This window comes from Macrobrachium rosenbergii, chromosome 21 (genome assembly GCF_040412425.1).
Source record: "Macrobrachium rosenbergii isolate ZJJX-2024 chromosome 21, ASM4041242v1, whole genome shotgun sequence".
Taxonomy (NCBI): Eukaryota; Metazoa; Arthropoda; class Malacostraca; order Decapoda; family Palaemonidae; genus Macrobrachium; species Macrobrachium rosenbergii.
This window is the reverse complement of record NC_089761.1, coordinates 33,943,144-34,060,608: the sequence shown is the minus strand read 5'-3', so window position 1 is coordinate 34,060,608 and position 117,465 is coordinate 33,943,144. Positions and strand designations below refer to the sequence as shown.

Here is a 117,465-nt window from a genome sequence, read left to right as displayed (position 1 = left end):
AAAAATCATCATTTATGACGTAATTTGATCAAGACTGAGAAATTTAAAAGGTGTTTTCCTATGAATGTCTGGTAGAGCAAACAGTCAGAAGAACTTTGGAACTTCAGAAGAACTTTGGAACTTGACACAAACTTTGAAGTAAAACACGACGTAGTATTCTATCACTCAATAAACAGACAATGCACAAACATTTATTGAATTGAATAAAGTATTCATAAGTATTAATCAAAGATAAAGCTGACTTTATTCTCAAATTACATATTTTTAGGCAAATTTTCTTAAGTTGTCTTGTAAATATTATCTGACATCATTTGCAGGAAAACGGAACTAAAATTAAATGAATTCGTCAGATATAATAAAATGTATTCAGTTTGGACTGAATCGATATTAAATGTGTATCAAATCATATCTTAATGTAAATAAAAGAGTCAGGGCCACAGTATGTAAAAGATTTATGTGAAATAATGGTATACATAAAAATGGCAATGTCTTGTAATTATGTACAATTTTATCTATGATTTAAAGAGTGCTGCAAAATATTCAACTCCGTTTAACTAATGATTAGAATCATTATATAAATCATAACTCATCGCCATAAAGGCTACTTAATTAAAGTTATAGGAATTAGCTTGATAATTATATACAAAATAACTAATAGCAACTAATGCAACTCGAATGCCTTTGATATATGACAACTTTTAGCTAAAACCTTTCAGTCTAACCCACAATAAATCTAAAACATACCAAAGTTTCTACATTAAAATTTTAAAAAGTTATGGTTCATAATTTTGAGAATTTCATCTCATCATCCTATTTTTATTTTATGCTTCTACCCCTTCTCAAAATTCGTCTGCCCCCTGTCTCGTCTGGTGAGCATTCTCAAAAAAGGACTATTGTCTTGTACATTAAAAAATCAATAATATGCTTCACCTTTTTATTACTGAAAGATATTTATATAAAATATAATACTTAATACTAGTTAGCAGCAAATACTGTCGTTTTTATCGAAAAATAAAGTGATTTCTAAGGCTTTCTGCTCTAAGTGTTTTGGTAACTCGAACAAAGCAAACGAATTTGCTGGAGATGAACACGAGCATTTACGAAAGATAGGAGATTTTTAAACAATGTGATATGAGAAGTAGATTTCAGAAACATTCTTGTTTCCTTTGACCCTGAAGATTATTGTTTCATCTCGCTAAAATCGTCAAATAAATTAATTTTAAAACATTGCTAAGCATCTGTCAAACTTAAGGCTTCTATTATAACTATTGTCTAAGCTTAAATGTTTTGATATATAAATATTTATACTTGTACATGTTACGACGTAAGAAAAATATCGCAGTGATATATTAGTTTACGTAAAAAAAAATTGCCATTAGTGAAGTATTTTGATCAAAACCGAGAAATCTAAAAGGTGTTTTCCTATGAATGTATGGTAAAACAAACAGGCAGATGAACTTTGAAACTTGACACAGATTTTAAACTAAAACACAACGTATTATTCTATCACTCAATAAACAGACAATGCACGGACATTTATTGCATTAAATGAAGTATTCACAAATATTAAACGATGACAAAGCTAATTTTGGCCTCACATCAAATATTCTCAGGAACACCTTGTTAAGTCGTCTTGTAGAGTATTATCCAGACATCATATGAAGGGAGACTGAACTAAAAGTAATTGAAATAACATTGAATTCGTAAGATGTAAAATGTATTCAGTTTAGATTGAATTGATATAAATTTTTTATAAAATCATATCTTAAGACACATAAATGGGTCGGGACCGCATTATTTAAAAGAACTCTGTGAAATAATGGTATATATCGTAACTGGCAATATCTTCTAATTATGTAGAATATTATCTATGATTTAAAGAATGCTGGGTCAAATTAAGCTCCGTTCAATAAATAATTAATTATTACATAAATCATAACTCATTAGCTATAAAGGCCACTTAGCTAAAGTTACGGTTATTGGTTAGATAATTATATATAAAATAAATAATAGCAACTGATACAACTCACATAACTCGAACGCCTTTGACATATGACAGCTCAAAGCTAAAACCTTTCAATCTAACCCACAATAAATCGAAAACGTACTAGTGTCTCTACATTAAAATTCAAAAAGTATATTTTCATACTTTTTAAGAATTTCATCTCATCGTCGTATTTTTATTTTATGCTTCTACCCCTTCTCAAAATTCGTCTGCTTGGCATTCTCAAAAAAGTATGAAAATATACTTTTTGAATTTTAATACAGAGACACTAGAACGTTTTCGATTTATTGTGGGTTAGATTGGAAGGTTTTAGCTTTGAGCTGTCATATGTGAAAGGCGTTCGAGTTATGTGAGTTGTATCAGTTGCCATTATTTATTTTATATATAATTATCTAACCAATTCCCGTAACTCTAACTAAGTAGCCTTTAAAGCCAATCAGTTATGATTTATGTAATAATTATAATTATTTATTGAACAGAGTTTAATCTGACCCAGCATTCTTTAAATCACAGATATTCTACATAATTACAAGATATTGCCAGTTACGATGCATACCATTATATCACATAAATCTTTCAAATAATGTGGTCCTGACTCATTTAGCTATGTGCATTAAGATATGATTTGATACACATTTAAAATCGATCCACTCTAAACTAAATACATTTCATATCTGATGAATTCAATGTTATTTCATTTTCTTTTAGTTCAGTTTCCCTGTAAATGATGTCTGGATAATATTTTACAAGACGACTTAACAAAGTATGCCTAAAAATATATATAATTCGAGGTCAAAATCAGATTCACCATTACTTAATACTTATAAATACCTTTTTTAATTCAATAAATCTCAGTTCATTGCCCGTTTATTGACTGACAGAAAAATACGTTGTGTTTTAGTTTAAAATCTGTGTCAAGTTTCAAAGTACCTCTTCCTGTTTATTTTACCAGACAGCCACAGGAAAACACCCTTTAGATTTCTTGGTTTTGATCAAAATACGTCATTACTGGTGATTTTTTTATATGAACCAATTTATCATTTCGTTAATTTTCTTATATACCATTACATGTTTAAAGATAGATATTTATAGATCAAAATATTTAAACTTAGACAATAGTTATATGCTGTAAGAAGCCAAAACTTTAAGAGTTGCTTAGCAATGTTTTAAAAATTAGTTTATTTTGGCAATCTGAGCGAGATCAAACAACACTCTTCAGGGCAGAAGAAGACAAGAAAGGTTTATTAATCTATATCGTATATTAAATCGTTGAAATTCGCTGTTATTTAACGTAAAACCGATGCTTGAATGTTTACGTAAACAAATAAAGTTGAGGGTTACCAATAAAAAGTTTGATTTTTTTTTTTTTTTAGTTACTTAATTCGTCAATAGATGTCCAGAAGGCCCCAGGAATTTCTTAAAAATACGAGCCTAAAATGAATTACGAAAGATATGTTTTTAAATGGATGCTAAATATGACAATACATATGAATATTAAATATTATATTCAATATATTAAAGTTTTTATTGGAAATTTATATATTAAACACACACACATATATATATGTGTTTATAAATTTACATAAAATTTTGAATTTAATTTAGAATTTGTTTTAATTTGCTAATATTTCTAATATTTCAAATAATTTGGTCCTGACCCATTTATGTGCATTAAGATATGATTTGACACACATTTAATATCGATCCAGTCTAAACTGAATACATTTTATATCTGACGAATTCAATGTTATTTCATTTCCTTTTAGTTCAGTTTCCCTGTAAATGATGTCTGGATAATATTTTACAAGACGACTTAACAAAGTATGCCTAAAAATATATATAATTCGAGGTCAAAATCAGATTCACCATTACTTAATACTTATAAATACTTTTTTTAATTCAATAAATCTCTGTTCATTGTCTGTTTATTGACTGACAGAAAAATACGTTGTGTTTTAGTTTAAAATCTGTGTCAAGTTTCAAAGTACCTCTTCCTGTTTATTTTACCAAACAGCCACAGGAAAACACCCTTTAGATTTCTTGGTTTTGATCAAAATACGTCATTACTGGTGATTTTTTTATATGAACCAATTTATCATTTCGTTAATTTTCTTATATACCATTACATGTTTAAAGATAGATATTTATAGATCAAAATATTTAAGCTTAGACAATAGTTATATGCTGTAAGAAGCCAAAACTTTAAGAGTTGCTTAGCAATGTTTTAAAAATTAGTTTATTTTGGCAATCTGAGCGAGATCAAACAACACTCTTCAGGGCCGAAGAAGACAAGAAAGGTTTATTAATCTATATCGTATATTAAATCGTTGAAATTCGCTGTTATTTAACGTAAAATCGATGCTTGATTGTTTACGTAAACAAATAAAGTTGACGGTTACCAATAAAAAGTTTGATTTTTTTTTTTATTTTAGTTACTTAATTCGTCAATAGATGTCCAGAAGGCCCCAGGAATTTCTTAAAAATACGAGCCTAAAATGAATTACGAAAGATATGTTTTTAAATGGATGATAAATATGACAATACATATGAATATTAAATATTATATTCAATATATGAAAGTTTTTATTGGAAATAATTCGATTACATTCCATACATTAATGTTACAATATTTTTGCATATTTTTTAGGCTCATGTCTTTATGGGTAAAAGAGACTCCGAAAGAAAGGATATATATATATATATATATATATATATATATATATATATATATATATATATATATATATATATATATATGTATGTATATATATACACATATATATATATATATATATATATATATATATATATATATATATATATATATATATATAATTTATATATATTATATATATATATATATATATATATATATATATATATATATATATATATATATATATATATATATATATATATACATACATATACATATACATATATATATATATATATATATATATATATATATATATATATATCAGTGAAAATAGAATGAATTCTAAAGATTCCCATATAAAGCTTTTTTGTAGAAATGATAGTAAAAGCACGTTTATGCCTCCGTCTAAAATGGACTAAAACATCAGTGCACCTCACGGGGTGTACTGTAGGCATTACCAAAGCCCTAGCTGCAACCCCTTTCACTCCTTTTACTGTACCTCCTTTCATGGTATCTGTCCTCCAACTTGCTATTCCCCCTTTCCTAACAATTATTTCAAAGTGAAACTGCTTTGAAGTTTTCCTCCTGTTTACCCTTTCAAAACTACCTAATCTCAATTTCCCTTTCCAGAGCGCTGAATGACCTCACAGGTCTCAGTGCTTGGCCTTTGGACTAAACTCTATATTCCATTGCATTCCTAAAACGAATTAGGAGTAGCAAAGCCATATTATCAAGCTAATTAAACTGAACAACTTAATAATAAAAAATGAAAAAAAATTAAACATGCTTTCATTAAAATGCACTAAAAAGTAATAGTTTTTTCAGACACACCAGGATTTTCTTACAATTAATCACGGCTACAAAAATAAAGGAAATGCTAAAAGTAATAAAAAAATATATTTCTTTTCTTGTAGCGTTTCCTTCCTTGTTTCGGGCCACGCTTTTATTTTTGTAGATATGATTCATTGTAAGAAAATCCTGGTGCGTCTCGAAAAATTATTCTTTACTATTTAGTGCATTTTAATAAAAGTATGTTTAAATTTTTTTAGATTTTATTTTATGCTTTTTAGTTTTGACCCAAACTGTAACCGATTTGTGACTGTAGTCAATGAAATTGATGTCCGTTTACGGGGGAGGGGGAAGGGAGGGGAGTAGGAAGTGAGGGGAAGGGTAAGTGGGAGGGTAGGGGAGGGGGAAGGGAGAGGGGGATGGAAGACTGAAGAGGAGGGAAGGGGAAGGGGCGGGGGAGGGGAGGAGGAAGGTGAAGAGGGGATGGAAGAGGGAAGGAGGAGGGGAAGGGGAGGGAAGATGGAAGTTGAGGGGGAGGAGAGGAGGAAGGAGAGGGTGAAGGAGGAGGAAGGAGGGAGGGGAGGAGGAGGAGGAGGAAGGAAAGGGGACGAGGTAGGGGAGAGTGGGAAGGGGGGAGGGGATGGAGGGGAAAAAGGAGGGGAATGGGGTGGAGGAGGAAGGGGTTGGGGAGGAAGGAAGGGAGGAGAGGGAGGGGACGACGAAGGGGGGAAGTGGGAGGAGGGGATGGAAGAGGGAACCGGGATGGGAGAGGGAAGGGAGGAAGGACAGCTAAATTAACGCTTGATCAGGTGCTCCAGAAGGGGAGGGGGAGGTTGAGGGTAGGGGATGAGAAGGGAGAGGAGAGCTGGGAGGGGAGGTTGAGGGTAGGGGGATGAGGAGGGAAGGGGGGATGTGGCAGGGGAGGGGATGGGATGGGGAGGGTACAGCTAAATTAACACTTGATCGTGTACTCCGGAAGGGGGAGGGGGAGGGAAGAGGGGAGGGGAGGGAAGAGGGGAGGAGAAGAGGGGGGAGGGAGGGAGAGAGGAGGAGGGGAGGAAGGGGAGAGAAGGGGAGGGGAGGGAAGAGGGGAGGGGAAGGGAAGAGAGAAGGGGAGGGGGGGAAGAGGGGGGAGGAGAGGGAAGAGAGAAGGGGAGGGGAAGGGAAGAGAGAATGAGGAGGGGGATGGGGAGGAGAGGGAAACGAGGAGGGAGATGGAAGGGGGAAGGGAAAGGAGGACACAGCAAAATTAACATTTGATCGCATGCTCCTGAAGGGGGAGGGGAGGGGAAGGGGAAGGGGAAGGGGAAGGGGAAGGGGATGGATGGAAGAGGGACAGGGAGGGGGAGGACACATCTAAAGTAACGCTTGTTCATATGCTCCAGAAGGGGGGGTGGGAGGGGAGGGGAAGAGGGATGGAAGAGGGAAGGGAAGGGGGGGACACAACTAAATTATCATTTGATTGTATGCTCGGAAGGGGGAGGGGAAGGGAGGAGGGGGCTGGAAGAGGGAAGGGGGACGCAGGGAACAGGTCGACAATTGAGTCACAAGATTTGAGGACAGACAGCCTGACAGACAGGACAGACAGACAGCCACACAGACGCAGAAGTCGAGTTAAATAAAGGCATGTAAAAATAAGACTGCAACAAGGCGTCACACACACACACACACACACACACACACACACACGAGTAATAATGAAAGTATATTATCAGGAGGTCAAACTCTTCTTCATTATATTTCCTAATATCAAAGGGCATTAGCTGCACCTGTTTTCTATGACTGTTTCAGTTGTTAGATATCCAAGATCCCTGAAATAAATTCATACAGTATATAGGCTACATCCTGTATAAAAGTTATCAAAGAGAAGCGAATGTGAAATAGGATCTTTTAAGACTTCTAACACCCTCAAGGACGACTTCTGCACTACATAAGAGAATTTTACCATTTTCATCTGTAGAGTCCTTAGTCCTTACCATAATACTAATCAAAATTATATCTATAATCAGAAACTCCATATAAAGGCCCAGTTTATAGTCAAACCTGAGTAGCGTACCTCTAATGAACTGCTTCAGAGAGATGTGACAGTAATATTTGACAATCATTTCATCTACAGCAATGCATTATTCAAATACGCCGTATTACTGAAATTCTCTCACTACTGAAATAAAAGACCATATCTTGAACCCTTCGCCGTGTTCATTGATAACGGCTTAAAAATTACAACAAAATTTTATCTCACTTTTCAAGAACTAAAAATAATTTCTTGACAGCATTTTCAATTATCTAGAGTTCAACACCAATGATATCTGTGAAAAGGCATTTTTTGGTATCCAGAAAACAACAGTATTCCAATAAATATCTTCACCACTTCTGTACTAAATGTAAAATCATATTCATTTTCATATGAATCTGCTTAACGAACCATCTCTTTGACAGTATCTTCAAAGATACAAGGGGTCATCAACTTTTCAAAAAGTTAAAGTGGTGACAAAGTCTCCAGACTTCCTCGCTTCTGCAATTATTCAATGTAATGTTGTGAACATTCTTTTACCTTGCTATGTTTGGGATCTTAATGTTTTCTTATGGGTTCAGAGTTGAAATTGTATTACTTTCGACCACTGCAGCCGACTTCGTATGCCTGTAGCACACTTCTCAAAAACACTCTGTCCGCGTGAAGTTCCAATTAACCTGGCACACCTTGGACAGACATCCACCAATGACATCTTTACTGACATCCTCCTCATCTGTCTGTTTATCTGCGTCGGGGGGGGGGAGTGGGCGGGGGCGGGGCAATTATAATATCAGAATTTAGATCCTTTCCTTCATCATTCAAATACTTGGGCCAGTATAACTGCAGGAAGTCGTGGCTTCGCCATCTGATATAAACAAAATATATTCCATGCTCCATACCACACTAGCTATAAGCAAAGTATAACACCACGTTGATTTGAAATAAGAAAATTACCGGCCAACCCATCGCTAATCCCACAAACCTAAGCCTATAACTTTACTATTACAACCTCTCTCCCTCTCTCTCTCTCTCGCGCGCGATTAAACAAGGAGAAAATATAGGCGAGAACAACATAAAAAAACTGGTTATAGAGAAACCGTGGGGAGGTGAAACAAGATGGGGAACCTCCCCGAACCAGAAACCCCCCCCCCCTCGACAAGGCCTCCTTCCCAAATGCCCTTCTCGTGTTCTACCCATTTCAAAAATGTGGAAACGAGAGTATGGTTGCGTGTCTACAAAAGGTACAGTATTAAATAATCAATAACAATTATTATTGTTATATATTCATCAGATTAAAAATAATAAAAAATCGTCCATGGTGGAAGCAGTCGTTGATTCTTGTCATGAAAAATCTGTAAACTTTGACATAAACGAAAGCGGGAGAGAAGACTCAAACCATTCCTTCCAAAAGGCATAACAAAAATAATTATATATATACTGTATATATATCAGAGAACCACAGAGAGGGCCGACTTCCTGTGTGCAGCGTAATTTGGCCGCCATTTTGATTGTGTGCAACTGCAGCTGCAGTGACAGCAACGTTTTGTAAACGTGTTCTGAGTCTCAGAGCACTGCAACCCACTGTAGGGCCAACAGTTTGTCTTTATGCTGGAACACAACAAACTGCCAATGTTTATTTATTTGACAGCTGTTATGATTGTTCATTTTATGGACGTATATCAGAAAATAAGGGTACAAATAGGCCTATATAAGTTTGTAACAGCAAGAGGACCACTCAGATGCATCACAGCCAAATGTGACTAGATCAGCGGAACAGACTTTGCTCCAAATAATACTTATTTAGGTAAGTCCTTAGTGGGATCAAAATTTTATTCTTCTCAGATATTCTTACAGACATGTATGTGGTATATTTATAAACAAAAATAACCCTTGGAAAAAATGTTTAAACAATTTTATTCAAAGTTCTGTAAAATAACATAATACATATTTTCAAACATTTAGGCTACGTAAAATTACCTGTGAAAGGACTGCATCTGGAAAAGTAATTATTGTACTTCAATGTCATTAAATGATGGCAGATATAATAGGCCCTAGGAGAAGAACATGCTAGCAAAATGCCAAGCCTTCGCAAATACCATGCCTCTGCAAAATATGCACAAAATGCTATGCCTGTGCACAACCTATTGGAAATAGGTAGTATTTAATTACTAATCACGTACCACACCAAAGGCATCAACACATACACATAGCACACATTGTTTAGCATTAAAATCACCACCAGTCCACCACCAAGCTTATTCGAGTTAGACAGGGCTATACTTATCTGTCAGTGTGAAGACCTGGTAACATTTACTCATTGCATATTTGATATGAATTAATTTATGGGAAATTTTCAACAGTTTTCTGTTTTTACGTAATTTCTTTTCTTTGGATGCTTTATTCCTACTTTTCAATTGACATTTTAGTCTCATTGTAACATACAATTGCTTCATAAACTGTACACTGAGAACGATAATGAATAGTACATAGCAGTAAACAAGCTGCTTACAAGCAGATGGGCTGACACACTAATACGCTCACCTCCTGTTATCCTTTGGAAAAGAGTAGAAGGCCACTTCTTTGTTTGTTTTTTGTATACTTTGTACAGTTAATGGCAGAACACTCTGTTCCTTTTGATCCAGAGGTTTTCTTGGTGTGGCCTGTGTAGTGTAAATGATCCTGGGAGAGAATTGGTGTAGACTCGGCTGCAGTGACGGAATGATGCGTCTCTAGCAACCTCCAGTTACACACAATCAAAATGACCGCCGGCGCTCAGCCAATTGCAATGCAGCACACAGGAAGTCGGCCCTCTCTATGGTTCTCACTGATATATATATATATATATCATAATATACTTACTCAAATGATAAAGTATCCGCCACACGCTTCGCAAAAGGGCCTCGACGACGCGAATGCGTACGATCACTACAACATCTCAATACGCACTGACGACTAGTGACGAATCTGACGATCTGATTCAGGCAGCCTGCAGCCGCAGTGTTCTCACAACCCGTCAGTCAAATTTCCACCAGTGACACCACTGGCTTCCATACCCGCCTAAATTTTAAATTCGTTCAGCCATCGGTAATATCTAACGTATGTAAAACGATATATGCTTTCCTTCACAGTCTAAAGATCATTTCCCATAAACTTCCCTTTTCAACTTTATCACAACCACTCTTGGATTTATTAAAACAATTTTAAATATTTATTAAATTACCTTCATTAAATGGAAACCTAAAGCTGTCACTCTGTTTTCGCCTGCATTTGACGTGTCCAGGATCCAGAGTAGACTGGATCCTGGACATATCAATCAAGACATCGCTCGATCGACTTTTGCCGCTTCATGATTCGGCGTAAACAACCATTCTTTGATGGCTCTTTATTCAGTCATTATTACTTGAACAGAAACTTAAACACACAAATGACCAAGAGTATAGGTCAACGGATCATGTATAAGAAAATAATATATCTGACCACAATAAACCCCTAAACAGTGTGGAAATTTTGTCCACGCTTGGTGTTGCAGACCGTAAAATGAAGACCCCACTTCTGCACACGATCCTCTTGACCAACACCGCCTGAGAAAAAGCCTTTTCCAGCACAGGCTCTTGCTTTCAAGATCGTTTTGGTTTCTCTTTCTCTATCTATTACATACGAAATTTTCCGAAAGTGTTCAACCAACTCTCGTCATTTTTCGAACAGAATTGCATTTGCTCATTGTCGTACAGTAGTGATTTTAATTCCCTGACTAAACATTTACCTGTTAATTATTTACGTATATATTTCATGGAATTTTCCCCCTTCACCCAAAATCATTTCCCATACACTTTAACTGGAAAGTGTCATACCATTGCAAAATAAAAGTACAGGTTTTCAGTCCCGAATATTTTTCTTAATGCTACTTCACCGATGACTGTTGTTGCCTTAATCTCCTTGATAAAAAAACAGCTGTCAAATATACGTACGTATATTAAATATTCCTCAAACAAAATTGCTGCAAAGTGTTTATCTTATTTTTCTTGTCTCTTGTCTACATTTTCAGGAGATAAATTCCGACAGAACTAACTGGATTCGGAAGTTTCCATAACACAAACAAGCCAGCAGAATATATTCTCAATAAGGAAAAGAATGTTGGTCACATCGACATAATATGACAAATCTTCATTTTATAGCGTATAGTGAAATATATATTATATATATAACAAACAGTAATATTAAAATGTAGAGGCTTCGACCAATGCCTTCTCCCAGGTGGCACTCATCCTCACACAAGTGGCATTCTTACAGGTTTCTGGCGTCGTCTTGCGGCAACTGTAACTGCAAAAAAAAAGAAAAAATCCATTATAAAAACATAAAAAAAACAATTAAAAACAAATACTTTCAAGTCAAGTTTAATCTCTTAATCTGTAACTGTTTCACTCTTTTGCCTCTAAAATCAGTGTTTGGCAACTCAGCTGCACTAAACTTGACACACAGGGTCATGATATGAGCAAAAGACGCAATGAGCACCTAAATCCCACAGTGGCCCAATTTCCCATTTTTGGTGAATTTTTTTTTTTCATTTTGAGCAATTTCGACCTGTCAACAAATAATCCCACATTGGAACCTTTCTCCATTTTCCGAAGATTTTTTTTCATCTTGACCAATTTCTAATTGACTTCTAATCTAATTAACTTGCAATGTGAATCTGGTAATGCTGGAGAACATCATACTTCAAGGACATCAACTCTTCCCCTCTTGACCTATTTCCTCCAAGACCATGTATGCTTAAATGTGACCTCCTTTTAAGAGGATGTTCAAAAGACCGACTCTCCAGAGGTTTACATCTCTGAAGTAAGTGATACTGTATCCTAAGTTACTTAGATAGACATTACGAGGGTGACTGCGTGGAGGAGTTTGACGCTCGAGGAGGAGGTTCTGAGGCTTATTGTGCTGCAATTGGCCAAGGGCGAAGCCTAAAGGGAACCTCTAGGATACCACACAAGGTCGGAGTTTTTCCTTCAGGTGGTCACTAGTTTTCAAGGGACAATTCTTGCGTTCCGTTTGACTCGAGAAAAGAGGAAACTTGAACATTTTCCCCAATTTTCCATAGCTTTGTAACGATCAATTAGTTTTCCTTTTATCTGACCCAGTATGAGAGAGAGAGAGAGAGAGAGAGAGAGAGAGAGAGAGAGAGAGAGAGAGAGAGAGAGAGAGTACTCGAGGAGGAGGTCGTGACCTGACCATGTTTTTAGTAGCTATTATTGCTGGTGGAGCTAAAGGCTCTAGTGGAGTTACGGTATATTGAGTGGGGCACAAGGCTCTCAATATTTTCTTGAGCAAAAGGCTCTTGAGTTGTATTTGTATATATGGAGCAAACGGCTCTCGTCTACTGAGTAGAACAAAAGGCTCTTATTATATTGAGCAACAGGCCGAGTTGTGGTTGTATATTACTGAGCAAGTGGCTCTTGTAATTGTGGTTAATGAGCAAGTATGGCTCTGGAAGCGTTTATGTAATGATTAATATTTCGTTTTTGTATTTGTGGTGCTGCTACTGCACATTATTTATTTAGGGATTTATTAATTTCATTTTTTATACTGGTGTGGTGCTGGACATTATTTATTTTGTGACTTTTATTGAGAATTGTTGAGTGTGGTGCTGCTTTTAGAAATTATTCTTGTGATTTTTATTGAGATTGTTGAATTTAAAGTAACGCACGTGGAGCCATGTGATTTGATTGTTTGTATTGGTATTGGTCACTTGCTTCAAGTGTCTATTGTCCAAGACCTTGACTAGTTTGTAAATATGTATAAAAATTTAGGATAATAAATGAGTTTTAAGGTGACTTATGTCGTTTTGTAAAGCTTCTTCCTCCTTTGCTTGTCTGCCCTGCCGCCAGTCATTCCAGTCTCATGCTATTTAGGTAATTCTATTTTGATAATTAAGATCCTGCAGGACCGACTATGGTTCATTACACAAGTCTTACCTCCAACGGTTTGGGTAGTCGAGGACTACTTGCTGTCCGATCTACTGGAGTTTTCACATACTCATAATCTCAATTGCTTTTGGAAGTTGAGATTTGATGTACCTTAAGCTTAATTTCTCCTGCAGATTGAAAGACGGGGGTCAGCAAGAGTCCTCATACACAGGTGAAGTGCTGTATGCATGCCCCTGTACGTATCGGTTGTCCTATGTTATACGCCACATCTAACTTCTCCAAATTAGTGTTATAGAAAATTCATAAGTTTGACAGGCATAATCAAACTTGCTAAAACAGATACAAAAAGCCAAAGTAGAGCTTTTCATTCTGCACCCAAATCAAAATGTGAACCTTCAATACATTCAGTGCCTGTTAAACCCAGCTGGCAAGGTCATTTATATGCTTCTGCAGCAGTAGATCGGCTGCAGTAGAGCGAAGTAATCTGCAAATGATGACCTTGGACCCCAGTTGCCAGGGGGTCCATTAAACTGTTGATCGCTAATACAAATAGAGTAAGACTCGGCAAGCTTCCTTGTGGGACACCACCTTGTAAACAGGAAGAGGAAAATGCTAAGACTCGGCAAGCTTCCTTGTGGGACACCACCTTGTAAACAGGAAGAGGAAAATGCTAAGACTCGGCAAGCTTCCTTGTGGGACACCACCTTGTAAACAGGAAGAGGAAAATACTTATCCTACGCTAACTTTTAGGTAGGGATCTAACATAAAAATCCTTTATGAACTAATAAATATTGCCTCCAATGCCCTAAGAAGTCAACTGCTTTGTAAAACCATTCCTCCAAGTGGTATCATAAGCTTTCTCCATATCAAAGATGATTCCCGTGACGATTCTGGATGGCAAAAGCATTTAGGATCTCCCGTAATAACATTAATAGTGGGTCTAAAATACTAATATTCTTTCAAAAGCCAAATTTCCGTTTAGATAAAAGATTTTTTTCTTCCAAATACCAGACCAATCTGGTGTTATTGACCATCCTTTCAAACAGCTTACATACACTGCTTGTAAGTGCTATCAACCCGTAACTCTGATAGTCAACTCTTATATCTCCATCGTTTTTTAACCAATACATTACTGTACTTCAGAACAATGTGTAAGTGAAATTACCCTAACAACTGAGGTAAACTATTGAATGCATCAAGATTATGAAGTCAAACAAGGGAAGATCAGTGAAAGTCAGTGTAATCAATTTAATAAGTTACCAGACAGTAGGATCATACATGTAAGTGATACTACCCAATGCATGTTTTGTTTAATGGCCTACAGTCACACCAAAAGCCCTGAAAGTTAATTTCCACAGTGAAAGTCAGTGTAATCAATTAATTTAATAAGTTATTTTTTGCTTGATAGCCTACAGTCACATCAAAAGTCCAGAAAACGTTAATTTCCACAATGAATATGCTGCACCCAATAAATAAATTTATATTACAATATACTAAGCAGACAATTTCAAATGAACTAAACATTATATCCTTAAATTCACTGTTCCTGGGAATGATATGGGTTCTGGGCGGAAGAATCGCTCTTATGACAGTTTGACTTCAAACTGTTCAATGACTTTAGGTTGTCTTATAAAATAAATGCTTAATTATCTATCAATAAAAAAAATAAACTATCTACTTAGAATTTACAGCCTTAGAAACACAAAATAATAAAGTAACACTTTAAACTTAATGAACCCCCAACTTAACAAATTCCTGTAAGTACTGGTTGCCTAAAGTTAGCAACTATGAGGAGCTGCTGTTAGCTGTATGATATCTAGAAACTATTCAAGTGCAGTTCTAATACGGGGTCTTAGTTAACGTACTTTGCTACTTATCAAAAAGCCAGACACCCCAAGGGCATGGCTCAAACATGATAAATTATACCCAATAAGTATAATTACTATGGATGCTCATCAACTCTCTAATTGGGTACGATGCGTCTGGCTATATAATCACTAACATAGTAATAATATTTCAGAGTAAGGTAATGTAAAAATAAAACATTAATTATTTCTCGATGCGAAAGCACTAATCAAAATATCACATACTGAGGATCTGTTCCACTTAGAATTTTTTTCCTCTTACAATTTTTTTATCTCTCAGAATATTTTCCTTTTTCAATCTTTTTTTCTTTCCTCCCTTGCATTTCGGTATCTAAACCTCGCTTCCTTTAGCTTCGTGTTTGTTGATCCTCGTAAAGCGTCCCCCTTCTCAAAAGGGAAGCCAACATGTCTTTAGCGGGAGCCGTGTTTTGTGGAGAAAATGAAACCTGTGGAATGTTTATCTGGGACGGCATAAGAAAAAAAAAAACCTGCGAGAATGTATGGCGTTCTCGTGAGAATGTATACTGTAATGGTATCTGGGCAGCCTTTACTACTCTTCCAAGGGATGTACGCCAAACGCGAGATTTAAAAAGATGCTTTTTTAGCTCTTCTTCGAAGTTATTTCTGGAGACGCTGGCGCTCGGCGGCGGCGACGGTCAATCTATGTTCTCAAAAGATCAGTCAACATCCCCAGGAATGGTTTTCTCGATTTTTTTTTTTTTTCCTGAGTTCGGGTATACAGAATATCTTAATCAGTTGTTAGGATTTTGTGGAAGGTTTCCAAGTTCGGGTATAAAGAATATTTTAATCAGTTATTAGGATTTTACGGAAGGATAAAACTTTATTGTTTTCTTGATTTTTTCCCTTAAGTTCCGGTATACAGAATATCTTAATCAGTTATTAGGATTTTATGGAAAGATAAAACTTTATGGCGCGAAATGACTACAGTATTCACAATTTCATAAAAAAATACTGCTTAAAGTTGTACATATATAAATAGTAACGGACATTTTCCACATATCGAACAGGCCAAGCTATAAATCTGTTCGAAGGCAACCAGACAGCACGTATTTTTAGCAATCAAAACTGGTTAGTTGTTGAGATCTGCAAGATATTCTAAAGGCTCGGAATTTTGATAACACGCATACGGTTGTTTTTTCCCATAAAAAAAATTGCTGAGAAATCTGAAATTCCTCCTATTCGTCATCCATTTTAGCCACGCGTTTTGAAAAGAAAGTTAGCAAACATGCTGAAATTTGTCTTTCCCGGTGGTATAGTGGTTAATGTCGTGGCGTGCCACCCAGATGTCGTAGGTTCGCGTCTCCCCTAGGCCGATGAAAAATCACTGGCTCTGTGTCATGATCAGTTACTGCTGTAGTGTGGGGTCTGTGGTGGGAGGTTGAAATCAACATTCATTGGCCCCTTTGGTGTGCTTGTCCCGTGTGAATAGTTATTATTATTATTATGAATAATAATAATAATAATAATAATAATAATAATAATAATAATAATAATAATAATTTTCTTCTCACGCTGATAATAAAAATTCTGAGAAAAAATCCACGACCCACACCATGAAAATGATATCGCATTGACTAAATCCCATTCACAAGCCATTTTCTTTCCTCTGCTTTTCTTAACATGCGGGCATTCTGTTCCCTAGAATCCTTCCCTCCAAGTCTTTCCCGTTAAAACATCATTTCATGTCTAGTATCATTAATATTAACAAATTCGTGAGGTATCCGGAATCACCCAACACTAAATTAACTTATGAATCGAAAAGGCCTACTTTTTCGCTAAACTGGCATGGAATATAGTGTTTAGGCCAAAGGCCAAGAACTGGGACCTATGAGGTCATTCAGCACTGAAACGGAAATTGACAGTAGAAAGGTTTGAAAGGTGTAACAGGAGGAAAACCTCAAAGCAGTTGCACTATGAAACAATTGATAGGAGAGGGTGGAAAGTAAGATGGAAGAAAGAGAGATATGAACGGAGGTACAGTAAAAGGAATGAAAGGGGTTGCAGCTAGGGGCCGAGGGAACTCTGCGAAGAACCTTAAGTACTGCATACAGTGCACCGAATGAGGTGCACTGACGGCACTAACCTCCTACGGGGCTTGTATACGGAAACGGCTTCATATTAAAAAAAAAAGGTATGTGAAGCAAATATGGCCTGGGTCAAACAGCTTCTCGAGTCACCCTCCCCCCCTTAGGAGAAAAAGTCATGTGTGTATGTGTGTGTTTGTATTTTCTCTATAGTAAGTTTGAAATAAAACAAGACAGAAAATTTTAACAAAAACAGAGACGGGATGACTAGTTACCAAACCGGATCATGTGGCCATTTGTGATCCCAGCAGAGATTAAAGCTATTTTCACTATTTAGCTGGAACAATTGAATCTATGACAAATTTGTGCACAGTGCAATTTGGTACTGTGCGTGTCGGGATGTTTGTTTGCAGAACAAATAGCGTAGGGTAAAAGTGGAAGGTTACTTTGTTTTCCTTTTCTAAACTAATAACATCAATTTGAGAGAGAGAGAGAGAGAGAGAGAGAGAGAGAGAGAGAGAGAGAGAGAGAGAGAGAGAGAGAGAGAGAGAGAGAGTGGAGAGAGGTGGAAGATTACTTCTTTTTCCTTTTCTAAATTAATAACTTCAATTTGAGAGAGAGAGAGGAGAGAGAGAGAGAGAGAGAGAGAGAGAGAGAGAGAGAGAGAGAGAGAGAGGTTACTTTCTCTTTTCTAAATTTTCTAAGAGAGAGAGAGAGAGAGAGAGAGAGAGAGAGAGAGAGAGAGAGAGAGAGAGGTGGAAGATTACTTTTTCTTCCTTTTCTAAATTAATAACATCAATTTAAGAGAGAGAGAGAGATTACTTTCTCTTCCTTTTCTAAATTAATAACATCAATTTGAGAGAGAGAGAGAGAGAGAGAGAGAGAGAGAGAGAGAGAGAAGATTACTTTCTCTTCCTTTTCTAAATTAATAACATCAATTTGAGAGAGAGAGAGAGAGAGAGAGAGAGAGAGAGAGAGAGAGAGAGATTACGTTTCTGTTCCTAATACAATTTGAGAGAGAGAGAGAGAGAGAGAGAGAGCCAGAGATGAGAAGGCAAGTTATTAGCTTCATGTTGACTATGATTGGTCTATTCCAACATTCCTAACATAACTCCCATATTACGAGAGGGACTATTCTGTCTTCTTGCACCGTCAGAACAGGGATATATATGAGGACTGCTAACGTTGGACAGTAGGAAATATTAGTCCATCCTCTCACAATAAGTAAATGCATTTGTTATTCACTTTGCGGAGGGATGAACAACAAGCGTCTCCTACCTTGACCTTCAATATCGAAATAACTTGTTTGCATGTTTAATTTTATACTCTATGTTGGTGATGGTACTGATTTTTCATGTAAATATGTAACGAGCCAAACTCGCATACATTATGTCATCATGTATTATATTGTACTGAACTTTCAGAATTTAAGGACAGAAGTGTTGACATAGTTTCAGAGCAGGTGTGTTATGGTTCCAAGAATCATGAAGAAATGACCCAGTTTCTATTGGAACAAGTAATTTTGGAAGCTGAACGATGTATTGTTAAAATATTTTGGAGGGTGTACCAGCATGCTGATACACCCCATTTGATGCATATGTAATATATGTCAATAAATCTTTTGAAGTGAATTGAATGCTCTATTCCTTTGGCTGGCCGAAGGTACGGGTTTTCGTTGTATGTAGCATCTTCGCTCTCCGACCGGCCAGTGAAGAATTAGAGGAATTTATTTCTGGTGATAGAAATTCTGTAGGTCCCGTTGCTAGGTAACCAGTTGGTTCCTAGCCACGTAAAATAACTCTAATCCTTCGGGCCAGCCCTAGGAGAGCTATTAATCAGCTCAGTGGTCTGGTTAAACTAAGATATACTTAACTTTAACTTAGCACCTTCACTTGTCCTGGCGTTTTTTCATAACTGAAGTGTTTGCCCAGTAAACTCTGAAGGGTATGAAGAGACTTGTTCTTAAAAACAGAACAAAGGGGAAACGTCTAGACTACGGGTATATTAAGATTACTAGTCGCGTCCTGTAATACACTAATACCCTACTGCCATTCCTCACAGATCTGAGGAGATTAAGTTGAAAAGTTAAAATAAACAAAACCAGGTGTTGGAAAGTGGAGTTCATCATACCAGAGAGAGAGACAGAGACAGACGTAAGTAATTCTGACACGTCTCCGAACACGCCATTCTCGTCTAATACACGGACATCCAATGATTCTGAATGCTCTGCATGTAAAGCAATGATAACAATCATACATTTACTGTGTGACTGTCCAGAGTACAATCGGCAGTGGTTACCAAGTTTTGGAAATAAATCCACCAGTGAAATTTCGTCAGAAGCCTCAACATTTACAACTGATCCAATTATAATGTTTTGAAAAATTGTAGTTTAATCGACAAAATATAAAAAAATAATATCTCCAAGTAAAAAAAAATCCTTGTGAGAGCTGATAATCAGCTCAATGGTATGGTAAAACTATTCTAATAATGATAATAACGCGGAAATGAAAGTATTTCTTTGTTTTCCACCACAAGACTCACGTGTCGAAGATGTTTTCCCAGTAATATCATCTGGGTCTACATGGTGGACACACACTCCTCGTAAGAAACCAAACAGATGCCACTAAGATTTGCAAGAAGAATGCTAAAGGCCTTATGTGATCGTTATGATGGCATAAATAGCGAACCAAATTCATGTAGGTATGTACATTGGCATTTTGAGGAGATAAGTCTAGCATTGGTTTTATATAATATATATATAGTATATACAGTATATGTATATATATATATATATATATATATATATATATATATATATATATATATATATATATATATATATATATATGTATCATTACCTCCAGGAAGATTAAAGACTGGGTGGTATTAATATATAAATCACATGTCAGAATGATTATAATTACACGTATGAATATATATATATATATATATATATATATATATATATATATATATATATATATATATATATATATATATATATATATATATATATATATATAATTTTTCTCCACTAACGCGAAAAAAAGAAATAGTTAAGCTTAATTCAAATGGAATTGACAACTGCCTATCAAAAGGAAGATTGCCGAGCCGAGGAAATCAGAGAGCGAATTCCCAAATTTGACAGCACAAAAAAATTAAGTCATCAAACCGCGCACTCCGACGATTACCGATTTCCTCGCAGTATAAAAGGAAGAAGAGGAACTCACTGACGAATCCAGGCACAAAAGCCGCAGAAAAAAAGTCACATTAATCTTTCCTAGATAGTGACCCCCAAGGGGTTTTTATAAAAACACGGTATGTATCCACCTTTGCGGCGTGTGTAGTACAAGCTCGTTGGGGATGACCGTAAAAACATAAACAAAAGATTGTAAATATCTTATAAAGATAATGACCCCCAAGAAATATTAGTCCTAGATAACGACCCCCGAAAACGAATGGGGGTCACTATCTGGGAAAGATCCAAAATATTTTCTGTTTTGTTGCTTTAACTGACACCGCAAATTAATGGGACTTTTTTCCTAGCCAAAATTGACTTTTTTTTCTGACTTTTTCCCCGTGACTTTATTACCGGCCACCTCACTAACAGGTATTTGAACGAACGCATCCAGAGGAGGAGAGACTTTTCAAAAAGAACCTGACAAGTGCATATCGCTAAGACGGAAAGCTAAGCTATCTTGCAGCATTTAAATCCTGTCATGATACCTCAAAGATTCTTTCATTTCAAATACTTCTTGATACATTTCGTATCAAGAAACGCTTCAATAAAAGTCAGTCGTATAAATCATTGCTATGAAATTTATCGAACCCTATGCCATTAGGGTTTTGCTCTGTTTTGAGCATGACTGTTAGCGACCGTCCTTGGCTTTCAGCTATTATTATTATTATTCAGAAGGTGAAGCCTATTCATATGTAACAACCCCACTACAGGGGCCATTGACTTGAAATTCAAGCTTCCGAAGAATATGGCGTTCATGAGGAAGAAGTAAGAGGAGGCAAAGAGAAATGCAGAAAGACGAGGTTTCATTTAAGAAAACAGAAAAAATAAATTGATAAATAGATAAAGATTTATTAGAATACAAGGAGAATAGTTACCCTGGTATCATTCGGGTACCAGCATTCTTTTCCTGAAAAGTGTCTCATAATATTCCTTACACATAGCTTTTGAATCTTATCAACTCCCTGCCCTAAACTGATCGAAAATCGAGAAGTAACACACTTTTAAACCATACTTATATTACTCCACGTAACACTAGCATTACTTCACGTAACGCTGGCATTACTCCACGTAATACTGGCATTACTTCACGTAGCACTGGCAATACTTCATGTAACACTGCCATCACTCCACGGAACACTGGCATTACTTCACGTACACTGGCATTACTCCACGTAACACAGGCATTACTCCAAGTAACACTGGCATTACTTCAAGTAACACTGGCATTACTTCACGTAGCACTGGCATTACTTCATGTAACACTGACATTACTCCACGGAACACTGGCACTACTCCACGTAACACAGGCATTACTCCACGTAACGCTGGCATTACTCCACGTAACACAGGCATTACTCCACGTAATGCTGGCATTACTTCACATAACACTGGCATTACTACAGGTAACACTGGCATTACTCCACGTAACAATGGCATTACTTCACGTAACACTGGCATTACTTCACGTAACGCTGGCACACGTAACACTGGCATTACTCCACGTAACACTGGCATTACTCCACGGAACACTGGCATTACTTCATGTAACACTGGCATTACTCCACGTAACACTGGCATTACTTCACATAACACTGGCATTACTTCACGTAACATTGGCATTACTTCACGTAACCCTGGCATTACTTCACGTAACGCTGGCATTACTCCACGTAACACTGGCATTACTTCACGTAACACTGGTGATATACTTCTAGCCCTTCCTACAACTGTAAAAAAAAAAAGTTGATACCTTGAAAGTGTAAGCTACAGTGGTCTGCACACACGCAAGGAAAGGAAATAAAGTTTAAGGGTTTTTTTAAGGACATATATCTATTTATAAAGATAACATATAATTTAAAAACTTGAAAAAGAAATAACAGGTCATATTTTTTCCATATTCAACTAATTTTTGCTAATTTATGTGTAAAAGGAATACCCACAACAACGTGTAAACAGTCTAGATAGGTAACGCGATAAAAAACTAAAGGAAATGAATGGGTCTACGAGTGATATCCGGTAGTCTAAACATGTGGAACATAGGAAGACTGATTAAGCAGCGATGGGTTTCAAAATGTGCTTTGGTTCGAGTTGCGGACCGGTTCAGCTTAGCCTAACCACTAACACACGCCAGGCAAATCCCTATCTGAACACAGAAAAAAAGTCACATGTTTTCCGTTACGTAAAAAAAAAAACCGCCCCCCCAAAAAAATTACAGAAATAACATTAAATACAACACAGCAACAAATATAACTAGTACAACTAAGCCAAAACAGTAATAAAACAACACATCAAATGCACCCAAAAAAAAACTGTTTAAAAGTGCAACAGCAAAAACGTCAAGTACACTCAACAGCAGCAAACACAGCATCAATTTCATAAAGTACACAGCAACAAATATGGCAAAAATTACAACAACCTTTTTCAAGCAATACAACAACGACAGACGATACAACGCAACAGTAAAACAGTGCCACAAAACGTTTCCACCAACACAACACAATCGCAATTATAGGAACAGCAACATATGGAAGATATGTTGTTATTATTGCAGCTTTGCAGCAACAAAAACTCCAACAACGGCACATTCAGTACCAAATAATCACAAAAAAAAAAACATGACAAAGCTGCAATAATAACAACATATATAATTCATTATTAAAAAAAACGCGAACAGCAGCAAAAACACAGCAAGAAAAACGATCACGCAACAGCAACACAACCGCATCCCCTACGGCGTACGCTCACGTGACTCGGCAAGGCAAGATTCTTTTCGAAATGTTTACTTCAAGTTATTACCATTATTATACGATAACTGCATGTTGCATTCAAAAGCACCGATGCTGCTTCATTTTGGATATGACAAATACAACCATGTAAGGATCCCACTCTTAACGCTTCACCCCAAAACTAACTGATTTCCAGCCAACGTATTACAATTCAAACTAGGCGCCAATACGCTATGGCGTCAAGGTACACGGTCCCTTGTCTTACAGAGGGCCTTGTTGGTATATTACGGTGTCAGGTGGGTTAGGAGGCTTGGTTTGGGCTTCATATAACATCAGATGAGACGCCATTACGAATTCCTTGCCTCAATTTCTATTGGTAATCGCTGACTAAAAAAAAAAGTAACATTTACCCTCATTGTTGATTGTTAAAATGATTGACCATTGAGACGAAGAATGTCGTAGTCTGCGTTGCCCCTGATTCATTCAGTCTGGTTGTCACCATCTTCCGTATCGCGTTATAACCTTTTTTAGAGGTGATCATTGCATAATTTACTAACAGAAACAGGTGATGAAACAAGGAAATGTACATAGTTTCACCGGAAAGCCATGTTTCATGTGTGGATGGCTGATACGTGATACTACACAGGAATTGCTTTGGTGTTGACTTTCGCCGGTACGTGTTAGCCTAGCCTATGAAAGCGTCATTAGTTAGGATGGAAATGATTTACGAATGAGATGGGCCGTGCCAGTATGTGAATATGATGGCAGTGCCACTGAAAGTAACTGTTATCTGCTAACTGAGGCACATTCTAAAAGGATTAGGCCAATTGGAGAAAATTCGAAAGTGCATATGGCCGCCATTAGAATAGGCTAAGGTGAAACCTACGTTGGTGGATGTACGGGCACGTTGGTTATTTCATTCTGTTGGTACGTTCGCTGTGGATTATTGTACTTTGTTACATCAGATGCTGTGGATGTGATAAATGCAGTGATGTTTCAGAAATCAACATTGTGCCACCATAACTTCTGCCTATAATAGGTACACAGCATTTTGTTCAAAACTGAAGTAAGTACCGAGGTAACATCGTTTCCATTTCTTATTCCATCAGAGTAAAATGCTCTCTTAAATAGATGTTTTGCGTGCCACATATGTGTGAACATGAGTATGTAGTAACCCAACATTTCGCAACGGGTTTCATAGCCTAGGAGGGAATGTAATTTTAGCCGGTGTCATTTATTTTAACTAGTAATTACGACCACTCTACTCGCTTCACCCATCTCTGTTTTGATCCCCGTTCACCAGTCTCAAGATCAATTCGAAATTTCAGATCGTAATCACTCGGAACAAAAGTTTGGGTTACGAAAAACACATAATAATACAGCCTCACTCGTACTATCTTAATGGTGACTGTCTGTGATAGTGATAGCTACCGTCTGTGATAGTGATAGCTACCGATTCGGCTTGGCTCATGCGCAGTAGCGTTTCCTGCGGCCGATGATGATTCATACTTTTCCATTAGATGTAATCTATAAATTTTTTTACATTGAAAAATACGTTAGAATAACGGCTTGGTTACGATATAGTTGAGCTAGTATTGTTGAAAAAGAAAATGGGAACAAATATTAATTTTAAACGAGTATTATAGGTACACAAGTCGAAGCAGTGTATTTATTTTTGTCACATACTATCATATGGGCGTGGATCTTGGTATTACAGTGAAAATAATCGAAAGATTGTCGATGTGAGAATAAAACGCTAAGGAGAACAGTAGGAGTTTGTCGGAAGGATAGAGTTAGAAATGGTGCCATAACAGAAAATATGGAGGCTCATTGCGTAGGTAAAATAATGAAGGGATAATGGAAATGGACATCTGTGGGGGACCAAGAGTTTGACAACCCGAAACTTTTATGAGCGGAGCTCATATAAATATATACATATATATAATATATATATATATATATATATATATATATATATATATATATATACACACATATATGTGTGTATAATATACATATACATATCCTTCATGTGACTGATCAATCCGTGTTGCATTCATTTGATAATTACTCTATCAACCCTATTGTGGTACTTGAATAAGTTTTATGCTGGTTTCTTTTTGAAACTATGAGAGTGGATGTGAATACAGAACTTTTGTTGGTTAATTGGACTGAATGTAAAGTATTTCAGAGCTTTCTATTTGTCTAGATTCTGTTAAATGGAAACGAGTTAATTAGTTTTTACCTTAGTTATTAAATTCACAAAGATATATATATATATATATATATATATATATATATATATATATATATATATATATATATATATATATATTATAATATATATATATATATATATATATATATATATATATATATATATATATGTGTGTGTGTGTGTGTGTGTGTGTGTGTGTGTGTGTGTGGTGTGTGTATGTTGTTCATTTGATCTGACTTGATTGCCAGAAAATTTAAACCTCTGATGCTCCAAGAATCCTTAAAATATTGCACAGGGAAATATTAAGTAATGATGCTTTCTCGTAAAACATTGAACAGGAAAATGTCAAGGAATGAGCTTTCTCGTAAAATATTGGACAGGAAAATGTCAAGTAATGATGCTTTCTCGTAAAATATTGAACAGGTAAATATCAAGTAATGATGCTTTCTCGTAAAATATTGAACAGGTAAATATCAAGTGATGATGCTCTCTGGTAAAATATTGAACAGGAAAATGTCAAGGAATGATGCTTTCTCGTAACATATTGAACAAGAAAACATCAAGTAATGATGCTTTCTCGTAACATATTGAACAAGGAAACATCCAGTAATGATGCTTTCTCGTAAAATATTGAACAGGAAAATGTCAAGGAATGATGTTTTCTCGTAAAATATTGAACAGAAAATTGCTTTCTCGTAAAATATTGAACAGGAAAATGTCAAGGAATGATACTTTCTCGTAAAATATTGAACACGAAAATGTCAAGGAATGATGCTTTCTCGTAAAGCATTGAACAGGAAAATGTCAAGGAATGATGCTTTCTCGTAAAATATTGAATATTGGCCTAATGTATGTCCGTGCGTGAGCGCCTCAAGTGTGTAGGCGCATGAAGCGGTTAATATTATGGGACTGTTTTGCACCCGGGGTTAATTCACGGCCTTCCGTTCTAGTACGATTGTCGTAGTTGACAGTTGTGTATGTGTGTGTATATGTATTTTCCAAGGTTAATATACCTTCGCTTTTGAAAGAGTCACTCGTCAGGATAATTATACACGAAATGTCCGGAAAGGACCAGTTAACAGCATGATCAAACTTCTTGTTAGTCTCAGGATTAACGAATAAATTTAGCAGGAATGGAAATCAAATTGGAGCAGATATCGTCAGAAAATGAACTAGAGCAAATAAAGAGACATGTCATGTTGCTTCAGAGACATTGAGCGACCTTTTACGATCCAAAACAAGTTATTTTTATATCAAACATTTGCTTCATTTTATTAGACGACAAAAGAACAAGCGTTCAAAAGCTAGTGTTTAAAACAGGTCATGTAAACTTATGTGGACGATGATTTCCTCGCTGAGGTTGAAGAAGCTATGGATCCACTCTCTATGGTCATTTATCTGTTTGTCAACAAGATATCTCAAAAGGTTGTCGATGGATCTCGATCAGATTTTGTTGGGTGGCGGGCTAGGGGCCCAGGAAAAGCTGATTGGGTTTTGAAAGGCTCCAGACGCTTATCTAGAGTATTTCTCCTCATATTCATTTGCCAGTGTTTCTTTATAATTTGGTTTCACTCCGGTCTATTTGTACTTTAAAGTGAATTTGAGTGCTTAAATCGTTTAAACAATGGCAGTAGTAATAATAACAGTCCTATGTGTTATTCTGACAAAAAGGAAAATGCAGGCACAGATTTTTTTTTTGTAAGTTTCAGCTTTCCTGTCATTTCATCCACTAATGGATTAGGCTTACGAACATAACGACCAGTCGGGATGAGATCCATTTTACATTTGATGACAAGGCTGACATTTCAATTAATAAGCAGAGGGAGGAATAATGAACGGCAAGAGATTTAGTGCTGGGGGAGGTGAACAAAACCCAACAACTAACTGATAATCTGGAAAGGCAGTTTAACGGTTGGTAAGGTGATTTAACGGAAGCCGTGTAGTATACCTATTGAAAAGGGCAGATGAAGGTCTAATATTGTATCCTGATAAACCTACTTGATATTAGTGCGGCTTTTGATGCATTTATGCACGAATTATTACTGAACAATTACCGATCCGTTACTTGCACAACAGGTAAAACATTGTGTACAAACTGGAACATTTTCCTTTATTTTTTATTTATTTATTCATTTATTTTGACTTGGATGTAGCCCATACGCTGCGTGTTTTCAGTTTGATGTTTGTATCCAGGAAATATATATTGTTATTTACCTAAAATAAATAAAAATGGCAAATTGTTTAAAACATTTTTAACTGACGAACGTCATATCGACGGTAATTGTTTTTATTTTTATTCAACATTAATATTTATATTGGCTTTCGATTTCATATTTTATCACTTTGGTCTGTCGCTGAAAACCATTTTATACATCCGTATTGATGCCTATTAACAAGGGTAATATTAAATTTTAAGAGATGTGTGTTAACATTTGATTATAACTTCTGTATAAAAATATTTTGGGTATTGTTACAAAATTAACTTCACGCATTTCCTGCAATTACTGTTGAAAATAGGAGTTAGCTTATTGATAACATTCCTTGGTTTCATTTAAAAGTCCTCCCAAATAATATTTTTGATCTTAAATCACCCTTTCAAATAGATAGTGATGATCACTTTAGGTGAACAAGATGTAAAATAAAATGAAACTTATTAAATAGCACTTTAAGAAGTCTTGATATAAGGTCAGATATTAAGCACGATTCGGGGAAGTCCTCTACTCTTGGCCACACAAAACCTATGCCAATAATTTCCATCTGAATTCTATCTTTATTCATGACGAGAAAAATGACTGTGTTTGATTTAGTCTCCCGTAGAGGGGTAGCGCCGTCAGTGCGCCACATGCAGTGCATTGTAGGCATTACTTAAGTTCTTTGCAGCGTGCCCTCGGCCCCTAGCTGCAACCCATTTCATTACTTTTACTCTACCTCCTTTCATATTCTCTTTCTTCCATCTTACTTTCCACCTTCTCCTAACAGTTGATTCATAGTGCAACTGCGAGGTTTTCCTCCTGTTGCACCTTTCAGACCTTTTACTATCAATTTCTGTTTCAGTACTGAATCACCTGCATTCTATATTCAATTCAGTAAAATTAGGTTGACAGAAACCTGTAAGTTATTCTTGAGTGTAGCTCAGGACTCTTCCTTTGAAAAGAGAGCTTCGTAAAAATGAGGGGCAACATGAGCATATATATATATATATATAGAATAATCCTGGATATATTTTGACTCAGCGTACGCCTAATAAGGGAATATAAGAATACCCTTCGAATATCCGCCCATTCTTTTTGTAACACGCTGTGTTATGAATATGACACACTCCGTAAATGACACCGCAATCCATATAGAAGGCTTTGGAAAATCATGTGTGCTTTAATAACTCAACGAATACACTCCGTTCAGAAAATGTACACGCACACTATATATATATATATATATATATATATATATATATATATATATATATATATATATATATATATATACTGTATATATATCTTAAAAAATCACAGTAGATGCACGTGACTTCAGTATATAAGCAAATACCACAGGGAAATGATAGGCAGAAGTTCAGTACCAAGCGCTTTCACGTGTTTGTTCACTCATCTTCCGGGCACAAGATGCGTGAATAAATGCGTGAAAGCGCTTGGCACCGGACTTAATGTGTACGTGTGTGTGTGTGTGTGCACAGTTCATAAATGTATTGATGTATAAGGCTACCCCAAAATATCCTAGCTTCATCGGCAAGGTCCGTAATTTCAATATAAATCCAGCTGACTGTCAAACATTTTCGAAGCAAAAACTTTACCTTTCTGTGGGCCATTTTTAGGTAGTAAAGGTTAAGGCGGGAATTGATACCGCAAGAAATGTTTGATTGTAAAAGAAACCAATTAAGGGAGAGAGACAGCAGAGTGAGAATGTCATTTCCATCTGTGAAAGAACGATTTACATGTCAAAATGACATCCGGTGTTTTTCCCGCAAGCCTCTTATTTTAACTCGTCAATTTTCTTTGTGCTGCTCGACATTGCAGATACCCATCCTCAACAGATTTCAGAAGGAATAAATTTAATTTGAATTATCTCTCCCTTATTTTAGTTTCCCTATGTTCATTCCGTTTCTCTCTTACTTATATCCATTTTGCGTTCCCCTTTCATCTCTTAATACCTTTACTCTCTCCCTCTTATGGCCCTTTCCCGAACTTGCCTGTTCAAGTGGCAGTCCCCGGTGCATTGTTGTGCTAAATGGAGGGTTGAATTCGTTATATTGGACTTTGTTGTGACGGCTGTTTCTCGAGCCTTCGACGCTTTTCTACAGCTTGGCTTAAAGTAATTTCGTTTTCGTTTTAAGTGTACACAGTGAAAGAGAATCGTGGCTTTTGAGTAATAATAATAATAATAATAATAATAATAATATTCAGTGGATGACACAAGATGATTATAATAATATTAATTAGGGAGGAGACCTTCTCTGAGGACAGTAGCATTGAAAATAATGGATGCTTCTATGGCAGTCTGTATAAACTGAATGCCGTAGAAACAGCCGTTATTTTCAATATAATAATAATAATAATAATAATAATAATAATAATAATAATAATAATAATGTTGTTTAGAAAATTTCGTTGCATTCTGGAGATATCTTATTCTCACGTGGAAACAGACAGCTATCATTTCTCTTGTAGCATTATTAATAAGATTAAAACCTATTTACTTCTTGGAGAAGGGAGAAAAGGTTATGGCATCAGTGTTGGTATTGACCAAATTTTTTCGCACATGGGCTAGAGTAAGGCACTGGTTTCCCTCCTATTTGATTTGTTTTTTTTTAATAAGAAAAATTAGATCTGTTCTGGAAATGCATGAAAGTGTAATGTTACACTTTGTGAACTTCTCCGTTAATGAATTATTTTTACTGTTTTTAATAGCCGTATAGCTTTTGGCAATCTCCCGTTGCTTTCAAGTACCAGGCTGGTTCAGGAATGAACGTATGTCGTAGAGAATAATTGGTATTACAGGTATAACCTTTCTAACGTATTTTACTATTTTATTGATTTTTTTCAAAAGCATTTTATATCGTACTGCATATGCTTTTACAGTTTTCACCCTAAACGTAATTTTATGTACTTTCAGATATACGACCATCTGACTGAATGGAATTCTGGCAAAAGTTGGCACGAAACTTCTGTTTACTACTCTGCTTTCCCGTCTCGCACAAGTTGAGGCTGGCCATGTTAACAGTTATCGTCTGCAGTAGTGCAAAGAACATCATCGAGAGCCTCCTGTGATCCGTAAGTACAGTATTGAAGGGATCTTTACTGTTAAGTTGATAGGCACTTTGTAAAACTTTTTCGTTATTTTGGAAATAACATACCATATAATTTTTTATAATGAAGTGGTCATGGCACGTGGAGAAAATGGGAGAAACCCCGTCTGATTATTAAAGATGAATGTTGTATATATATATATATATATATATATATATATATATATATATATATATATATATATATATATATATATATATATATATATATATATATATATATATATATATATATATATATATATATATATATATATATATATATATATATATATATATATATATACATATATATATGTATGTATTATTCCTCGGGATTTTTTCAATATCATTGTAGGGTATGGGGCTTCAAACTCTGCACCCCTTGACATTTGGTGACTTCATGCCACGCAGAGTGGCAGAGACACTTATTTTCTTTTCCTGTTGTCGTACGGGAATGAAAAGTCTGATTATCTTTGGCATCAGGAAAAGAAGCTCATGTTCTATTCAGGGTCATTTCCTCCAATAAAAGGGGTCCACAACCCTATGCTAGGCTCTCCTCTGCCTTGAGGGGATCAGTATATCTGTACCCGAAATCATTGATACTTCCTAGGGAAGCAATGTGCAGGTTTTACCACTTCCTACCACTGTGATAGCCGTTCTCAGTCGGTAGACTGTCCTGATGTGGCTTTCATGGACCTAAAGAGGGAGAGGGTATCTTCCAGTTACTGGGCATTTTTCTCCCCTGGGTGGTTCACAACCCTTCACTGGGCTTTCCTCTGCCTTGGTACAGGTTACATTAGAATCCCAAGTCATTGGTACTTCTTTTAGAGCAGTAGTGCCAAGGTATGTTAGGTATTATACGTAAAGTCCCTCACATATTTATAACAATGATAAAATCAACACAACCTGTTTTAGGTTCATTTTCCTTCCTTTACTAGAATACTTTTCTCTTGTGTGGATGTCTGTTTCTGCCAGAGATTTGTCTCATCTAGATAGAGTGGTTCGTGGTGGTAGGTTTTTTGTTGCCTGACACTAGCATTTATGATTTGGACTATCGACGGGTGGTCTCTTGCTTGTCAAATTTTTATAAGTTGCATTTTAACAGAAAACTTCTTTTGCTATCAGAACTGATCCTGATCCTCTTTCTCCTGCCGAGAGCAACCATATTTGCTGAACAGCAGCACCAGTAAGCACGCTGTTGAACTTCTCAGTTCCAAAGGTCTTCTATTCCTTACACCTTTGGACTGTGGAATAGCCTCCTTGGGGATGTTGTGCAATTAGAGCCTCAAAAGTTCAAGCAAAGATGCAGTGCATTACTACCCTAAAACAATTCACCTCGTATTTTAATGATTCCTGAATATTTTTATTGTGTACTGATTTATTAACTGAATTTTTCTTTTCTAATAACCGATCTCTTCTCCTTGTGTTTCCCGTTGTCTTCTGGTAACTTCTTTCAAATGAACACCTTAAAATTCTTTGGAAGCTTGAGTTTCAGGTCAATGGCCCCTGTAGGCTTGTTCCATATGAATTAGGGTTTTGCTTCAGAAAATAACAATATATAATGATAATAATAGTAATACCACTGCAGTAGCAGTCAGTTTTAATTGACTGACCTGACTATGATATAGAACTTATGGTATAGACTATAAGTTATATAATGGAAACGTCGCATGATATAGAAATGTAGGTAGGACGGTGATTGATGTAGCATTAAAGTTGGTCTGAGTCAGGGGTGAGTTTGTCTCCGTGACTGCAGTTTCTGGCATTGACGGAGTAATGCAAGAAGTCAGAGAAAGGACAGTGAATGCAGGTGCAAAGTTCTGGAATAAGACGGTGTGTTGTGAATGGAGTGCAGAATGGTTGATGTTTGTATCTGATTCAGTGGTAATTGGGGATAGTGAAGAAAAACTGCTGAAACAAGTATGTAAGTTGAAAGTGTATGTGGAAAGAGCATGTTGAGAGTAATTGTGAGCAGGAGTAAGGAAGATTGAGTTGTGAATTATAGCATGGATGGGGAAAGAGTGGAAATTTTTTATTTGAACAAATACATAACAGTAAATTACAGATACTGGTGGGAGGAAAGAAGAGGAAACTCAGAATAAGTGAAGCAGAGATTGGAGCTGGATCTGTGCAAAAGATTGGAAAGGGACTTGAATTGTCCATGGAAGCCAGCATGGGAATGTATGAAGGGATTGTTGAACCAGGCTTCCTTTATTGAAGTGAAGTGTGGATGTTGAATACTTTTGAAAGAAAACGGATTAAAGTTGTTAAGATGGACTATTCGCATAGTACACGGAGAACTGATAGAGTAAGAAATAAGGAGACATACAGAACGGGTAAAAAAGGTTAGTTTAGGTCAAAAGGTGATAAGAGTATTTAAGGTAGTGCTGGCAAAACAAAAGTATCTCTTTATGTGGTAAACTGGTACTTTGTCAGCTGGTATTCTTACTATCTAAAACAGGAAGACCTGATTCCTTGTTCCTTCTAGAGCTAGGCTAAAATGAAAACCAAACTTTGGCACTTGGACCGGTCTGCCACAGATTCTGTTTACATAGCAACAAAAACAAATTAAGGAAGGTTATATTTCTTTTAGGTATGCGAACCTGAAATATTAATATAAGTGAAAGTTTGTCCAGTTATTCCCAGCTTTGACGAAAGGCTTGTACTGATAAGCGTTGAGAAGTTAGGTCACTGTGGCTATTAAAATATTTATATATCTATCTAATATATAGATATATATATATATATATATATATATTATATTATATATATATATATATATACATATCATCTATCTATCTATTATATCTATCTATATATATATATATATATATATATATATATATATATATATATATATATATATCACATATATATATATCATCATGCTAGAACAAACAGATCAGTAATCCACGCTTGTTATTAGGAAACCAAAATGTATTGACGAAGTCTCCTTTTGACTCATTCCTATTCATTCCTCTTAGAATACCACCATTCCTACTCATTCCCGCAAGACTTCCCCAGTCAGCGCATTCCCACTGCCCTGGCGGAGTCCCCAGAGGGGATGCTGTTAATAGATATTGATGGAATTTGTATATGTCTCCAACCTCCTTCCATCGCATACCCGAGGAAGAAAGAAACTGAAAATGGAAATATTCCATTGATGGTCCCTTTCATACACGGAGCCTTTCAAAGGAGCTCTCTCCTCCATCTCTGTAAGCTCCTTTCATTCCTCCTCCTCCTCCTCCTCCTCCTCCTCCCTCCTCCTCCTCCTCCTCATCGTCTTCTCATATAGAGCGTAGCCCGAATCATTACTGCCATTACCCTAGCATTCTCTCCCGTTTGGGCAAGGGTTGTGTATATTGGTTATTAAAGACTTCAATAAGAGTACAAATTTCTTCACTATCGCGTTATTTATTCCTGGAACGACAGTTTGTTCCAGTGATTAAAATTCTCTCTCTCTCGCTCTCTCTCTCTCTCTCTCTCTCTCTCTCTCTCTCTCTCTCTCTCTCTCTCTCTCTCTCGTGCATTCTTAACATTCATGACAGTTTATTCCATTTGCAAAGATGTGTGTGTGTGTATGTGTGCATGAGAGGGTGAGTCTAAACGACTTGCTGTTCTACTGAAATGTCAGTCTCTCTCTCTCTCTCTCTCTCTCTCTCTCTCTCTCTCTCTCTCTCTCTCTTCTCTCTCTCTTTATTCTTTTAGTAAATGAGATTTTAACGATAACTTAATAGCCTCATTACAAAAATAGCTGTCCGCTTTGTGTATGTGTGTGTGTGTGTCTATAAGCCGATAGTATATTTTGCTGATAAATGCCTATTTCTCTCTTTCTCACAACACACTTTATTCGTTCAGTAAATGGTGTCTCTTTCATTCCATTTATAAACGGTGTGTGTGTGTGTGTGTGTGTGTGTTTGTGTATTCTCATGGAATTAAAACATTTGCGTCCCACGCCGATGCAACGTCAGTCAGTATTTTGATATTTTCTTGTTTTGAGAATTACGACCAAAATATTTGTGACCACCCAGATGGGAGCGTGTGCCAGTTATCTCGTTTGTAATGGAGGCTTTAATTTGATTGTTCCTTGTTATTCATTTGTTATTTAGGTGGTTAAAGGCTTCGTTTTTGGGTGTCTCTCCACATCCTGTTGGGATGTTTTCATTCTATAGTTTTCTGTATAAGAAAACTATAGTGCCGGTTTTGTCTGTCCGTCCGCACTTTTTTCTATTCGCACTTTTTCTCTCCGCCCTCAGATCTTAAAATCTACTGAGGCTAGAGGGCTGCAAATTGGTACGTTGATCACCCACCCTCCAATCATCAAACTTACCAAATTGCAGACCTCCAGCTTCAGTAGTTTTGATTTTATTTAAGGTTAAAGTTAGCCTTAATCGTGTTTCTGGCAACGCAACGACACAGGCCACCACGGCCAGGTGAGAGTTTCACGGGCCGCGGCTCATACAGCATTATACCGAGACCACCATAAGCTGTGTATTAGTGCTTTGGATTTTTTTTATCCGCATTCTGGTATTTGAAACAGTTTCCTGCATAAATGTTTTTCTTATCCATTAGACCTATATTTGATGTGTTCCTAAAGAGTTCATATATATATATATATATATATATATATATATATATATATATATATATATATATATATATATATATATATATATATATATATATGTATGTGTATGTATGTATATATGTATGTATAGTGAGCGTATCACACTCGTGTCAATCAGTTCATGTATTTATCTCGTACTGTAAGTCTGTTTAATGTACCCTGTAATTGTTCATACGCAATGAATGTATTTGTAACGTATCAGTGCAAATTTCGTTCATCACCCATGTATATTTTAATGTATCACAACAGGTACTCATTAATTTTACCTTTATATAGGGTTTGCTCTTGAGAGTACTTTTTTTCATCAAATAATCAGATATATATGTATATATATTTTATATAATATATATGTATATATATATATATTTATATATTTATACAACATGTGTATATGTGAGTATTTGTATGTATACATGTATGTATACACGTACGTGCGCGCACGCATACGTATAACTTATATTTTCTCTTACAATTATTATATTCCCCTTTGATATTTTTTCTCTCTACGAATGACGTCATTAGGGATAAGCCAAGTCATAATTCCATCACGAGCCTCTAACTTTCGCTAAGTTGATTTAAGTCATTTTTTATGCAAGTAGGTCAGTACGGCTTTAGTAAGACTCTCTCTCTCTCTCTCTCTCTCTCTCTCTCTCTCTCTCTCTCACTAAGCAGGTAGAATGCGTGACAGGTTCTGCTTTTTTTTGGGAGCATATTCAGATTTTGTGAATCTAACTTAAAAGGTACATTTGTATAGTATATATTAGGTACACTTCAGCAATAAGCCATTTCTCGTAATAGCTGCTGTTATACATTGATTTCATAAGCATCAGCCATCAATTCATTCATTCTCACTCATCAAATATACTTTACATCCTTAAAGAAGAGTTAGCTTAAGAATTCCTTTATACACTCAAAAACTGAGGTCCAAATATACTCCTTTTCTCCTTCACATCTTTTGCCTACATCCTGCTGCCTTCCTTCCCTCCTTCCTTCGCTTCTTCTGTGACTCACCTTTACTCTCCTCTTACCGTCATCTATTCTGTTTACTCACATATGTCGCTTGTATCAGGTGTTCGGATTATGCCACCGTTCATATTAGCATTTATCATACCACCTTGCTGTTTTGCATTTACCATCATTGCCTTACTCTTACATTTGCTTTCAACTCTCTCCTTTCGAAAACATTTCCGATCTCTTCTACCAGTCTCTGTAGTTTCTCTTCGCTGTCTCTAAGTCTACACTTTATCATCTGCTAACATCGAGCACTCCAAACACCATTCATAACCCCATCTCATTATCTTAGATTTTAACCTACTCTTTTCATTCCACTGACTTTTCACAATACGCCGTTCCTAAAGATACTTAACCTGCAGAAACGTAACAAACCTTTTCTCAGTCCCGTTATTACTTATAACCAGTCCCTCTCCTGTCTGTGTATAGTAAAGCCTGCTTCACGTTAATCATAAAAATTATGTTCGCTCCCAGCTAATTTAATTGTAATGATATATCTTCAACACACTTCACATGACATCTTTATCAGTTCTGTCAAAGACTTTTTATTTATAAGTTCATGTATACTATATACACCTTTTTCCCTTTACTTTAAGACATATATGTTACTTCTCGTACAGCTGTTTGATGAAAGACATTTGATACACACACACATACATATACACACACACACACACACACACACACTCTTCCCTGATTGAACCCACCCAGTTCTTCCTTTGTCAGTCCCTCTATTGTATGCCTTATTTCCTCGATCAAAATCTTATTATAAACCTTTCTCAGTAGACTACGCAATGCTGTGCCCCTAAAATTCTTTGTTATTTCTGTCAAATTTGCCTGAGAGAGAGAGAGAGAGAGCCAGGTGGAACTGGAAGCGCATTGGAAACAGGTTATTTCAAAACGCAAGTGAGGGAAGGTGAATATTGTAGTATATATATCTAGTTTGCACGGTGCAGTTCTTGTAGATGAATTTGTTGATGCAGTTCAAGTTCTATCTTTTCATTGCACCCATTCTTGGTTTAGAAGATAAAGGATGAATATGGCAATGACTGCTGTCCTGTTCTTCTCTGAAGTTACGCCATATTAGATTAAATGGAATATAGAACGAGTGCACATTATTATTATTATTATTATTTCAGTAGATGAAACCTATTCACATGGAACAAGCCCACCAAAGGGGCCGTTGACTTGAAATTCAAGCTTTCATAGAATGTTGGTTTTAACCTCCTACCGCAGACCCAACACTGCAGCAGTAACTGCTCACGATACAGAGCCAGTGATTTTTCATCGCCTTGTGGGAGACGTGAAACCGCGACATCTGAGTGGCATGCCACGACACTAACCTTTATACCAGCGGACCAGCAAATACGTATTTTATTTTTTCCCATAAAGTACACCTTTCCCTTTAGAAGGGGTGTGTCACAGTACACCTTACCCCCTTAGAAGGGGCGTGCCAAGAGGTTGTTGGCTCGCTCTTGGCAATTCTTTAAAGTATGGAGTCGGTAGCCTCATTCCCTACTCCATTTTGGTTGTGACCTGCCAGAGTTTTCTAACTATCAGGTACACAGTTCACTGCTGTAGGTGTTCATCATTGGACGGGTGGGTATCGTTCTCAGCTAGCACTCTGCTGGTCCCGCGTTCGGTTCTCTGACCGGCCAATGAAGAATTAGAGGAGTCTATTTCTGGTGATAGAAATTAATTTCTCGTTATAATGTGGTTCGGATTCCACAACAAGCTGTAGGTCCCGTTGCTAGGTAACCAATTGGTTCTTAGCCACGTAAAATAAATCTAATCCTTCGGCCCAGCCCTAGAAGAGCTGTTAATCAGCTCAGTGGTCTGGTTAAACTAAAGTATACTTAACTTTAACTGCTGTAGGTTCACAAGGGTGTAAGGGGCCCTTTTAATAGACAGACCTTGAACAGTCCCGGCTGTTATCACAGTTGAAGCAAATGTCCTAGCCCAGGGATGTCCAACCTTTTAATTTAATGGGCCGCATTGCAAACTTAAATATTTAACTGGGCCATAAAACTACCAGAATACCTTAATACAATTTAATGGAAAAATTGCAATATAAAACAAAACCATGTGAATACAGTTTATTTACATTATTACAACATTGTAAATATTGTAATGTTTATATGTAGCTATGCATAAAAAAAAACATTTAATTTTATTAACTAATATTTATTCTGAGACTTTTGACTTTGTCTTCCAGCCATAATGTTTTCAATATTTGCATCGAAGGATGCATTCTTAATTCTAAGAATGTTTGCTAAATGTCTGTCAGTCAACCTATTTCTTTCTGCAGTTTTAATGTTTTCATGCTCGAAAAAAACTGCTCAAGAGTATGTACTTCCCCACATGCATAATAATTTTCTGGATAAATTTAGAATTTGATTGAATTCATTTTGAGAGAATGCAAATTTCTTATAAAATAAAGGAAGTGTGTTCTCCCTATGGAAAGTTTTAAACCTTCCCGACTTTGCAGCTCAATCAGTTCAAGTTGGTACTCCACTGGTGCTTTATCATATTCAAATGAAAATGGATCATTAAACAATTTTAACTCAATTTCAATCTTTCTAAAGTCAGAAAATCTAATTGTAAACTCTCAAGCAAATCTTCACATAATTTAGTATATTTTTCATAGTTTACAGAAAACTTTTTCTCTTTCAGATAGACTACGAAAGTGTACAATTTTACCAGCTTTTAGCTGTGCTATAAAAGTTCCAATTTCTTTGTGAAACTAGTTATCCGCTCAAACATTGAGGAACATAACTGGTCCTTTCCTTGTAAATGCAAATTAAGTTCAGTTAATACTTCGGTGATGTCTACAAAGAAAGATAAATCATTCAACCATTCTTCATTTTCTAAAAACCCACATTTTGCTTCTTTACTTCAAGAACACTTTTATTTCAGGCAACAATAACTGAAATCTTTTTAAGGTTGCTGCTTTACTGAGCCATCTAACTTTTGAGAAATATACTACGTCTTCATATTCACTGCCAACTTCAAATCCAAGAATGCTTTAAATTCGCGATGATTTAAACCCCGTGATCTGATGAAGTTAACAGCCTTGACAAGATCAGTCATCAAATGTTTCATATTTAGCTTTTGAGCACATAATTGTTGTTGATGTATCAAGCAATGGTAACTGAGAATCTCATGATCAACAGACTCTTTGAATAAAGTAATAAAACCATTGTGTTTACCAGTCAGGGCAGGAGCACCATCAGTTGTAATTGAATAAATGTTTTCCTATCAATATTGAATTTATCTAATGACAAATTAACAAACTCATATATGTCCTTGCCTGTTGTCGTGCCCTTTATGTGACACAAGTCAACATTTCTTCAATAATATTGAAATTTATATCAATTCCTCTAATGAAAATAACTAATTGTGCAGTATCACTTTGGTCAGTACTTTCATCAACGCTAAACTGTAAAGAAACGCATGCAGATAATTTGTCCTTTAGTGCGCCTTCAATATTATCACCCAAGTCATCAATTCTTCTACCAATTGTCTGATGTGATAGACATGTTTCCTTTACTAAATTCACCTTGTCTGGACAGTACTCATTAAAAGCAATAACAATGCATTCTTTTATTAATTCTCCATCAACAAGTGGTTTTCCTTTCTTAGCTAATTTCTCAGCTATAAGGTAACTAACTTTTGTACATGTTCCAGTTTTAGCAACATGTTTTTGAAGACTAGCTTGTTGTGACCTAATTGCCTTTGTCAATTCTTCAATTTTCGTTTTTCTTCTTTCTTCATTAAACGTCTGATATTCTGACTCATGTTTCGAAGCATAATGACGTTTGATATTGTATTCCTTGCATACGCTAATCTTATCATTACATATAAGACATATTATATTGCCAAATAACTCGGACACAAAATATTTTTCCGTCCATTGGATATTAAATTTCCTCTTTTCTTCTGCTATCTTCCTTTTTTTAGTAATAGATTCCATGGCCATATGAATATAAAATTTTCAATATTTAAGATTATAGTTCTCTGAAAAAGAAATTAACCATTAATAGGTATACTGAGCCATGGTTTACTGAAAATGTATTTATTTCAACAACAAAGAAAATTTAAAAATCCATTAATATAATTAATTAATATAATAATTAATCCAATAATGTTAATTTAGTTTTAACAAGACGGCCTTCACTCGAAGGCATGACGACCATAGCCACGTCTAAAAATTAAAATAATTTTTATGTGCAAACGGTGCGTCAAATCAAAAAATTTTCAAGAGGGTAACGTGTCATAAAATTAAGATTTCTACAAATTTGTTCTCTATAAAAGATACTATACGACGCACCATACAGTTACAACAGTCATCAAAATTTTTCAAAATACTTCGGACCCAAACAGTGCTTCAAATAAAAAAGTGCAGGGTTAAAGTTTTAGGAAATTTGATTACCGACATGGAAAGTGTTTCCAGATTTGAGCTAGCTCTTATTGTGAAAAGCTATTAACCAAATAGATTTTCAAAAATTCATGGGGTCACAATGACCTTCTTGCTGTGACCTTGATTTTGGTCCGATGACCTTGACCAACGAACATAGCCGAGATATTATACAGATGTATCTACATACCAAAAATGAACTTCCTATATCGAGGCATACAAACGTGAGAGCCCGAACAGACGCAAACACACACTCACACACACACAGAAAGACAGACAGACAGACAGACATGACTGAAAACATATAGGTACCTACTTCCCGCTTCGCGGTCGTCAGTTAAGGTTAAGCACAAATAAATACACACAGGCACAGGGGCGTAACTAGCACCAAAAAGTTTGGGACACAGGTGGGCAGCATTTGGGGGGAGTTTGGGCACTGACACCCCCCTCCAAGAAAAAATGTAGAAATCTGAACTCCTTTTTTCCAGATATTATACTTTTTTGGGAAACACAAAATTTGACACGCAGTTAACAGAAATAAAAAAAAAATAAATTTCATAATATCTTGTCACAGAATTGAAATACAATGTCTTATATATAAATTCACTGCATGAATTTCATCTCATAAAAGAAAGTAAAAAAATCACATATCAAGTTCATTCTGTAAAAGTAACCATGGATTTAAAATTCCTCTGTCTTCGTAGGAGAGTGATATTTATCCATAGTGTGTATTATATTTTGGGGACCAATGTATACTGTGTTCCCCTCACTTCAAACTCTGGGGGGACATGGCGCACCGGGTTGCCAATCTACTTTTAGACAGAGACGGTTCATCTTTCTCTCCTCGCTATACATCATACAAATCCATGTTCTGTACATGTACATGTACACGTTCCCTCCTCCCCGAGTTTGTATTCCTGTAATGCTAAGTAAACCATACGCTGTGATGTACCCATAGCGTTAGTAAATCCACTCCCTAAAATTCTACGGGGTTTTGAATAGTACGAGAAATTCTGCATTTTCTTGAAAGTCATACCAAATGTGCTTACTACACCTAAAAGTACCAAAACTGGTACATTAGTACCAGGATTGGCAACCTGCACTGGCGGTAGTCATGCAGACTAGACGAGAATTGAACAACTAGGAACAAAACAGAACGAGTTTTATACAAGATTTTACGTTCATGAAACACATGGTGTTGTCACGATAGGCCTACTTATAACTTGTGTGTCTCTATGTAGGCTACAAGGCAATCATAATTTAATGTTAAGTCAATATAGTAAAAACTAATCTAAGAAATCCTCAAAAATAATCTATAATCTAAATGACAATTTTAAAAATGTAAATGAAGTGAAAATAATCAATTTAGATTTTAAATAATCTAAATCCGCAGTCCTAGCTAAGCCTAATCACAGAACTAAGAAATTGACAATATTATAAACTTAGTATGCATGCTCAGTCGTAAATTTCATCTTAATTATATTGTTTTTTAAATTATTTATGTTAATTATTTTATTTATTAAATATAAAGTATTTTGACTAAATTACATGAAGACTCTTGTGCTCACTACTTGATAAATTTGCTGAAATTTTTTTTTTTCTTAATGAGTCGATAGTGGGCCGCATCCAAACATTGAGTGGGCCGCAATGCGGCCCGCGGGCCACAGGTTGGACATCCCTGATCTAAATCATCGTATGACTTTGTCAAGTATGTTATCTTTCCCGCTGGCATCGGTCAAAGCGGGCGTGTTAATACGACTTGGTCGAATCAATATTTACCTGTGTTAGCTACATTCAGTGATGAAATGAGCAAAATTGGTAAAATATGTTGCGTGGCTATAATAAAAAAGAATTTATCCCTGTTGGAGGAAAGGTGCGTGGAAGATTTATATATGAAAAACTTGTTAGCTAAATTTAAAAGCTTTTGAGGTGTTAGATGAAACGTCGTCTTTGATAAACGGTCGGGAAAGTGCTGGAGTAGATGTATGGCATATACTGAGGCTGTGATGTGAAGGAACAGGTTAGAAAATATTTAGTAGCCGTGTGTTTCGTTGAAGTATTGTTTTGGAAAAAGCGAATGCGTATATTATCAGCGTTCGTGTTTTTGTATACAGTTTTTTCTAATGTATGTATTTGTATGGAATATTAATTCATTCCCCTGTATTTAGCATTGATTTACAAATATAAAATAACAATTCCGTCTGTCATTTGATTTTCATTTAACCTCTTTCAAACTCAGTATTAATAAATAAACAAAACTGAAATTCCGTCTGTCATTTGATTTTCATTTAACCTCTTTCAAACTCGGTATTAATAAATAAACAAATTGAAGTGTTTGCCTTTAAACTTGTGTAGTGTATGGCGATTATGACTCAAATTCTATGATAGATAAAATTTCACGTGAAATTGAAGTCAGCTTGGCAAATATGGCGATAAGGTCAGGTTTCATCCGTGTATTGTCCCCGGTTATTGGGAGATATCAAATTGATAAATATATGTCTCACATGAGGTTGAAGTCAGTCATAAATATCCTTTTATCATGATACTCCGAATATCTAAGCAAAATGTAACGGCTGAGAGAGAGAGAGAGAGAGAGAGAGAGAGAGAGAGATAGCTACATTCGCGATGTGCATATATTAATTTAGAGATTTTATGAGGAGGAGTAAACGTCGGTTACGATTGAAAACAATTAAAAGGGACATGGTCGCAAAAAGCAGTGAACTGAGTCTATTTGGGGTTGGGGTGGTGGTGGTTTTATTCCCGTAGAGTTACGTGACGTCACGGGGGCATAAGCGTGAGTCGATTTGGGGTCGGGGTTCAAATGGAGGGTTTCCCGTAGAGTTACGTGACGTCACGGGGTTAGAATGGAGTCGATTTGGGGTCAGGGGTTGGAAGGATGGTTTTATTCCCGTAGAGTTACGTGACGTCACGGGGGGTAGGAAAGGTGGAGTCAATTTGGGGTAGGGGTTGGAAGGATGGTTTTATTCCCCGTAGAGTTACGTGGAGGTAGTCACAGGAGGTAGAAAAGTGGTGGAGTCAATTTGAGGTCAGGAGGTTGAATTGGTGGTTTTATTCCACGTGGAGTTGCGTGACGTCACGGGGGTGCAGCAAAGTGGAGCCAGGTTGGGGTCGGGGTTGAAATGTTGGTTTTATTCCCGTAGAGTTACAGGTGGCCACGCCCCAAAAGTGGAGTCAATTTGAGGTCAGGGTTGAATTGGTGGTTTTATTCCCGTAGAGTTACGTCACGGGGTGCGGCAAAGTGGAGCCAGGTTGGGGTCGGGGTTGAAATGTTAGTTTTATTCCCGTAGAGTTACAGGTGGCCACGCCCCAAAAAGTGGAGTGGAGTCAATTTGAGGTCAGGGTTGAATTGGTGGTTTTATTCCCGTGGAGTTGCGTGGACGTCACGGGGTGGTGCGGCAAAAGTGGAGCCAGGTTGGGGTCAGGAGGTTTGAAATGTTGGTTTTATTCCAGAGTTACAGGTGGCCGCCCCAAAAAGTGGAGTCAATTTGAGGTCAGGGGTTGAATTGGTGGTTTATTCCGTGGGGTTGCGTGACGTCAGTTGGTGGAGCCAGGTTGGGGTCCGGGGGGTTTGAAATGTTGGGTTTATTCCCGTAGAGTTACAGGTGGCCACGCCCCAAAAAAAGTGGAGTCAATTTGAGGTCAGGGGTTGAATTGTTGGTTTTATTCCCGTAGAGTTGCGTGACGTCACGGGGGGTGCGGCAAAGTGGAGCCAGGTTGGGGTCGGGGGTTTGAAATGTGGTTTTATTCCCGTAAGTTACAGGTGGCCACGCCTCAAAAAAGTGGAGTCAATCTTGGGTCAGGGGTTGAATTGGTGGTTTTTATTCCCGTAGAGTTACGTGACGTCACGGGGTGCAAAAGCCAGTGGTTTCATTCCCGTTTTATTCCGTAGAGTTACAGGTGTCACGCACCTCCCAGGGTTTTCGACCTCATGCTGACAAAGTGGAGCCAGGTTGGGGGCTGAAATGTTAGTTTTATTCTTATAAGACAAAAGTGGAGTCAATTTGGTCAGGGGTTGAACATTCCCTTTTGCACCTCATGTACATATATTGAAATGTTCATGCGAGTGACATGGCTTATAAGACATGAGGTCAGAATTGGTGGTTTTATTCCCGGAGGTCGTCACGGGGTGTGGCAAACACAGGTTGGGGGTTGAATATGAGCTCATTCCCGTATTACAGGTGAGCTTAAAAAGTGAGCAACAGGGTTGAATTGTCGATTTGGGGTCAGGGGTGGCCACGCCCACCAGAATAGTGGAGTCTACCTTTGGGGTCTGGGAGGCCACACCCCTTTTGCAGCCTCATGTGTATTATTCATTCATGGCTTATCAGGAGGGAGGGCTAGCCACGCCCCCTTTTGAGGGGTGGGGCGTTGCCCGCCCCTTTAGCCCTCACGTGCACGTACATGAGCTTATCAGGAGGGGAAGGGGGTGGTCACGCGCCCCTTCAAGCGAGGGTTAGAAAAAGTGGAGTCTATATGGGGTTTTCCTCTACTCACTTTTGACTTAATAGGTTATGTAAAATCAGTAACATTGGCATTACCAATTCTATTTCAATCCACTCTTCATCCATTTTAAAGACAAAAAATCGTATATCATTAGCCAAAACAGTTAACACTGGAAAACACTTCGAGTTCCAAGACTTCAGCCTGACTAAACTCTCCTCGTAAGAATATGACCTTCACTCAAGTGAAATGTAGCAATATTTCTATTAACAATAACCTCTTAAAATAAATATTACATTGATTCGTCCTTAGTATATGAGCAGGACACGCCCAAGCACTTTCTTGGAAATACCTGCGAGATACTCAAAATGTTACTCGTATTTGCCAACCATCCTTTACCGTGAATTCCAACAGCTATCGGCTTTGCTTGGACCAAAATGAAACCTATTAAACTCGACTCACTCCCGTTATAAAATCGATTAACATCTGTTCTTAGCAGTACCTGGGGATGTAACTAAATCAAAAGAAATGCGGGAATCACTCTACCCCTGTACGGAATGTCGTCTACATCTGCATGTCCAGTTTTATAGTATTCAGTATTTTCTTAAGTAAACTTACACTCTCGGCCTACTCAAAGCAATATTGTTCCTTCCAGCCTCAAATGAACTCATAAGCCAATTATTTTATCATAGCCAACAGCTTACGATCTGGTATTCTGTGACAAATAAATGCGTGGGTCCTTACGTCATCATACCGCCCTAGTGGTATGATGATAGATAAGGACGCCTACAAGTAAACAACGGGTAACGCTCACACCACTCTGCAGTTACAGACTGTCATTGTAAATATATCCGGAGTACCGTTACCTCATCAGTCGACGAAACCAAGATTAGCAGAAAAAAGCATTCTATAATTGATTGATTGATTGATGGCTACTAAAACTGGCGAGACACGGCATTCTACAAGGAACTGAAGGAATAGCAATGTATTAACTAACTGGGCTGCATTTACGAATTATCCGAGCTTGCATATTAGAGAGAGAGAGAGAGAGAGAGAGAGAGAGAGAGAGAGAGAGAGAGAGAGATTTCCGAGTCTTCTAACTAAGAGAGAGAGAGAGAGAGAGAGAGAGAGAGAGAGAGAGAGAGAGAGAGAGAGAGACTCCACTAGATAAATCTTAACCTTACCTCGTAGATAAATCCTAACCTAATCTCGTTTAAAATCGAGAGAATTCCGGATTTTGTTCTTCGAAATGCCGGGCTACTGAAACAACAGGTGGGCGTGGCAGAGGTTTCAAGCTGTCAAACTCGCAAACAGCTGATGAACAATTAATTGGAAAGTTTTCCCCCATCTCGGGTAAAGTATACAGGACTGCACTAATGCAATAAAGCCTGTCTTTAACGTGTGCTCGCGCTCGCGTCCGTGCTTAAGAGGTCGGTCTCCATTAGGAGTGATGGGGTGCTTTCAATTTGCCTATAAGGCTTAAATTTGTTGGTGCTCCGCCACTAATGCTAATAAATACTGTTTTAATATGACCTCTGCTCTTCTATCACTTACACTTCTGGAAGTAAATTTTGAAACCCTATTAGCTCGATTTGCTCGCCTCAACGCACTGTTTCCTGTGCCAAAGACTAGCGTTTACTCTTGCACCCGAACCCCTTGTAATTGTAACTAATTGTGATTGAATTTGTTGTTAAGTAATTGTAATGTAATTGTTATTTCCAAATGTAATTGTAATTGTAATTTACATTTTTGAAAGTAATTGTAATTTATTTCTTCGTGTAATTACTCCAACCCTGGAACTTGGGTCTCACTAAAAGCCATCGTCCAACGCCTGGTGAGCAGGCAATTCACGGTTGTTCCCCTAATTCAAGTAGGAGGTTGCAAATTCGTGATGATTATTCAACAGGTACTCAAGTAATTGTCACATTATGGAGCAATAGCTGAATTGAGTTACTGATTCTGCAAGTACTTGGCCGTTGATTACCGATGTTGGCCAAATTGAGAAGCTGAAAATAAACTCTAATTTTCGTGGATTTTTAGACAATGACATTTAAGGCTGGGTCATCTCAAGCCTTGCTATCAGATTTCCATCAACTGAATTTTGTTTATTACTAGGTTATTTTATACTGCACCTATCATGCTTTTCAATTTAGGGATTCATAGCATTGCAAATCGTTATAGTTGGCTCTTCCACATTACCCAGGATAGAAAAGGTCTGTCTCACATGGTCTGTGTTGGTTCAAAGAGCCCAAATACACATATCAGGCCTCTTTCTCTCTTTAGCACCTTAGTAAAATTAAGACGAAAGCTTTGCCACGGACCCCGAATCCACAAATACGTTCAATGTCCTCAGAATCTTCGCAAAAATGTACTAAGTCAATTTTTCTACAAGTACACAACAGCCTTCCAGCTTCAGACTTGACGGCCTACAGAAATTTTCGCAAAAGTTCCAAAATTCTAAATTCAGTGACCACAATACCCCTTTCCGTAACATTCTTAAGATTTCCAGTGGTCAATCAAACCACAAACTTCTACAAAATCATAAATATGACCCAAGAAACTCCTTATCTTACCAGAATCCTTTTCTTCATTCCATAAGCTCTGGTTTGTGCTGGAGACCATCCGTCATCACAGCGATTTCCACTGAGTCTGACACTGTCAGGGAAGGAATTGCTTTGGCCAATCAGAGGCCTCCACCATGCACGTTTCTGTCGCCCTCTTCCATTGGCTGAAAACTTCGGTTTTTGGGCAAAGCGCCTTTGTAAACGATCTCCCATTGGCTGGTGGAATGAGAACCAATTTTCAGGTATTTCTATGGGGACCGTTCTCCTTTGATGTCTAACAATATGTATAAGTAGTTTATGAACGTGTAAGCCCATACATAAAAAATAAAGAGGCAGATAATAAATGAATAGTTGTGGAAACGGAAAATAGAATAACATGGAAAAAAGACTAAAAATGTATATAAGAAAACGCAATCCCAGCTGTATCCCAAATACACACACACATGTGTATTTAAATTCGATTGTGCTTCCACATGTCTATATATGTCCAAGCTCATGTACACTTACAGTATTAACACAGTTATGCACACATATATATGTATATATATATATGCATATATGTAACAAGGTCTCTTGAAACTTCTTGGAGAACGTCGTAGTAATTTGCACTTGTGAACACCAGGATCTGATTTCAACTCGGTCCAGTAATAAGGGAAAATAACCTTTAAATCCTCCTTCATCACGATCACCTTTTTTATTGCTAATTTGGGCGTACGGTTAAGAATATTATTTCTGGTAAAGTTACTAAAAACAAAAAGAAAACTGTGGTTTTACAAATAATTCTCCATGTTGACATGGAGGTGACGTACAGTACAAGTGCCATATAAAATCTAGAAAATCTAGAAAATATATTCTTGATATCAAAGTTATAAATAGATCCTTTAAGTTGGATACATATAGAAGTGTTTCAGAGATGGACCCATGACAGATTGTTACGAAGATAAGTATTAATTACGCAGCAGCTAATTCTACATAGGCCTATTCGGTGAAGTAAAGGTATTATTGTATAAATGACTTGTTTTTATCCTTCTGAATAAGAATGTACACTGAATCTTAAGTTATTTTTTATCAAAATCATTCTTGAAAATCCTAGATGCTACTTTAATGAAGAAGAAACTCAAAACATAGGCCTAAAGCACAGAACTAGACGAACTGATTAATGCTTCTGTTATTCCTTTGTTGATGTGCAGTTAGAAAGGATCAGTTAAGTGTCAGATGAAGTGCATTATACGAATAATAGCAAATGTATTCGATGAAATCTGAATCAAACTTAGTTATTATCAAGCAAAGTACTCTCTTCATTCGACGTTGGGCTCCCAGAATCCTCGACTTCTTCCTCCTTAGCTAGTACTGCAGGCTCCTTCATCCTTCCCCAGCAGCTGCGTCTTGTCTGAGGTCACCGTGGGGTCATCCAGGCTCTGGCTGAACGGCTCGTCGAGGTCAGTCTCTAAAGGAGGAGGGGATTTGACCTGAGATGCCGTGCTGTCTCGACCTCCACCACTAGCTGTGGCGTCGTCTTTCACTTGCTTTGGGGAAGGTGTTGTGCCCGTGGTACTCATAGACTGCTGTTCACTGCCGGTGTCGAAGTCTTCCTCAGTGGCTCTGGCTTGTCTCTCCAACCTGGCCTGTTGCAGTGACCTCTCCACGCTGTCTTCTTTGCTTATCTGGTGGAGAAATCAGGTGCTTTGGTGGCGTGAACTGAATTTGACTCAAGAGCTTCAGCATTATGAGATCACTCTCTAGAAGGAAAACTTATGTTTCAGACAGCATTTTAAGCGACTACCTGAAATATTTCGCAATTAGGAAATGATTTTCCTTTATTTGATAATTCGTGATATTTATTATTATTATTATTATTATTATTATTATTATTATTATTATTATTATTATTATTATTCAGAAGATGAACCCTATACATATGGAACGGGCATACAAAGGCCATTTGAAAGAAATAACAGAAGGTAACAGGAAAGAAGAAATCAGTTATTACAAAAGAAGAAAATAAATAAATAGATATATAAAAATGTAAGTGAATTATAAAATACAAGGAGAATTGCTTTAGGGTAGTAGTGCATTGCATCTTTGCTTGAACTTCTGAGATTCCAGTTGCACAACATCCTCAGTAGGGAGACTGTTCCACAGTCCAACGGTGTGAGGAGGAAGAAAGGAACTCTGGAACTGAGAAGTTCGACAGCGAGTTACAAAGTAAATAAGAACATATACCATCTCACCTTTATGACAGGTATTGTCTGCATGCCCCCAGACTCGTCAGAACTGCTGCGATGGTGACCCGGTTGGCCTGTTTGGGAAGTGGCGACCTTGCCCTGGCCGTTCTTCCCGTGAGAATTCTTTATGTCGTCCATTTTTATAATAGAGGGTTCTCTACGATGACGCCCCTGAGATGACTTTGTATTCTGGGCTTCAGCAGGCTTCTGAGAGTCTGCCTTGATCAAGAGCTTTGGCAATTTGCCCTGCTTGGCTTCCTTCTGCTGCAGAACTTGATTCAGCTCTTGGACGCACTCCTGGGGCATCTTCTCTTTGATTTTCGAGTGGAGGCTCCCAGATTTCTTGCGTTTCAGCGTAGGGGAATCTACTATACTTGACCTGCGGATGTGTTTGCCCCTGGTTGGGGAATCTCGATGGTTGCTCTCATCAGATTGCCTTCTTTCCTGGGAGGTCCTGTGGGGTTTTTGCCTGTGCTTGATTCTTGGCGCGCGCGGCAAGCTGATGTCATCTTCCTCCCGCGACCCGTAGGAGTTGTGTCTGCTCTTATTATGTCTACTGCTTCTGTGAGCTTGGTCGTATTCACCATCTTCTTCTCCGCCTCCTCCTCCTCCTCCTCCTCCTCCTCCTCCTCCTCCTCCTCTGGTTCTTCTTTCCCTGTGGTGCCTCTTCTGATCTGACCGAGCTGCATTGGCGTCAGAAGCCTTTTCACCCTTTTCCTTGACTGGTGTGTCCTTGCCTGTCTTACGGGGTTCGGAAAGCGAGTCATCGAACACCTCTGAGTGACCCAGGTCTGTGATGTCGTCCGGCCAAGGTCCATCGTCTTTTCCCTTCTGTGGTTCTTGGGAAGGAGAATTGCGCGGGAGAATTGGGTCAGGAGAGGTCACTGTGAAGCAAAAGAAGACAAGGTATACATCCCAGACAATTATTAGCTAAGAAATGAGACCCACAATCTTTTATCTACACTGCATAATATAGCCTTTGTGATCTTATAAAACAGAGTCTTGGTACTTGTGTATATATCAAAAGAAAAGATACTGTAGGGTATTTTGCCCCGAGGTCATCTTATTTACAAATTTTGAGACAACAAAAACAATAACATAATGAGCAGAGTGCATTATATTACAGCCTTTGAAATCTCATAAAACAAAAAGTCTTGTACTTATTTATATATCAAAAGTAAAGATACTATACGGTACTTTGACCTGTGGTCACAGCTTCAGCAAGATGTACCTGAGGGTGACTTGAGGTTCGATGGTTTTTCCGCCTCGCTGACCCCGTCCAGACGATGCCTGGGCAGTGGAGTAAGAGGTAATATTCGACCCCACCTGTTGGCATTTGAGGAAAGGTCAAATAATACTGGTCAAATATTACTGTCATTGCAATCAATTGTGTCATTGCTTTCTGTGTAATTTGTAACTTACTTGTTCTAAAATTTAACTAACATCAAGAGGAGCTGGTTAAAATTTGAAAAAAATATGTAAGTATTATGGCATGTAAATCATCTGACTAGTTCAATTTCATGGTCAAAGATAAATATCATTTTTCAGTCATACTTACTTTAGACAACTTTCGTAGTCACTGACTTTCATGAAAATATTCATGAACTACTTGCTAAGCATTGATTCTAGAGCACTTGCAAAACTATATTTACTAATGTATAACTATTAGTGAGATCAGAATAGAATCTAAAACTTTTGAAAACTATTTAAACATGAATGGCCATCGGTGAGGTCAGAATAGATTCTAGAGCATTTGAAAACTATATTTAAACGTGAATGGCCATTGGTGATGTCAGAATAGATTCTAGAGCATTTGCAAAAACTATTTTGGCTTATGAATGACCATTGGTGAGGTCAGAACAGATTCTACAGTACAGTTCTTGAAAAAACTATATTTACATATGGATGACCTTTGATGAGGTCAGAACGCACCACACAGAGAGGAAGACAGTACCTTGTTGTTGGTGTTTCTGCTCTGCCCTTGCCTGACTTAGCTTCCATGTTCTTCTTCTTGTCAGCTGACCTCTCCTGACGAAGTTGATCCTAAAAGAAAGACGCAGGTCATGCTTAGAGGGGTATTAAACGAGCTAGATCTGAGAACCCTAAGCTCGAGAAATGTTTGGTGTGTAAACAAATCTTCTTTGGACAAAAAGCTACAGACATAGGTTAGTTAGGCCTAGTCAAAAGTAAATGCCACTGACGGATAACAGAAAAGCACTCCTTTTTTATACAAATGTGCATAGTCCCCTAACCCTTAGGTCGCCGTTGGCCTCCCTCAGCGCAGCAGTCAGAGAAAGCAAGTAGTAAATGATGAGGACGAGAAGCAAGCCTGCTGGGATGACTATGCCCGGAGAGGACACGTAGTCTATGACTGGGTACAGAGAGCTTGGTAAGCCACCAATTAATGTAGAAGTGGCCAGCTGGTATATTTTCGGGTAGTCACTGAAGGGACCACAATGCCAAGAAGGTTCGAGCCATACCACTGCATACCTGAAGGAAATTTGAAAGTTTTAGCAATTTATAGCCCTTCCAGGGATGCGTTAAAAGTTTTAGTAATCTAGGTCTGATAGAGACCAGTGTTTACAAAGCATGTAGAAATCGAAAAGTTAAGAGGCCTTGTGGCAACTGAAATTACAAACGTATCTAGCAAAAAATGACCAGGAGATTCTAAATTTACAGTCGCAGGTTATTCTGTACTAATCCATTTCTCAATCTCTTCAGATTACTAAAGTTTTAAAAATCAGCATTAGGCCTGTAGTTTAGAGGAATGACTGAGCAAAACCAAGACTGGAGGAGACTCACCCAACAGGCAAGGTGCACAAGAAGAGCATTGCCAGCAGAAACAACAGATAAAAGTTGTTGTTATTCGAAGCTTTGAAGACGACCTCTGGTGGTACATTGGACGTGACTACAGCCCAGGATCTGACGTACAGAAGCAGGAGCAACTTAAGGATGTTGGCCGCGGGGAGTCCTGGGGAGAAGAACATTCCCATCCTGCGAATACGAACACAGCGTGAGAGAATGCTTACTGTGTTCTTTAAATGTTGTCATTCTGAAGATGCTATGACAGCATTAGTCATAAGTTACCAGTTCCTAGGACAGCACGCTAGAAAGACTGTTATTGAGTACAATAGGGCTAAAAAATTTTGCCCCTGTATAAAAGTGGATTGTTTCCTGTGTGTTCATACCTGTAGTAGTACAGCTGCTCGGCTTGCTGTAAGCTGGTACAGAGTATCTCATAAAGGACACTTTTTTTTTTTATCGTTCTTAAGACACTAACTTACGCAATACTTAAGACAGCACATCAGAAAGACTCAGGGAGTAGCCTACAGTATAAAATTTTGCTCCTGTACAAAAGGTGACTGTAGCTGCTCTGTTTACTGTCAGGTGGTACAGAGACACTGATATGTGGCACTCTGATTAATGAGCTTTCATCCTTCCTTTGCCAGTACCTGTGAGCATATAGTGCAACTCTTCTTGACAGTGCTTTCTCGACTGTGGTCAACCTTCTGATTGCTTAATTTATAATAATACATATTAAGACTGACACTTCATTTACTGACTCTATAATGTACCTCTGTTTTCCTACTAAAAGTTATTGCCTTCAGAGCAAATGGATGAACATTTGAATGTGAAAAAAAATTTTACGAATAAAGAATAAATGTTAACAATATATATATATATATATATATATATATATATATATATATATATATATATATATGTATATATATGTGTATATATATATATATATATATATATATATATATATATATATATATATATATATATATATATATATATATGAATATATATAATATATATATATATATATATATATATATATATATATATATATATATGTGTATATATATATATATATATATATATATATATATATATATATATATATATATATATATATATATATGAATATATTGATAATATAACATAACCTAAACCTTCCTGAATTACGAGTAAAACAAACAATCCTACATTCCTGCTTCAAGAAAAATGTCAATTAAATTCGTGCAGTCTAACACAGATCTTACCAAATCATCCCTTGATTGTTGACGAGGTGGAGGATGTTCTCCGCGATCTTAAAGTCAGGATACCCAGGAAACTGTTTCTCCAGGTCCCACCAGCAGCATCCGTTGCAAAATCTGACCACGACAGCTCGGATGTAATCTCCTATCACTATGGTTCCGACTGTTATCACCTAAAGGAGGCACAAGGGGTTTAAAGTGAAAGGCGTTTGACCTGAAACATCTGGATTAAAGGGTGTAATTTCGCTGATAATATTGCAGACATAAAGATTTTACGAAGTGTGTTTTTCATTTTTGTAAAAAATCAGACCGCTAGAAAAAAACAAACCAAGCAGTACAGAAAGCCATGGTAACAGCCGACGACCCCTTGAGACTCATTCTGGCTTAGCTTTAACCCTTTTTGGTCTGGAAAGGGGAAAAGATGGAGGAGCATGTAAATTACTTCTGTTATCTTGGTGACAGAAAAGGCAGCCATAGAAAAGTATTAAATTAGCCTAGATGGAACCAGAATTCAGTACATAGAGAAGACATTACCAAAGACACTGGAAGGAGTCATGAAGAGGTGTGACCACCTCATGACTGGAGTACATCTTGAAAGGCTGTTTAAGAAATAAGAAGCTTGAAAATAGACTGACATTTCACAGATAGAACTGGATTGGTAATCAAACCAGTAGTCGTCTTAAATGAAACTGAATGAACATAATTAGTGTAAGAAAATTCTGACCAGTGGGCACTCAGGCAAAAATGCACAAAATTCAAAGGGAGGTATTCAAGAAAATGCACAAAATTTAAAGAGGAAAATTCAGGCAAAATTGCGCAAAATTTAAAGAGGGGTATTCAGGTAAAAATACACAATGTTTATAGAGGGGTACTATGGAAAAAATTCGCCTAATTTAAAGAGGGGTATTCAGGCAACAATTTTCAAAATATGAAGAGGGTATTCAGCAAAGTGCGGCAAAATTTAAAAGGGTGGAGCCAGACAAAAATGCAACAAAATGCAGGGATATTCACAAAATGCAAAAATTTCAGATAATCAGGAAAAATGCAAACTTTAGCCTATAGAGGGGTATCAAAGCAAAAATGCACAAAGTTCAAAGAGGGGCAGTCAGGTAAGAGTGCACAAAATTTACAGTTTTGAGAACACATCAGACACAACTCCATAAAGCTAAAACTGACAGAAGAAAAAACACAAAACTTGAAGGCTAGCAGTGATATTATTCTTCTTACCAAGTCCATGACAGTCAACTTGATAATCTCCTGCCCAAACATCGTCTCCCAGCACAGCTTACGTAGCTTTTTCTGCTCGGTGGAAGGCAAAAGATGCGTCCACTTCTCTGGATTATTCTTCATCGGTTGGACTAGGAAAGGAGACGTTTCTTTACCAGAAGTAGTAGTTGAAGGCACCTCTGGAGTAGTAGAGTCCCAGTCTGTCGTCGTGCTGGTGATTTCAGAAGTGGATTCTGTGGTGCTACTCGTCCTGGAGCTACCAGGGAAGACTGTCGACGTATCTGGAATGGTTGTCATGGATACTGATGAAGTTGTAAGAGTACTGGTTGGGGAAGGAGTAGATTCACTCGTTGCAGGTTGGGTGGTAGAAGAAGAAGAAAATTCTCTCGTGGTAGTCTCATCTGAATAAGCTGAGGAAAAAGATAAAATTGTTACTTGTGAGAACGTGAGCGGCATTTGTTACAAAGATAGATTAGCTAATACCTTGGAAATGAAACTCAATACATTGTTAAGACATACTGTATCAACAAATTGGAAATTCAGAGATCAGTCTTATTATTTCTGTATTGCTTTCCACAATTGTAATACCACCTGTGCAGTTTATGATGTAACAGGCACCAGTTTCCTCGTCTACGAAAACGTTATGTTCGTCTTGTGGTGTTTCTGTCGTGTCGTTTGATAACTGAGGATCTGTGGGCATATCTGTGAGACTCTCAGTTGCGTTGTCGCCATACCCAGAGGTGGTGGTACCATCTTCAGTGACCTCTTGGCGAACGCCCTTGACCAACTCGTCCCAGAAGGGGCCCCTGTCTTTCGTCGTTGGAATGAAATTGCTGACAGTTGTCGAAGTACCGCCGTCCGTATCGTTATAATAAGTCTGGTTATCAGCGTCAATATCAATGAAATTTAATAAGTCACCGGAGGATAATGATGTGACGTTTTCTTGGGTATTCGTCAGACTGAAGGGCAGGCTCTCGTTTGCTTCAGGCTTGTCGCCTGAGAGAGATAAGCCCGGTATAAAAAGGACGTCATTACCCAGGTCCCTGTAATCGACGGAACTTGCAGATCGTCTCCTGCGCGAATGTTTGTTTACTACAATTCCTTCAGACTTTCTCCCGGCGTCGCGTTTCCTTCTCCGGTTACCTGAGTCTGAGTGACTGCCATCTGCAAAATCAGGTTCTGTGTTTTCAGCTCCGTAGTTCCCACTCAGGTCGAAATTCCCGTCTTCCAGAGTAGTTCCAAAAATGCCAGGGAACCCTGGCATTGCTTTCATCAGATCTCGAAAGGCTTTGTCATCGGCGCTTCTAGCGGGAGCAGAGGTCCACAGCCTTGTCTGCTCTGTCGAAGGCTGGGTATCATCACTCGTCATCACTACTATCTCTCGCGGGCTCGTCATCACTTCAGTGTTGTTGCTCACCATTTCTTCATATAGATTTTGAGATCTATTGACCAGCATTTCCTCGTCAAGAGGTAAAGATCCATTTGCTGATAAATTCCTCTCAGGCGGAAGCGTCTCATATTCGTAAAGGTCGACAGAAGTCGTATCTTCACCAGAAAGAGTCGTATTTTCACTAGAAAGAGTCGGATATCCGTCGAAAAACGTCGTGTTTTCGGCATCCAGTGGTACAGACACGTTGGTGGTGAGATCTACTCCATCCTGGGTGGTCATGGAGGTAACTTCACCGTAATCGGAAGTGAAATTGCTGAAATCATACGTAGATGTGTTGGTTAGTACATCCCCTCGCGTAGGGGACTCAGTTACTTCTACTGTCGTAGTTCGACATGGCACTATGACTCTTCTGCAGGCACTCTTTGTCGAACTTTCAGTCCCTGATTGTGACATCCTGTAGAAAAAAAAGGAAAAAAACTTAATAACACGATGCTAATATGCGTTTAAACTTTTCTACGTACGTACAAAAGCAATGTCAAGCGGCCTATACCAAAGGGGGGCTTAGATACTGCCAATAAGAATGAAAGCATGCATTGGAGGTCGTGGTACAGCATGCAAGTGTCGTTTCAAAACTTACAGCTGGGGTGTTTACGAGGAAAGAAAAATCTGTCTAAAAACTTACCCAGCGATAGTGGTGATGAAAAACAACGTCGAACCAACGGCTGAAACTACATCTAACGGAGTATTTGTCATAGTTGACCCAACAATGGCTGTCGCATCAGGCGACACTGATGGGGTCGAGTTTAAGAAATCCTGGAGTGTGGCATTCACTTCGTCATTCCCGAAGTCGTAAGTTGATATATTGTAAGGATCTGTGGTCAAGGAGTACTCAGTTTCGTTCAAGATCAGCCAGGGACTCTGGGTTTCGTTGGCGAAGGGCGGCGTGTTGAAATCATTCGGGTCAATGGGGAGGGTAGTCAGTTCCCCCCCATAACTCTGAGTCATGTTGTCTTTTATTGCCCGAAGTTCAGTCGTCTGAAATTAGTAGAATACATATTTTCTTTTTATTTATTCAAATTTATATGTTGTGTTCCACATAACAAAGTGCTTCCAAAGACACTATGATTACAAAAGTATATTACAAAATAGAATACATGATTTTGTATTCTCTTCGGGCAATATCAAGCAAAACACTTCTGTTTTAAACTACGCAAAACACGTGTGATCACTTTTGCTTTTATTTAACAATGCTAAAAAGATATCAGCAGAATTCATTGGAAGACTTTTGACTTACCATATCGTAGACTTTGTTGAAGAGAGCAAAGATCAGTGTATAAAGATTAAGCAAGTTCAAAGCCATGATTCGAGCCAGTTGCCATTGAAGCTGGTTCTTCGGGTGTCTTAGTTCTAACAGTCCAACCAGCTGAAATCATTTCGATATTTTACAGTTTTTTGTTTCATAAATGCGTCTTTGTTTTTTGAGTGGGAATAGATTCTTAGCGTTGTTCACAATAGATAAGCTACCTGAAAGCATCTGTACGTTTACTGAACATATACCTGTCCAAATAACTGTTTTCATATTGAAAGAACCACCCATAAAGAAATAATAGTTTTCTATATAGTATTATCAAACTTCGGCAACAAATTGAGAACACCTGACGATTTAATGAAATCATCTCTATACTGTCCCAAAATTCCATAAGTACTGTATTTTGATTCATCATAAATTCATGCATATAAATCTACTTTAATCTGAAATTCGACATCGCAAGAGAATGCATAAAAAAAAGGGTTAGGCCTAGTCACTACTCTGACTAATATCTGCCGTTTTTAAACAAATTGTAAGAGAAAAAAATTGCTTAAGACTGGTCACTACTCTGACAAACATCTACCCTTTTGAAAAAAAAGTGTGAGAAAAAATGGCTTAGGCCCAGTCACTACTCTGCCAAACATCTACCCTTTAAAAAAAAGGCTTAGTCCTAGTCACTACTCTGACAAACATCTACCTTTTTTTTAAAAAAAAAGTACAAGAAAACATGGCTTAAGCCTAGTCACCACCCTGACAAACAACTACCCTTTTTTCAAAAAAGTACGAGAAAAATGGCTTAAGCCTAGTCACTACACTGACAACCATCTACCTTTTTTTTTTTTAAGTACAAGAAAAAATGGCTTGGGCCTTCTCACTACTCTGACAAAATCTACCTTTTTTTTTTTTAAATAAAAGTACGACAAAACATGGCTTAGGCCTAGTCACTACTCTAACAAACATCAGCCCTTGAAAAGAGAAATAACCGAATCATATCCTTTCCGTAACCTTACAGGCTTAGGCCTACAGTAGTTACTGCTATGACAAATATCTGCCTCTTTTTAAGAAAACTGAATCTCAAATCTCATACTTTCCGGAATCTTAACGGCTTAGGCCTAATCGCCACCCTGGCAAACATTAAACTAATTTGAAAAAAAGAAATAAACCGAATCTTATCCTTCCCGAAACCTCACATCGAAGAGACTCGGATACACGAAGGAGATGAGCGTCAGGATGATAGTCAGCTCGTTCTGGCGGTACCACGAGGAGGTGTAGTCGACGTCCTCCGATCTCTTGACGAGGAGAATCACGGCGTAGACGCTGGCGGCGATGAGGCCCACCACGATCAGGTGGGCGAGGAGTCGGCGAGCTCGGATCTTCCAGCTGAAAAGAAATGATCAGTAGGCCTAAGACGTGAGATTGTAGATTCTTGTTTATGTTTAAGATTCCCTGGACGACTATCTTCTTTCTTTCTCAAGAGGAAAAACTGTTTCGTCGCCATTACTTGCCGTCAGGCTGTAATCACGATAACACTTCACACATACACGCCCACCAGCCTTATGTAAAATGTGCAAGACTGTATTTAAACAAAAATTAATCTTTTGGATTTTTAATTTCTGTAAAAGAAAACTATTGTGCCGGCTTTGTCTGTCCGTCCGCACTTTACTCAGTCTGCACTTTTTCTGTCCGCCCTCAGTCTTAAAAACTACTGAGGCTAGAGGGTTGCAAATTGGCATGTCGATCATCCACCCTCCAATCATCAAACATACCAAATTGCAACCCTCTAGCCTCAGTAGTTTTTATTTAAGGTTAAAGTTAGCCACAACCGTGCTTCTAGCAATGATATATGATAGGCCACCACTGGGCCATTGTTAAAATTTCATGGGCCACGGCTCATACAACATATACCGTGACCACCGAAAGACGGATCTATTTTCGGTGGCCTTGATTATACGCTGTAGCGGCTGTACAGAAAACTCAATTGCGCCGCATTTTTTACTTTTTTTTTTTACCTCTCCTCTTCTCTCTCCGATTCCTTAGCTTCGAGTAATGCCTCTCTGAAGCCCGTGTTGATGGCAGCCACTTTATTCTGGGCTGCCTCCAGATTCCCAATGGTGAAATCCCAGCCTGCCAGCAGCCGCCAAGTGAAGGTGTACTCTTCGTCCTCTGACAGCTTCGACATCCGAGAATTGGCTGCCATCCTGGGAAGTGATACGTCAGTGAAGTGAAAATCACAGTGGTTTGTTATTTACATTAGTGACAAAATGGGACTTTACTCAACATGTACTCAGGTGTATAGCATTATTTATTTTTAGTCCAGGTGTCTAATCACATATCTATTTATGATTTATTTTTAACTTGTCTATTTAAAACTTTTAAATTTTTTTTTTTTTGTCCTTTTCCAATAACTGGTCTGTTCTTTCTGCATTTCCCATTACCTTCTGTTAACTCTTTCACATGAGCACCATCTTATTTTTTGGAAGCTTGAATTTCAAGTCAATGGCCCCTGTTGCGGGCTTGTTCCATATGGATAGGGTTCATCTCCTGAATAATAATAATAATAATAATAATAATAATAATAATAATAATAATAATAATAATAATAATAATAATAATAATAATAATAATAATAATTTCTGACTCACATCAGGATCGAATTTATTTCTGTTCCACACGTGATTAAAGTGATTATTTCTACACAATAATAATAATACAATAATAAGAATAGTTAAAGAATATATTAGACAAGAATAAGAAATAAATAATAATAATAAATAATAATAATAATTGAATTTCAATTAATAACATAAGTAATTCATCTTCTGAATAAATAATTAATAATAATAATAATAATAATAATAATAATAATAATAATAATAATAATAATTTAGGGAAAAAGACATTGTAATTATGCCTTACTTCCTCAGTATAGCAACAAAGCTATAAGCGTAGGCAGCCAGTGTAGCTAAGAAGTAAGCGAGAGGCAGGCGATATCCTTCCCTGGTCTTCGGAGTTTTACTGTAGTAGCCATAGAAGATGGGGGAGTACCTCATGATTCCTTCGAAATCCCACATGACCTTGAAGTCGTAGGCAGTGAGGACGTCTGTCGGTAGCAAGGTCTTCCTTCCTCCCGCCATCGAGCGATCTGCTGCTAGAAACTTAGAGGGGAAACAGTTGTGAATTCTCAGGAGAAGTGGAGAGAATCTTTGTATTTGACTAACATGATTGTACCCAAAGAAATATTGAAATTCTGAAGGCAATATTCATTGTGTTATGGTAGCTGTAACCACTGAAATAGACTTAATCACACTCTTTGTACCATAAAAGCAATGAAACTGAAATTCTTTAAAGCGTTATACAAATTTGGTATGACATTTTCAAGAGAATCTTCAAAGTGTTATGAAAACTGTGACAATTTAAATAAATTTAATCAGATTTTTGCACCAAAAAAAATCAGTGAACTTCTGAAGAGAGTCTTAAAAGTGTTACGATAACTATAACCACTGAAATAGATTTAATCACATCCTTTTAGTACTAAAAAAGCAATGAAAATCTGAAGACAGCCTTTTAAAATGTTATGATAACTGTAACCACTGAAATAGACCTAATCACACCTTATGTAACAAATGAGTAACACTTTAACATAAATATCAGCCGTCCCAAATCCAACCGAGGAAAATTTAGGAGTCGCGCAACTTTCAGTTTACCTCAGGGATGATGACAAACGCTGCCAACACGGCCACCAGAGCAACATTCAGCCCCAGCACCCAACGAAGGAAGGTGAAATAGGAGGCAACAGCTGATCCAAAATGCGATTCTATCGTCTTGATCCGTTTCTGCCAAAGCTCTAACCCGGTGATCCACTGGTACACTGTCTGGATGCTGTTACGTACGAACTGCAACGCAAAGAAGCAAGTTACAAAGGAGACGTTACAGGTTCATTGAAAGTTGCAAAACATTATCCTCTAGATACTACAGCAACTGGCACTCAAATTCATTTTCTTGGTAGGGTCTATGGAAGAACAGGAGTGCCATTATTCTCTGTGTTGTTTTCAAGAAGTTATGACAAATCCTACAGTACAGGAATTAAATAGAGGATAAGGATAAGGACGAACAATGAAAAATTAACTATTAAGAAAACCCTGTAGCATTTCTGTAAAGAATGATAGCCTAAAGAATGGGCCTGGCAAAACATTGAAAACAATCACAAAGCAACAAGATCACAGTGAAGTAAAGAATCAGGCGATAAAATATTACAAGTAGAGTACGCAGTAGGCAGCAAAACAAGCATGTCCTTAAAAGTGAACAACTGTAACCAGTCTTATTCTACATATATATACCCTTCGGAATCTGATGAAGTGTCTGAGAAGCACGTCCTTGGTGCTAGTAGACTGAGCCAATCTCTGTTCCATCTCACCCTCGTGTTTCTTGATGTACTCACGTGAGGTCTGGACGAGTCGCAGTTTCCTGATTGAGATGGAAACAGCATTAATATTTTTAATAATTATTTTTCTTTTAAATACACTCTGTAAATTGTCTGACTAATGCTTACCATAATTATCCCTCTATGATTTAATTTCAGAGACAATTCATATGTTTTAGTAGGTCATAAAGATTAAATTAACAATGTTGGAAATCATTTCATTTCTGAACACATTCTGTTGTAGTGAATGAATTGAGTATTGCGTGATAAATCAAACAGATGAATGCATTTTTTTAAAGATTAATATCTCATGAATGGTGCAAGCACACATACTGAAACTGATACCTGCCCTAGTAGAGATTACTTGCTGCGAGTGTTTTACTCGTCCCATAATGTTACATTAGCACTAATCGAAAGATTCCATGAGATCAACAAAAACTGATCTTAAGAGGAGAGGTTTTTCTAAAAGCCCATGAAAAAAATGGCAGTCAGTGGCGAACTAACTTACTAATATTAATAGTTGACGGAGAAGTTACTGCAAGAATATTAATAGAAAGGTGTAATGGGAAACCTTTCTGCCAGAATTGTGTATAAAGTATATTCTGTATAAGTGTGTTAACACGGTATGATGAGTATATCCTAAGGGTGGAGTATACATGCAGCCATGCATCTCATACAAGCAGGGCATTACTCAGGGGAAAAGAAATAAAACGAACATAAGTTTTCTAGTACTCTAATACTGCACAAGGGACAACACAGAAGACTGTTACCTCTCTATAGGCCAGCACTGCTGACTAACTCCGGCAAGAACTTCTCTGTGGATTTTCAGTGTTTCCTCAACATCTTCAGCTCCTGAACCTTCCAAGTCCACTACTGTCCTGAAGTACGAGAGAGATAAACGTATCAAAAGATGAGTACAGTAAGGCAAAGGGTTTCAGTTTCTGCAGAAAAAAAAAACAGTGTAAGCCACTGTCCTGAAGTAAGAGAAAAAATAGTATCTAAGGATGAGTACAGTAAGATAAAGGGCTCTAGTTTCTGCAGAAAAAAAAGCGTAAGATACTACCCTCAGGTAAGAGAGAAAATAGTATCAAAGAATGAGTACGGTAAGATAAAGGGTTCTAGTTTCTGCAGAAAAAAATAATGTAAGATTCACACTGGCACAACTTGATAAAAAAGTGATGAAATATTTTCAGAAAACATATCAGCTTTAGCAAAAGGTCTTACTCTCCTGAGCTTGTCGTCACAATGGAAGTACTCCTCATCTTTTTCCTCTTCTTGGTGCTCCTCCTCGAAAACTTGGAGTTGGACCTTTGGAGGATGGCCGAGACGCTGACGCTGAACTCATCTTCAGGCGGTTCCTCAAGAAGGCTGCCACAAACTGTCAATGAAATCTGGGGTTGTAGTTTTTTGCTGTAATTTTTTTGTAATTGCCAGTCACCTACGCGCGAACGAAATGCACTTACAAGTATACACTATGTATACAATATTGTATATTGTGAATACAAATGTTTTTACAATATAAAATATTTGTTGTATTGTGTTTAAATATACACTGGCTAGCCTGAAATATTTGATTCTGAATGAGTTACCGATTGATTTATGAAAAATTCGGCTATAAAACCAAGCGCTGGACACTTCCAGCCATTCAGTGCTCATAACAGTGAAAAAGATGGGTTGGAGCGGTTGAACAGCAAGCTGGAAACAAGGAGGCAGGAATGGAGGTCTAGTAAAAGAATAAAAAAAGTGGTTGCAGCTAGGGGCCTAGAAGGAACGCCCAAAATAACCTTTCAGTAAAGCCTACAGTGGTCCAGGTGAGGTGCACTGACGCCACTACTCCTTGCGGATTTTAAATGAGTGATGGAGATTAAACAGTTTGAGAAGCTGGACATCTAACTGATAAGAGACCAAAGGGTACAAATATGGGACTTTGCTGACCTGGGACAAGGGTATTCACCGAGTGACGGTCAGGTGACACGGAGGCTTTGGGCACCATCGAAGCCATATCGCTTGACACTGACCTGTCCCCGTCTGCCCAGGTCACGCTCAAACGGTCACTCGGACAAGGAGAAGACGGGTCATCCTGAGAGGTGATTGAGAAAAATGAATAAATGGATGAATGAAGAAATAAATGTATAAATAAAATATATATATATATATATATATATATATATATATATATATATATATATATATATATATATATATATATATATATATATATACTCGTATATATATATATGAAACACTTCATTCCTAAATTTTCACGAGCATAGATAAAATTATCATTATTTCAAAGGACATAAAAATTAATTGTTTTAACGTTCATAACCTCAAGATTTTAGCACATGAAACATTTCTTGCCTTGTTTATGAATCTATAGTAACAACCAAAATTACTATAATTTTCTTTGAAGGTGAACCAGTGATGCAGTCAAATTTCAACGGAATTCAAAATAAAAGACGTTTAATTTCTACTGTGTTAAAATACCCAAGATTAACTCTACTAAATTACCAACATAACAAATCATTGATAAATCGTATTTAAGGAGATGTCTAAAAAGATATGTGTGGTGCCCACTTTTGTATAAATACGAAAAATGAGTTGTAATTTTGGTCCGCACCTTGTCAGTCTTGAATTCCACCGAGGCCGCTGAAGATCTTCTCGGCTTCGCGGGGTCGAGCCTCAAAATCCCCGTCCCAGGACCTGCGGGGCTCGAACCTCTTCGCCCTCCTTCGGGAGCAGCCGCTGATTGCTGTTGTTGCTGTTGCTGCTGCTGTTTTTGAATTAATATGTGTGAATATATACATCCTATTACGAGTTTCAATGGAAGAATTCATTTCTGAATTCAACGTGACTTTGAAATATAGGGGGGGTTTCGTATTAGACTATTCCAGGACAAATGGAAAAATATTTATAAGCATAAGATACGTTTCAGAATATTAAACATTAATCTCAGAACAAAAGAATATTTATAGGCATAGTAACGTTTCAGTGTATCAAACAATTATTTTTAAAATTAATAACTGTAGGCACTTATAACGTTTCAGTTTATTGAAAAATTATTTCATAACCAAAAGGATAATGTTTATAACCACTAGTAACACTACAGTATATTAATAAGTTATTTATACAAAAAAAATTAGGAAAAAGATAATGTATTTATAAGCAGTTGAAAAGTTTCAGTAGATGAAAAATTATTTCAGAAAAAAAATAATCTGAATCTTTATTAGCAAAAGATTCGCTTCAGAAATTTCAAATAAACTATTTTGGAATAAAAGCAAAAATACAAAACCGTTAAAAAAAAAAAAATAGAAAAAGAAGGCGTGAAACGAAACCTAGAAAAACGAGAATTGAAAACGTAACTTCTTAGAAAAACGAAACTTGAGAACGAAATTTGTAAACGTAACTTAGAAACACGAAACTTGAAAACATACCTTAACAAAACTAAACTTGAGAACGGGACTTAGAAAAACGAAACTTGAAAACGTAACTTAGAAAAACGAAACTTGAAAACGTAACTTAGAAAAACGAAACTTTAGAACGTAACGCTGAAAAACAAAAATTGAAAACGCGACTCAGAAAAACCAAAACTGAAAACGTAACTTCTTAGAAAAACGAAACTTGAGAAATAACTTAGAAAAACGACACTTGAAACCGTTTTTCATAACTCAGAAAAACAAAAACTGAAAACGTAACTTCTTAGAAAAACGAAACTTGAGAAATAACTTAGAAAAACGACACTTGAAAACGTAACTCAGAAAACCGAAGCTTGAAAACGCAACTTAGAAAAACGGAACCTGAAACGCACCTTCCCGATTCATGTCAGGTGACCATTTCATCGCTGATGTGACAGAGGTCGAAACGAACTGTTGCATACAGCCCAGCCGGGAGCAACAAGGAAAAGAGAGGAAAGAAGGAAGTAGGTCACGTGGCGAATCGCATGCTGCTCTCACCTTATTTTGGTCCCTCATGAGACCAGCCACGCCCATGACGGGACTTCGAGACCGAGGGCTTGTTGTTGTTGCCCGGTTGCCGGCGGCGGCGTCGTCTTCTTCCCCTGCTGCACTCATGGTCTCTCTGGCCCCAGGCCTAAATTGGAAGAAGGCTGGTGACTGTTTGTTCCACGAGGGCGACCCCTGAAATAAAGGGCATTTGATGACTGTTTTGTTCCACCAGAGCGACTTCTGAAATGAAAGACAGTTCGTGACTGTTTGCTCCAAGAGGGAGACTGAAATAAAAGGTACAGGGTGGCTGTTTGTTTCAAGAGGGTGCCCTGAAATGAAAGGCAGTTCGTGCTATTTGTTCCAAGAATAAGACCTGAAATAAAAGGGAGTATATGACTGTTTGTTCCACGAGGTCGACCCCTGAAATAAAAGGCAGTTCGTGACTGTTTGTTGCAAGAGGGAGACCTGAAATAAGAGGTACAGGGTGACTGTTTGTTCCTAAAGGGCGACCTGAAATAAAAGGCAGTGTATGACTATTTGTTCCACTAGACCCACCCCTAAAACTGAAGAAGGCTGGCGACTTTGTTACATGAGGACGACCTAAAATGAAAGGCAACCTTTGCCTGTTTGTTCCACGAGGGCCACTCCTAAAATGAAAAGCAGTTTGTGACTGTTCTACGAAAGCGACGTGCTAATGATGAACTTCTTAAACTTTTTCAGTTCCAAGTACCTTGCAGAAGTGAACCCAATGCTGTAATTCGAGCCATACCACCTGTTGCAAAGTTGTCGTACAGGGAAAAATGGGTGTGAATGACCTGTAGAGTGGGAGCTGATCGCAGATGATTCAAGACTGATGAGGACCAGTGAAGAGAGATTGCAGACACTTATGAAAGCTGAAAGTGATAGTGAGCAAGGGTAACTTCGTGAGGGTTAAATGGAAACAGGGAAAATGGAACAATGAACTGAACTGAATACAGAATTTAGGTCAGAGGCCAAGCACTGGGACCTATGAGGCCATTCAGCGCTGAAACGGAAGTTGACAGAAAAAGGTCTGGAAGGTGTAACAGGAAGGAGGAGAACCTTTGGTAGTTGCACTATGGCTCAATTGTTAGGAGAAGGTTGAGGAAAGTAAGATGGAAGAAAGAGAATATGAAAGGAGGTACAGCAAAAGGAACGAAAGGGGTTGCAGCTAGGGGCCGATGGCACGCTGAAAAGAACCTTCAAAGTAATGCCTACAGTGCACCTCATGAGGTGCACTGACAGCACTACCCCTCTACGGTGAATGGAGCAATGAAGGTTATCATGAAAGATGAAAAAACGGAAGTGTAAGAGAAGAACAGTTTAAATGGAGGGTAACTTGGAATGCATGAAAGGATTATTGAGCCACCTCTCCTTTATGGAAGCAAAGTTTGGATGCTGAATACGGATAAATGAAAAGCTTGCAGTTTGATTTAGAGTCAGTGGTAATTGAGCGATGAGGTTGCAAGACCCATGCCTTCTTGATAGCCGAATGGTCAAGTCAGCTATCTCTCACCGTCTAATATATATATATATATATATATATATATATATATATATATATATATATATATATATATATATATATATATATATATATATATTAGACACAGTGAGAGATAGCTGACTGACATGTAATAAAACAACATAATAAAATAAAGTATGTAAATATAAATATAAATATATATATATATATATATATATATATATATATATATATATATATATATATATATATATATAAATATATATAAAGGAACAAACAAAACTTATTACATAACCAAACAAGCATTGCCAGGGCCACCCATAGCCATATAACCGCTCCATCACGAAGATATTTCCGTCAATAACAGGCGTCAGGTTGGGTCACTCACGTCACCTGGCTTGCTCGCCTTCAAATGCTGCCGTACGGATGTGAGTTAATGAAAAAAGAGTATGTGTATGGGGGAAGGGGAAGGGGAGGGGAGGAAGAGGAAAGGGGAAGGGAAGAGGAAGGAGGAGGGGGAGGGGGAGGAGACGTGTTGGTGGTCCACTCCTCTTGATTAGAGTTTGCAATGTTTTTACACCGCAGTGGTGGGATTAATTGCGTGGGTTTCCTATTCCCGGAAAAGAAGAAGAAGAAGAAGAAGAAGAAGAAGAAGAAGAAGAAGAAGAAGAAGAAGAAGAAGAAGCAGCGACAACTTGCAGTTTTTCCTGTGCCCTATTCGCGCTGACGGAGTTGAAACCCAATGTTTCATGAAGTTATTAAATAAAGTTTGTTTTTTTTTATTTTTCTCTTGAACCAAAGTCTTTTAAAATAGCTAATTTTTTAATAAATTTACTAACTTCGGGGAAATTTACCTTTTTCATGAATATTATTAGTCTTTCAAATTGAATTAACCTGAATATGACAGGTTCATTTAATTTAGAAGAGTATATGTTCATGGGGAAGGCTTAGGATCGGTCTAGGAATATTTTAAGATGAGCCGATTCTAGACTATAGCTGTTTTGGCCATCGAGCGTCATTGGAACCTGAAGGCTCTCAGCTGTGTTCTTCTTGGGTAAGATATATTTGTTTTTCTTCTTCTTTCATTCTTACTTCGTCTTCTTCTTCTTCTTCTTCTTCTGTACCTTTCATTCTGTGACTGGGATCTTTCCAGACAGCTCCAAACTTCTTCAGATTTCTCTTTCAGTTTAACCTTTCACTGAAAAGCGAAACCTTGACCCTTCTCTGTAAAATTTAAGACTTTTAAATCTGGCTCCTTGTTAAACTATATCTTTTCTATATAACCCAAAAGATTCCAGATTTATGAAAGGCAAAAAATGAGAGTCACTACTTTTGTATAACTATCTTGCAATAATAATAAGCTTAGCCTTTCCAGCGATACATATACAGTATTTATATACAGTTTATTACTGTTTATGGTAGGCGCTGCACAATAAATAATAGTCGTTTAATAGTAATATTAATAATAATAATGTAGTACTTTAGTGTAAGAGAATTCGACATACAATATCACTGAAATTCATATATATATATATATATATATATATATATATATATATATATATATATATATATATATATACATATACAGGTATATATATATATATATATATATATATATATATATATAACTATATATATATACAGATATATATATATATATATATATATATATATATATATACATGCATATACATATATATATATATATATGTATAATGTTTAGTGTTGTTCGTAACTGTGGTAAAGAAACACATATTAATAACACATATACGAGGATACAATATCATTAATTATCAGATTACGGTATGCAAGTATGGTCTGATCCATATGTTTATTTACGAGAGACAGCGAAGGAAAAATCTCTTACCTCTTTAACTAATTGAACAGGAAAGGTCAGAGAGAGAGAGAGAGAGAGAGGACCATTAGGACACTGATTAATCAGTGTAATGTCCCAAACACAAAGCTCGGCTGGTGAGCAGTGAGTGGGTGGGTGGGTGGGTGGTGGGTGGGTGAGGTGGGTGGGTGGGTGGGTGGTGGGTGGTGGACAAGTAGGGACGAGTTCTGGGTCGAGTTGACCACCACGGGAAGGGTGAAGAGAGATAGAGGGCGGGGTACAGTAGCGTGAGCCTAACCAGCAGCTATCCTAATCAACGGACATAGCGCCAACAGCTACTCGATAACCACACCCTAGCGTGAACAACTTCACCTGTTGGCAAAACTACCTCTCTCTCTCTCTCTCTCTCTCTCTCTCTCTCTCTCTCTCTCTCTCTCTCTCTCTCTCTCTCTCTCTCATCTTGCATCTGAAACAATTTTGTCATTTTCGCCCCTACATTAACAAACACTCATTCATTATTCCATTTTCCCATCTTTTCTTCTCAGATCTCTTAAAAGTATTAAATATATAGACTTAATGTTTAAACATTTATGTCTAGTGATACTTGCCTGACAATTTCCTTATAGCGGCTGACCACCACAAACGACTCTCTCTCTCTCTCTCTCTCTCTCTCTCTCTCTCTCTCTCTCTCTCTCTCTCTCTCTCTCTTTATTAAAAACACGATTTCTGACACGTCTCTCGTCATACTGGTGCACTTTTCCTATACGCGTTGACGGAGCTGAAACCCAGTTTGTCATGACGTAATTAAATGGAGTTAATCTTTTATAGTTGTCCAGTGAACCAAAGGCTTGAAAAAGTTATTTTTTAACAGGATTTATCAACATCAGGGAAATTTAACTTGTTCGTGAAACTATGAGTCTTTTAAATTTTATTAACTCGAATATGACAGGTTAATTTAATTTAGAAGAGTATTTGGTCATAAGAAAGGTTTAGGATATGCCTAGGAATATTGCAAGATGACGCGACACTAGACTTTGCTATTTTGGGCAATCGGACCTCATTAGGACCTATGCCGCTTGCACCAGACTTCGTACGTTAATTGGAAGATAGCAAGACACTTTTAACTGATTAACTGATTAAAATAATTTATTCTTACAAGGCAGTGTGTATTTAGAGGAGTATTTGTTCAAAAGGAGGGCTTAGGATAGGCCTAAGGCATTTTGCAAGATGAACCGGTACTAGTCTAAGCTATTTTGGCTCTCAGGCCGCACTCGTACCTGTTGTCGGTCGCACCAGACTGCATACGTTAACTGGAAGATAGCAAGGCGCATTTTACTGATTAATTAACCTATTTCTGCATGGTAGGATCTCTAAACTGGGCTAAACCTATCTCTCTCATCCAAAAATTTGGGAGACTAGCCTATGTGTATGCGCGAGTGAATGTTACAATGCACTTTCTGTTAGGTACAAACGTCTTTTGGTTCACAATCCTCGAAGGGCGTTGAAGGATGTGTACATAAGACTAAGTTGGGAACAAAGAATGGAATTGACATAGGAAATTTAGGATGTACTTTGTGTATAACAGGCCACATTCATACTTTTAAACTGCAGAATCATGGATGAACTCCCGTGCAGTGAATTTTGTGTATGTGTATATGTATATATATATATATATATATATATATATATATATATATATATATATATATATATATATATATATATACTGCTATATACAGAATGTCTACTAACTCCAAAATAGAAATGTGTGAAAGGTCAAGGACTGTTGAGCCAAACTCTCCATTATGGAAGTGAAGTATGTATGTTAAATGTAAATGAACGAAAATAGGTTAAAGCTGTAGAACAAAGCTATTAAAATGGATTTGCCATGACATCCAGGAAGTGGAAGACTGTGTGCAAGAGTAAAGATTTGAACGGCTCAGTATATGTAAGGTGGGTTGACGCAGATATACAAACATCATAATTGGTCATTTTAAAAAGCTTTGAATGTCATCGAAAAGTTACATTAAGAGAATATTAGGAGAAACACACGGCAATTATGGCATGAAATGTATTATTATTATTATTATTATTATTATTATTATTATTATTATTATTATTATTATTATTATTATTATTATTATTATTATTATTATTCGTGCTGAACAAATAAGTAAAACAATAAACAATATATGAACACATAAACGCCTTTATACGAGAAGATATGGCCATAAATATTATGATTTATTGGCAAAAAAAAACACACATCTTAGGGATAACATTACCCTACACAAAATAAGTACGTTCCTTTCTAAACAAAAAAAAGTACTTTTCTTTCTAAACAAGAAGATAGTACTTGTCCTCATAAACAGTAAAAGTACTTTTCATTCTACACGAGAAAGTACTTCCCTTTCTAAACAAAAAATAAAGTACTTTTCATTCTAAGTGCGAAAAACAAGTACTTTTCTTTCTAAACGAGAAAATAATATTTTTCTTTATAAACAGCAAAAGTTCCTTTCAAATTTCTGACTTTTTTGCATAAAATTTTAAACGGGCTTAATGAGAGAAAGGGTAACTTTACTTACCTTGAGGTTGTATTCAGTTGGACCTTATCTAAAGAACCTATACTTTCTTAGGAGATGAGCAATGGCAGTTAATGCTTCTCAAATACAGCCACTGCCTCGATGACTGTCAAGCCAGTCAAGAGATAAACGCACAAATCCAGTCAAATATGTTACAGTCAAAGTGTACACCTTTAACTAAGGTGCGTGAAACGCAGAGTGCAAATCCCCGCAGGATTTATCAGACGACGAACTATCGCGATGTTGACTTTAGAGGGGCGGGGCGCTTACTGACCGCTGGCCATCACTCTCCCGTACGTCGAGAGTCTCTGTCTGTCTGTTTGTCTGTGCGATTACTCATGATGGCTCTCTTCTTGTCAGTCGATATTTATTCTATTGCTTTTTTTGGGAGGGGGGGCGGGAGCCTGGCTAAGAGAGCCTAAGGCCAAGAAACATGAGTTCAGTATTGCGTCAAATTTCTGTGTCTGAAACCAGCCAGAAAATCTTCTTCTTCTTGATTTTTAAAGACGAATTCTCGCATTCTCTCGCTATTTCTGTCCTCAGTGAAATAACCGATTCTTTTCTGTTTGAAGAAGAGAATTTCGACACCTTTCTCTGTCTTCTATTGGAACGGAGTATAAAATTTAGGCCAACGGCCAAGAGCTGGGACCTACTGTATGATAAGGTCATTCAGCACTGAAAAGGGAAATAGAGAGTAAAAAGGTTTGGAAGGTGTAACAGGAGGAAAACCTTTTTGCAGCCGCACTACGAAACAATTGTTAGGAGAGGGTTGAGGAAAGTAAGATGGAAGAAAGAGAATCTGAACGGAGGTACAGTATAAGGAATGAACGGGGATTGCAGCTAGGGGCCGAAGGGACGCTGCAAAGAACCTTAAGTAATGCCTACAGTGAACCGCGTAATGTCCACTAACGGCACTTCCTCTAGGGGGTCTGTCTTCTGATTACGAATGCCAGCAAGATATAGATCTCGTCAATACGCTTTCCTTTACGCTGCTTCCAGCAACTCAGTGAAGAAAGCTGTGAGGATATGCAAAATAGGTATTTACAAAGTTGCTGATCAGAATAAGTATCTCCAAGGAGAAATCTGGTGTCAGAATCCACGGAGGAGCTGAAAAATCTCAGCCGAAGATTATCAAAAGGATTCATAGGTTACATTTATAGATTTACAGTTTGCGAAGTGTTAACAGACCGGGAGGACAAGACTGATTAGGCCTAAAATCGAGGAACAGCTGTTCGTAGATTAGAACACCTACTGTCATGAAGTTGCTATTTATAGTTACACTTCAAAGGAGTTTTACTGTTGAGATTGAGTTGAGTGAACTCGATTGTTGCTGTTTGTTCATCTATCTATCTATATGTTTTTCTGTCTATCTGTCTATCTATTTTTTCTATCTATCTATCTATTTTTCTGTCTATCTGTCTATCTATCTATCTATCACTATTATTAAATAATTGCTGAATCTATTGCATTGTTGTTGTTGTGTTTGCTAATGAAACATGAATGTCTTTGAACCTTTGGTCGCAAACTTCTGAGAGAGAGAGAGAGAGAGAGAGAGAGAGAGAGAGAGAGAGAGAGAAAGTAACGGAAAATACCGAGAATTTCGCACAAATTCAAATAATATTTACTTAGGAAGTGCGTCAGATTTCGTCGAAATCCCACTGCTTTTAGTAAGCGTTGATTCTTGTAAGTGTTTGAAATAAATACATTAGAGAGAAAACATCTTTGAAAAACTAGTTTTATATTATTCTGTCATCGTCCTCGGGGACTAAAATGACGTAAAAATTTTACGAAACTCGAAAAGGAAGTCGAGACATTTTCCCCAAAAAAGCGACCATGACACCGAGATGGTGTCCCAAGAACAACGAAAAAGAAAATAAGAAAAAAAAAAACTGAAAAACATAATGCGTCTCGCTTGTTGGACCAAATGAAGATCTCCGGAAGACCTTAACCTCCCAAAGTAAACGAGGTTGTAAGGGACTGTGCCGTCCTTTCGATACAGTATGTGCAGGAGCGAGTACCGTGAGAATATCGGGTTTCCGTATGCCACACCCTTGCCCTAATCAAAGCTTCACACACACACACACACACACACAAAACCTCTCTCTCTCTCTCTCTCTCTCTCTCTCTCTCTCTCTCTCTCTCTCTCTCTCTCTACGTCTCTCTCTTATAGTTAGGATTCATGTATGAACTCTCTCTCTCTCTCTCTCTCTCCTATTCTCAATATTCGTATATGAAATAATTATCTCTCTCTCTCTCTCTCTCTCTCTCTCTCTCTCTCTCTCTCTCTCTCTCTCTCTCTCTCTCTCCTATTCTCAGTATTCGTATATGAAATCATTCTCTCTCTCTCTCTCTGATACGTATAGCCAGAATTCATGTATGAACTCTCTCTCTCTCTCTCTCTCTCTCTCTCTCTCTCTCTCTCTCTCTCTCTCTCTCTCTCTCTCTCTCTCTCTGATACGTATAGTCAGAATTCATGTATGAACTCTCTCTCTCTCTCTCTCTCTCTCTCTCTCTCTCTCCTATTCTTAGTATTCGTTTAAGAAATCATTCTCTCTCTGATACGTATAGTCAGGATTCGTGTATGAACTCTCTCTCTCTCTCTCTCTCTCTCTCTCTCTCTCTCTCTCTCTCTCTCTCCGTTTAATCCAGGACTCCAGGAAGTAATGTGTAAGTAAATGTGTTTACACCAGAGACGCATTCAATCCAGCAGACTTCCTGCTGGCTTAAGTACCTGGTGTTAAGGAGCTGAGGATTTGCTTCGAGGGCGTTTTTTGTTTACGTTAAGGTCAGTGACACCGAGAACCCAGTGACTTTACTTTTCCAGATCAGAGGAAAACGAGAAATAGGGGGAAGGTAAAACAAAACGAGGCATGAAGAAAGCAGCAAACGAGAATAAGGATGAAGGAAGGAAAGAAAACGAGAGAAAGGAGGATGGAAGGTAAAACAAAACGAGAGCGGGGGTGAAGGAAGGAGAGAAAGGAGGAAAGAAAAGCAACATGAAAGGAGGAGGAAGAAAGCAGGAAACGAGAGAAAGGAGAAATGGAAAAAAGGAGAAAAAGGAAGAAAGAAAACTAAACGAAACGGAGGAGGAAGAAAGCAAGAAAACGAGAGAAAGGCTGAAGGAATAAGCTTCAAATTCTGCTAAATTTCCAACTCAACCATTGCAAGAAGAGAAGGTGACTTACATACTTCATTCAGCCATTTTGAATCTTTTGAGAAGCAGAAAAACAATGAACAGATTAAATCCTCTACTTGGGTGAGGCACGTCGCCTAATTACCAAGGTAGGCCCTCCTCCGAAAAAGCCTTCCCCCCCCAAGGGAGTCCTCACCTACCCGCAAAGTAGGACGACGTGGGCAGGTAACGAAAAAGTTAATTACCTAGCTTAAATCTAGGTCTACTGGAGAGAGAGGAGGCTTCTTCTTTAGGTCTTGACTAAGAATTCCAGTTAACCTTTCGCTTTAGATAGGCTAATATTTACTCCTAGAGCTAGATTATTATTATTATTATTATTATTATTATTATTATTATTATTATTATTAGAGCCACTGACTTAAACTTCAGACTTCCAAAGAAGATGAAGTTCATTTGAAGAAAAAGCTACATACGATAAAAGGAAATGCAAAAAGAAGGAATCACTTATTAGAAAAGAAAAACAAATGAATATATAAATTAACAGATAAATAGATAAAAATATAGATCAGCTATTAAAATACAATGAATTGTCTTAAGGTTAGTGAATTTCTAATCCTCGTGGCTGCTGACAAACAACTTACAAAGAACGAAGTGATGAACAACAATAAACAAGTGAAAATGCGGCGAAGTTTCTTACGCGCAATCGAGTATTCCGTACAGCGTATAATCAAGGCCACCGAAAATAGATCTATCTTTCGGTGGTCTCGGTATAATGCATGAGCCGCGCCCCATGAAACTTTAACCACGCCCCGGTGGTGGCCTGTCCTATATCGTTGCCTGATGCACAGTTATCGCTAACTTTCAATAAAATAAAAAATACTAAGGCTAGAGGGCTACAATTTGGTATGTTTGATGATTGGAGGGTGGATGATCAACTTACCAATTTGCAGCCCTCTAGCCTCAGGAGTTTTTAAGATCTGAGGGCGGACAGAAAGAGTGCGGACAGTAAAAGTGCAGATGGTCAAGCAAAGCCCGCACAATAATTTTCTTTTACAGAAAACTAAAAATGGACATAACAGGGAGTGAATTACAAGAACTGGCAATAAAATGAGGAAAATGGGAGTAAATAGGCTGATTTACCATAGGAATTATAATAAGTGCACCCACCCTGAAAGAGATTCGATATATACTGTATGTATATAAATTTCTGACTAACATTGGGATTGAACCCAGGTCTCTCAAATGAAAGGGCAGGGTGCTACCAACTTACCCACACAGGTCATAAAAGAAGTTGGAACCTAAGTGCTTCTGCACCTGAGGTGATTCCATCAAGAACTGTGTGAGCTATGTGGTAGCGCCCTCGCCTTTCATTTGAAAGACCGGGGTTCGATCCCGACGTGGGTCAGAAATTTATTTCTGTGAAACACGAGCTGATAATTATGTTGATTAGGTCCATAAATATATATATATATATATATATATATATATATATATATATATATATATATATATATGCAAGCACACAAACTAAATGTTTTACATCAACCTTCAGATACGACAAGAGAGAGAGAGAGAGAGAGAGAGAGAGAGAGAGAGAGAGAGAGAGAGAGAGAGAGAGAGAGACATGGTGGAAACGGAGCCACACCCTAAATTATGTCAAGAACAAATAAACAAGAGAGGAAGAAAAGGGACGCATATTTATTTTTGTGTTGCCCCGTCCAAAAAAATTTCGTTTCAATTCACGTTCTGTTTGCCCTTTGAAAGATGCATTAAATCAAGTGCTTTTTGCCTTCACACGCAAGTACTCGAGCACTCTCTGACATTGTATGCAAAAAAAAAAAATAATAAATAATGTACACAGCCATATCAGTATATATAAAATAAAAAATAAATTTTTAAAAAAATATGCTTATATTAAAATGCAATAAAAAGTAAAAAATAATTTTTTGAGACACCATGATTTTCTTACAATTAATTCATAAATACACCTATTTACGTGTATATAAACGATTATACACAGTTACTGGTGCCTTCTTAAACAATTTTTATACATAAATAAACACTTCTACTGATGTATACATGTACGTAAGTGTATATAAAGTTATACACATTGACTGATGCATCATTAAACTTTTATATAGATAAATACACACACCTCCATTGATGTACATATGTATGTATGCGTATATAAAGTTATACTGGAATTATACACATTAATGCATACATCATTAACATTTGTATATATAAATACACAATTCCATTGATGTATGCATATAGGTATGTGTATATAAATTGTCAAATGGACGTTATACACATCAATTCATGGCTTGTTAAACATTTTTTTTACATAAATACAAACTCCTATTAATGTATACATATGCATGTGTATAAATGGTTACATGAACGTTATACACATTAAACAACGTTAAACTTTTGTATACATAAATACACGTTATCCACCTTAAATGATGCCTAGTTAAACATCTGTATACATAAAACACTTGTATACATAAACAAATTTTAATGATGTATGCATATACGCATGTGTATATAGATACATTTGAACGTATGCCAACTATACGCAGTATTGTATGTTTTGTCTGTATTCATTACAAACGAGACCAACCCTTCGTCCAGTCGTCTGGAGTATGTGGAAAACATTTCTTAATTTCACTAATTAAACCTACATAAGAAGATATGTGCGTGTATTTGTGTCATTGAGATCTCTCTCACGAACGAGTGAACGGACTGACGACAGTGAGTGAGAATCTTCTTAAATTAACAGCTGATGGACACGATACAGATTTGAATTTACTAGCCACGGACGCCGTTTCGTTTTTATATATAATAACCTAGCTGTTTTTGCTCGAAACGCTAGGCAAGCTGCAAATGGTGTATTGTTTTCTAGTATTTAGTTTAAAACTACTAGTTTACTAGGAGTTTTATCTTGGCTACAACTAAAATGTTGAATACTGTAGTTTGCCTACGGCAGTTGTGGAATCTCATCTCCAAATGTTTAGGTAAGGAGCAAATGCATTCCAGCTTTCTGCTGCTGACATAACGGTTCATATTCCCTCATGTTTATTTATCTATCACCTTGTCTGGTAATTGGTCTTTCTCACTCTCTGCAGGCTGATTTCCCATTGAAGCCCTCTTGGGTTTATAGTCAAAGCGAATAAACAGGATAGACTTAACCTGTTAAGGTCTGAGTGTGTACGATACACATCGGATATACAAGAAGAAGAAGAAGAAGAAGAAGAAGAAGAAGAAGAAGAAGAAGAAGAAGAAGAAGAAGAAGAAGAAGAAGAAGTACTTCTAAGGCCAAATTCTTGAAGAGTATCGAGATGGTCAAATGAGAGTAGTGATAAGTAGGCCTAGATGAGATTTGTTTTGGTGAACTGAACTAGACCAAGTTTGATATTCCAGATTATTAAAAAATAACATCACACAAGATTAAAGAGGGTTACGAAGGGTATGGAACTCTAGAATTTCCCTGAAGATGTTAACGCATAAAAAAAGGAGAGCTGATTGAAAAGTAAGAAACGTTGACCTCAAAATATGCAATGCTGAAACAGCTTTGAGTCTAAAAAAAAAAAAAAAGTTCCCGTGAAAATTTGCATTACTCAGAAGCTTAGTCATGCTACTACGCGAGAAAGTAGAAAAATCACCTTTTAACAGGAAATTCGCAACTCACTCTCTTGCTCGCTCGTCAGTGGTCAGGTTAATTACCTGTTCCAAAAGCTTCGCCAAAGGTTACATGACGTAGACCATTGTACCCAAGAGCTAAATAATGAAATCTCGTTACCTGATGTCACGTAACTTTTCTCTGTGGGGTTTGTCACGTTATTTGGGATATAGTTTAAAGTTTTGCGTCAAAATGTTGAATTCTGACTTTAGTTACGTGTGCATGTTGCTGTCATATTTCCAAGAGAATGTATATATATATATATATATATATATATATATATATATATATATATATATATATATATATATATATATATATATATATATATATTATATATATTATATATTATATATATATATATATATTATATATATATATATATATATATATTATATATACATATATATTATATATATATATATATAATATATATAATAAAACATCACTGTACAGTAAAGTGTATGTATCTTACTGCTTTTTTTATGCCTATATGAGTTGCTTTTATAAGAACATTGGTCCTAAAGATCGAATCTTCAAAAGTTTCTCACAGAGAACCTCAGATTTACAATTGGTTCGAAGACACTTTTTTAAAATGTATATTTCCAGCAAATACTGAGAACTCATATGTTTGTTGCCCCAGTGACTCAACACTGGGCCCAGTCTGTCCATAGATGGGTACCAAGTTGGGCCCCTACCATTACTAAAACCTTCAACAGACCTTAGGACTCTGGTGGGAGTGGCAATAGAGTCAATACAAATTTATCTGTTTGTTGCAGGGAATTACCTATCATGAATAACTGACCTATTTTGTATACTGTTCTTATAAGAATATTGGCAATAAAAAGACTTCAGTAACATGGAATGAAAAGGGGAATTTTCCCACCCCCCGCCTCCCTCTGTTTGTTGGGCAGAGCCCAGGGCCCACATCAGACCTTTTATTCCCTTCAGCACCTTGCCACACTTGCCCTGGGTAGAGGCCCATGCAGGCGCAAAACCAGATCAATCTAAACCAACACCCAACCCTCTCTCTTTTATCATCATGTCCTCTTTCTCTCTCTCTCATTATCAACAAACCAACATAGATGAAGAGTGTGAAGGGAATAAACTTGGACTTCAGCCTTGACAGAAAGAGCAACTGTCCTGAAATATATACGCAGTGTCATTACAGTCGTGCTTGAAGGGCCGTTTCAGCATTGCTCTCCATGGCACTCCACACATAAGAACTCGAAAGGGGGCCAAGACTTTCATTAATAAGTGTTCCTCTGATGCGACATGAAGAAATTTAGAATACCAAGAAGTGGTGCACTCCACCCCAACACCAAGATAAGACACCTATCAAACTACCTTGCATATGTGAGCTCTGCATACTGGGAAGATAAACAGTCCTAACTGCAACAAAACTCTAACTCTTATCATTTATTATAAGAATTAAAAATATCTAGCCTCCTGATGAAAACAACCAGCCTGAAGAGCTTGTTCTTAGTGTATCAATGCTGTTGCAGACTTAAGTTTAGATTTATACTAGTTAGACTACGTTTTTCAATTCAGCAGTCCTTCCATACAGTAGAAATTCATATAGTACACTGTACATTAATTTTTTATTTTGGATGAGGTTTTAATCAACATACCCCTACCTATGCTATTTTGTGTCTTGAGAATCCTATTTCATACATACACCCCCTTCAGACTATAAAGCCACGGGCAAACCAGCGGGAGGAACAACTTTAAGTACAGAGGACATAACACATGAAAGAACAGAAAGCATTCAATGGCATCAAAGTATTCTCCCACCCTGAAGAAACCGTTAAGTGCTTCCTGGCTTTCCTACCCTCCTTCCACTGCAATGGAAACCAGCTGACAAGCTCCTTGCAGGGTAAATTAAGACTGAAGACCTTATCCGTGCCAAGAACCAAAGTTGTGAGGATCTATGACAAGAGTCACTATAAAATGTCCACACACACACACACACACACAAAACTATCTTGTTTTGACTGGTACTTTACTCTTCTTCTCTTGTGGCACTTTCTTTTTCCCACATTCTGTATGTGCACTCTATTCCTCGGAGGCTTTAATGGTACCTACATCAACATAATGAACTTTTTTATTTGCTCTACATGAATATACGAGCATTTTGAGTAATGAAGACATGGTAATTTGGAGCCTTTGCAGTAGCTGCAAAATGTCCTTAAAAATGAGTGGATTCCTATGGGAATATGATAGAAATAGCATCATAGAAGACTTTTATAATGAAGTCTTAATATGCAAAGAAATATTCTACTGAAATACCCCAGTACCGTACTATACACTAACAGAACTTTAAAGTTCTTTTCCAAGTGTACCAAAAAATACTACTGAAATACCCCAATACTGTACTACACACCAACATAAACTTTAAATTGGTTTTCCACATGTACCAAAAATTTTACTGAAATACCCCAATACTGTACTAAACACCAATATAAACTTTAAATCACTTTTCCACTTACAGTGCAGTAGACGGCAAACCACAGAACACCACTTACGCTGCTAGCTTCTTTCCAATTAACTAGTACCATGCTCCTGATCAGAAACAGATAGAAAAACCATTTTAAACACATTTCAGGTCAGGTACTACATTCCAACAGAAAAGGAAAATCAAGTCGCAAGTATTTTTTCAAAATATATTTACTATTCTGTACAATACAAGCATTTTGAACAGCTACTTTTGGCCTTGACAACACTTAAAAATTCTGAATCCTACCACAGATACACTGCAATAAAGTTCACACACATTCCGATACCAATACACCTTTGTACATTGAAAGCTAATGCTTGAATGAACTGAAGTGAGACTGTTAGGTAAAATACTGTTTCTACGACACACAAGAGTTTTTTCATGCAAACCCAAAGTCACATGTGCCTTATATTCATGAGGAAATCCCAGTCTTTCTGGACTTATATCAGTACAGTTCCAGAATATTCCCGCTGCACTTGCTCATCCTGCCTTACTGATGCGATCTCCTTTTCCACCACAATTTTTCACAAAATGAAAAGGATGGATCAAGGGGAGAACACTATGGTTAATTCGTTTGTAGGATAAAAATTCTTTTATAAAAACAATGCTCATTTCACACACACAAGTTAATCATACATGCATGAATCGCTTGTTAGGCGAGAAGAAAGCTTCAGAGCAACCCTCAGATCTGAGCTATCTGACGCAGGACTTCAGAGGGACATGGAAGATGAGTTCGATAAAAAGTTGAGCCTCCCCGTGCACTGGCATGTAAAACTAAGCCTGTATCTAGTAAATGCTAAGAAAGGAGCAGAGAAGTTGCTACCACCAACATTAAAAGTGTATACCAGTACTCTGGAAAGTCCTCTCTTCAGTTGTGTAAGTTGCATACAAGTGATAATGAATTAGGACACAGTATGTGAAAATGAATTCATACCCTCTCTCCCATAGATAGAATAACACCTGCTGCAATGACTGGTCCTAACAAGAAGACATCTAAGCTTCTGTCTGTAATATGAGGTAGAACATTGTAAAGGTTGAAGGGTACCTCCAGGCACTTGCTCTCAAAAATGAAACCAACTCCTCATTCCATTCGATTGTACAAGTTGACTTCAAGTGATGATGAGTTAAGACAATGTAAATGAAGATGGATCCATCACCTCTCCCCCACAGATAGAGGGTTGAAGGGTACCTCCAGGCACTTGCTCTCAAAAATGAAGAAAATGCCAAACCTCAAGTATTTGGATCTTAGAACCTCCCTGCTGCATTTAAGGATGAATTAAACTGAACAGATGAGAGTGAAATGAATGGCTAACACGTAAGCACTGCAGACATCAAGGCAATCCTGGAAAAAAGTGAGGAGGTAGCCCAGTGAGTAGGACAGAGCACGCATAGTACAAATCTTCTGGAACTTGACTGATAGTCGTCAAGTGAGACAGGGATTTCTCCATCACGCAAACAAGGCGTATATTGTTAATGAGGTGTGAAACATAAACTACAAACATATCACAACAGAATCACATTGGACTAAGAGTAGTTCCTAGTTTCAAATACCATAAAACAACATGCAGACCAAATACACTAAGATTATGCTTTGCTTTTCCGGCAAATTCCATTACAACTTGCTTAGGCATGGTTACAGATGTCACTTTGCTTCCTAAATACTCTGTAACTTCCCAATACTACTGTCTAATCTAGTATTTCATAAAAATCTTGCCACTTGCTCCGACTATAATGGATACCTGACTAAAAGCATCTCAGGGTGTCAATGCAAAACATTTAAATTAAATACAATCTTGTGTTTCACCATGAAAACCAAATAGTTTAAAAAAAAAGGTGGCAAATTTTACACAATACACATAATACATTCTAGCTAATTTAAATGACTTTCATTTCTGAGACACCTTCCGATGAACAGAATCATCAAAATACAGGATCCACAAATTGTGGAACTGCTAAAATCAGACAAAAATTAGATAAAAATATTCAATTTAACCATCCCATTGGAAAAGGGATGATTGTACCATAAATCCCAAATCATGGGCAATTACTAATAACCATTTAGGAAGGTTATGTGAGACCAATGCTAATTTTTAAAATTCTGAAAGCTGATGATATATATTCAACAGCTTTCTTCAGAAAGTGTAAGTAAAATACTGCATCACAATAACTTTCCTTTGTATCTCCAACATTAAGTGATACAGCAATGACAGAGTTGGTCAAATTTCATATTAAATGACCTCTCAATATCTTATTTAAATCTGAAATGAACTCCGCACAAGTTACTATAAATTCTTTTATGGAATACTGTAGACTAAATGACAGAACAATGGCGTGCGTTGTTTATGACAGAAAACCTAGACTTCTCTTACAATGCAATAAACTATAATACTAAAGAGAGATCCTAACCAAAATAAGGAACGACTACAATAAGCATGACACGAATAATTCATCTAAAACTGAAGCATCGACAAAAACACCCTACAAAAATAAAATCGTATGGGAAATCTATTATTGTACTTATATGCTCCCATCACCTAACAAAAAGATTAAAAACACCACCTCATTCTCGTTCGACCTAAAACTAATACCTTAATTTCACCAACTTTCTGAGTAATGTTAGTAAGCAATATTGCATTTACCTGCCACATTGTTTTACCTTTCTGCAAACAGCGCTTACATGGCACATTTTTTTTAATGACATCTGTCCAAGGTAGTTGTTAATTATTTTTTACCTTACCTCAACCTTAAAACACAACCAGTATCATTTAAAAATTAAACCTCCCTGGAAAGTTCCTTGCACTAAACACATGATATACTGCTGCCTGATCATAATGAACAAATATACATACCAAATATACAATCCAAATTTTAAATACCTTTCTATTTAAAACCAAACAGCTTTGGCATCCTTTCATGAATAACAAGGCCTATCTTGTGGAAGGAGGTCAACTTAAACAGAACACGGCATTTTACTAAGAGACGAGAGACTGCAAAATTGATAGTAGGGGTGTGAAAAATAATATTGTAATAAAAAAATATTTCCAATTGAATGTATACTGAGATAGTAAGCTACGTTGCAAATCACTAGCTCGTACTTGTTATTTTATCCAGGGTAAGCTAATATTAGCAATATTTTACCCATTAAAAAGGCAAAATTGAATTCCTATCAAGAAGCTTTGCACACTAATGGTTACCCTTATATATTTCCATTACAGCTTTTTAAAATATTCTTAAGTCTAATTCATATAACCAAATTTTGTCTTGCATTTTAACAGATGCACAGGAGATATCTGCAGCCTCCTATATCGCAGAGATTTTAGATCCTGACACATCATTTACCATTATCATACATTCCAATGCAATATTTATTGAGATTACAGATTCCAAAATGTATTATCATCATTACCATTATTATTATTCAGAAGATGAACATTGTTCATACGGAATAAGCCCACCACAGGGGCCAATGACTTGAAATTCTAGCAAAATGTAAATACTATACGGACAAGCCTATCATTAATTAAAATTGGTATTTTTTTGGTATAATTTTTCTTACAACTGTAAATTCCTTGTTCCCCAAATAGGTAAAACTTTTACTGGATAATAACTTGAAAAAAATACATTGAGCTATGTTTTTAATTCTTGTACAGCTGGCTTGGAGCATTTGTTCATAGCTGAAAAATGTAAGATACAAATGCTGTATATTCTAACACATAAGAAGATTTTGACCTGGTCAGGGTTGCAGCATAAAGGGAGAGAACTCATCACACGTTTAACCCTTAAAGGGATGAGTCTACACAGCAACTTGAAAATATAACTGAATGACATTTAACTCTTAACAGAGGGCCCATTTGTAAATGAAAGGGTAACTGAAAAGTTCTAATGGAAACTGCAATTTCATATTAGCACACCAATATATGCTAAGTAAAAGATACTTGTCACCCTCATCAGTTAAACTATGATATTGAATTACAAACTTAACAACACAGCTGCATATCTTTTTGACGAAGTTGTGAGGCTATTTACTTCATGTACTTTACCGATTAAGCTTATCACTCTCAAAGGGTAGCTAATTGATCTGGAGTAAGTTTCAATGAGATAAAACCTAGCGTACAACAATATCAAAGTTGGACAGGTGGCAGGTGCATGAAAGGAGACCCAATTTCTAAGAACATGTTCAAAATCTAATTCCAAATACCATACTCCTTGGAGTACCACGAATGAAAGCTGGCCTTCAGTGCTGAAAGAACACGGTTTTATGCTGATATAGTTACACAAGGACTTAAATTAAAGGAAAATTTAATAAATACACTTGAAAATAAGGAACATGGGGTTTATATGAATGAAACTTGTCACCTCATCATGGTGAGTATTTTTTTTTATATAACCACTAAACATCAGCTGACATCCATACTCACATTAAGCAATCAGGCTTCTTCAGAGAGGTGACGCTAACCATTATGTAACAGCTTTTATACACACCTTGAGCACATACTCCACAATCCTAGTTCTCTTAAGTTACCCTTTTGGACACCCACACTCCCATACGCAGCCTGGAGAATTTACAAGTTCATAATCTGACTGATAAAGTTAGAACAAAAAAAACAACCATCAAACACAACTAGGGCCTGGAACTATCACTTGTCATCCAAGCATAAGCAATACCAGTTTGAAATTATTTACAACTAGCAAAATCAAGTGTTACATGATTGTTTTAATTAGCATGTACACCCTTGAACACTACTACACCGTAATCTCAAATGAATAAACTACCTATATCAACTAAAGTACATTCATCAATCACAGAGTTTTCTGTAGAAAACTTATCCTACACTAGTGAATATTTGCATCAAAGTTTGTCAGGTATTCCTACAGAATCTATCACAAAATTCTAACTGAACAATTCATGAATACTGAACGCCCATTGCAGTTCTATTGGACCCCACCCCATTACTATATAAAATGAAGTCTCATTCACATACATACATACGAGACTTTGACAATTCCATAAACACTTTCAGCTCTTTAAAAACCACAAGAGCATTCTTGTTCTATTACCTGCTAAAAGTACATTATTACGAAATTCATTATTCTCCTACACATTAGATTTAGGCCAGTCACTTCATATGCATGGTCATTGTTGCGGGATTTTCGAGGAACTTCTTCCACAGGTTGGAGAAACGTGCCATCGTTGCTCCGTCTATGACACGGTGGTCGGCTGACCAGCTGACTTGCATGATGTGTGCCTTGACAACGTTGCCTGCTGCGTCAAACCTTGGCAGGACCTGGAATAAAATGGAAACCAAAAAAATAGTACGTATACAGAAGTAGCTCTTCAACTGCTTCGACAAAATCCTATTAAAAATTGTTTTAGCAATAAATATAAAAGTTTTTTTAAACACCTGTACAGACCTTAGTGAATGCTACAATAAATGCAACTGAAGTTGGGGTGTCTAATCCTGCATGAATGGTTCCTTTGTAAATTTGTTGTATATCGAGATTTATGTGAGTTCCACATCAAATGTGTTTATTTAAGTCTTTAAATTTAACCCCTTTATTTGTAAGACTTTTCTAGTGTTTGGTTATGCTTCAACACTGTTTTAATACTGTGTATCCTTAATTTTGCCAAAGCTTATGTTCACTGATTTTTAACATAAATAATTTACATAAACCATTTGTATTTCTGATCGCCCTCTGGCAGTGCTTGCAGAATTTTCCTGCAAGATATTTTCTTGTATATTACTCTTTACATATTTTTATCACTTCCACCGTTCACCTCTACTGGGTGTATCGGCAAGTCGGGTAAGCATTCTTCTTGACACAAAAACTACTGAAAACTTGACAGTATATAGCTTTCCAAGGATATTCCTAATTAAAGTTCTTTACCAGAACTGTTTTCTGATCGAGTGAAACTCTTCCTTAAAAGTGTACCCACTAAGCTTATATCCCAACTTAATATCTTCAACCCTTTTAGCATGATACACAAAAGTTAAAATCACCACCATACCTGAATTTTGCCAATTGCACCAATAGCTACACCTGGAGGTAATATAACCGGCTTGGCATATGTTCCACCAATCTGAAAAGACATTATTATTGCTTGAATATAACTGGAATTATAAATATTTTCCTTGCTGGGCACTGCTGACCTCAGATGAGATTCAAACAGTGTGGTAACTTAATTACAAAAATTCTTAACAAGTAACTATGACCTATAAATAATACACCTATTAAAATTTTGTATGTGCAAAGGCTCATAGTCATGCTAAAATGAACAAGGAAATTTTATAAAAAATAATGACCCTCTTCAAACATCAATATTTCTCCCATCAAAAGTGAAAAGACATTAATCCAGCCAAGAAGTAACAAAGGAACATTTACAAATAAAAATTAAATCAAAATAATGACCCTCTTCAAACATCCATTCTTTTTTCCCATCACAAGTGAATATCCACTTATCCAATCCAGAAGTAATAAGGAAACACTTACAACTGAATAGAAGAGCAAAACCAAAGTAAAAATTTGACTTCACTTACACTTCCTATATTTGAGAGACTGAAGGTCCCACCGGTAAGGTCCTGAGTTCTAAGAGACCCTCGCATTCCTAAATCTTGGAGACGATTCAGTTCAGCTGCAACTTCCAGGAGAGTCAAGCCTTGGACGCCTTTTACGTTTGGCACCACAAGTCCGTTACTGGTGTCCATGGCGATGCCAATGTTGTGACTAGCCTGAGGAGATGTACAGAAAATTTAGTATGGGAATGGTAACGGCTTTTGATGTTATATATACCATTATTAAAAAATTACTGTATCTCTTTCTTTAAATCTTTAACTGTAGACCCTTATGGACAGTGTCAACAGACTATAAACCCAAGTGGGCTCCAGAGGCAAATCAGCCTCAGAAAGTAAGAGAGAGAAAGAGAGAAGTTATAAGAAAGGTGGTAAATAAATAGGGGAACAGAAAATAAAACCGATACACCTGAATTCAGGAGACGTCAGAAGACAGCATGAATGAATTTGCCCCTCGCTTAAACATTCTGAGATCACAAGATTCCACAACTGCACTAGGCAAACTATCTCTACATATCTACATATATCTGAATACAGTACAAAACGGTTAATAATTTTATCATTTCATCACTAATAAACTTCAAAAAGAAACTATCCCTACTAACAGCCAAAAACATGTCACTAATAGCTTTAGTCCTTCCAATCTAGACTATTTTCAGGTCACATACTTTCCATAAAATACAAAATCAGCCCACTGGCCTCAGTGAACTTTAAAGGAAGTTCATGATGCAGTGACACAGTATATGATGTTAAATGTTACATTACCATTATAAAAGCATCATTTTGACAGTCAATTGTGTCATACATTTGAAAACTGAATGCAGATATCTACTGCGGCTCAGAAATCATTGTAATGTAAACAAAACAAGACGGTAAGAGTGACAGAATCATTACCCTTTATTATCAACCAATATCAAAACCGAAAAACTCTGGAAACCTTGACAGAAGACTTAATAGATACTCAGACTATGGCGAATGAAATCTTTTCATAATTAAAGTAAACTATACAACATACAATAAAATACATTAGCACCTCAACTTAACAGACAATTTGGAGGTCTGGCTCTCTGATAAGTAACAAAGTCCATCAAGCACCCAAGAACCTATACAGTACTACAGCCTGCACTTGAATATTTTTTAGATATCTTACAACTAACTGTAATCTGACGCAGTTCCTAACCTAAGCTAACCTGCACTTTACTAAGCTTGGCATTCAATTTAGTGGATGTATCTAAAAACACAAGATCTCTAAAATGGTAGCCAAGCAAATAATAATAATAATAATGATAATAATAATAATAATATAATAATAATAATGAAGCAGATAAGTATAGTAGTCCAATAAGTTTAGGTGTTACTAAATATTCTTATATCTTACACCTAAAATCAATGTTTCCCAGAAACAAACCTTGTTAAGTAGTGTTCCTGTATTTAATAATTTTTTACATCTTAAGCCTGAAAACTAACCAGTTTCCCTGAAACAAACCTTGTAAGTGATTTCTATATTTAATTGTTCTTATACCTTAAGCCTGAAAAACTGATCAGATTCACAAACCTTGTAAGTGATCTTTTCACATTTATCATCCACCGATGCATTAAGAACTGGGTAGTGCGAGAGGGCCATTGACGCTGCCTTGATGAAGATGGGCATGTATGAGAATCGCACTCCGTGAGCTTCTGCCATGGCCTTCAACTCTTTCCGCAGTCCAACGAGAGCCGTCAGGTCAATTTCGTCGCAGTATCCAAAATGTGGAATTTTCTGCAGGGGGGATAAATGTTTAAGTACATATGTTACAGAACTGTTAAATATTTTAATGAATGTCCTACAGAATGGTTAAATATTTTAATGAATATCTTACAGAATAGTGAAATATTTTAATGAATATCCTACAGAACTGTTAAATATTTTAATGAATATCCCGCAGAACTGTTCAATAGAGTATTTTAATGAATATCCTACAGAACTGTTAAATGTTTTTATGAATATCCTGCTGAACTGTTAAATGTTTAAACATATATATTACAGAACTGTTAATTGTTAAACAAATATATTGTCTTGAGATGACCAATTAGCAATATTTTCTATGCATTAAATTACAAATTTAAATAGCAATCCTTAACATCATATAATTTTATCAGATCTGTCTCAGCACCACACTCAAAAAATCCTGTTCTTCCAAATACAGCCTGCATTCACAGTCTTAGAATGCTCCAAAGACTGGAACCTTTTGTCTAGTAGACAGAAGAATAGCAGTACTCCAGTGCATATGGTTCTAGGATCCACAGACCTAGAAACCAACTACCTTACTTATTATGTAATCTGGACTTCTTCCAACAAGAAATTGTGACAGTAGGGAAATTATTAAACGTGTGATGGATTTGTATAAAAAACCTCAATTTTGTTTTGAAAAAATTAGACGTTTCTCCTCAAATCCATCACTCACGTATACCCTAAAACGTTTTTTAACTGGGAAGGTTTTAACTGTGGAATACCCATAAATCTGCTGAGTGTGCCCTGTTGAATCCACACACAAACCTCCTGAGGTTGAAGATTAGCATGGAGGCCAGGGTCTTTCGAGATACAGTCTTCCATGTGAGGAAGGATCCCTGCTTGGCAAGCTAAAATGAGGCAGTTGTAACTGTCCAATACTTTGATACAAGAGGGATTAAGCAGTTACCATTTATATGAGATGTAGCAGTGAAAAACTCCAGAAGTCTTTGTGTCTACAGGTGCTATAAATGAAAAACAAGATGAGAATGAGAAAGAAAAGGATAAGAAGTTGCCCATGTCCTCAACTAATGCTGGTATTACTGTCCTGCTGCTACCACTGGTTCTAACCACTAATATAAGCATCTGGAAGCAGCAACCATTCCAAAGGTAGAACCTGCTTCCCCCTGGCGAGGCAGCCTGCAACCATCTTGTGTCTAACTGGAATGGACCTAGTTTAACTGCTACTTTCCACCTAAATGAATACCTCAGCTACTATACGGCACCAATTTCTGATCTTGCGCTCTCTTGATTCCTTAGGTTTATAACCACTTTCATGTCCCCTTACTTGACAACTGAAGGCTTTCTGACCCTGATAGCCATTAAATCCAGAAGTATCTCACATCACGACTTAACTTCTACTTCTTAGGGGTTAAGTAACTGAGCTTCCAATCCCTGGTTTGAGTGGTCTGTAAAAGTAAGATTTATAGAGAGAAACAACCAACGTTCCAGTCCTAACACCATCGTAGGCTTCTCTACGTGCAAATCAGACTCTTCTTATCAGCTTCTGGAACTGTAAGTGAGCAGCTTTTGCATAAACGTAGAACTTCCGTGTGATTTTGAGCCCAACAATGTACTCTTGGCATATTCTGTCAAGTCAGCCTTTATGGGGGAGCTCCATTTCTCTTCCTTCAGAGCTAACTACCTTATGAATTAAACTTTTGTTCATAATTATAAAATAGACTGAATATTGTAGATGTTAGTTCTTGGGTTTTATATTCCACTACTAATCTACATATACCTATTAGGTTATCAGTATCCTTAGGGTACAAGGTACGGGTACAAGGTACTGTCTGAAAGTTTATTTCTGCGGTACTTCAATAGGATCCCCGGAAGAACTCCATGGCTGTTAGTTATCAAAGACTGTTTTGGTACTCTCCCACACTGCTGTAAATAATTATCATGCAGTACTGTTAAATGGAACACTGGTGTCAAATTAAGACAAAATGCTTACCATAGCTTCTGTCATGCTCTTGACCATAGCCTTTTGGAAGCCCTTGATAACTTCAGTCTTGTCTTGACCAAGTATGACTGGCATAGAGGGCGGTAGGGTAGGAGGTGCAGCTGGAGGTGTGGGAGCCGCTGGCCGACCTGCATGCATTTAAAATAAGTTACTTTCAATATTACAAGCACAATATTTTTCTAACATTAATGAGTATGCAAAAATCAGTTTTCCAACTATTCTCACAGTTGATTACATTAATTATCAACTTTATCCACACAACTACCAAGTATCTTACAGTACACTAACACCTAAACTTAGCGGATTTCCTTACTTATCAGCTGCAATACCGTCACTAGTTTTTTGCTATGCTACCATTTTACATGTGATAAGTTTATAGAAATCTTTCAAATTGAATGTTGAGTGTAAAGTGGTTAGTTTACATCAGGAAACATGGAATTGCTGTCACCTACGTCTAGAAAATATTCAAATGCAAGCTATAATATAGGGGTATCAGTTACTCAGGGTCTGTTAACTTGAGGTGCTACTATCTTACAAACGATTACTGTATGGAGTACTACAATCTCTCAATGAACAGCTCAATATATTATATTATTGTTAATCAGAAGATGAACCCTATTCATATGGAACAATCTCACCACAGGAGCCACTGACTTGAAATTCAAGCTTCCAAAGAATATGGCATTCATTAGGAAGAAGTAAGAGGAGGTAAAGGGAAATACAGAAAGACGAGGTCTCGCTTATTAAAAAAGAAAAAATAAATCAATAAATAGATAAAAATGTATTATAAATAAATTAATAAACTAATAAACAGATGAAAATGTATAAAATGCAAGGAGAATAGTATTAGGGTAGTAATGCACCATACAAAGAAAATAATATTACTTGGTTTTGGAGGAGGGGGAGCTGCCGCAGGAGCTGCCTTTGCTTTTTGCACTTGGGCCCCAGACTGCTTCCTTTCGACGTAGCTCAGCAAATCCTCCTTCAGGATCCTGCCGTCTTTCCCACTGCCTTGGACGTCGTTTAGGTCAATCTGTTGATAATGATCACTGTGGATAATCAAGTCTGTATGGTTTACTAATGTACAATTGTGTCTAGCAATGCACAAAAAATATTCCAGGACTTTTTACGATTTCCTTAAGGATGCTAAGAATATATGTATGTATGATGCTTCTGGATAATCAAGTCTGTGTGGTATATACTAATATAAAATAGAGTCTAGCAATATACAAAAAATATTCGAGGACTTTTTAAGGATTTCTTTATGGATCCTCAGTATATATATATCATTAAAGAAATACCTTTATCTTATGAAGCTTGACAAGACAATTGTAAGACTATTTGTGGATTTCTTTATGGAAACTAAGAGTATATTGTTAATGAAATGCTTTTATCTTAAGAGGCTTGACAAGGCCATTCTAGGACTCTTCATGGATTTCCTTATGATTACTAAGTACAGCATATACTGCTAAGGATATACTTTCATCTTAAGAAGTTTGACTTGACGAGCTAGTCATTTTTCATGACTCCCAAAGAACAGTTCTTATATGAGAGGTGAAAAATAGAACAAGGTTAAGTAAAAGAAGCTGGACAGGTAGAATGCAACTTGAGCCAGAAAGGACACTGCAAAGAACCTTTAGTGCCACTACAGTATGTCAAACAAGACCATAGACAGTAACCTCCACATGGGATTATTAAGGACTGAAGAGATAGAATACTAAGTAAGACTGCATATATGGTACACGCCTTATCTGAACATCTCCCAACAGTTTCTGTTAGAAATAGCAAACTTCAATTCCTCATTACATATAGGTACACCTGCATGATAATGCAGCAGTATTGTTTATAAGCTCTGTGAGCAAACAGGGTCATCGTTACTCACTAAACTTTACTCTTGAATGAATCTAAAACTGAAATTTTTTATAAATAAAAAACAGGATATATATGTGAAAACCACATGGATATAAATAGCCTGGACCCTACATCACTCTGCCTTTTGACATTTACCAAAGATGGTTTTGATTCCTCTAACAAATATTCCCTTCATTGGTTTACTCCAATCTCTATAAATGACGATGAAACATATCAAAGCTGACACTTTAACCCTGTCTAATTAGCACAAAACAGTACAATACCAAAAGGTTATACAATATTTGTGTCAATTTCAATACTGTATGCTACAAAGCTTTCAAGTTCAAATTAAAAGTGGAACTAATATATACAAGGAAGGATAACATAAATCCCCTACCTTGTGTTCCATAGCAATTCTCCTGACAGCTGGTGTAGTTAAAATCTTCCCCTTCGGCAGAGTAAAGTCTTGGCTTTCTATGGAGGTATCTGAATTAGAGCCTCCTACTGCAATGGCTTCTCGCTCTTGGACTTCCTCGCCAACCAGGTCATCTGTAACAATCAAAGGAGCAATTAGATAAAACATCAAAATAGTTATATATAAAAAAATATAAATAACAAAGAATATGTAGAAAAAATTCTACACCAAATCGTATATATGAAAGAAATGTATCGATAAATTGCGTATTTGTGACAATTTCTTGAATGAAGAATTTTTTAGCATTCCTAGATATATAATTATGTTCAAGTTCCACTGACCTAAGTAATGTGCATTATGAATATTTTTTTACATTCAACTGTGGGGCAAAGCAAATACACAAATGAAACAGCACTATTTCATTCCAATATAGTTGCTTATAGGTCCAATCCCAGGTGTACCTGTTTCTTTTTCATCTGACACCACAAGATTCCAGCAAAAATTATTCCTTGGTACTTGATACCCAACAGAATTGGAGAACCTGGAGCTGAGAGTACCACAAACCACAGAGAAAAAAAACAAACTATGACAAAGTATAGTAATACAGGAAAGCAGTGAAACCCCACTTCTAACTGGCTGAACTACTCAAACCCACGACACCATCTCACCTTCCTTTGACACTTCTATGTCAACAAGGGGTTTTCCAACCAATGCAGTCTCGTCAACAGCGTAGTACAGCTTCCGGATGACTCCATCGTAACGGCTGGTTATGGTGACGGCAGCTTTGTCGGACTGGACCTCACAGATCTCGTCGAACTGGACGACAGTGTCTCCTTCGTTGACGAACCTGCAAAAAGTTACTCTCTAAAATACTCTAAAAGGTACTCGCAATGAAATGATGGAATTTATATATAACAAGAGGTCTCAAATAACATTATAAAGTAGACAGATCACAACTTACAATAATGTGTTTACCAAAGGAGACCTTATTTGTACATCAACCAGATTCATTTTTGATGCTGCCAAACTAACCTAATGAAGGTTCAATCAATTATTTTAATTAATTACTAGCATTTAGCTCAATTCAACTCTCTGTCATGGGTAGTCTGAAGGATTATTTATCAAAATTGTTCCCGTGAAAAGCTTGATTTTAATAAGATCTCATCAGCTGACTTCTACAGTCAATGAATGTCTAATCTTGAGCAATGAGTGCACTTACACCATGCAATATGGGTTCTATGCGTTGAGGTCTAATAAGTAACAACGTCCATTAAGTTTAAGTAGTGAAGACCCTACATTATATAGCCTGCACTTGAATATTTTCCAGATAGCTTACAGCTAACAGCAATTCTATACAGTTCCCAGCCTAAACTAACCTGTACTTTGCACTTTACATTCAATTTAAGAGATATTTCTAAAACTGTTTCACATCTAAAATAGCAGCATAAGAGACAATAATCACAATATGGTAGTTGATAAGTGCAGAAGTTGAGGACCGTTTAGTGGAGGTATTATTACAGTATTCTTGTCTTACAAATACAGTACTGGACTGTATCATGAGGAAACGACTCTAGATATCTGTCAGCTAACTGTGCAGCCTATTGTTATATAAGTTAATAGTGGTTCTATTTGCAGTGTTTAGTTTTGACACTGTTCTCCAAGGATTTAGGGATAATTTACAAGCTGAAATCTCTTAAAACAAATGAAATACCAATGGCACAAAAAACATGAGACATTCAGCAAAAAATCAAGTGATGAAACTTAAAATTACATACAAAACTAACTCAATAAAAGCAAACAAAATGGAACTGCTTTGCAATGGAGGGACACACTCTGCACTACGGTAGTTTATTCAAGCACGGTCTCACAGATTCTACCGAACCTGGCTTGATATGTATAAGAACCATAAAACTAAGAACAATAGGCACCTGGATCCAGTAAGGAGTACTATATTATTCAGTGAATATCTTAGAAAAATGTACTGCCATCTATTTTCACACACACAGTATTGTACTGCATACCCTGGATGTCATTCATGAAAGTAAACTGCTTTACAAATACTGCTTGCTTGTCAACAATGGTAGTAAATTACTTAGTAAATACTGTACCGCTTACTACCTGTGTGTTGGTCAATTAAATCAAATAGCAGCTAGGCCATACACACTAAAATATGGAAAAACCGTCAAATGTACAAACACCTGACAAAAAGACCAGATACATGTTACAACAATATTCTGTACCTAATACATCCTGCATGACTATGTAGGTTCCTTAATTAATTTCATATACAGCAGAAGTACTCCTTGATGAATACCATTCACCTCACACTCTTCTAATATACATGCCACTCTTCTCACTCATACCTTGTGTTAAGGTACAGCATCACTAGCTACCTCAATGAGTCTTTTTGGTACCTTCCTCTACCTTTTCAGTGGTCATCTAATTGCTTGTCTTTGTACTCTGTCAAATGACTTCTCAAGACTACAAACATACGCTATAATTTCTTCCTGGTGATTTCTCTAACATGAAAGCAAACTGAAACCGACTGATTTTCATATCTTTTTCTCTGTCAGCCTTTCCTCCACAATCACTGACATGCAATGTAACTAGTAATTCCCATTTCCCAGGATGTCCTTCTTGCTTAATAACTATCAGCAGACATAACTTATGGTTCTGATACAAAATAATGACAAATATGAAACCTCCCAAGATATTGCTGAACAACAAATTTTGTAAGAATAATTTATAGTCTTGACACAAAATAATGGTAAGTGCGCAGCCCTGAAAAATCCCAAGAAAACTAAGACTGTTTCTTTGACAATCAAGAAAATTCATAAAGAATAGACAACTATTCAGAATGTTCTTTTGAAATACACAGAGATCCCAGCACACACAGGTTCAAACATACCTGAGCTTCTTATCCATAAGCAAGGGAAGAAAGACCTTATGGCACCCACGACTGACACCTCAAGTTATTAGGGAAGGTTACACTCCATGTCCAAGGCAATCGTATAAGTCTGAGAAATGCTATCATGCAATTTCAGAAATTCTTGGGCCAAGACAGTGGAAATCTTCAAAGTAATCACATCACACAATCGACGCTGTCAAACTTTTTGCACCATCAAATTATTTTTACAATTCATGCAAACAAACATCTGCATCAATTCAAGATGCAGCTCAACTTATCATGAACACTCCTGAACTTACTTCATACAGATCTAAAGGAAAATATCTTTAATTACTGAAGTACAGCAATCTAACCTAACCTACAGAAACTAAAAGGGATACCTATAGATTACTGAAGCATCTACTATTATCTTCTCATCATTAAACAAGGCTTATCTATTGCAAAACACACTCAATTGTGTTTATCTTCATATAAAAGCACCTGAAATTGTAGCAAACCTAAACTTTGAGCTTCAATGCAGTAAAATAAATATACACAGTTTTCTTGTTGATAACTTTAGACAGGAAACATCATACCTGTCATCCAATTTCATTCTACTGTACTATCTCTTCCCCAGCATCATAAAAAAACATATAGTCTATCAATAACTTAATTCTTTTAAAATGCCTGATCTTACTTTTAAAAATAGTTCTACATCTTTTCCAATCAGAAGAATAGCTTTAGCCTGCCCAAGAAAAATGGCAACATACCTACTGGGCCCAAAACTGAGGACGCTGGGGAACAATAGCTCTGTAACAGCTCTAGTAATAGCATAAATGCCTAAATCTCGAAAAAGAATGCACCATCAAAAAAGTAGGGAGCTGTAAAAGCAGCTCGCCGGTTTCAAGCTTATCTCCAAGCAGTGATCGCACTCAAAAGGATAACATGAAATGTACATAAAATTGTAATTGCATTGTCAGCTTTACCTTTGTCCTTCCTACACAGACGCTTAAGGGTGGCATGTTATGGCAGTCAGCAGAACGTGCTGAAGCATTTGGGGGCCGCTTAGTCTTGTGAAAGGGGGACAACAGGTCCACTATCTACCCGAGAGTAAAGAACAGTTGTAACGTCTCGTCAACTGAGGAGTTTTGGCATACAATCACCTGTCCTCATCAGAGAAGTATTACACTTATGGAGAAATGCAAATGATTATAAGATGTGAATAAAATATACTATATATATATATATACAACATACCTGAAAAAACTAAGACTTACCATTCCTTTATGACGACTTCTTTGATGCCTTCCCCAATATCCGCGAGGAGAAAAGGCACCGTTTTCCGGACAGCCAGAGTCGTGTGAAAAGACCTGGTGTGAAGAGAGGGTGGTAGCAGCCATCGCCTTGAAGTCAAGCAGCTTCTATGCCCCTTTAGGGGCACATACTGCTTTTGAGACTTGATCCGTTGTAGGATTTTGCTGTGTCTGTGTAACCTGTCAAATAAAATAATACGTTAGTTCAAAGTACGTCAGACATAGCAGAATATGTGCTCCAATACTCACGTACTTCGTTAATCAATGTGTAAAGCTCCTTGTATCTTGACTGTCAGAGAGCTGAATGGAAAAACCAATTATATATCTTTAATTAAAAGCTCCAAGATCCTTGGTGGAAATTCACCTGCAGCATGAGACACTGCTAATTGCAAGGAGTGACATACACACCTGATTAATAGCAAGTGAGGAATTTCTTCTTTTAATTCAGCTTGCACACCATTATTAATCCCTGTCATTACTGAGGCATTATCAGTTCCAACTGCAATTAGCCTCTGTAAATCTAATCCATAATGCCTTAAATATTTCTGTAGAGCCTCACATATTGCCTCAGCATTACACACTATATGTTCAACCAAGTCCAACAAACAAATCATAATTTCTGTTTGCGTTCAGAATAATATCTGATAACAATGCCTAATAACTTGGTAACAGAGATGTCATTGCTCTCGTCTACTGAGAGGCTATACGGACTGTTGCCAATATCCGTCTTCAAATCTTCAACAAAGTATGGGGCTATTACATTACAAAGGATTGCACTATAATTTGTTCCTTTCAATTTCATTTCTTTGTACCTTTTACTATCAACAAAGCAAGACTTGCACAAATCACTCAAGTGGTCAACCACTCTTAAACTGCAATGCCCCGCAATTAAAAGGGTCAAACGTCCTTCTACCTTCCTAGCTCAATATCCAACTTCTTAAAAGGGATGACAGGTTGTCTATGAGTACTAAAAGGCCTTTCAGCCTTTCAATGTTTCTGAATTTTGCTGTTTGTCAATGTCACTTAACTTGGCAACTATTGTACATTTACAATATTTACAAAAACACTTTCTGTCATCACCCTCGACTTTATTTAACCCGTCTTTATATTTGGAATCTTTAAGCCGTGTGTGTGTGTGTGTGTGTGTGTGTATCATGCCAGAGCTCCTCTGTTTAGCTAATAAATTTCATAAAGATTAGTATATCACTAAGGTACAGATCACCTTCACACAACTACTGTCAAAGACACATAAACTCATGATTACATGTAAGGAGTAACAAAATATTTGTTTCCTTATGATATGTCAAAAGCTATTCTCTCTTTATAAGTATACAAAGTTGTTATGCCATGTTTGTAGAAAATGATACTAGTAAACCATTCAATAACTAGTTATCAACAGTAATGGCACAAAACTATTCGGTAACAAGTGTTGAACACATACCATAATACATTTTGTGACTTGTCGTTTTTTAATCTGAATCATCAATTCTTAAGATATGATAATTTTTAAAATCTGGCTCGCGATTCCTAAAATTCTCAATATTTGTCGCTAGATTTTGAAGGAAATCAGAGATTTCCTCCTCGTCGCTAGCAGCCAATAAAAGTCGCTAGATGACATTCAAATTCTCTAGATATAGCGACAGTCTCTAAATTGGCAACTCCAAGAACAAATACCAGGCCTCCCTCTTGAAGCTTCAATTCACAGATTCCTGGGGATAACCAACACACTGCTTGCATATACCAGCAACTCAAGCACACAATAACTGACTTTATCCAGAAAGAGTGGAAATGGAGGAATGAAGTGGACCAAGATTTAGAGCTGACACCCATGCTTATGCATAATAAGGCAGCTGATGCAATAATGTCATGTTGATGGAGTAATACTGGGGGTCCTATCTAGTGGGGGATTCTCAACCCTAGGGACACAGCAATTTGACAATTTCAGATAAATAAAACGTGGTAGGAGATTAAGTGAAATATGAGGTTTGCACGTTGTGTGATGACAGATATTAAAATTCTGCTAATGTTTATTAAATATAATCTTCCTATTCCCTAATTATAACTACATTATTATTTTATCTTTGTTGCTTCACTAGGCTAGTTGAAGCCATAAAATCTTGTTTCTTTGGCACATAAATATCTTTTGGCCAAATTCAATCAACCCATGCACAAATTCAAGGCTTATTTGCACTGATAGTAAGATTTTGTCTGAGGAAATAGCAGACTTCAAAACTAAACATTATGATGCTAAAGTGGTAAGCCATTCATAGCAGAATGTGAATATTCTCAAATTTATAGCACTGGAAATGCTTCCTGATTGAAAATACACACAGCTAGGCCTTATAGTCAATATAACATAACCTGACCCAGATAAGCTAGCCTGGTTCTAGCTGGCTAGATAATGAAGCTCAAATGCCTATCTTTAACTATGTTTTACCAAAATAACCTGAACTATATGCAACTAATAAACAATAATTACCAAGTACAATTCTTGCTTATTCCAATGTACAGGACTGCATTCAAGAAAGAATCACCATATTTGATTTATACAATCTCAAACTAGCAATTACTTGCAAATTTAAAATATATAATACATGGTTTTTTTTTATATTTTCCACAGATTTTTACGAATTTCACATTTATTTCTATTCATAACGATGGGGGACTACAAAACGAAGCAATAGGTTTACTGTCGTGAGAAGTTGTTCCGGGGTTAGGGGGAACTTAGAAATTAGAATACAGAATTTAGGCCAAAGGTCAAGCTCGGGGAATTATGGGGTCATCCAATGCTAAAATGGAGATTGAGAGTAGGCTATAAGAGGCTTAAAAGGTGTAACAGGAGGAAGGCCTCGAAGTTGCACTACGAAATAATTGCCAGGAGAGGGTGGAAAGCATGAAGGAAGAAAGAGAATATGGATGAAGGTACAGTAATAGGAACGAAAGGGGTTGCAGGAGCTAGGGCCTGAAGAGACGCTGCAAAAACCTTGAGTAACACCTACATTGCACTGAGTGAGGTCCACTAATGGCAGGGTCAAGGGGTTGCCCACTCCCACTGGGGATGGCAACAAACAACGCCAGAGTCATGGCACGTTTCTTTGTGATCTAGCCTACAGCGCGATAGGTCAAGCAGCTAAGTAGGAGGCCCAGGGGAGCAAAGACCCTCCCTGGCACGACACCCTGCGTAAGGTTAGGTCTGGTGTGCTCGGGGGTTTGTGAAATGCAATCCCAGCCCCAAAAATTTGGTAGGGTGCTGCTCCAAAATACAAAAACCTGCGTTTCCCACTGTAGTCTCCTATTACTGGGACAAGGCTACTGACAGCAGTATAATGGGGTAACAACGCACAGCCTATACAACAAAAATTAATATGAAATAGGTTACCAGTAGCCCTAGGCTAGTTTACATTGGCTAGGCTATACAAGCTTAGCCATGTTGCAATCCAGAATTTAAAAAAATCATTTCAAGGCCAGTTTTAGCCTATGGTTTGAAATCTATCGGGATAAAGTTCGTTCCCGGTCCGAACATCCCTAGTTGATTTTTTATTATATCTTTTGAATCTTCACTAAAAAATGGGAAAAATATTCTATATATATAATTCTTGCAAACTAATATTTATCACAATAACAAAATATATGTAAATAATTGAGGATTTTTTCTAATTTTCAATTTTGCCAAATGCACTTGGGGGCATTTGATCCCCCAGGGGCTAGAACTAAACACGGCTAAATACACTGGACCCCAGGGGGCTAGTACTAAACACGGCAAAATACATTTGACCCCTGGGGACTAATACTAAACACAGCAAAATACATCTGACCCCCAGGGGCTAATACTAAACACCGCAAAATACATTTGACCCCCCCAAAGGGATAGAACTAAACAGCGAAATACATTTGAACCCCCCGGGGGCTAGAACTAAACACAGCGAAATACATTTAACCCCCCGGGGGCTAGTACTAAACAGTACTAGCCCTCACGTGGAATTCAGGTGGGCAACGATAAGCTTGGGCATACGCTGAAATTGGGCATAGACCATGGGGTAAGCCTACGAGCATCTGTCGTACCCCCGGCCTAAGCTTACCCCAAGACTAGATAATACAAAATAGGCCTACCTACTTAAAGGAAAGGCCATGCGGGCGCTAAATCTGAAAAGTAAACGAATAAATTAATGGTAAAATAGGCCTGGGCTAAATCGACCTTGATAAATTAACGGGAGACGAGACATGATCCGTAATAGTGTAATCCTAAAGGCCATCTTTAATCGCTCAATTACCCTTTAGTGAACATATATCCTTCATATCTGATCATAAATATGAAATCTGCATTCATGAAAGATTAATAAAATATTTACGAGAGAATGTGTTGTCCTGACATGACGGAGGCAGAGCCTTTTCAAGGTGGACCGGGAGACGCGTAAAGACACAGCGGCCATGATCAGCTGCACTGCTGCAGCCACTATTTACAATGGAGTCGGTCTGTTCGGTTTTGATCTGTAATTTAGAGGTTTTGTGTTGGTTAGTTTCGTTGTTTGTGCGTTTGTTTGATCTGTACTAGTTTTAAATAATATAAATTTATATAAATTACTTCATAAAGCGATAAGCATTTAATGCAAGACGTTCCTTCCTTCCTCTTCTTCCGGGCAAGAAGGAACTAATATCAAGGCCAAATTTTGAAATATCTTACGCATATAATGAAAGCAAACTCAATATAAGGTTATAAAAGTATATCATAAATTTAAAGTCTAATGAGAATTAAAGTTACGTCAATTAGAACGTTCATTAATTGCAAGTTGTAAATTCGTCATCAGAGTCTTACGTAACTTTTCACAGAGAACGGAGCAAACATGTCTCCATAACCCTGTTTATATTCACCGCATCTCTATGACGATTGCTATTTAAAAATATTACTTATAAGTAATTTTGTTATAATTATTGTCTTATTATGTATGTACTAAATTATATAATATGGTATTTCAAAATGAAATACGATATAAATAACGAGGCCCTCGTCAGCGTAGGAACGTTCACGTACATGAACATCTGTTATGTAAAGTCAGTCTTAACAGTATTATGTAAGCATTGCACGCACGCAGGATTAATTATACACAGACACTTGCGCGAGCACACACACGCGCAAAACAGTCCTTCGTCAATATATATACATTATAAATTAGGTATATACATATATATACAATATATATATATATATATATATATATATATATATATATATATATATATATATATATATTGTACAAGCATTTATATAAATATGTATATATATAAACACACACACACACACACACACACACACACACACACACATATATATATATATATATATATATATATATATATATATATATATATATATATATATATATATAGTACAAGCATTTATATAAATATGTATGTATATAAAAACACACTCATATATATGTATATATATATATATATATATATATATATATATATATATATATATATATATATATATATATTGTACAAGCATTTATATAAATATGTATGTACATAAAAACACACTCATATATATGTATATATATATATATATATATATATATATATATATATATATATATATATATATATATATATATATATATATACTCTGCATGTGTTTACATATAATTTGTGAATGGGAAAATACTTTAAATCTCTTTAAAACTTCAAAATCATTCATCAGGACAATTTTTAAAACTCCTAAATTGTCATTAAATCATAGTTAAATAAGAACAGTGATACTTTAAAAACCACATTTGTCATACCACAGACATTAGCTGAATATTAACGTACAATATATTTTTATACATGCATATATTGGCTCAGATACACGAAAAATCAGTTACTCCTGGATTGTCCTTGTTAAAAGGTACTTATACACACTTAATTCAACATGTTTTCCTAGACCAGTTGTTCTCAAACTGGGGGTAATTATCCCCGTGGGGGTAATGAAGCCGTTTCTTGGGGTTAACGAGGCACTTTCTAAAAGTATGCGATGTGCACTGTCCTCTACAGACCCTCGCATTGATATTTTAGTAAAAACACAAACAATACCATGTTTCCCAATAATAATGTAGCAATGTCTTTATTTTCTATTAACTACCAAAGAAATAATGCTTTAATTCCAATTTGTGCTAAAAGGAACAATGTTCTAATTCTAATTTTTTGTCAGAAGAGTAATGTTTGAAATCTAAATTCTCTATTTCTTAAGACTTGAGTAAAAGTAAAATTAATTTCTTACATATAAACTGTACTAGAAATTAAGCATTCCAATATTTTTCTTTCCTTTATATTATAACTTCACATGACTGAAGAGGAATGGGGTAGGGGTAATGGAGATCTGTCACACCACTGCCAGGGTAGATACCAGAAAATTTGAGAACCACTCCCCTAGACTCATATATCCTCTCCTCTTTAAACAGGCAATCCTAGGACCTTGTTCCTGTTTCCTGGTTCCTGGTTCCTCAGGGCTCGCATCACAAACTCAATATCAGGTACTCAACACTGGCAGAGTTAGATGAAGAACTTTATAACTTAAAAAAAGGATTTTATAGTTTTATTTTAACTTCCGATTTATTATCACATTTTTTACGATCTTTCACGTATGAGATATTTATTTTCATTTCACCTTCACAGTTATCTAAAGGACTTCACTAATCTGAGTGTCTGTCCATATTCAAAGACCTTTACACTGTCCTGTAAGTGATATTTAAAGTAATTTTTTGTAAACACACAAATCACAATTGTATCTTTAGTCTTATGCCATTGACAGACTAACTATTGAAAATGTGACTACTCTGCAAAATATTGTATTGAAAGTTAACAGCCTACCACTTTACTTTACTCCTTTTTAACCTCCATTTTTCTTTTTTCTTTAACTGTTAATGTTATTGAGGTGGCATTAATGTGTTTAGCTTTAACAAGCAACCAGCGCTTCCCAAGTCAACATAGTTCTTAGTTCTCATTGCTGGTTTTATGAATTCTCTCATTGTTTTGTATTCAGGAAGATTTTATTTTGATTATTTTCTTTAATTCTCCACAGGAGAATAAATTTTCAGTATTGTGTTCTTCTCCTTATAATTTTTTTAGCAAGCCATTGCCCCAAAATGATATAAAACCACAGATTGGACGACTGTAAGTCTAAACATGCTGTTTATTATCCATAGACCAATGTTATTGCTCCCAGGAACAATACATGGATAGGCAATGCATTATCTTACGTAAATTATATTTATCATTTCCTTTTCTTTAGACTATATGTAGACTCTTCTTTGGCCCCTCAGTTGGTTTTCGTTACGTTTTTGATAATGCTGGAACCAAAAACGAGTTAGGCTGATCAGAACAAGTTCGGTCCACAAGAAAAAAAAGTGACAGTGATGCTAGACCTGTAAGTCTCGTAACTGACGATTTGTTCGTTGCAGTGAGACTAGAGAAAAGTTCCTAGTTATTTTCTTCAGTTCATTCTTGCCTTTTGTTCCATAAAGACTTAAGTGTAAGACGACGATTCTACACATTCCTTCGCCAAACACGAAGTTACTAAGGTTTCAGCGCGCATGGTAGGTCTATTACAGTGGTACCCCATTTGTGTACTGGAGGGCTGAAGGCCGAGGGAGCAGTCATCATCACCATTCTCTCTCTCTCTCTCTCTCTCTCTCTCTCTCTCTTCTTTCTTCTTCTCTCTCTCTCTCTCTCGGTAGTGAAGACTATGGAGGATCATCACATTCCTCATCTGGCTTAACATGTAATGCCATGCATGAGTAAATTACAAAGGTAAAATCAGACGCAGTATGGAGAGAGAGAGAGAGAGAGAGAGAGAGAGAGAGAGAGAGAGAGAGAGAGAGAGAGAGAGAGAGAACGCAGTCATGCAAACCCTATATATTCCTGGGCGCAGCTTCGGCCTAGCTGAAGAATTAAGAATGTCAATCATGCAAAGAGATCCAATTCAGGAGTTCCTGTCCCAAGTCTATGCAAGGACGGGCATCCATAGTAACCTTTTTACTTCTTCCGTACCCGCTGGGCATATACTGAATTCTATATTAGGGATTCTCATACAATGATGATTCTATTGAGAATCCTCGCTTCCTGTATTCCATTTTAGAAGGAGTTTTCATTTCTAATTCACATGAAAGTATTGGTTCTCTTTATAGAAATCAAATTTGGTTAATGATTGCCATTTTTTATATCATGGAGTTTTGTCTCTGTTCGTTGGTAAGAGTCCAGAGGTCCTTTATGTAGGCTTACAGTATTACTGCCTTACACAACTTTCCACAACGGCATATTCTGGGCACAAGGACGGAGCAGTCCAAACCAGCTAACCAAACCATTCACAGAGACAGCGTTACGCAAACAGACAGACTTATCAGGAAATCCTTAGACCTAACCTCATACAGTCTAACTTAGACCAAACCTCACATCGTCTAACTTAGACCAAACCTCATACTGTCTAACTTAGACCAAACCTCATACTGTCTAACTTAGACCAAACCTCATACTGTCTAACTTAGACCAAACCTCATACTGTCTAACTTAAACCACACCTCATACTGTCTAACCTAGACTAAGACTTCTACTGTCTAACTTAGACCAAACCTCATATCGTCTAACTTAGACCAAACCTCATACTATCTAAGCTCTGTAAAAGTTTAAGAACAGGAATTTGAACAGTTTTTAAAATATCTACGAATAAAACAACAAACACAAAACATTATAATTGAATTCAACCTCAGTTTAGTGAAGAACAAAAGAACCTGTAGTTTTACCTGAGAACCATCAATAATCAAGTCAGCTCGTACTATAAAATCTCAGGCATTCGACCTCGAACCCCTCGCCAATGTCGAACGGTTCACTCGTCTTCCTTCCTGCTTTCGATTTCCACGGCAAATTCTGGACTCGAAGAAGAAGAAGAAGAAGAAGAAGAAGAAGAAGAAGAAGAAGAAGAAGAAGTATTACGTTTACTTTCCTTCTGTGGCTTGCTCCTATGGAGAGCTTGCTTGAATATAATAATAATAATAATAATAATAATAATAATAATAATAATAATAATAATAATAATAATAATAATAATAATAATAATAGTAGTAGACTTTATCGAGACTTTTACGGAAAGATTAATAATTTATAGACTTTACGGAAAGATTAATAATATATATATATATATATATATATATATATATATATATATATATATATATATATATATAAAGGATGAAACAGGATAGCCGGAAGACGTGGCAACATTGCAGCCATCATTATTTCTTAAATCATGACAGAGGCACAGCCGAGCTTACGGGAATACATGACTTTTCCCACCACCAGGGTCACATATCTGAAGAATGACATAAAAAATAGAGAAAAAAAAAAGTATATCTAAGTTTAACCAGACCACTGAGCTGGTTAACAGCTCTCCTAGGGCTGGCCCGAAGATTAGATTTATTTTACGTGGCTAAGAGCCAACTGGTTACCTAGCAACGGGACCTACAAGCTTATTGTGGAATCCGAACCACATTATGACGAAAAATGAATTTCTATCACTATGATAATCTTAAGTAAAAAAAGGAACATAAAAACTTAACTGCAAATCAAAATTGACAAAAGAACAACGACCATGTAAGAAGAGATTACGTACTGAGCAGAAATCGTCAAATAAAATCACTGAGCTGATAGATACTGAGAGAAAAAAACATGAATATTCAAAATAATAATAACGATAATGCAGTACAAAATACCGAGAACCTACTGTTCACGTCGTAGTTAAATGACACCTGGACGAGTTAGATGACTGCGAATGGAGGAGGATGAAGTAGTGTGGGTTACAAAAAAAAAAAAAAGCTAACAAACTATGCAATGAACAACGGAACTGAGGTGGTTTGGCTTTTGAGGTGTTGGTGATTGTCGTTTAATTGCCCTAAATGTAATTCTGACTTATGTGGATGTACCAAGCACCTACTTAAGAAGGTACGCATCGACTCTCATAGGGGTGTCAGCCACCGTACAGGCTTAGCTTTAAGCAAAAAAGAAAATAGAGTCATTAGACTCCATGCCATATCCTGCCATCATCACATAAAATACATTGATTTTTAAATACTCGGACAAACAGAAAACAGCCATTCGTTTCACTTGTTAGAGTCCCTCAATGTTAAACGACAATCACCAACACTCAATAGCCAAACCACCTCAGTTCCATTGTTCATTGCATAGTTTGTTAGTTTTTTTTTTTTTAACCCACACTACTTCATCCTCCTCCATTCGCGGTCTTCTAACTCGTCCAGATGTCATTTACTACGACATGAACAGTAAGTTCTCCGGTATTTTGCACTACTGTACGTTATCATTATTATTATTATTTTGAATATTCATATTTGTTTTCTCTCAGTATCTATCTGCTTAGTGGCTTTATTTGACGATTTCTGCTCAGTACATAATCTCTTCTTATTCAAGTCGTTGTTCTTTTGTCAGTCTTGATTTGCTTTTAACCCAAGTTTTTATGTTCCTTTTTTTTTTTTTACTTTACATTATGTAATTGGAAGTGTTGTCAATTATAGCTGTTTTAATACTTTTAGATCTAGTCAATCAGTATAGTTGTCTTGCTGTTTCTTAATTCTTTGCCTTATTAACGTCTGCATTGATGCCACATCTGGCTATCCTGTTTCCTCCTCATATATATATATATATATATATATATATATATATATATATATATATATATATATATATATATATATATATATATATATATATATATATATATATATATATATATATATATATATATTATATACATACACACACACACGCAAATATAATCTGTATGCAGTCATACATCTGTTTGTACTGATATAACAGAATGACAAGTTAATGTAAAAATTAATCTTTCCGTTATGAAATTCATAATTGAGTTTGCTTGCCTTTTGTTCAGTAATATAAAGGCAGTTGAAATATGTAGGATACCAGAATCTTTGTTTATATTTCAGTAAGGGAATTAATAATACTAAGCCTGTATCCTACCAAGAATTACTTAGCGAGTTCTCTTCTTTTGTTTCTCAAGACAGATAACGAAAAGCCGCGAGTGAATCTGCCTGGTGAAAGCTGCCTTTGATTGCTGAATATCAACAATGCCATTGAACAGTTGCTAGATGTCAGAAAAATAATTATTCTACCCGCTTAAAACACACGATATCTCGACGAGATGCCGTTTTGTATCGCATTTACGAGAACGCGTTGATAACAGCACCATTTTGGGAAGACAGTGCCTCGTGATAAAAGAGAGTTGTGTGTTATATAATACGATCTTCCCCCAAAACAATGGCATCTCTCAGACTATAGTCGTCTGCTTTGCCAGCCGCATGCTAAGAGCAGTGTTGCTCTTCTAGCTGAAGTCGGTTCAGTGCCGAGCGAATTTTTTGTTTCGTTAAAGAGACAATACTTAATTTGGTATCGTCTTGGGAAAAACCTTTTAACATTATTTTTTTATAATATTTTATATTATTTTTATACTTATCTTTAGAATTATATTGTGCCTAAGTGAATACTACGAAAGACTTTGTGAGGAATTTCACGAATCATCCGTTTGTTACGTGCAGTAAAAGAAAGCCGTTAGATCATATCTTTAATTTCTGAAAATTTGCTAGATATAGCTTTAAAATAACGTTAAGAGAATGTTTTTAAAATAACTAAAGAAAATCATTGCTGTATTCCTAACACAATCGGCGAAAATATTAAAATAAACAAAACTTTGGCGCCTTTTTTAATAATCGACGGGACTTCTGGCCGCTTTTCTAGAGAATATATCTTTAAAATAAAGTTAAAAGAATATATTTCATTAAAGAATTAAAGAAAACCATTGCTATATTCATATAAAAGTCAGATTAATATATTAAAACATCAACGTATCGAAGTTTGGCGCCTTTTTACTTTGCCATCAGGCGGGATTTCTGGCTACTTTCCCCGCAAGACCCCCAAAATAAAGCAATAAACTAGCAACGCTGAACCGGCCCAGTCAGTCATTGGCAGACTGTGATGAAGGTTGGACGTCGACTGCGAGACCGCCGAAGCAACGCCCCTCGCCCACAGTATAAAAGCCGCCTCGAGTGAATTTAGTGATAATTTGATACATATTCGAACTCATTAAAAAAACATAGGCCTATCGCCGCTGCGTCTTTTTTAAAAAAAAAGGAAAGGGCTACGACAGAAATCTCTCTTTTCCCCGCCGCCGCCGCCGGAATCGAAGAAGTGTCGCAGGCTTGGAATAAAAAAATATATATATTCGATTTTATTGTATTTATACATAGGCCTATTTTCCTCCTCCTGCCGGAACCGTTGACAACACGTCTACGCGTCCTTTGGTACTTCGTTATTTAAAGGTAGGCCTATATATACACGCACATATAAATAACTCTTGTAAATTTAAGGTCTTCAAGGGAGATGGCATTTGATGTCATTCCGAAATGGTGGAATTAAAAAAGACAATTATATGTTTTTATGTTTTTAAGTCCTGTACTAATTAGGCCTACTGGAAGTGACAGCTGACACCCTATTCAAACAGCCCAGGCCTGTTTTGACATAGTTGGTAAAGATTGTGGGTCTATTAATCACCCAGTTTTTCGAAAAATCAATGACATTTTAATGTAGCCTATATTTTCCACTATTACCAGGAGACTTGGAATTGGCAGCTGACATCCTGTGTAAACAACCTAGGCCTATTTTGACACAATTGGTAAAGATTGTAAGGATATTAAACACCCAGTTTTTCGGAAAATCAATGACATTTTTAATATTTGTCTCCATTACTACCATTAGAGTTGTAAAATCACGTAGGCCCGTTGAAATTGGCAGCTGACATCCTGTGTAAACACCCTATTTTGACAATTTTACATTTTTAAATTTAAATTCATACCGGTAAATCTGTAGCCTGCAGAAAGTGACAGCTGACCCTCCTGTGTAAACAGCCAATTTGACACGATTTTTAAACATTTTGAGTATATCAGGCCAATTTCTGCATATTTTAGGCCTTTTTTGAAGTGAAAGCTGGTATTGTATGTAAACCCCCTATTTTGACACTATATTAAAAGATTTTGAGTGTATCAAACATCCAGTTTTGGTATATTTTAGGCCTATTTGGGAAGTTGACAGCTGACATCCTATGTAAACACCTTATTTTGACACGATTTTTAAACATTTTGAGTATATCAAAATCCAATTTAAGTATATTTTAGGTAACTCAAGGTTATTTTTGGTGCGCAAATCGCGTCCCTTGACATACAAACACAAAGATAAACGTCCAGCGTTAGTCTTAGGCCTAAGGAAGGCCCATAGCTACTGCAGTCCCCGGCTGCCAACATTCTTTTAGGCCTTGAAGTATAGATTCTCGTGGAAGGTCAAGAAGATTGATTTTTTCCCTGAAGGTTTTTTAGTATATGTTGTTTATTTTATTGTGTTTTTTTGTGTTTGTTTTGCTCTAATTTGATTTTCACATCTAGGCCTGTGTTTAAATAATTTGATAGGCGTAGATCAGCGATAGATAGGTTTCATATATGTATATATATATATATATATATATATATATATATATATATATATATATATATATATATATATATATATATATATATATGTGTGTGTGTATATCGACATATCTATCTACACACACACACACACTATATATATATATATATATATATATATATATATATATATAGAGAGAGAGAGAGAGAGAGAGAGAGAGAGAGAGAGAGAGAGAGAGAGAGAGAGAGAGATTCTTAGGCCTATCAGTAACAGATCCACTACACTGTAAGGCCGTAGACAAGTACCATTTACAAAAAAAATTTATATATCTTTGTATCTCTCACATAAAAAGATAAAAAGTGTCCTATATAACCTTGCTCTGGTGTAAAAAATGTCCCAAATAACCTTGCATTGTTTACTCAGCTTTATTTATTAATATAAAAATGAAGGTAATTCGCCTGTATTATTAATTATGATATATGATGTTAACAATTTTATTTTGATTCACGTGTCATACTACTTTACTATTGACCTTGACTGCGAGAAATTATCTTCTGTCATCGCCACGCCATTTCTGTCAACACTCTCACACTCACGCCGCCTACGCTCTCTCTCTCTCTCTCTCTCTCTCTCTCTCTCTCTCTCTCTCTCTCTCTCTCTTCCCTCCTTCCCCCGCGCCGTGGCAAATCGATCTTGTTAAAACAGTCTCAGGAAATAGTCACGTGACTCTCTCTCTCTCTCTCTCTCTCTCTCTCTCTCTCTCTCTCTCTCTCTCTCTCTCTCTCTCTCATGATGGCTTGTCAGATGAAACTCGACAAGGTCAGAAGGGTTGCTATCATAAGCTACGTGTTTGTCAAGTAAATAAATTCGTGCATTAGGCCTAACTATTCCTCTCTCTCTCTCTCTCTCTCTCTCTCTCTCTCCAGTGAAAATACGTCATCGTGTTGAAAATGAAAGTAAATATACTATTGTTGTTATTGATATGGCGCTTGGTGCATTATTATTATTATTATATATCTGGATCACCATATGCCTGTTATATTTATTATTATTATTATTATTATTATTATTATTATTATTATTATTATTATATCTGGCTCACACAACAGCTGTCTGTTATAGTCATTCATTTCGGGAACCCCCTCCCCCATCTCCACCCCGCGCCGGTCCCATATCGCTTTCGACAAAGGGGCTATGGGCTAATGGATATTGGGTTTAGTGTCCATTAATTTCGTCCGTATGCCCCTTAACATCTGAGGTTCATAGCCTCCATAAATCACTGTTGTCATTTGCAGTGATTCTCAGTTCGTTGTTCGTCTGCGCGTGACCATATTCCTTGCGACGCCAGATTAGTTTTCAGTAGAGGGTTATTATCAATTTTGCACTTTTTTTAAAGTTATAGTGGAGATTTGAAACTTATAAAGTAATGAATTATGAAATATTTTGGATATTTTGGTTATTTTAAGCCTATCGGTGGTTGACCATATTCCTTGCGACGCCAGATTAGTTTTCAGTAAGGGGTTATTACCCATTTTGTACTTTTTAAAAGTTCTAATGGAGATTTCATACTTATGCTACTTTTAGACCTAGTTGTGGATTGCTACTTTTAAGGCCTAGTGGCAGATTGCGACTTTTTAGACCTAGTGGTGTATTGCTTCTGTTTTAGACCTGGTGGTGGATTGCTACTTTTCAGACTTAGTGCTGGATTGCTACGTTACTTAGACCTAGTGCTGGATTGCTATATTTCGTAGATCTAGTGGTGGATTGCTTCTTGTTTAGACCTAGTGCTGGATTGCTACCTTTTAGACCTAGTGTTGGATTGATACTTTTTTAGACCTAGTTGTGGATTGCTACTTTTTTAGACCTAGTTGTGGATTGCTACTTATTTAGACCTAGTGGTGGGTTGCTACTTTTCAGACCTAGTGGTGGATTGCTACTTTTTTAGCCCTAGTGGTGGGTTGCTACATTTAGACCTAGTGGTGGGTTGTTACTTTGTAGACATAGTATCATACTGGATTGCTACTTTTTTAGACCTAATGGGAGAATGCTACTTTTTAGACCTAGTAGTGGATTGCTACTTTTTAGACCTAGTGGTGGATTGCTACTTTTTTAGACCTTGTGGTGGATTGCTACTTTTTTTTTAGACTAGTGGTATTTAGTTATATCCAGGATGAGAGCTAATGATAATCCAGATAATTGTCATCTGAATTGGTATTAACCAGGAAATCTGACCGGATTGTGTTGATGCTAATTGGGTTATGGGTGGCGATCTGCTCACAGAGAGAGAGAGAGAGAGAGAGAGAGAGAGAGTGGCTGGCTAAGGCTTTGACGTGTCATGCAGACACCATTAGACTCGCCAAGCGTCATTTGTTCTGCTCTATTTCGCGCCAAAAAATTTCGCGCCAAATATATATATTTATACCAACGGCTCAGGACATTAAGGGGAAGGGATGTGGGAGGGGGGAAAGGGGGGTGTCACCATTGTGACGTGACGTCATCGCGTATAGGCTCAATTGTGACCAGATGTGGTTTGAATTGGTGTAGGTAGCTTTGTTATATAGGTCAATTCAATCCCCCCTTTTTTTTATCGTGTCAGACACTGCAATTTTCGAGTTAAAAGTCATATGTTTACGTCAAATTCCTCCTGACGTGTCGTGCAATGGCCATTTTTAACTTTGTGGTATGGTAGCCATATTATTATTCCACCCAGGGACTAATTTCTGTCCCATTTATATTAGGTCATGGGAATTTTAGCTGACATATTTTGCCTTCGTCACAGTTTATACTCACATAATTTCCTTTCTTTTTTTTGTTGGAGACTGACGATTTACTTAGTGATAAGTATAGAAGTATTTCTTGGGAATTTTCATTGATGCTGTTATATATATATATATATATATATATATATATATATATATATATATATATATATATATATATTATATATATATATATATATATATATATATATATATATATATATATATATATATATATATATATATACATAAATTTTGTCTCACACCGTGTCATTTTTTTATAGTCATAGGCATTAAGCCACAAATGTCGTTTAATATCCAACTCAACTCATGGGAATAACATACACCTTGTGTGTGTGTGTGTGTGAGAGAGAGAGAGAGAGAGAGAGAGAGAGAGAGAGAGAGAGAGAGAAAACCCAGTTATGTAATGACATTTGCGATCTCGTAACGCGGAGCCGGTGAAAGTAATAACACGTTAAGCTGAGAGAATTGACTCGAGTTTGTATCTGTGTGAATTCCCCTCCCCCTTCACCAACCCCCTCACCATTCTGCTCTACACTCCGCAGTTTATGTAGGAAATGGTTTAGACACAAGATATGTAATATATATGATATGTGATTATATTATCAGCTGAGGTATTTATAATTACGTATATGGGGTGTTTTGACGATGTCACCTTCATTTTCCAATGAATTGCTAGCACGATACGATTGGGTTAGTTGTAAAAGGCCAGGTGTTAGGTACGTGCTTATATGTAAAATATGGATACGTATATATTCTATCTCATTCATACATACGTGTATTCATATACATTGCTTCTATGGTATCTTGCGTGAATACGCATTTATGTATGCATTATATGCTTCTATGGTATCTTGCGTGCATACGCATTTATGTATGCATTATACACATGTGTATATATATATTATAACAGACATATTTATGTAGGCTATATGGGCTGCTTTTGCATACACACTTGTGAATACAGAATTATCTATATGGCCTGCTCGTGTTGTAATTCCACATGCGTGTGATGTTTACATTGGATAGGCCTATAGGCCTACGCTCTTGGCACGACGGTTTCAACAGAACATGGTTGTATTTCATAAGTTGTCTTTTGAGTATTATGGTGTAGGCTTGTTTTTATCAAATCTGTCATCATTCGTTCCTGTTTACTCTCCTCTCTCTCTCTCTCTCTCTCTCTCTCTCTCTCTCTCTCTCACGAAAACCAGCCGCTTATAGTAGACTCTAAACTGTTCCATTGCTGTGTTTACATGTGACAAGATTTCTCCATTTCTAGGATTTCTTTTGAAAAATTAGCCTTCTCTCTCTCTCTCTCTCTCTCTCTCTCTCTCTCTCTCCATTCGGTCATGCACCCAAACACACGAGAAGGAGCAACGGACAAAAAACATGACCATGCCCAAAAAACTTTCGACTGTCAGAATGGCGGCGACTGTCTTTTGTCATATCTCCTTGAATGCTGGAAGGAGCCTCACCTAGTGGTACCCCACCCCTATCCCCTCCATCCCAATCCCTCCCTCTCTCACTCCCTCTCTCCCTCACCTCCAGATGTGTTGTTCAGTGCATTTTAATATCAAGTCGGCAGCTGCATCATGGTCTACGTATGACCTTTTTGAAGGTCAAATTTCTTTTTTAATTCTTTTTGAAACAACGATTAGTGGGATGTTCGCTACCGGATGAGATTGTGTTGGAGTTAAAGGAGAGCCAGGAATGTGTAGCACTGGGCTGTTTGGTTTGCGAATTTGGCCGATTGACCTAGTTGAGAGAGAGAGAGAGAGAGAGAGAGAGAGGTTTTAGGAAATAGCTCGTATAAGGAATTTTGATTTTACACAGTAGTTTTTCGTGCACTGGATTTTAGCCTAAATGGTTTCGTTATATCAATGCTTTTGTGGGCTTAGGAGAGAGAGAGAGAGAGAGAGAGAGAGAGAGAGAGAGAGAGAGAGAGAGAGAGAGAGGTTTTAGGAAACAGCTCCTATGTTGAATTGTGATTTTTATATGCATTATTTTTCCTGTACTGGAATTTAGCCAAATTGATTCGTGATATACTGCTTTATAGGCCTAAATGAGTCTTCACAGTGACCACCATGAAATCTCATGGAGCATAATTGTTAAGCTGACTCTCTCTCTCTCTCTCTCTCTCAACTTTGATTTTGGAGAAAAAGCGAGGTATGTAATCGTACGTGCTCGTGTCAGACCTATAATAGTATCTATACAGCTTTTTTCTAATTCTCTCTCTCTCTCCCTCTCTCTCTCCATATCAGATTCTCTGTTTTACTCGTATGTCTAGACCGTGGTCTGTAGAAGCAACGCAAGTTAATTATGACGGTAAATCACTCACTGTCTCACTTCCATACAAGTCCAATTCCACAGCTAACCGCTTTCGAGGACAGCGGTAGCTCGTGACGTCAACGGTGTTCATTTGGTCATCTGTATGTGTGTATGTGTGCAGTTCGGTTGTCCATATATGTGTGTGTTTCTCTGTGCGCGGTGTTGGTCGAGACTTGGCGGGGAAACTCTAACCGTATGTGGTGGATCATTATTGCACAATAACAACCACCTCTCGGCTTGGCTGCTCAGAAGCAGCAGGAATGGCTGCGAAGGAGCATATCTGTGGCGTGACTCATACCTGTGTACACGTTCAGCTGTGATGCTTATAACATATACTCTCTGCTTCCCCTTCCCCCCCAACTCCCGCAGGCCTTAAATGGCTCTCCTTCTCCACCCCAACCCCCTCCCC

At 36.9% G+C, this 117,465-nt stretch overlaps 3 protein-coding genes and 2 long non-coding RNA genes across 5 annotated transcripts in view; 2 read left to right on the top strand and 3 right to left on the bottom strand.

Annotated features, from left to right (window-relative positions):
- Nucleotides 1–9,365: 9,365 nt before the first annotated feature.
- Nucleotides 9,366–24,284, bottom strand: LOC136849895 (uncharacterized). The gene is made up of 2 exons (XR_010856460.1): nucleotides 24,152–24,284; nucleotides 9,366–11,787 (listed from the first exon to the last, which is right to left on the bottom strand). It is a non-coding gene; the product is annotated as an uncharacterized lncRNA (long non-coding RNA).
- On the top strand, nucleotides 24,192–60,349 carry LOC136849894 (uncharacterized). Its single transcript, XR_010856459.1, has 3 exons — nucleotides 24,192–24,331; nucleotides 30,611–30,768; nucleotides 60,100–60,349. It is a non-coding gene; the product is annotated as an uncharacterized lncRNA (long non-coding RNA).
- On the bottom strand, nucleotides 48,541–72,603 carry LOC136849892 (transmembrane channel-like protein). The gene is made up of 22 exons (XM_067123405.1): nucleotides 72,353–72,603; nucleotides 66,436–66,618; nucleotides 65,103–65,255; nucleotides 64,418–64,562; nucleotides 63,707–63,860; nucleotides 63,253–63,360; nucleotides 62,400–62,526; nucleotides 61,767–61,955; nucleotides 60,979–61,217; nucleotides 60,072–60,260; nucleotides 59,253–59,442; nucleotides 58,048–58,176; nucleotides 57,436–57,788; nucleotides 55,955–57,207; nucleotides 55,364–55,773; nucleotides 54,143–54,309; nucleotides 52,893–53,084; nucleotides 52,343–52,580; nucleotides 52,045–52,133; nucleotides 51,322–51,416; nucleotides 50,097–50,974; nucleotides 48,541–49,529 (listed from the first exon to the last, which is right to left on the bottom strand). The coding sequence occupies exons 2-22, from the start codon at nucleotides 66,550–66,552 to the stop codon at nucleotides 49,206–49,208; spliced, it is 5,739 nt and encodes a 1,912-aa protein (XP_066979506.1). The 5' UTR covers nucleotides 66,553–66,618; nucleotides 72,353–72,603; the 3' UTR covers nucleotides 48,541–49,205.
- A 9,213-nt stretch (nucleotides 72,604–81,816) lies between these two features.
- Dbct (Dihydrolipoamide branched chain transacylase E2) lies at nucleotides 81,817–107,319 on the bottom strand. Its single transcript, XM_067123404.1, has 11 exons — nucleotides 107,208–107,319; nucleotides 102,780–102,918; nucleotides 98,395–98,610; nucleotides 94,899–95,077; nucleotides 94,213–94,364; nucleotides 92,850–92,997; nucleotides 91,956–92,092; nucleotides 89,789–89,992; nucleotides 88,201–88,392; nucleotides 87,672–87,743; nucleotides 81,817–86,949 (listed from the first exon to the last, which is right to left on the bottom strand). Exons 2-11 carry the CDS (start codon nucleotides 102,800–102,802, stop codon nucleotides 86,782–86,784), a joined length of 1,491 nt encoding a protein of 496 aa, XP_066979505.1. The 5' UTR covers nucleotides 102,803–102,918; nucleotides 107,208–107,319; the 3' UTR covers nucleotides 81,817–86,781.
- Nucleotides 107,320–110,436: 3,117 nt separating this feature from the next.
- LOC136849890 (methionine-R-sulfoxide reductase B1-like) overlaps nucleotides 110,437–117,465 on the top strand; it is a 95,968-nt gene continuing 88,939 nt past the window's right edge. Inside the window, exon 1 of the mRNA XM_067123403.1 lies at nucleotides 110,437–110,807. The gene's annotated coding sequence lies outside the window, so the exon portion shown is untranslated. The remainder of the gene's footprint in view (nucleotides 110,808–117,465) is intronic.

Excerpts from the sequence above, each read along its gene's own strand:
- LOC136849892 (XM_067123405.1), bottom strand. The coding sequence starts at position 66,552 with ATGAGTGCAGCAGGGGAAGAAGACGACGCCGCCGCCGGCAACCGGGCA. Across the intron at positions 64,563-65,102 it reads TGGAATTCAAGACTGACAAG|GATGACCCGTCTTCTCCTTG; the intron begins GTGCGGACCAAA and ends ATCACCTCTCAG. Across the intron at positions 54,310-55,363 it reads AGTTGACTGTCATGGACTTG|GTGATAACAGTCGGAACCAT; the intron begins GTAAGAAGAATA and ends TGCCTCCTTTAG.
- Dbct (XM_067123404.1), bottom strand. The coding sequence starts at position 102,802 with ATGTCAGGACAACACATTCTCTC. Across the intron at positions 95,078-98,394 it reads GAAGTCGTCATAAAGGAATG|GTTCGTCAACGAAGGAGACA; the intron begins GTAAGTCTTAGT and ends AACTTTTTGCAG. Across the intron at positions 92,998-94,212 it reads GAATTGCTATGGAACACAAG|ATTGACCTAAACGACGTCCA; the intron begins GTAGGGGATTTA and ends CATTATCAACAG.